Source organism: Ylistrum balloti, unplaced genomic scaffold, assembly GCF_031769215.1.
Source record: "Ylistrum balloti isolate Yb309-2 unplaced genomic scaffold, AGI_CSIRO_Ybal_v1 Utg371148, whole genome shotgun sequence".
Lineage (NCBI taxonomy): Eukaryota > Metazoa > Mollusca > Bivalvia > Pectinida > Pectinidae > Ylistrum > Ylistrum balloti.
Genome location: NW_026782629.1, coordinates 372,373 through 516,551, shown reverse-complemented (window position 1 = coordinate 516,551; position 144,179 = coordinate 372,373). Strand labels below are relative to the sequence as shown.

The window sequence follows — 144,179 nt, the reverse complement described above, 5'->3', positions numbered from 1 at the left end:
CTTATATTGTATATTATACAGAAAATGCGCGTGCTTTTCTCTTTTCTCCAACAATTTGTACCTCACTTTCTTAAATTTAATGAATTAATCTGATTTCTTGGATTTGTGTATATTTTAATCAGATACAGGTCAATTTACAATTCATATCTACACCCGTAAAGACTCATTAACCTATTTACTACTTAAATACGTTTCAGATATAGGACCGATGTTAGTGTTTAATGAAAAAAAACCACATACACACTTTCACATAATGAACTAGCACTTGCTTCACCTGTCCGACTGTTCTGCTCACCTGTAATTAGACCCTAGACTCACCTGTTAATTAGTACAGACAGACATACCTTTGTAGTCAATACAATACGTTAATGATGAAGTGTTGTACCTGGCTGTAATATGTAATATAACGCGATTAATCTCGGGGGGTATTTTGTCACAACGGGATATTAGTTCTGATAAAGGGTCACAGAGTTCTGCTTTTACAAAAAGGTATTGTATACCTCCTGATGATGTTAAAATATATGTTTAATATCTATTATATATCTATATAGTTATCTTACATTGTCCGTCGTCTTTTCAACTGAAACTACCATCAATATCCACAACTACATAATAATTTAATATACATGTATTGAATTGATAATGATGAAACTGAATAACATTACAGAAAATGCTAGACAATTTATAGGATAAAATATAGTTTCATCTCACTGAAATATCACACATGGTAGGATGACGGTTCGGTCAAATAGTATTTCTTCCATGCTGGTTTACGGAGACTCTGTCGTATAGGTTAGAAAAGGAGTATGTGAGATGTAACAGAGAAGTGCAGCGCTGCTGGGTGGATTGAATCGGAAACATAGGGTGAAATAGTTTTGTGGGGAAAAATAATAGAAATTGGCAAATCTCGATTGTTTTAGCATGACTGATGCTGAAGATTAAGTTTATCTAATATCATTTTTTAGAAATGAACCTTACATAAAAAACTTTCTCGGCGGATCTGGTTTAGATTGGTTTTGGTTTAATTTGATACATGTCTATTAACTCGTCATAAGTATCATCATTCCAGCATAACCAATGTATACTTAGTAGGGCTGTGACAAATAAGGGTTCCAGTACATCAGAAATAAATATTATCAAAATAGATTGAAGTCACAAGAACTTGTATTTATTTACAAAAAGTTTGTCGTATCCTAGATGCACCAAGTATCGTCTACTTCTGCAACATTGAATTAGTAAATGGCACACAGTTTTAAAAGCAATTAAAATCAAATTTACTATTTAATAAATCATAATTTAACTTTTATTAAATTAAGGATAAAAACCAAAGCTAAATATTTAATGTATACTTAGGTAAATATATGGTTGTGATAAATAATGAATGCTAACCATACTGTTTAATTTGACGAACGATTTGATTAAGTCCATCCGGATACGTGCCAAACCGATTGTTATAACCACCCTAGGAGGGAGGATGACGAATACACGCCACGTCTGTCCGTACAACGTCGTCCCGACCCCCACAGGGGTATCCCCTCTCCCCGGGAGACATACTGTGTATATCACATTACCCCTTAGTCAGTCGACGACGTTACTGAATTAAATATCATTTTTAAGCGTTGAAAAATCAATACAGTGTTTGATTTTCTATTGCTGTCAAAATTTGCCGGCGAGCAAGTAATATACTGCTTGATTATATATTGACAGGTAAATATATAAAATTATGACACTGCTTTTTGAACCTATTGATGAGTGTGCAAAATATCAATTGACTTCCTCTTTCATGTAGAAATTGATCATCGGAGAGTTTATGATTATGAAATTTAGCTTTCGTTTTGACTTCGTTTTTTTAGACAAATAAAATACAAAAATGAATTAGCAACAAATGGTGTTTTACTTCAACAATGTACAAGATAAAAAAAATACATATTTTTGTAGCATTATTTTACTTTTGCAAAATTACAACCATGATTCCAAACACTTATGCTGTGAAGAATTGCCTGTTTTCTCCAATCTCCACGTTGTTTGTGAATAGCCAACTATTTGAGGTTACAACACGATGAAGAAATGATTTATCCTAAAAAAAATTAAAAATATGTTCCTTGGTCTATCTCGACGGTTAATTCATATGTACATATATGGAAGTGTTGGTAATGAATTTCCTTAACTGGGTTTATTGTACATCGACAACTAAAGAATGCTTAAATACTGAAAAATTCCTTCAGGATGCAACAACATAATTATATTTCAGCACGACTTTTAAGATGTTCTGGAAAAGTTTTCATATCTACCTCGTCTTGTGACTGCGGAGGTTGGTGGAATATGAGAGGAATGAGGAGGAGGATAGGGGATGAACAAGGTGATGGAGGATTAACAGGGTGGTGTTGATGATGAGGATATTGGGGATAAACAGGGGTAATGGATAAGGAGGAGAGTGGAATGAGGAGGGTAACAAGTATGAACAAGGTTATGGAGATGAGAATGCTGGGGAGAGTGATGGGAATGATGAGGGTGACGGTAGATTAGGAGGAGGTTTGGATGAGGAGGATGGGAAAACGAGGAGAGCGTTGAGGGATGAGGAGAGTAATAAGGAAGCTGATGGTAATGAGGAGGTTGCCGAGGATGTCGGACAATTGTTGAGGAGGGTGATGGGCGTTAAGGAGGAGCTTGGGGATGAGCAGGGCGGTAGTGGGTGAGGTGGTGGATGGGATGAGGAGAGTAATGGGTATGACTAGGGTGACAGTAGATGATGATGATGATGATGATGATGATGATTGGAAAAGGAGGAGAGTGTTGATGGATGAGGAGAGTGAAGGATGGGAATGAAAAGGCTGCTGGGGATGTGGGATAGTTGTTGATGAGGAGGGTGGGAGGGTTTTGGGCGTTAAGGAGGATGTTGGGGATGTGGAGGGCGATGGTGAAGAACTAGGATTGGGGGTTAAGGAGGATGTTGGGGGAATGAGGAGAGTGATGGGAATAGGGATGGTGATAGGGATGGGGACGAGGACGGGGATGGTGGATTAGGTGGGTGCTGGAAGGAGAAAGTAGAGTACATATAAAAAAACAGACTTGAAATTTAAATATTTTGAAAATAATATTTTTAAACTAATGTCACACCTTTTTCTATTCTTACTTTTCTTCTAAGCTACTTTTCAATGTTTCTGAAGTCTCAATTCTATAACTTCATTTTAGAGCCAACAAGGACCTACGGGCACATGGAAATCACTGTACGCGTGTCATCCCATGTGTGTATGTACTTTAGAAAACTTAAACCGTAGTCAGAAATTCGAGATAGAATTCTTTGCAGTGGTCAATTTTAACACGTTTATTACATACCACAACAGTGCAATGTTTTATTTGAAATTTCTTATTATTTAATTGCACTAAATAACCAACGTTTAAAAATTCAAATAAAACTTTATTTGAAAGATTCAAGAATAACTGTTCTGTTTATTTCTGTACATTTTACAACTTAAATAAGAAATCATACATTACATAGATGTCAAAACGTCAGTACTTAACGAAAGAACAATACACTCGAATATACCTGCTGTGGGTCTAAAAACACAATAGATTTTAAATTAAATCGTATTGGATTCGTGCCTGACGTTTACCGGTCTAAAAATAGACCACGTGACACCAGAAACTACTCAACTAATATTATGTAATTTCAATTCAATTGTTTTGTGATCGCGTTCCAGATTTTATAATATTTATTCATTGACATGAACATATTCTGAACCCGAAATGATTGACGTGTCATAAAGATTGATTTCAAATGAATAATGATTATGATGATGTATTATTAGCAGTCGTGATTTTGAATGATAAATCGCTTTCTATGTACAGGTTCTTGTCTCTATTTATTATTCTTGTTTGTTGTTCTCTGTAGAGCTTCTTCTATCGTCCTCACGCCTTGAGTCCAATCTGAGTAAAAATTTGTTTGCCCCCCCCCGCAATCTATCCTCACCAAAAAATGACGTAGAGTATGGTTCAATACGTTTCATCAGAACGTGTTTTCAAACTGTAAAGGGATTTCCTATAGTGACATATGTAGCTTGCTCACGTGCATACACCCGGAATGTTCTATAGTTAGTTTGTTCACGTGAATACACCCGGAATGTTCTATAGTTAGTTTGTTCACGTGAATACCCCCCGCAATGTTCTATAGTTATTTTGTTTAAGTGTATACCCCCAAACCCCAGCTTTCAACACGAGTTCTAGTATGATAGGCTTTTTCACATTGAAATTTACTTGTAAAGCACGTGGATCACATGGCACTTTGTTATATTATATATATCAATGAAATATGATATCATATGTATATCATGTTTTTTGTAATCCTAAATACTTAAAATGAATTCACAAATCAGTTTCTTCTGGCGGGTTTTATTACTGTGTTATATATTCCTTTGAATAACTTCTATAAAGTATAATGATAGGGGTATATATTGGAGTGCTGATATTACAACCGAAAGCTAATTTGACCCTCTGAAAAACCTTATAGATATGATCCTTTCTTCACAGACTGAGATAAGTGCTACACGATACCATATATTCTCTGGTCCCTGTGCTACTTCCGTCCTCCCAGACATCGAGAGTTGATTTATATAAATAAATGTACAACCTTGAAACACTATGACACACTGAAGATCTTTTCTTAAAGAAAATTAAATATTTGCTTAATAATCACCATAAAAAGCCATGCCTTATTTATCTCTTAGATTTCTACAGATATAGTCTGGCGATATGAGGGCATTTTTATCCTGACTTGGCCGTCACAATGGATATATATTTTATGAATGGTAAGAATGTGACTGATTGATTTGGTGCACTTTAAATACTACAAATACATATGTGTACTTTAAAGTCTTGAAACTTTACGTTATACAATACATGTGGTTGTAAATCAATGACCTGCGTGTCCGTTATGTATATTTCAATGTCAATCAAGCTCTTAACTGATCAGGTCAAATGTCTTGTACATTCTTTAACTTTTCAACCTCTACCACGGAGAGCTCTTCAGTAAACATAGTCCACTTCATCGGCAGAAATGTTCATAACTTACATTTTTATGGGGCACAAATTTCGTGGTTTTTCAGAAAATGAATTATCAGTATTCAGCATATAACCGTATATATATAAAGAAAATTGTTTTTAAAAAACACAAGAAAAAATTAAGGTAGCATTTTGCAAAACGTTTTCACAGCTTAGCAAAATGCTAAGTTAACTTTTTCTTGTGTGTTTTTTAAACAATTTTCTTTATATTATCACTTGCGTATCGCCATTAACTATATTATATATATATATAAATGTTTGTATATAACAACTGAACTCATTCGTGGACATATAGATTTGTGGATTACGTAAGCACGGTATATGAAAGAAACAAACAAAAACCGCGAAAATAATTTGTTATACCATATAATTCTTTTTTTGAAGCATAATTCTCTGTAAAAGATTATTATTTTGTTTTTGTTTGTTAGACCTATTGTTTTTGTTATGTTTCTTATTCTTATTATTATTATTATTATTATTTTTCTTCCGAACTTTGTGGGTTCGTAATCTTTTAAAAAGACCAAACCTAATATGTATTGACTATGTTATAGGTACATACTGGAAGGTGACGATGCGGATTTTTTAAGTAGGTCAAGAATCCAATATGGCCGCTATGACGTCATAAATTAAAAACTTTAAAACGGCCGTAACTCGAAAACCGTTGAGTGTACAGAGTTTGTCCAATTATGTTATTTGTAGACAATTTCCTTATCAAATTTTTCTCCGTGCCATTATAATACAAAATATGTTTAATAAAAAAGCTCGCTGTGGGGTCAATATTTGAAAATTTGAAAACAAATTTTTTTTTTTTCAATTTTGATTTTTCTTGAAAATTTCTTTAACACATCGATGCAGAATGTCCTTCCGATGAATTTAGTGATTCTAGTTTTTCTGTAACGTTTACCACTTCCGTTGTATGCCATTTTGAAAATTTCCTTTGATCTTTTAAAAATGCCGACAATTTGGAAAAACTCGATCTAGATCTTTACCAACGGGCTTTTTTTGGAATAATTTATATCAGAAAGGTTTCCCCAGATGTCCTCTACCATTTAGTGACATATTCAAATTCATCGGAAAAACAAAATGGCCGCCATGACGTCATATCCGATTTTACCTAAAATGCCGTAACTCAAGATCTGTTTCAGCTAGTGACCTCAGTTTTAATCATATTATGTAAAATAATAAGAAAACATTTTTCACAAGAAAAAAACTGGGATCAAAGGTCAACTTCCGGTCTTCGATAGGGGTCAAAGTTCAAAAGTGTTATTTTAAGTTACAAACTTTGACAAACTTCTTCTCAAGTTCTGCAAAGCCTTGAGTCTTGATATTTCATGTGTAAGATGTCTGATCAATTATCTATCAAGTTTGTTAATATAAATAACCTTGACCCACTTTCAAGGTCACAGAGGTCAATTAATTAAAAATCGTTAAATGACAGTTTCTCACTTTCTAGAAGGCACACAATGATGAAAATTGATTATAAACCTTCTGTAGACACTTCCTATTGATTGTCATAAGAAAAACTTCCTTAAAAGTTCAACTTCCGGTTTTCGGTAGGGCACAAACTTGGAAAGAGCTATTTAGGGTACCAATCTTTGAAAAACTTCTTCTCCAGTTCTGGAAGGCCTAGATGCTTGATATTTGATATACAGGAAGGATATGTAACCGACAACAAAGTTTGATAATATAAATGACCTTGACCCACTTTCAAGGTCACAGATGTCAATTAAATAAAAATCGTTAAATGAAAGTTTCTCAATTTCTAGAAGGCATACAATGATGAAAATTGATTATAAACCTTCTGTGGAGACTTCCTAGTGATTGTCATAAGGAAAACTTCCCTCAAAATGTCAACTTCCGGTTTCTTAAAGGGGTCAAAGTTCAAATATACAAAATAGAGTACCAGTGTTCAACAATCTTCTTGTCAAGTTTCACAAGGTCTAGAGAACTAATATTGTGGATATATTGATCATCAGATGTTACATTATAAGGCTTGCAAATATGAATAACCTTGACCGACATTCAAGGTCACAGGGGTCAAATATGTTTGAACCTTGAAAAAGTGTATTTCTTCGTTATTATGTAGTTATATCTCCTTAACGTTTCAAGATTCAAAGTTCATCTTTGGATATGTTGTAGAGACTAACAAACAAGGAATCTTTCTTATATATCATTATCAGGATAAATGTCAACTTCCAGTCAACTTGTCGCCAAAGAAGTGAAAAGCCCGCCAAATTGTTAACAACAATTTCTAGTTTTAATTACTAATTTGTATATCATACAGAACACGAGTACTCAATGCCTCGGGTTTACATACCTGTACATGTATTTACCTGTGTACTATTATTGTGTAAAAACACCATGTAGATCCACGAAGTCTGACCTTTTTCTTACATTGACAACCTGAAAATTGATATCCACGAAGTGTGATCTTTATGATCTATTGACATCATATATTAACTAAAGATACAGTCTGTGCGCAAAATCAACGCCTGTAACATCAAAAGGTAATTAGTGATTGATTTATAATTATAAATTAATTAACTAAAATTGATGGCATATAGTTTAGATAAGAGATATATGGTAATTGATTCCGCTATATTCTGATAGATTTTATATCTAACATTGTAACTGGACATGTGCCCAACTAGGGTGTCTAATTCTGACCCTAGGGTTTAAAATAGGGGTGTGATTTGTACTTAAATGCCTGGAACATTCATCACCAAACAACTAAACGTTTAATGATGTTGGTGGCATAATCGGACCGTGGAAAGCCAGGTCACCCCAACGTCATCCATTCTGTCAACAAAAAAACCAGTACATATATAGCGGTTTATGATGGTGATGATGATGAAAAGCGACATGAGAATAAATTACTTTCAATTAAATAGTGAAGTTTAAACAAATCAAAATATATGATTCTCTGAGTCATTCACTAAAAGCAGTTTTTTATGGTGACCGCATTAAAACCTCTGACTCTATTACGTCATCATTTTCATTTTTATAATTTACCATCACTGTGCACCTGTTACATCAAAGAAACCGTCCCAACAATAGTTATTGTTTTACCTGACGGATCACTTTGTTTTAAACTGTGACGTCAACATTATGACACATACATTTGCATAATAACATATACACTACTGAACACAAGTCCGTTACTACTCTCTCTGCTCTCTTTTCAACATTAAACCAGTCCGTTTATTATCTAAGTTTAAGTCCATTGGTCGAAATGGGGACAGAAGGTATTATTTATCATTTTTATTTATGAAACAAAAATTTTACGTTCATTTAATTAATTGTTTTGCTTACAAAGTCTTTTTTTTAAAAGAAATATGTGATTTGGCAATGTTTAGTGAAAATGTCTATACAGACATTTATAGATTTGTTTTTGTGAATTTTTAATTCGTTACCTTTGATTTTTAGTCCAATTCTCCCTAAGGTAACAATTAATCAATAAGATAGAATTGTTGTTGTTTTGATGTCAATGGATAAAAAGATGCAGGCAAAAAATAAAACAAAAATCATAGACCCTTTTAATTAATTCCTTAATTGATTGAAATGAAATAGTTTGTCTTCGTTTACGTCTAAATGTAAATATGATCTGCGGTAGGTACCGCAGATGTGTTTCGTTAATTGTTTAAAACGACCGCTATATCCAGGTTTTCACGTGGACGTCGACTTTTTTTTAAAATTCAAACCAATTTCATTGCATAAACATAACACATGTTTTCACAACAGTATACATATTTTATATATTAAAAGAAAAAGAATAGAAACAACAATAAAGAAAAAGATAATAATAAGAGCCAGAAAGCAGAAAGTGCAGGAGACAACAGATATGTTAATGACACACTTTTTAAAGCCCCAATATACGTAAAAATCACTATAAAAAACAAACTTTATCTTATTTTCCCCGTAATATATGTAACAAAACAAATACTTTCCTTTAATTAAAGAAAATAAAACTGACTGTTTTCAATTTAAATAAAAATTGAAAAAATCGGAAAATAAACAATGTGGGACCCACAATAATTCATACATTACCGCTCGTAGCGATGACATTGCGCATGCGCATATTCCACGTGTGTAAACATGGCAACACAGTACAGACGTTCACCAGTCGCTTCCTTTTTTTCCAATCATACATCAGGCCAGTTCTGAATTCTTACGTTATAATTGTGCGTCGTATCGTTTCTAAACTAATTATTCCTTCTAATAATTTCCCAAAAACTGAATGTTTATCACAGAAATACCTCAAGTCTACGACAAGATTTCGCAAACAATGTTTATAAACAAAAACCTACCGTAGACACATCGGCATGTGCTTCCACTACAAGTAGAAACCTCAACTCTCGCGAGATCAGGTCATGAACTTTCCGACGTGGTTCGGCAACAATCGTAATTTCGATGGCGGAGTGTTTAAAATGGAGGTGTGTTTACAAATAGCAAGTTTCAACTGCTCATATATCAACACTTTATGCACAAAGTCATGGTAACTATTGTTTGAATAACTTAATTTTAACTACATCTTAGAGAATATCTCAATAATTATGTGTGATTCTGCACTAAATTTTTGGTGAATGTTACGTATAGTGGGGCTTTAAAACTGTACTGTACTTACACAGATCAGCAAAAAAGGGTTGAGAGTGCTTCCAAATAGCTTCGTGTTATTTTATATCTAACGTAAAATTATCGTACAAAAGGATTTACTATAAACTTATTTTCACAAAGCATCCGATTTAACATCATACACGTGATTGAAATTGGATATGGAAACAAGTTTTACAACTTATGTAAACCTGTCTCCAGTTATAGTAAATGCAATCAATGTTAAGGACGTAAACTACCATAGTATGTGAGAAGTGAAAAAAACCCAGTAATACTTATAATATATTGTCTATAGGAGTAGAAGAGGGAGAAAGTGGGACTAGGTTGCTCAGATATACCATGTAATTATTTTAAAATATATACAAACTGTACAGATATAAGACTCACGGTGAATGGAAGACCTGGACATGCATGTATTGAGAGAAAATAAAGAAAACTCATTCAAATCTTTTCCATCTGAGGATGAAATGTTACGAACATGAAAAAAATAACGTATTTTCATCGTTTGATAACTCATTATCACCAAATAGGAGCAATGACGTAGAGACTGGGCGATTTATTGCCCCAAAGGCACGTGCACCTAGCTGGCGGAAAAGACTACAATGCAACAAATAGTGTTCATTAGTTTCTTTGTTTTCCATACACGAACATAAAGGGCTATTAGGAAGATTTCTACAGCAGAAGTAAAATAAATAGAACCAAATGGTTTCCGTGTTTAAATAAATATACCATGTAAAATTCAAAATATTGAACTCCTTTGAATATAACACATTGGAGAATATGAAATAAATTAACTTGTGCTCTTCATATGAGACCGCGATGGTGATTTCGACAGAGAGCAACTTACGATTACCAACATTTTAACGTAAAAGACACCGTAATTAGTACACCTTTCTCCCTCTGTAATCTTTAAAAGCTTTCATTGTATCATTTGCTTTAATAAAAATATTTTCCAGAGATAAGTTATTTTTGTGAGTTTAATTTGATATTCTACTCTCTTTCTACGATTATGCGCAGACATATCTGACACTTTCAGGCGAAAAGACAGAAGATAGGTTGGTGAATTTTCTAACAGGTATCATTAAAAACACGGAGTTTCCTTTAACTCTTCGTCGTTGTAAGGATTGTCAGTTCCATGCTTTATGTTATATAGATAGATTGTAAAACCAGGGAAACCTTTTATAACTCTAGCGGCTTCAGACTGAATGTTTTCAATAGTTTATGTGTGTTTTTTCTCTACAAGTATCCCAGACTTCATAAGCATAATATGACCTCTTTATTGTGATAAACCATAGACTCACCTGACCAATGCTTGATCACAAAATGATGTTGCTGTTTTTATCTGAATACTTGTCAATGATTTCAATTATTGTTGTGTTAACTTACAAAATACACGTCATGAACGTTTCCAGCTATATTGAAATAACATGTAGTTGTTGTTACGGTTTTCTGAGGTAGGTTGAACGCCACCAGTGTAATGGCGGATATCGACAGGAGTCGAAACCAGTGTTCGATACCCGCTTAAAATATAAAATATCCACAATGTTGTTGTGGTGCCGTTCTGTATAACGGTATTTGATCCTTTTTCACACAAAATTCACATAAGACTAATTTCTAGGCGAATATCACGGTTTCAAATTCAGTTTAAGATTTCGCTCTGTCACGCTATAGCGTCAAACAAATTCAGAGGTCATTTTACAAAGTAAGAATTGAAACATGGCTCGCAAACTATGTTTTGGTTAATTTTCATAATTATACATAGTAATACACGTATGCTTAAATGATAAAGAAACACGACATAGATTAATTCTGCATCGACCGGCTCCAAAATCACGGATCAGCAGTGGTTTTTATAGGGGGATATGCAGACCCATATTTTGGTTTGTACTGTATTTTGTAAAATAAGTTAAATTCGCTTTTAAAGCAATAACTTTATTTTATGTGAAATATTTTATTAGGATTAATTCAGAGGAAGAAAAAATTAATGAAAACCTTTCAGGAACCGACGTTATTTTGACACTTGTCGCGCGCAGAAGGATCGGCTTCGCATTCGAGTTAAAGAACTTTTCATTCTTGAATTATTATGCATTATGAGTAGACAAATCGGTGTTTTTTTTGTAGAATGAGAACCAGAAATACAATAGTGTTCGAGCACTGGTCCCGATCGAGCACTGGTCAGGTTAATCTAATTAACCGTTACCAGCTGTCATCGATCCGTTTTTTGCTCCGCCTGACGTTCCGTACTCCGTGCTGTATTTCATTCTGTGCTCCGTTCCCTTTTCGTGTATTATTTTATGAATGAATCAGTGTTATGTTTATTTCCAGTTGTGGTCGGAAACTACGTAATTACTACAGACGACAAATGTTAACAGATATATTCATTTTCATTTCAATAGACATTTATTATACAATTTTAGAAAACGATAAAAAAGTAATAGATGAGTTGGTCATATATAGGCACGAACAACATCGCTTTGTTTATCCCTATGAATCATCCTTGTCTGGTTCAAAGCATTAAAATAAGCCTTTGTTACCTCAACCATTTGTAAATTGCAACCCAGAGATGCATTTCCTATGAGTTTAGTTCTATATGAATCGTCTCGCCTAAATGTACAGATATTTTTTTAAATTGTTTATGGTCTATGGTTTCGAAATTTCAAAGCATTCACAACTTAACAATATTTTCTTATTTATTTCATTGTATATCGATATCATTGATTACCGATACATTTGTAAATTTGAACGATTATATAGGACACAGATCAATACCGTCGAATTTCTAGAACGTGTAAGCGATTTATAAATTCAGTATTTGTTTTTACGAGTTATGATATATAAAGTAAAGCGTTGTATACTGTACATATATGTGTATAATGTACCTGAACCAAGTGGAAGTTTATCTCAAACATACACCTTTATCTTGTAAAGGTAAAAGGGATATGTCACACAGATTTTTTCCATATTCGTCGTCTCGTTCACGGAATACATAATTTATCTCTCAGCCATAAGTTGGTAAATTGTTTATCGTACATTCACCGAATTTTGAGAACAAGAGTCCCAATGGGCCTGCATCGTCCATCTTGTGTTGAATATTTTTTTTCACTTATAGATCAATATTATATATCAATGCCATAGAAGATCTTTTTCAACTTTATTGAATCAAACTGTGTAAATTATATGCTAATACTGTAATATGAATATTATTTGTCGGCAACTGATATGTCATATTGTAGCATTTGATTTGTTTAATAACATTGAATAGGGGTCAAGGTGTTTACCACTCGGTTAACCAAAATAAGACATTTGTGTGTTCTAACATTTTGAACCATGGAGCTTTACATGTAAATATGGATCAAGGTAATTTCATTCCTTTTTTTAAACTTTACTTGGTTCATAATACGAAACCTAAAAGCCATATACCATGATCCGGGGACTTTAGGCTTAGAGTATGGATCAAATTTATTTCTTTTCGTCTTGCTCCAACACAGGAAGCTACTGGTCAAATATGGTGTGTTTTGACCTCAACGGATTTCGAGAAGAAGTCGTTTGAACGAAAAAAATACAGTTGACACCGGACAGACGACGTTCCAGGGCCTAAGCTGAAATGGACCTTTAGACCATGCAGGTGAGCTAAAAACGCGAAAGACTCGAACCGAGGAACACTTTGATCGATCGCCAGATCGCGTAGCGTTTGTGCCGGTTATGTCAAGACTCTTTTTGGAATGATATGTCGAATTTAACTGGACTTGTATTTTTCATAAGTCATAAAATATAAAAGAAATATCTTGATATATCCTGTTAAGTTTAGTTATGGAATTACGAATAAACCTGTAAAATTATGTCTGCTAAATTCTATAAACATGCTTTATTGTGTTTATCTATAAACGTTTATTTATACTACTATGTAAAAATGTGTTTATCAGATCTATGCTTTCACATGTTTCAGTATTTACAAATGTATTCCCCTCTGTCGTGATGGTTCGTTGTTTATGTGAAGGGAACGCCTTTGTTACCTGTCTGAAATATTAGTTGATACAGCCCTACCTTGAGTGATAGTGTAGAGTAGAACATCATTATACATTGTGTGTATGTTTCTGCCGAATAGAAAATACATCTGCCAATAACTTACGATAATTGTTGTATTATTTGATATCAAATGAATTATATCAATACACATGAATAAAATTTGCTTTATATAAAAAAAAGGAACATATTAAAATTAAATGTATTCATTTAAAAAAAGACGTTGTTTATTTATAGAACGGGACTTACGTCCGCTGTAATGACCTTTTGACTTTTCATCAGACGGAATTGATATAATAAATTCTAGCTTTACGTAACGTGCTACTTTAAAATGCAAGTAACATCAACACACACGTGCATTTATAACTTATATTTCGACATGTATATATACACCAGGTATGGACAGAATATCATATCATGAATAACGTTATGCACATAATAAATTATAGAAAAATGACAATTAAAATATATTTAGATCCTAAATTCTATTTCTGAAACTGAAACACTTCGTATGAATGAAAATGAACTAATTATAATTCACGCGCTCATTTGAAGGTTAAAATTTATAGTGAGCAGACCAACAGGTGAAGATCATGTTTATGACAAGTCGATCTCAGGTAAGACGACTTTGACATAAGTTGAATATACATGAAAAGTAACTGACTTTTGACGGCTTAGTCAACAGGTAACGGATGGGTTCAGGGTTAGTGTCAACAGTGAAAATAATAGGACAAGTTGGACGTAGGATTGGTAATTCCATCTTATTTCATAACTTTTATCATCATTATCAACGTCATCATCATCATCATCATCATCATCATCATCATCATCATCATCATCATTTATTTGTCTACCATTTGGTATGCTAGGCGGTTTTGTTGTTCGTTACCTTATTCTCACTCTGAGAACGCGACATTACTTTTTGGCTTAACCAAGATTTTACAAAATTAGCTAGCTAACAGCTCTTGAACACCTGATCTTAGTCTCCTTGTACTTTTTGAACAATTTCCGAGTAATAAAAAATCATGTTTTTTACTTCCATTTTATCGATTTTAATTGTTTTATTGTTTTTGTTGGAGTACTTTTTCTAGCGATCCGATACACTCCCAAAATCATTTGTTTCTCGGAACCCGATTGATTTATGTCTGTCTGTGTGAATAGTTTTAGTTCACAGAGGTAAGATTCAGAAATATGTATGAGATATGTGTAGTGAGACGGAGGTGCGACTGGTTGGTTTGTTATGATATGGTTTAAATCATATTCCGACATATCAGCACAGATAGGCATCACATACATCTGAATGACATAGACGGAGATCATTACCACATGATTGTCAAATAAACGACACGTGAAACACAATAATTGGACACGTGACACACTGGGTAGTTTGTTGACTAGAGACAGACAGTTGTGTCTGTTAAAAACCGACATGTCAGCCTGTTGCTATTAATATATAACTGACGTATTGTATCTATCTACAGCACCACCCCTCCCCTCCTTTCCCTCTCAATTCCCCCCTCTTCAACAGGGGATCGTAAACCAGAAAAAATACCATTTGTTGATAACAACAGTGACATTTAATTTTGTTCAGCCTCCCTTCGCTATCGGTTTTTCTTGACGTCAGTGATGTGACTTGCTGCTCTACAAAGTAGAAAAAACCTGGAGTACCTATGGTAGTAGAGAAAACACTGTGCACAATCATACCAAAGTGTTCATAGTTCTCGACAACAGGAATACTTCAGGCCTTACCAAGGCCAAATTTTAATACAATACTAGGATTTTAAAAAACGCAAAAGATAAATCTTAAGTAGGCGAATGTGTGAGGATATTTGGTATGGCTGTTCTTTAGTAAGAAATGATAAAGAAATCGTGCCAAAAATGCTAAAATACGGCTGTTTAGTTCGTCAGGTTCTATTTTTCTTAAAGAGGAGTAAATGGCTAACATTCGCCTGTGTTACATCGGTCACCCTGACGCTTGTTATATATAATTGAATCTGGCACATGCGCACATAAAATGGTGATTTGTTTGTCACGAGATGTCAAGATTGCGCTCCGTTTTCCTTACCCTCCTTAATGCACATGTATGTCGCTAATACGGCACGTCCCCTTCCTCTACAATCCCCAGGGTCTCGATGTCAATTTTCCCCGCTAGTGACAGTAAATTCTCCCACAAATTAATGTCAGAAAGATTTTTGGACGCCTAGTATGTTAACTATATATTGTATAACTCAGACTCAGACTTTGCCACTTGCAAGAATATTCAGAGTAATACGCCATATATTTTTTTGTTTTTTGTTTGTTTCAGAAGTTAAAACGAGCGAGGAGGGATGCGAATAATAACTACCCCTTGATCCTTTGGTCAAGTGTGACCTTTGAACTTTGACCAATGACCACCAAAATCTAATAAATGGTAACATTTGATGTGGAAGTAACATGGTATGAAGATGAAGGAAATATGTGAAGGATTCCTGAAATATTTTCTACGCAGATTTTCATTATTTCTAAGAGGTCAAGTGTGAACACTGGATGACATCAGATATCTAACCTGGTGCATCACTTTGTGATGTGATATGGTGGAACACCAAATATCTTGTACGCAAACCCTGTGATACGAAAGCACACGCGAACAGGCTAAACGATTCCGTTATGTAGCCTGTTTTACTGAGAAAATAAGAAATGACAATCCAAAGTGTAGAGTTTACAACAATATGAACAGAACTCGGGATACAATTGTACCAACAAAAAAACATCCTCGATAAATCAGGGACTACGATCAATTTCGCACCCTGCACCCCTGGAACATGTCACGGCAAAATTGAAGGTAAAAGCCTAGTAATTTGATTGGTTCCAGGAGGAAAAAGCCGACCAATCACAGACTTATACGCATTACAAATGCGCGAAACCCAACTTCAAAGCCATGACAATATAACATTATGCGACCATGAGATTCGTTTGATGAACATCAAAAGATCAAACAGCCTTTTCGTCTTGTTTACAAGGTGTCGCACATGGAACTTTCTATTTTGCCATGACCAGAAGTGCAGTAAGCGAAAGTGATCGTAACCCCTGGAGTATCGAGGACGACGGAAAGGGAAGAGAGGAAATAATGCATTTACATGTTTTTTCACAATATGTTTTTTCCAGCCATTGTAGAAATGATCAACTTATGTCACAACAGACCGTATGAGGTTGTACCCGAAAAGGTAGTGTCTACACAGAACGAGCATCATGAGAACCCGTATGTAATCCGGAATTGTTACCACGTTCGATTAGGATTAAATCCTACTCATGGAAAAAATTAGAGGTTGCAACTTTTCAGTGTAAGTCGCAATCTTTTCTGTGTTATTAACATTCTTTTCTGTGTTAGTAACAGTCATTGTTGTGTAAGTAACAGTCTTTCCTGCATTAGTAACATGTTTTCTTGTGTTAGTGGCACGCTTACCTGTATTAGTAACACGCTCACCTGTGTAAGTAACATGTTTTCCTGCGTTAGTGACAGGCCTTTCTGCGTTAGTGACAGGCTTTACTGCGTTAGTAACATGCTTTCCTGTGTTACTGACAGGCTTTCCTGTGTTTGTAACAGGCACCTGTAGATTAAACGTGGTTTATGACATATCTACATTTCATTAAATCTAGTTTCGTTTTTAGCGTAAGTATAACACTTATTGATTGCAATACTTGGTTCTGGATCATAAAACTGGAGTTCAAAAATTCAGTTCAATTGATATCGATTACTTCAAGAATAGGATAAGTTATGAAAAAGACACCGTGCATACCATAAAGAGACATTTCATAATTGTGTGCGAATATTAAGATTCGATCACAGCGTTTCATCGCGCAAGAGAAATCTCCTTTAGTCAACCCTGGATTGGCTTCTTGTTATCATTTTGGATCTAGCGTTCTCACAACAGTTTCGGTTAACTAAATACTATGTTCACAGATGATAGGTTACTCAATGACGTTTTACAGTGCTGTCACAATGAAATTTCATACAAAACGTAACAACGATATGACAGCAAGGCATCCCTATCTGTCTTATTAAACTGATAAAGGATGTTAACAGAATCGTAATTCAAACAAAAAAAATCGATAAAACTAGGTTGAAATATGAACAAAATAAAAGGAAAAATGAACAGACATAGGCCTCTCCTGCTTCATCGACGACACCCGCCATGTCAGTCTAAGTGTCATGAGAACATAGTAATCAACAATGGAACCACTAGCGATACTTACGAGTATCAAACCCGTCAAGCTTCATCGCACAAAGGAATGAAATATTTCTGGATTATATCATTATGGCTATCGTGAAACCTCCCAATGATATGACCTCCATCAACCTGCATCTCTCGAAGCCCCGTGAGACTGTCAGACGTCGACACTGTATGGAAATCGTGATACTGGGGACACTTTGAATTAACAGCGACATGTAAACACCAGGTTAGGAATTCAGCGATGTAACTAAAAAAATTATGAAAAATTCACAATAGGTAAATTCATTTCATTCCGCTTATCTTACTGCTTGATGCGTAGCTGTTCCTGTTGATTTCATTGTAGGAAAAGATCGAGGTAAGTAATATATAATATATAAGATATACACTAACGGAAAAAAGAAACGCAAGTTTTTTTCCGGTGGTAAATATTTCAAATGTTTAATGGATGATCATATCATTGTTAAGATGTTTATATTAATTCCTCATTACTGATTAAAATTTTTATAAGTTCTGTTGTCTTAATACAGACGGCGTTGGCATGGATAGCGTTTAAACGTGGATACCTTACGCCATTTCCTGATCAAAATCAATAGCGGGTGTGCCCACCTCGAGCTGCAGTCGCTGCTTCAACTCTCCTTACCATTGACTCCATCTTTTGTGGGATGTTATTCCACTCCTGAAGAAGGACCTGCGTGAGGTGAGCGACGTTGTTTGGGACGTTGACGCGCTTCCTGAGCCTCTTGTCCAGCTCGTCCCACAAATGTTCGATCGGGGCCAGATCTGGACTGTAGGGTAGCCAGTCAAATACTGAGACATTGTTTTGGTTGAGGAAGTTACGACACACTCTAGCAACGTGCGGCCTCGCATTATCCTGCTACAACGTAAGTTTCGCGCTTGGATTAATGGAAGGACGTGAGGAATGAGGACCTGATCCAGATATCGGACGGCTGTAAGATTGTCTTGGATGAGCACGAGAGGTGTTTTCACGCCATTGAGAAATCCCCGCCCAAACCATAACAGACCCTTCCCCGAATCTGCCGTTTTCTTTAACGCATGCGTCAAAATACATTTTCGTCCATATGACATGTATAAAGTGAACCGAGACGTCCGTGAATAACACACGTCTCCAGCGGGCCAAGCGAAACCGATTTGGTGCATGTGCACGCAGTCATTGCATTCGACGTTGACGTCGCCTGGGTGTAAGTTGCGGACCAACGTAGGGACGTCGTGGCCTTAAATTGAACTCCCGCAACCGATTCCTAACTGTTCTTGGACACACACGGCGACCATGAGTGCCTACAATATGACTTGCCGTCTCTGCCGCTGTCTGAAATCGGTTACGTAGGTGTGAGAGACGTATGCCCTGATCTTGATGTGGCGTCGTAATGCGTGGACGTCCGCTCCTGGGACGGTCAGCTGATCTTCCCTTAGCCCTGAGACCCCCAACTAATCGAGCCATCGTTGACTCATGGACTCCAAATTGCTTGGCGACAAGACGTTGCGATTGGCCCTGTAGAGTTCGGACAATAGCTCTACCCCTATCAACTTCGGACATTCGCGGCATGTTGCTTTTTAATCGCCTTGGAATGAAAGGTTGTGCACTGGATATGTGCTGTTCAAAAACTTGGATTTGGTATGGTTTTCAAGTTGATAGCACGTGGTAGTGCTACGGACGCACGCTTTGTTGGAAAATCTGTTCAAATCGTGCAGCGTCGCCCGTGGTCACGGTTGACCGAATTTAAACCAGCGATTATTTAGACAGTACACTGAGGTATTTATGTGTCACATTTCACAACATTTGGTCTACGGATAAAAAAGTTATATTACCAAAATTGATCATGCGTTTCTTTTTTCCGCTAGTATATCAGAGCCTATTGTGTCCTCGATTTCCAAGCGAAGACCAGAAATGGTATTGGTTTAAGTTTGTTCCAGTTTAGTGTCAACGCCCCATCCTGTCTTCTGTGTTTGATTAATTGCTTTCGGTCAGGAGATAGAGCCCACGTCAGATCTCCATTTTGTTTTTTTATTTGTTCCGGTCTGGGGACAGTGCCCACATCCGTTCTCTCTGTGTTTGTTTGATGTGGTAAACCCATATCAGCTCTCCCTTGTTTTATTGATGTAATTCAGTCTGCGAAGAGTGCCTTACTGCTCTCTGTGTGTGTTGTATTGATGTGTTTCGGTCTGAGAACAGTGTCTTACTGCTCTCTGTGTGTTGTATTGATGTGTTTCAGTCTGCGAAGAGTGCCTTACTGCTCTCTGTGTGTTGTATTGATGTGTTTCAGTCTGCGAAGAGTGCCTTACTGCTCTCTGTGTGTTGTATTGATGTGTTTCAGTCTGCGAAGAGTGCCTTACTGCTCTCTGTGTGTTGTATTGATGTGTTTCAGTCTGAGAACAGTGTCTTACTGCTCTCTCCGTGTGTTGTGTTGATGTGTTTCAGTCGGAGAACAGTGCCTTACTGCTCTCTCTGTGTGTGTTGTATTGATGTGTTTCAGTCTGAGGACAGTGCCCAAATGCTCTCTTCGTGTGTTGTGTTGATGTGTTTCAGTCTGAGACCAGTGCCCAAATGCTCTCTCCATGTGTTGTGTTGATGTGTTTTAGATTGAGAACAGTGCCCAAATGTTCTCTCCATGTGTTGTATTAAAGTGCTTTGGCCTGGGAACAGTGCCCAAATGTTCTCTCCGTGTGTTGTATTAAAGTGCTTTGGCCTGAGAACAGTGCCTTACTGCTCTCTGTGTGTTGTATTGATGTGTTTCAGTCTGAGAACAGCGCCTTACTGCTCTCTCTCCGTGTGTTGTATTGATGTGTTTCAGTCTGAGAACAGTGCCTTACTGTTCTTTGTGTGTTGTATTGATGTGTTTCAGTCTGAGGACAGTACCATACTGCTCTCTCTGTGTGTTGTATTGATGTGTTTCAGTCTGAGAACAGTGCCTTACTGCTCTCTGTGCGTGATATTGATGTGTTTCAGTCTGAGAACAGTGCCTTACTGCTCTCTGTGTGTGTTGTATTGATGTGTTTCAGTCGGAGAACAGTGCCTTACTGCTCTCTGTGTGTGTGTTGTATTGATGTGTTTCAGTCGGAGAACAGTGTCTTACTGCTCTCTCTGTGTGTTGTATTGATGTGTTTCAGTCGGAGAACAGTGCCTTACTGCTCTCTGTGTGTGTTGTATTGATGTGTTTCAGTCGGAGAACAGTGCCTTACTGCTCTCTCTGTGTGTGTTGTATTGGTGTGTTTCAGTCTGAGAACAGTGCCTTAATGCTCTCTCTCTGTGCTTTATTGATATGTTTCAGTTTGAGGACATTGTCCGCAATGAACCGATCATTAATGATTAACGCCTTTCCCAGTTCTGAGATCAAATTTGCAATGTTATATACGATGTACATAGTCTGACGTCTCTTCCTTTCTCTGCATTTACTGCTCTTCCGTAAGCATACATCGCCACGCTGAATTACTTCCAAGATCAGAAATGTTTTATTTATATTAAAAATTACCCCTTTTACCTTAAGTAGTGATAGGAAACAACATTAATTCAAATATAATACAAGATTGACGACAGATTTGTACATTGCAAGTTAAAATTGAAAATGATTATAAAAATGAGGAGATCAAATATTTACAAAAATTGTAGTGGTAGGTTGATATTTACATGTGTGATAATAAAGTTATGGAACGTGTCTTTCTTTGTCCACCTGACTTAAAAAAGAGTGAGAAGACGTGACCTTTCTGTAAAAGTACGAAAATCACAGTAAACGTCATAAAGACGGGAAATATACTATTACTTTGTCAGTTTATAAAGTAAGGTGATTCCGCCGAATTAACGGACTTTTAATTTGAATCCAATATTAACGTAGTGCCAACTTCAAACATTTGCACATGACAAATGACCCTCATCAGGAAATAATTCGTATAAAAAACCCAATATTGACATAGACAAGAAAATCAACAATAAATAGTCCCCGCGGAGGGATGTTACGACACCGTTTAAATTGTTATAAAACGTAGAGTACTCTATACACTGGAGCGCGTGGGTAATTACTGCTGGTTGTGTAACTGGTGAAATCGGATCCAATGATTGACTTCAATTTTGAGGCAACAAAATGGACAATTTATGTAATGTCGCGTGCTGTCAGTTTAAAAGTCCGTTTGACCTATAAAAAATGTACTACTCATAAGTAGGCAATACGTCACAACATCATTATAAAGTCAAATCACGGGACTCGAGTAATACGAAGTAACACGAGAAAACCAACAGGGACTCGAGTAAAACAAAGTAACACGAGAAAATAAACAGGGACTCGAGTAAAACAAAGTAACACGAGAAAACCAACAGGGACTCGAGTAAAACAAAGAAACACGAGAAAATTAACAGGGACTCGAGTAAAACAAAGTAACACGAGAAAATCAACAGGGACTCGAGTAAAACAAAGAAACACGAGAAAATTAACAGGGACTCGAGTAAAACAAAGTAACACGAGAAAACCAACAGGGACTCGAGTAAAACAAAGAAACACGAGAAAACCAACAGGGACTCGAGTAAAACGAAGTAACACGAGAAAATCAACAGGGACTCGAGTAAAACGAAGTAACACGAGAAAACCAACAGGGACTCGAGTAAAACAAAGAAACACGAGAAAATTAACAGGGACTCGAGTAAAACAAAGAAACACGAGAAAATTAACAGGGACTCGAGTAAAACGAAGTAACACGAGAAAACCAACAGGGACTCGAGTAAAACAAAGAAACACGAGAAAATTAACAGGGACTCGAGTAAAACAAAGAAACACGAGAAAATCAACAGGGACTCGAGTAAAACAAAGAAGCACGAGAAAATTAACAGGGACTCGAGTAAAACGAAGAAACACGAGAAAACCAACAGGGACTCAAGTAAAACAAAGAAACACGAGAAAACCAACAGGGACTCAAGTAAAACAAAGAAACACGAGAAAACCAACAGGGACTCGAGTAAAACAAAGTAACACGAAAAAATAAACAGGGACTCGAGTAAAACAAAGAAACACGAGAAAATCAACAAGGACTCGAGTAAAACAAAGAAGCACGAGAAAATCAACAGGGACTCGAGTAAAACGAAGTAACACGAGAAAATCAACAGGGACTCGAGTAAAACAAAGTAACACGAGAAAACCAACAGGGACTCGAGTAAAACAAAGTAACACGAGAAAATAAACAGGGACTCGAGTAAAACAAAGTAAAACGAGAAAACCAACAGGGACTCGAGTAAAACAAAGAAACACGAGAAAACCAACAGGGACTCGAGTAAAACAAAGAAATACGAGAAAACCAACAGGGACTCGAGAAAGTCAACAGGGACTCGAGTAAAACAAAGTAACACGAGAAAACCAACAGGGACTCGAGTAAAACAAAGAAGCACGAGAAAATCAACAGGGACTCGAGTAAAACAAAGAAGCACGAGAAAATCAACAGGGACTCGAGTAAAACGAAGTAACATGAGAAAATCAACAAGGACTTGAGTAAAACGAAGTAACACGAGAAAACCAACAGGGACTCGAGTAAAACAAAGAAACACGAGAAAATTAACAGGGACTCGAGTAAAACAAAGAAACACGAGAAAATCAACAGGGACTCGAGTAAAACAAAGAAGCACGAGAAAATTAACAGGGACTCGAGTAAAACGAAGAAACACGAGAAAACCAACAGGGACTCAAGTAAAACAAAGAAACACGAGAAAACCAACAGGGACTCGAGTAAAACAAAGTAACACGAGAAAATAAACAGGGACTCGAGTAAAACAAAGAAACACGAGAAAATCAACAAGGACTCGAGTAAAACAAAGAAGCACGAGAAAATCAACAGGGACTCGAGTAAAACAAAGTAACACGAGAAAATAAACAGGGACTCGAGTAAAACAAAGTAACACGAGAAAACCAACAGGGACTCGAGTAAAACAAAGAAACACGAGAAAACCAACAGGGACTCGAGTAAAACAAAGAAATACGAGAAAATTAACAGGGACTCGAGTAAAACAAAGAAACACGAGAAAATCAACAAGGACTCGAGTAAAACAAAGAAGCACGAGAAAATTAACAGGGACTCGAGTAAAACAAAGAAACACGAGAAAACCAACAGGGACTCGAGTAAAACAAAGAAATACGAGAAAACCAACAGGGACTCGAGAAAGTCAACAGGGACTCGAGTAAAACAAAGTAACACGAGAAAACCAACAGGGACTCGAGTAAAACAAAGAAGCACGAGAAAATCAACAAGGACTCGAGTAAAACAAAGAAGCACGAGAAAATCAACAGGGACTCGAGTAAAACGAAGTAACATGAGAAAATCAACAAGGACTCGAGTAAAACAAAGTAACATGAGAAAATAAACAGGGACTCGAGTAAAACGAAGTAACACGAGAAAACCAACAGGGACTCGAGTAAAACAAAGTAACATGAGAAAATAAACAGGGACTCGAGTAAAACGAAGTAACACGAGAAAGTCAACAGGGACTCGAGTAACAAACAGGAACATGAGAGAGGGGGTACATATACATTCTTTATTGATATCAATCCCTTTACCAATAAGGTCAATATTATGTATATGTACTGAAGGTGAACACTTTACCCACAACCCTAGATGGTCTAGTTTCTCTAGTTACCCCGCCTTAATTACAACACCGACTATGAAATTTTTCAAACACAAGTTCATACGATATCTATTTTCTGTATAAATTTGTTGTATGTAACAGGCAGGTAACTTAACTCAAGACAAGTCTCGCAATATTTACAAAATCATATAACAATGAGACAGTTCACATCAGACAAATACAGGTTAAATACTGATACACTGTAACAATAATAATAGCTACTGATGTTGTGCATAGACGGTTTGGTATATAACAGATTTGTTAAAAAAAATCAAAATAAAATAAAAACTACAGACTGCATATGTTCGTGTTCGGCTGTTGAAATATATATTCATAAGCGCATCTGACGGAAGCAAAATGAAAGCCATAGATTTATTGATTCTGTGTACAAGAGTATTCAGAAAACACGTTATATCAGTCTCAGCTGTAATACATAATATATCAAAGCTGGGTTCATCTTTTACAGTGCTAACATGCAAAGTATGTTTTTAGTCTGGGCGTTTGTTCTCGATCCTCCAATATGTAAACAAGGCTCGGTGTTGGCCAGACAAGGCCCATTATATCTGTTGTACTGTAATATATGATGCACGTATATACACAATGGATCTGCTCGGCTTCGATAAAATGATATAGGTTGGATGTAGGTTAACTTTCAGTTCCAACAGGTTGATAGAAAGAAACGATTAGTGACCAACATAAATCAGCCTCGGTTTGATAGCTTAAGTACCAGTGCTAGATACTGCCCCAGATGAATTCGATTGATTTGAAAAAAATAAAAGTCGTTTCTGTTGCAAACGGAAAGTCAACACCCCTTCCTCCTAAAAGATCTATCAACATCACCTGATAATAAGACATTTGATTAAAATTTATAGGTTTTACTACAAAAAATCCCTTTTAAGATCGGGACGACTCCTTCGACACAGACCCACTGAACACCTTCTTTAGCTACCTTTCAGATTTAACCTTTGTCGTTCTTTTTATCCATTTCACTCAACTTTCCTGACCCCTGACCATACTAATGGAAGATCTCATCTCTCACGTGCAATTAACCTATTTGACATGTGTCCTATTCAACAGACCGCTGCTCAGTTCCTTAAGCTTATCACGTGACGACTTCATTCTAAAATGAACATCAGGAACTATACCTCAAAATTTACACTTTAATATATATTTTTTGTTTCTTCTTTTTTTTTCTTCTCAAATCCATCTATCCCTCTCTTCTTGTTTTCGCCGTATTTTGATTATCGAATATAATTTCCGTTTTGTGCTGAATGCCTTTCCACCTTTGACCTCTATCTCCCCTCCAACCTCTCGACATTTCCCCCGAATTTTGGCCGTTCACACAATATACACCAATCGCGATCCTTACATATATACAATCCCAAATTGATAAAACCTTCATATTTTCCAGCTTTTTCCTTCTACCAAAAACTAATATTAAACCTTCCTCTTTTCTCTCCATTCTCACCCCCTCCTCAAGCCCCAGTAAACAACACGTCCTTGCGTCTGCAGACAAAGTCATTACCCGATTGATCATTGTACATCAGTACAGGCGTTTGGCATTGGTCAGTGCCGCAGCAATAAATAAATTATGTACATAATCCCACCGGACAGTTATACAGCCGAGTCTTACCTGTATAACTCTCACCTGGGTTGATAGCCACGATTTCGACGATCTCCGTTACAAATAGCAGATACGATCGGCTTTTAGATATTTAATTCATTTTTTCTCCCCGAATTCATGAGCGAAACGCAGGTATTTCTAGATTGGCTTATATTGTTTGACGTCCAATAAAAAAAACAAGGTCATTCAAGGACGGGATCCCGAGGTAAATGCGTGTGTTTTTGGGTTTGGGAGGGTGTAATATGTACGTGTAGTCCCCCTCTCCCCCCTCCCGCCTTCTCCATCCGCCAAACATACGTCGCCATCCCTTTGATAGTAATTTTCTGTTGAGTCTACAGCAACATTAAATTTTTTTTTCAGTAACAGACAGATAGATTTGATTTTCAAAACCTGGGTCCCTCCGGAAGAAGCACGACTGCAGTACTAAAATATTTAAATCCCCCCAAAACATTTCTTTATAGTGCTACCACACTGCAATGTACTACCCCAGGCCCCAGCAGTACACTCCACGCGGTCACATCGTTGTATACTACAACGGACAAACTTACACTACTACAACCCTGTTCGTTAACGCAGGATGGTGTAACTCCTCACAAGGACGAATGCTTAGCTAAAATCCAAAAGTAAAGAAGTGTCGAGGGTGACATAAGGCAGAGGAAACGGTATCAGAAAAGAGAGACAATTTAAAGACCCCCAGTTATGTCCCCTCTTAAGATCATACAATGGATACAGCAGATATTCTTACGTTCTATCTGCAGAACAGTTCAGCATATACATTATGCATAGGGATAATAATTCATATCTATATTAAAACCATACTTTACTAGTTTTAACTTAGTATTTGATTAAATCTATCACGAGTAGGCATCTGCATGAAGTAGTCATGTATAAAGTTAATGATTGAATATTGCACAGTTTTTTAAAAAAAATCTTAGTAAGAGATAAGAAACGAGTAAAGAGAGATTAGATAAAGGGCATCTGCGAAATGAAAAAGTAGAAAAATTAAAACCTTTATATTTGAACGAAACCATCAGAAAACATTGGGATCCTTTCTTGATCACACAAGGGAAAGTATCGGCTCTTCAGGGGGTCCCACATTAGGCGCCTCTTCTATCATGTAGCGGGTAAAAGCAGGTGTGTTCTTTCCTCATCACTGACCTACAAATGCTTATCGGGCGGTTTTGAATTCGCACTGCTTGTTATCGAGGGATCTATATTACGGCTGGCGAGCCGTTAGCCTATTCTGTTTTACCCTTGCGTATCTTACACCAATTTCGCCTGTTTACTCCGATAAGATGTACACACAAACATACAGAGGCTTCCCAGCAGGCAAATACCCCATACACAGGACCAAACTAGCCCTCCCATTAAATATATCATTAAAATCAAGTATTAGTCGGGAGGCCCTGTTATAATGCTTTTAGAGATTGTTTATATCTAGCCTACAAAGACACAACTGAAGTCGGTATAAAATTATTCGATATTCAATACAGTTGTGGTGGTGTCTATTAATTTCAAATAGCTTTCATTGTGGATTCGATACACAGATATTTTTGGCAAGTGATAATGCATTCGACAAAAACCAGGTATTTTATTTTTTGTAGTTTTCTTGAATATATACTTTAAATGAGTCATCACATAATGTTCATTAATTTTCTACTTTTAAACTTTTAGCGGCACAGTACTTCTTTGATCCGATTCGCAATTCTCTGTTTACATAAATATACTTTTACCAGAATGTTACATATAACACGATGTACATATATATTTTATATTTCAGGTTAACATATAGGTCCAACTAATATCATATGAAGATTGAATATTCCTGCTATATGACAAATTTATAGTGCTATCACAGTGAAATAACGCGGACATGCAATGGCAGCGGTATGAAAGCAGTCATTGCCATCTTTCCACCGCGAAGCCTAATTGCTATGAAATATTTGGTTTCAAATTGTTTTACGTCCAATCAATATAAAAATGCCTAAGGTCATTGTAGGACGTATGTATGCGAGTCGAGTGTAGCTTTTTTTTCTTTCTTTTTTATCTTTAAATATTTGTATTTCTTGTGTAACTGTGATTGCGATATGTACGCGTAAGCTACCTTATGATAGTGTTGAAATGAAGCGGACTTTATTGTACTACCAAACTGAAGTAAACTGTCCTGCGAAGTCGTCTTGCAGGGCGACCCACGTACATCGCCAAAGGAGATAATCAGCGGGACGAAATATTTCTGGTCGTAAAACAGTAATTCTGCTGTCGTTACTTCGTTCTGACGTAACGGCGTATTTCAACTATCATGGTGATATTGCAGAATTCACTTAACTCGGTCCTCATGAGAGGTCACTGCAATTGAAATGCATGTTTAGTTGCAGGACTCAAGTTCTCCGAGAAGGCAAGGTCCCCCGAACGATAAATGTCGTAATTATCTATTTGTATAAATACTAAGTAATACTTTTAGGTTGATGATATAACACATGTTTTATATTGCAACTCATTCTGCTAATATTTGTTCAGAATTATAATATGAAAACTGCGATTGTGATGAATTAAAACGGCACCCTTGTCTTGTGCCTTCAAAAGAATTTTTTGCATTATAAATCCGACAATAATCTATTTTACATCAAATGTCTGATGAACACTTATTGTGCCTGATAAGGAGGTCACTCAACACTTTCTTCTTGTAAGATTACTTAAATTTTGATAAATGATAACCCTTCATACATACCGGTGTTGCTAACTTAATTAGTTATTTTTATTATGGCCCTTTAAAAGTTCTGAAAAATATCCACGACACCTTCTAATGCGGAGGGGATACGAGGGATAAAGTCCGGATTACCGGGATTAGCGATATTCTCGTGAGCGTTCACAACACTAACGGCCCTTTCATTTGTTTGTAGATTCTTTGGCTTGTTGATGTAGTGTTTCCGTTGCATTTGTGTCCCTGGTGGATTTATTTTAATGATTAAATAGCTATTTATGCACGAGTGTGCAATATAATGTTTATTTATTTTCATCATATATCTGTTCATTATTTGTACATGTCGATTTGGTATGTATATAATTTGTTCATTTAGCCACTAGTTTATATAGACAGGCCTTACATCAATTGTGTCATGGCGCCACTGAAATTACTTTTCGCTGGGTGACGCGGCGTTGAATACGCATGCGTGCGAGCGGCGGACCACAATTAATTTCTCAATAATTTTCCTTTCATATGAAGGCTATGGATTTTCATTTGAAATACTTTATTGATAAATGTATTCTTGTTGTGTATGAGGAGAACAGAATTTGACCGCTGTATTATCACACATAGATGGACGAATGCGATTCGAACCTCCAACTTCGATAATAAAAATCCGTCATGATCATGAGGTAATATTATGCAGTGGTGAACTGTTTTGAAAATGACTGATTCCCCCTATTCAAACAGCGGTTAAATACACCATATTATGGCTATAATGCATGATATATATTTTCGAGGCTTGGTTACGTCATATGACATTTTTCGTCCACCGGAGTTTCCTGGAAAGTGCTTAAATAGTCACTAGACTTGTTGTAACATACTATAGAAATTGTTTTGTTTACAAAGTAAGATGACTTGAACTAAATTTGTACATTATACTAGCAAACACTAGTTACCATTCTATATAAGGATTTCAACCAAGTTTTAATTATTTCTAACAGACCAATAAACAAAGATCAATATATGCATATCATCATAGTGTCATCTTACACTAAAATCTTCTTACAATGTTATCTCCAATGAAAATAAAACACATCGTGCTGGTTTTTTTTGTTTGTTGGTTCCATTGATGTATACCTTGTTACTATTTGGGAATGTGACATTACCTATTTGGAAAGACCAAGGTCTATAGAACGGGTGTCGTCGATGGAGCAGAATATGTTTACTCTTCTGGAACATTTTGACTTATTTTCCTTTTTCATTTTCACGGGTCTCCGTGTAAAATCTGCCTTTTTGTCATATCTTGCCCTAGTTTTGTTGACTTTGTCCTTGGGTTATTTGCCCTAGATTTTTTACTTTGAGTTTGGATTATGATTATGTTGACAGGCTTCTATTTTCCTGTTTTTTTCTATGTAAACAAAACACAGAAAACAATAACAATGTCTCATATGTCCAGGGTTACATATATAGACAAAGTTCTGAATCAATATATATATACAGAGAATACATGGCCAGTGTCTTGAAATATAAGTTGTGTTTTGGTAATGGTGAAAAAAGACAAAAGTGGCGAGCCTCTTGGCCATTTATTCGACTTATTCTGAAATGTTAATTGAAAATTAGACTATTGAAACAAATATTGTTTTGTTGTTCAATCTGTGTTATACCTGATAATAACGTTACATTGAATTTTGTCTGATAACTGACGTCAAAATAATTGCTCAGCTCGAAAATATAGTTCTTAACTTAATTGCATATAACAGCAATTTTATGAATTTTCATACATCGACTTGTTCTTTAAAACACGTAAAATCGCTTCAACTATTTATATTTCTAAACGTAATATTTAAGTAAACTCAGGGAATAACTCTGTCGAATTACGGCACGTGCTAAAATACAGCTGTTTTCCGTCACTGCCGAATACAGCAAAAATATATATGGCAGGTGTATTCCAACAATGGCGGTGTCAGTTTCAGGATAAATACAGATAACACAGAGGCTTATACGTTAGTAGCGCATGAAAGACATACGAAGAAAGGTTTAACGAGATATGAAATAAACATATATACAATTCATATATCAAAACATAGATGTATTCATTCATAAAAACTAGTGTAAAAAATATCGACATGTTAACGGAATAATATTTTAAACAAATTCGATGGAATTATGAAAAATATGAACAAAGAAATATTACACAGAGCCTCCTAAATAGGACAAGGAGAATAACACCAGATGTTCCGAAAGAGTAGGTATCTTATGCTTCATCAACGGCATTCGCCATGAAAATATTGGTTAATGAAAGAAAATAGCATCACGCTCCAAAATGAGAAGAAGGTATACAAAAACAGAACCAAACTAACGAGCATCAACCACGCAACACGGAAAAAGAACATTTTTCGATGAGATCATTATGACAACCTTGAAACTTCTCCATCAATCTGCATCAAGCCTGAGTTTCGAGTTTGTCAGGAGCCAACACAATGAACGAAAATCGTGATACTTGGAAAAGAATAAAGAATCACCTGCGACATGAAATCACCAAAGGTTGGAGAAATGGAAAAATTCACAACAGGGAATTGAAATCATCACGCTTATCATACAGCTTGAAAAGCGGTCTCTAATGGCTGCGCTGTAGAAAATATGTAGACATTCTTGATTTCCAATTGTGGTGAGTATATACGCTAGATATGGTCAATAAATCTTTTATTGTTTAACGCAATTGTCGCTAGATCTGAAAGTGAAATTAACGACCTGTTTTGATAAGTTCTTCGAGAAAGTATGCTAAAAGCTGTGTTTTCTAATGCTTTACCCCAAGTGACAGCAAAACATCTATAGACTGTTGAGTGGCCTGCGCTAGTGATTCTATTTATTGATTTACCAATTAACAAATATTTCCATATCAATGTGGGAACCCCATGTACATTAACATACAACGTCAAAAAATAATATCGACAGTCCAAGGTCGCTACGTTGCCATGAATTCAATTTCCAGCTCACCAGCCGTACGTTCCTCGCTTGTCAGTACGTACAGGTGTGCAACCTATATGGTGATCGATTTGAGAAAACTAATACACTCTCGTTCCTTGTCGTTTAACGCGCAAAATAACATTTTCCTATACAAACCTTAGAGAGTGAACTGTACCCCTTCACCATGGGGAAATGTGAGACTTTCATGTTAAGAAAGTTACAATATTTCTACAACTCATCAAGACCCTTCCAATTCAATGCTGAGTATTTGATTCTGCCACATCTGGATCTGAGAAGAAGCTTTTGTAATATAGGTCAATTGCATTACTTTTTGTTCCTGGGGAGTGGGGACCATGTATATAACAAGTTCGGTCCACTTACTGCTATTTTGAGAAATTTGATTTTCTAGTACGTAAAGTTCAGTAATTCAGGGTATTTAAGTCGAAAGTAACAATTATTTATTATTGGACAACGTACAAAAACCATTGTTGTAGGTCGCAGTTGAATTTAAAAACCGTGCTGACTCGCAACACGGAAAAGAAAACAGTTAGATTAAATTAACAGTTAAATACGCTGATCGTTTAACAAAGTATACGTCCTTATTAAGAATGCAGCAAATACATAATGCTATGATTAATCATTAGCAATTAAGAGGAGGTGTATTTTCAAGGACAGGGCCTCTAATAAATATTCCAGTGATAAAGAATTTCCTTTAATCGAAATCCAATCTGGAAATCTAGGGTCAGGGACCCAGATTAAATGTCACTGTAAATTCAAAGTTCTCCAGACAGTGTTCCCTTTCATAAAAATAATGCCAGGCAAAATTAGAACATGGTTACGTGGAAACAAATCTTCAAAGACCTGTGTTGTCAAAATGCATGTGATTTGTGTGGTCGTGTGTAACCATGGCGACAAAGGTCATATTCTAATGAAACAGTGAGTTCTACCACCTGGCGACTTGATATAATAAATACTTGCCTATGTCTTTGGGTTGGGGCTGTCTATGGGTAGTAACTGTCAACGGGTAGTTTTCTTGCCAAGAAATTGTGGCTGTTAATTTGAATTTTGATTAACGTTTTACAATAATATTAAAACAGAACATTATTTAGGACTAGAAGCAGAAAGGTGTTATTATTTCCGAGGAATGTCAGTCTTCCGACTGACATCACACTTATTGTACATGTGAAACAGTCTTTCTTTCATCGCAATATTGAATCAAAGCCACAACAAATGGGTTCCAGAATTATGAAGAAACATATCGAACTAAATTTCAGAAAGAAACTTTTAATCTGTATTATATACTGAATGGAATTTGCGTGTAATGCATCCAGTTGTCCGTCAAATATGCATCATCATGGATACAGTAAGTGTAGTTTTATAAAGACTGAGAATGTTCAAGCGGCGCACATTTCTGATGAGAAAGACTTGATGTAAGCTTGTTCTTGCACGAAAGGATTCGTATCACGCGACAGTGAATTATGAAAAATCATTTCCTTCTTAATGACAAGGAACATACATGAATGTGACATTGGTCATGGTGATGATAGTGACAATAATGACAAAAAGAGGATTCTTTTATATCGAAAGAGGATAGTCATGCTGACGCACTATACACTCATTTGCTCGATGTCGAGGACTCTATTTCAATACATTTTAAGATCATAATAATTGATCCATGATTGAAAACAAGTGAATACAACAGAAAAGAAACAAGCAAATATTAAGGCTTATTTTTTCCTGTCATGATATGGTCCGGCTGTAGATTTTTCCCTAACCATTATCCTGAAATAAAAACCGGACGGTTAACTTTAGCTCTATGTTGGTATGTACATGTAGTTGTATAGATAAAATCAAAGTATACATCTGATTTGTTTACGGTCAGCTTATTTCGTCTAGATATCCGATCATGAAACTTGAAAATTTGATTTGTTATTCACCTAAGAATGAACATGATAAATATTTATTCTTTATATTATTCAAGATATTAACCAGATACTGTCGGTATCACTGCAATTTCAGAATTTAATTTTTTCACTCTCTACCATTGACTCTGCTGGCAGATCCCAAAAGTTTTTTTTATTGTTCGCCATATATCCTGCATACTCTCCATACTTATTTGAAATTCGTTGCAATAGATTCCTGACTTTACCATTTACCCATACCATATGCATCTTTCCTTGTCGAGGTTTAGCATGCTTTTGGCTGGGTAGTCATTTTACGACGACCTGATGTTTTTCGTTCTAAACAACTATTTTCTTCACTTGTTACTGCTTTACATTTGGCTGGTGGTCGCTAGTTCGCCTCTGTTATGAAGACTTCGGATTTCGTCCCTTTGCCGAAACGAAAATTGCTAGTTACTCCTCTACTTAGCACTCAGAATTGCGATAGAGTAGCATTTGCTTGGGTAAGGTGTAATGCTTGCTGTATTTGACAGTATACCTCAATGTGGCAGATCTATAAAGTAGGCATCAATTCCATACGATCACATCCAGTCCTACATAAACATATCGCAGCCACCTGAAAACTCGTGAACTTACCACTCATAAATAAACAGAGGCTGTCCTTAAATGATCATATACAAAAGGTGTTAATAGGTCGTTAAGCGGTATATATCAAACCTCTCGTAAAACGTATTGTCATCCTTAGACGTTAATCCTTTGAAGCAATTCTAATATCTGTATTCGATCAACTCTGAATATCTGTCACTAGTAGTCAGCCAGGGGTTTCCCTCTTCAGTTACAAACGCTAAAAAAGCCTGTGACGTTTTATCATTATATATTAGCATTCCTTAAATATTGATATCAAATACATGAATATATACAGGAATAGCAGGCCATTCACGGATAAAAATCAAATTGTTTTAACAAAAGACAAAAGACAAATATAATCACCATGTATTTAAGGAATCATATTATGTTTTGTGTTACGATGTCCTGTTAATCAAAGTTCATAGTATACTTATACATCGCATTGATACTGGCTATTGCAAAATATTCAGCAATGAAAGTTTTTCATGAAGGTCAAAATGTTGCAGACCTCTTACATTAACCGGAATGTGAAATTCAAGATACTTATGTCTTCTGTGGAAAAAGATGTCTATAGAAGCATTTGGTTTCTCCATACCTAATTCCAATTAACTGAACACCTTCATTCGATTGTCATGAGGAGTGACCTACGCTGTGTCAAAAGCAATATGAAAATTACAATAAAAACTACATAGATACATTTTCATTAAGCTGTTTGATAAACGAGTTGAACAGTTTCATTTAATGTTAGTTTGAATTAAGATTATGCTGACATTTCCGTAGTTTTATGGTGGTATTTTATTAACATGTTATTCAGTGAATACAACCATATATTTTACATCCTGTCTCTTTTATATGAGATATTATGACGTCAGGAGAACATAACGAAATGACGTCAAAAACAGATGGTATTATGAAGTAACCATGATGACTAATAGATAAAGACCAAGATAATAATATGGAAAATAACACCACAATATTGACTAAAATAATTCATCATGTGATGAAAGGATCTTCACTTCATTTACATTTAATAAGACTTATGAAACGAATCAAAGATTGTTTGATCTAGGCTAGCCAAAATGAAATATATGACAATTTTATAGAAAATATTTTTTTCTATGAAATAATGAAAGCTCTGGAAAGATTATGTATGCATTGCACATGTTTATGGAGATGAAAGAAGTGTATCACTTCCCCATAAAACCGATAGGGAATCTCTTTTGGGGAACATGTTAGTGGCAATAAACAATACTTTGCAGTCCCAGGTCCTGAAGATCGGTTGTGCATTTGAATTTAATATTTATACTGCAAACGTGCATAAATTTCGCACAATTGATTTTAATTAACGTATTTGTTATTTCATTTCTAACTGTTCTGACTTTATCAATTATTTTACCCACCAATCAAGGACATTTTGCATGTACTTTTAGGAGTGTTTTTCCAGTACAAGGCCCTATATATGAATACTTATTGACAGGTGAAGTCAAGCAGGTGCGACTAGGCCTTGGTTTATTTTGCAGGTGCCAGAATGTTTTAGATTTGATTGTTACTGATAGGATACAAATTTATCGATAGCTAATTGAATGGCGGACAAACACGCAAATATCGTTTTATGATAAAATACAGATCTTCAATATGTTACTTTATAAAATGAACAAATTGTAATGTTCCTTTAAATAACATTTAAATAAATGCAAAAATATTTTATTTTTTTTAAAATGGAAAATTAATTATGAAAACTTATATAACTTATAATTGGCTGGTTATCCATTGCCTGCTCCCGATAACAGGCCTTGGATATCTCTGACAAATCTCCGATCCTTCTTTGGTCTGAAAATTAGCACGGGGTCACTGATCTTCAAAAACAGCCACAGAATGGTGATAAGTTGTTGACATATAGGAACCACTGTTTAACCTGAAGATTAACGACTTTGCTTTGAAATCTTTTTGATCTTTTCAGTTGATTCAGAAACGTTAAATTGTTAACAATGACAATTGGATACACATATCATTTATATTTTACGTATAAGAGTACTTTTTGTCAAAATATGATTTTTTTTTGCTAGAGATGGATACTTTGTCTTTTCCGTTCACCCTTTTTGTAGTACAGTAAGACTAAATTTAGCCGTTCTGCACATTCTGTACCATTACAGATCTGCCTCAGCCTTTATTGCAATATTTAAGATTGGTATATTCCCCCTTTCCACTTTATTGGTCTACCCATGTATGAAACTAATGAGATAAGATGTCATTTCACAAAGACTAAGACGTTCCAGTGTACCAATACTTCTAACCTATCGCCATATGACCTGGTCGGTTGACTAGGTGTCAAACTATAAACAAACAAATGGGTTGATATAGAACTGTTGTATGTAAAATCTAACGGGGCCTTCAGTATTGTAAACAGTACTAAGACTAATGACGTCATCAACCTCTCTTAAGTACTTCTTGTTATCGTCAGTTGTCGAATTACCGTGACCCGTCTGCTTCATCACATTGAAATAACCACGGAGTGCGATGACACCGTTTTATAACCTTAATTTAAGAAGTTTGTCAGCTTATAGTGTCACCACACTGAAAAATATTTTCAATGAAGTCATGAAATAGTCGATATGTTATTCTACTTTTTTACACTATTGAAGTCCTTACTGAAAAAAAGTAGAACATAGAATCTCTTAAAGATAATAAATGTAATCTAGATACAGCAGCGTGACCGTCCACGTGATCACATTAATCTGACGAAGGAGTAACAAGTCCCTCTAAATCCCATGTCACGCTGTGCGACAAGCAGAAACAAGGAGGGTATGAAGTATCATTTGGAAGGCTTTGGTGTGTCATAGATTGGGAACATAACTCAAAGTATCCGCCCTGGCACAAAAGGACAATTGTAGTATCGCTGTCCATCGCGTAAACACTTATCGGTAGTAGCTCCATGGTATTACTGCAGGACCAGTGCATGCGTACTTCTTCAGTAATGTCTGGTAAATAGGCTGGCTGGTTAAACAAATGTACATTTCGTCTTGTTGGAGGAAACTTTGCCATCATACCATCATGATATTTTTCCTCTTCAGTTTTAGGCACTTTGTCACTATTCGCTCAATAGAACTGCTGATTGTCTATGGGCTAAATATACTGACCCACCTGAAAACAGTTCTCAAAGTGACGACAGAGGGGGTGGAAGTGATAACATCTATTGTATTTATGACAGTTCATGTAACAACACATTGAAATTAATCTGTTGTATGTAGTCGTTACATAGGGTGTGTCCCTCCTATGCAAAGCCTATCTTTCTGGTAACCGAGGCACTGTTTTCTCCTCCTTGTCAATCTATCAAAGTCATCGATTTCTCTGTCCACCTACCCATTTGTATCTACACTGTCACTTATGGTAGAGAACAACGAAGTTGATTTACCTATCATGACAGCGAACTTGTCAATTTATCTGCTTGCTCTTCATTCCGATTCCTTTAAAACACCGATTTATACATATTTTGTTTGAGTGTTTTTTACTCGATTGTTAAAATGTCGGCGTCGTTGGCATAACCACAAAGCCAGTATATTTATAGATCTACCTTTTCCTATAAGTCTACCATCCAGAGTTTATCAGACAGTAAAATTCTAAAGTTAAATTTCCATTGGTAAGAAGAAAGTAAACAATTCATTAAACTGATTTGTCTATTGTTTAACGATGCAAAAACGGATATCATACTTGTTAAAAGGTAGGATTCGCGTATCATGGGATGGTTTATGGCAAAAATGAATGACATATCTTTGGCATATTACGCTAACTTTATATACTTTTTCATCTGTCATATATCTACATAATAAAAAGTAATGTTTCAGTTATCTTTATTTTAAACAACTTTGAAAATGATTATTGTTTTATTATCTAAACACTTATATTCTGGTTTAAACAAAAGTATTCAAATACTTCGGACATTGAATAGAAGCGTAAAATTGAAGTTATGAGGAGAGTGGAATGTACAAAAATTTCTTGATAATCTATTCATCATTGTCATCAACATAGCTGGAATGCAAGATGTCTAGATTAAAGCGAAAAGCAAAAAAAGAGAAAAATGATACACGCCATGGAGTGTCTCGTCGACAAGATTTTTAAAGGCCCAAATTGGTAGTGCCTCTGGAACTTCAAAATTTCGGTTTCAGATAAAGACCAGATAAGTGGTTTGTACGTATCTTTATTAGTTGTCATTTTTGTATTTACAGTTTCGGTCTCTAGTAACGGAGCTTCATTTTAACATTTGTTACATATATTTTAAAAAAAACACACTGTCTACCGTATATGTGTAGACCATATCGACATATAAAACCATACGCATTCACCAGTTGGATTTTTCTGTACGTCGGTGATAAGCAGGACATGCAAAATCGGAGTTCTTCGTGTCTTCTAAGAGGATATTAAAGAGACATGCATACATCTGCCACCCGCATAACACCACCGGGATTTTTTCTTAGTTTAAATAGATTTTATTGTCAAAAAAAAAGACAAATGAATTGGGCAATTGGGAATTTTTCTTTCACATCCTACTCTGTCTGTGTTTTATTTGCCACTCTTAGTAACCCGTTCTCGTATGTTTTGGCTGTTGTGAGTAACTTAACCTCGTAGAAACAGATAAATACTATGCATAACCTTAAAGTTTTGCTTCATTGGTCTCAAACTGAAGGAATGAGTAAACGACAGTGTGACTATTCCTAGGGGTTTGCGTTTTCAGTCATGAGAATGGTTGATCTAGTGTCTTTGCACCTCATTATCAAGTTCACTATATTGATGGTCGCTGTAGTCAGTGTTGACCTCTACTCCTTGCTTTCGAATTTACTCCTTTCGTATCCTGAAAATACCGAAATCATATAATGATCCTTTGGTGTTTGTCCCTCCTCTCTCCCGTTTTTATGTCGGACATTCGAGAGAGCGTTGGCTGGAACTTCACTCTAGTCAGACACAAAATGATAAATTTATTTCAAATTATACGAGTTCAAATGCGTAACTGGTATTCTGTTTCAGTCCTTAAATTGGAATTATAAAGTACAACCAGTTGATATAATAACGTGTAATGTGTCTAGATTGTTAAGTGGCTCCATTGTTCATGTCAGTTTTGTAGAAACACTCGCTTTAAAACCAATATTGTCGACCACAAATGGATGTTTGATGGTAATTGATGATGTAAGAACTGGCATTTCATTTCACAGATATTTAACAATATTTTACACGTTTACTTTTATCCCATAATGTACAAGTTTTATATCCATGTGGTAAGTATCAAATCGTTTGTTGTATATTTTATTGAGTTGCAATGTGCGAGTTATATCAATGTTAGAGTGGCACATAATCAGGCAAAGCGGTCTGAAATGTAAATATTGTGATTTTAAGGGATACTTATTATCTTTCAAAATCGTTAAACACAGAATAAAAACTATTTTTCGAAAGATCGATGTATATATAATTGATATTAGCTTATTATGGATTCACACATTGTATAGTATCGTTGATCGTTTGCTAGGTAATATGTGTCTCGTCCTGCATCCGGTCCTAATTTGGGTATAACGCTTCCGTTTCTAGGGCAACTGAGTTGACCTTTTTTCACTTGTTCCTGATATCGCTGTTTCGAATCGACGTGGAGATTGCTATTACTATTACATGTCTGTACTTAGATTTCCTGAATAACCTTTCGAATACGAGTTTTGACAAATCTTCATTATTTCAATGTTGATAAAAGAGAGTGAACGTTGTTGAACTTCGAAGTTCAAACTATCTAAATAATACATTCATGAATCCTAACACTTATAGACGATGAGTTCTTATGCGATTTAAATTGATAGTATCTGTCACACAAAGTTAAGACTATCGAAAGTAATATATCACCTATTTGAAAGGGTGACACGGAAAATGTTTTAGTCTATCACTGTCGACAAATCTAGAAAGTCAATTATGCTTCAGACAGAATTGTATTGAGCTCTTGCGCTTTTACTTCCGATAAAATTTCAAAGACATAAAATCCAGGATACTGTTCTGGATATATTGAGGTTATTAGATGACTAACGTTTAAATGTATTCTCTAACTGCCCTGTTTGTATAACTACCCCTAGCGTCTCACTTAAATTTATAGGTCATCATCTTCGTATATGATCAGAAAAGCTGTGTTGATAATCCGATCATGTTTTCTTACATAGGTCCAAATAGAGCAAACGTGTGATATGAAGCTGGACCTGTCTGATGACAGTTAGTCTGTCAGCTGGTTCTGTTGTGTGGCATGAAGCCGAACCTGCCTGATGACAGTTTGTCTGTCAGCTTGTTCTGTTGTGTGGTATGAAGCCGAACCTGCCTGATGACAGTTTGTCTGTCAGCTGGTTCTGTTGTGTGGTATGAAGCCGGACCTGTCTGATGACAGTTAGTCTGTCAGCTGGTTCTGTTGTGTGGTATGAAGCCGAACCTGTCTGATGACAGTTTGTCTGTCAGCTGGTTCTGTTGTGTGGTATGAAGCCGAACCTGTCTGAGGTCAGTTAGTCTGTCAGCTGGTTCAGTTGTGTGATATGAAGCCAGACGTGTTTGATACAAATTAGTCAGTCAGCTGGTTCTGTTGTGTGACATGTAGCCGGACGTGTTTGATACAAGTTAGTCTGTCAGCTGGTTCTGTTGTGTGATATGAAGCCGGACGTGTTTGATACCAAATAGCCTGTGAGCTGGTTCTGTTGTGTGGTATGAAGCCGGACGAGTTTAATACTAAATAGTCTGTTTGGTGGTTCTGTTGTGTGATATGAAGCCTGACGTGTTTGATACCAAATAGTCTGTCTGGTGGTTCTGTTTTGGTATATGAAGCCGGACGTGTTTGATACCAAATAGTCTGTCTAGTTATCTGAAGTGTGGTAAGAAGCCGGACGTGTTTGATACCGGTTAGTCTGTCCGGATGTCCGATGTGTTATATGAAGCCGGACATTATTTGGTTGCCATGTAACTGTTTCTTTTGTTCAAACTTTGCCCTAGTTTTATTGGATTATGATTCTGTACAACTGTTTTTATTTTCTTGTTTTAGCGTAGTCGTCAAAGAAACTTCACTTGCTGACATGCAGATAGGGCATCAGTATAGTACGCGGTGTCCTTATCACATATTCGTAAACAGCAACTAAACATGGAATCTAAATATTTTCTCTCTTTTCTTAAGATCTTTCTTCTTCCTAATGTAGTCCTTGATACTGTCTCACTTCGCTGAGTGCTCTATCATGGGAGGCTTTCGGTGCTGTCCCCTGATCGAAATATACCAGTCTTTAGAATGGCAGTTACTACTTCCTGATAAACGCTAAGCATTGTAGTAGTGTAGTGACTAGTCCAGTCGTCATTATAATGTGACCATGTGGAATGTCTTGCTGGAGGAGGTCCTCAATAGTGTGTGATAACAGTCATATTTGCACTATCATAAAGAGGACAATCAGCCTCACAAATGCACACATTTATCACATGACTTCACCTCACTTACACCAAAAGGCCGTCCATCAATGACCGTGTACGTGAAGCAATGTAAACCAAACCTAATAACAATATACGTTTGTGCCAGGATCTATCAACGAAGTTTTAATTTAAGGTAATTTATGTAAAATGCAACGAAAAAGTTCTATTCTAGCAACAATGTCTTACACCTAATATTCTACCATATAAATAGGTACCTAAAAATTTGGCTTCAAATTCAGATACAGGTTAAAAAATAATTGAAAAAAGTAAAATTTAATAAATGAACATTTTTTATCACCGGTAGCGCAAGAATAAAGCCAAATTCACAAGACTCGCTCACAAGACTAATTCAATCCATTTACCCATAAAGACGACAAAAGCGTACTACAGTCTTTAAACGAAGATCTGTGTCGTCAGAAAAACAAGAATATTTAAATAGAATTACTCTGTACTGACCAGTGGTGACCATTGTCCACGGGGTATGTTACAGTTGCCATTTAGCAGACACACTCTGTGTACTATAGGATCAATGTAAATGGTAGGAGTGACGAATTAAAGTAAACATCAATTATTCAAATAAACATTTCGATTAGAGTTAATCTAATGTTTAAATATACATATATATGTACAGTGTATCTGTTTGCTAGGGTCGGTAACATTTGACCTTTATCTCGCAATGACACAGTGAACGCTGTCGTTCTTTTGAACTCTATTTCTGAATCACGATTCACCATTACAATGTGTGTCATTTGAGCATAAAGAATGCAGTGCATTCATGAGTTTTGACACCCTTTTTGATGACATTTTATTTCTCTGTGATAAAGGAAACAAAAAATATTCAACAAGGCCTACTTTATTTCCCAAATGATTAAAAAGCTTGGTCAGTTGTTTATATCTGCAAAAAACTTTGATGCGGTTGTACCCTTGTCCAATGTTTTCATGTCCAACCTGTAGCTTAAGAGATTGGAAAATAAAACAACTCTGAAAATACCGGCACATCTTGTACAATGATACAGTAGTTTGGTAGAACATCTTCTGGGTATGCACTTTTCAGTGGAAAAGGAAGTACATCATTTGTGATCCAAGTTCTGTAGTTATAAATCATGTCATTGAAAATTGTCGCTTATTAATGTTATGGTAGTTAGATATAACACATTATTTGACGCTGCTCTTTTTTCTCTAGATGATAGAGACATTCTACAAAAGAGATATTACAACAAACCTTCAAATTCATGCAATATTCACTATTATTACTTACTTAATGTTGTTTTTAGGCATTCTAAAATTACATAATACATAAATTCAAATACCGGTAGACATCGGCATATTATCATTTGTCAAATACATTAATAAGAAGACATGTTATTAGCAATAAGTTATGTATGTACCTTACAAAAGTTATATTTCATATAAATTATTCCATTTTACATTTTGCATGGTGTTTGTCGGAGGAGGACATGAGGTTTTAAAGTGGAAAATACTTTGTGACATCAAACATCTATCTTTGCAACCAATGTCACAAATTCAAGAATTTATATCAAATTAATAAAAAAAAAGCTCAGAATCAATTAGTAAGGGATGTCGTTATTGTGGTCTAGATTTTGCGGAGTAACATTTTAAATTGGAAATCAAAGACGCGATAGATTCTTCTACATCAGCCACTCATCTCGGTCTCTTCCTACAACAAAACCAACATGGACAGCTTTCCACCAAGCTGTGTGATTCAGGTGATGATTCCCTATTGTGAATTTTCCATTTATGGATAGCAACAACGATTTTCGCGCAAGAAGTCGTCAACTGACAAACAAACTCGTGACACAGAGATTAAAAAGATTCAGGTTGATAAAACTTATGGGGAAGTTTTATGGTCGTTTTAGTGATGTTAATGAGAGATACTCTTATTTCTTTGCACGTGTTCGATGCTCCCTAGTTTACCGGTTGGTTCCGTTGTAACATATCTTATTCTCATTTGAGAACGTGGTATTACTTACAATGAACTTGGATTGACAAAAGTTTACATGGCGGTTGTCGTCGATGCAGTAGAAGGCCCTAGTTTTATTTAATTTGAGTGTGGATTCAGGTTATATTGACATGTTGATATTTTTTTTATATCTGCTGTTAACAGCAGATATATAAGCATTGTAATTACTGTTTTAATCTACAAGGAATTGCACAATATTGAAAATTGTATGTATAGAATATATCTTAATGTAAAAATACAGAGTATATTTTCAAACAGGCTATCTGTTAATAGGTAGCTAGATGTAATGTCTTATATTCCCCCTACATAAGATACTCCTTGAGTTAGCTCTTATCTATTTACATGCATTTATTTGTTTCTGATTTAGTTGACGTAAAATCAATGAATCAATGAAAAAAGAAAGTGAAACACTCGAAGAAGCAACCAATCAAAAAAAAAAAAAAAATTAAATAAACAAATGGAAAATGTATAAACACTGCATTTTAACTTTTCTTAAATCAATAATACGTTATTGTATAATTCTCTCTACTGTCCCCATACATGTTTTCGTACTGTATGTGTCTATCACTAGTACATGTAAATACATGTACACGTAAGTATGCAGAGCTATAAAACACTGGCTTTTTAAAATCGTAGTATCTTTATGATTAGTGCTGCGTAAACGACTCTATAATAAATAGGTTATTAAACATATACATGAAACATAAAGTATTCAGTAGATTCCTCTAAAATGCGTTTTTGTTGACAATAAAATTACGAAATACACATAGAATAGCCTGATAGAACCTTTCTTAAACTTGTTTTATTAGATTCAAAATCTTCTAAAGGGAAAAGAAGCAATGTAAGCTGTTTTAGTCATTTCCGGATCTTACCTGTGTATAAACTGTACGGGAACTACATGTAAAAGGCCACCTGTTGTACTGTATATACATACCTTTAACGTGTGCTTGTTCTATTTTCATAGGCAGAGTGGCCCTTTAACAAACACTATAAAAACGAAACGTGATACCTTTGCGTCGTGGAGGTGCCTTATAGCACTGGATGAATCTGATTGGTCGATTAACTGTCATTTAGTTTGAGCGAAAAAAAATAAACACACATATACACATTGCTTTACGCTTGTATCGTGTGTTCAGTATAGCCATGTGCTTTCTGGAGTTTAATACATATCTTTAAGTTTCTATGTCATATATCTTGTGTGTAATATTTTTATCTATGTGACTTTAGGTCCATAAAGTGTCTAGTGCTGGTTATAAACAAACTCAAGTTTACATTCTGCTGCACTGGAGGTAAAATGAGCTTATACAATACCTATTGTCGTTAATCCTTGGACATCGGTCAGATTTGGGCTTGACCATGTATGAACAGGAATGCAAGGATAGCCAAACAGGTGCATTCACCCGACTCGGGTAACGATATCGTAAATATATGGCGTAATTCAATCTTCATAGCGAGATGTGCTCATGAAGGATGGTTTATCGTCGCTTTTAAAATTCAACGGTTTTTTTGACAAATTTCAGTGAAAAAATGTGTGAATTTTAAAAACATGTGAAGTTTTGTAGCGTGTTTTGGATAGTTAAACATTCATCTTCCAACTGTGATATTTAAGAAAAAAAACCCACCATGATCGGATACTTCTTATCCTCCGTGGATTTTACCTCATCGGCGTCTACTCAGGCGGTCATGGTTCGAATCCTCACTATCCTTATGGTAACGTACAGCTTTATTTCATAAATATTACGAATTTGAATTTTGTATCATAAACTACAACAATTAGATTTTTCTTTTTTGTATGTTCTATAATTTGATTGTTTAAGCCAGTATGTGTTGTAAACATACTTCTGCACAATTATTGAAAACACCGTAAAATAAATTATTTCGTCGCCTGGTTACATTAAAAGTTTTAGAAATACATTTTCTTAGTATCAGTCTGTTTATCTAGTGATACTATATCATCCTGTTTTGAGAATTATGCTCTGCATGCGCATACCATTAGATAGACCCGTATATATTAAACAGCCTATAGATTTCATAGATAAATGGAAGTCCTGTTAAAAATTCTTGAATATGTGGCATGTTGGTTAAGATGTGGAGACAAAATTTCCCAGCAGAGGAGTGCCGAGAGGGTCTTCAGTCTTTTACCACATCTGAACCGGGGGTCTATTGACACTCCTTGGCCAACTACAATCTGAACCAGGGGGGTCCCTATCAGTATGCATTTAGCCCAGGGGTCTTTTGGTACTTCATTTGTTTACCATCTGGCACCAAGACATGCTTAATTGCAACAACTGTTACCCTCCATAGGAAGTGAGCTTTGATCCATTTTCCTTCTCAAGTTAGTTTGACCCGAGTTATCCTGCCCTTTTACAATGTTTTCTAATTTACCCTGTTCCTATCTAGCACTCGATACTCGAGTACCGTTTGAACCCGAGACATACTATTTAACTAACGTACTTTCAGCTAGTACTGGCTATTTGTGCATCCTATGCTGGTAATTTACTCGGAAATGGTATACCACTCTAATCTTTTGCCCACTAATCGAGTAGTCTTTGAACCTGTAGTCATACTCTAGCTGTCGCCATTCGAGTAGCTTCTGACATCAAAACGGCATGTTTTACTCAAAACGAGCATAATTCTTCTTCTATCGTCCGCTACTCGAACACCCACTGCCTGAGTACTTTTGACCCTTGTTTAGCTCAGTAAAGACTCTTCTATTATCGTACTCAGTATCCTCGTACGTCGATAAGGAAGAGAACATTAACCTATATGTTCATTGTAGAATTCTGACGGCCATACCTGGTAAACCAGTAGAGGTTGGTACCCGTTATAATGTGCCGTTAAGGTATGAACGCGAGCATATCCCTGTATCTGACCTATATATCACTTCAGTATATAAAAGTATGATAATTATTTAAGATCTTTTCATGTCAATTAACATCATTTCAAATATAACACAGTTTTACTTGCAATTTAATGATACGATACGATAAAGTGAAAGTAGAAAGACAGACCGGGAGAGAGGGAGGTTTAGAAATATTGACAAAAAATACGTTATCGATACTTTGAACGTGAATTGTTTCATCTAAAGTTAATATCATTGTGTGTACTCGTCTGAACAACATGTGACAATTTGTGTTTACCGTCTGTCGTTTTTTTCATATACAAGAATTACGTCATAAATGCATTGATGGATTATACAATATTTTCATGAAATACATCGTATCACTCTAAAGCTTAGGCTGAAATGTATAACAAACAAACATGTCAGAGGTGTTTTAACCCAAGTAGATAAAATCGACCTGGACTGTCCTTAAGATTGGTTCTTCTTCACCTAGTGCGTGTTGTTTAACGAGATCTCAACTTGAAAGGGGGTGAAATACACGGGCGTCTGTCTATAGTGACGGTTTGTCTTAATACAGATGATACCTAATACAATATATGTATGTGTAGTTGTATTTTCCGAACGGCGAGAGTTTCTATATAAACAATGTCATTTCAATGTAGAACTACATTTTTGCAGACTGGACTTTGGTCTTTGGACTTAATGACAATTTGCAGCTATAGAAGGTAACTGTAAGAACAGGTGGTAACTGAAGAATTCTGGTGACGGTAGTTATAGATATAAAGTACTCTTATAAATATGTGATTGGTAGAGACTGACGGGAAATTTAGGCACAATTCTTTAACGATTATCGGTAAATTTCCTAAAGTTTCCTAAAGGGAACTGTTTCTCCTGAGCTGAAGAATATTCCTAAAAGCCTGTAAAAAAACCCAAATGACTCTTAATTTTTCCCTCAAGACGAATATATCAATATTTCGACTGATCAGGCCTAATAAACACGATTTCAACCCGATGTGTGTTGGTGTTATGGAGACATTTTCTCTAACACCCAAACGCTTGTTAGACCATTAAATTATAATTACTGGCAACAGGTAGCACAATGACAGTAATACGTTAAAATCTGAAAAAGAAATGAATTAGAAAACGACATGACCCTAACAATTTGCACTGAAACTTCAATCTCGACCTCTGACAACTTCCAAAACCTTTAAGTCCAAGAGAGTAACTAGGGTATATTTGCCTTGTTTCCGGACAAATTGTAGTTACGGACGTGTGGTGAATGCTGTGTAGTGATACATATAGCAACAGGTTGTGATAGACAGGTAGGAGATAGCTTGGTTTGATTTTATATTGTTTTACGTCTTGAGCTCATTTATTCTCATTTTCGGAAAGTCTTCAGGCTTATATCAAGTGACTTCTAGGATTGGGGAGGCGGCGATATGTTCGTGTAAGAGTCTTTGCGATAATTTGGAACCGATGCTAACTTTATAGTGCAACATACTGAAACATACCATAAGAACGCCCCGTTTAGTCACATTTTACTGGCAAACGTTAAGCACAGAGTAGTTAATACCATTTACAGGTACACGCCTGGTTCAGCTAGGGACAATTCCTTCTATACCAAGTCAATAGTTTAACTAAAGGCCAGGAGTCACACAGGGAAAACGTATGTTACAGAAATTAATTTTCAATTTCGAAATGTTTCGAAGATTTCAAATTTAGCCGCCTCTTACAAACATGCAATAGGACATCTGGTAAAATTCTTGCTCTCTACCCACGGGGATTGACGTTGTAAACGGATTACATTGAAAAACATGTGGTAGGTCAATTATAAGACGGGTGGTATGTGTACACGGGTGGTCGTTATAGACAAGAGTAAGTTATAGATGGTGATAGTTATAGAAGGTGATAGTTATAGACAAATCGTAGTTATAGAGGGTGATAGTTATAGACAAATTGTAGTTATAGTGGGCGATAGTTATAGAGGGTAATAGTTATAGAAGGTGATAGTTATAGACAAGTGGTAGATATAGAGGGTGATAGTTATAGACAAGTGGTAGATATAGAGGGTGATAGTTATAGAAGGTGATAGTTATAGACAAGTGGTAGATATATAGGGTGATATTTATAGACAAGTGGTAGATATAGAGGGTGATAGTTATAGACAAGTGGTAGATATAGAGGGTGATAGTTATAGAGGGTGATAGTTATATAGGGTGATAGTTATAGACAAATGGTAGATATAGAGGGTGACAGTTATAGAAGGTGATAGTTATAGACAAGTTGTAGATATGGAGGGTGATAGTTATAGAGGGTGATAGTTATAGACAAGTGGTAGATATAGAGGGTGGTAGATATAGAAGGTGATAGTTATAAAGGGTGATAGTTATAGACAAGTGGTAGATATAGGGGGTGATAGTTATAGACAGGTGGTAGTTATAGAGGGTGATAGTTATAGAGGGTGATAGTTATAGAAGGTGATAGTTATAGACAAGTGGTAGATATAGAGGGTGATAGTTATAGACAAGTGGTAGTTATAGAGGGTAATAGTTATAGACAGGTGGTAGATATAGAGGGTGATAGTTGTAGAGGGTGGTAGTTATAGACAAGTGGTAGATATAGAGGGTGATAGTTATAAACAAGTGGTAGTTATAGAGGGTGATAGTTATAATCAAGTGGTAGATATAGAGGGTGATAGTTACAGAGGGTGGTAGTTATAGACAAGTGGTAGTTATAGAGGGTGATAGTTATAATCAAGTGGTAGATATAGAGGGTGATAGTTACAGAGGGTGGTAGTTATAGACAAGTGGTAGTTATAGAGGGTGATAGTTATAGACAGGTAGTAGATATAGAGGGTGATAGTTATAGAGGGTGATAGTTATAGACAAGTGATAGTTATAGAGGGTAATAGTTATAGACAGGTGGTAGATATAGAGGGTGATAGTTGTAGAGGGTGATAGTTATAGAGGGTGATAGTTATAGACAGGTGGTAGTTATAGAGGGTAATAGTTATAGACAGGTGGTAGATATAGAGGGTGATAGTTGTAGAGGGTGATAGTTATAGAGGGTGATAGTTATAGACAAGTGGTAGATATAGAGGGTGATAGTTATAGACAAATGGTAGATATAGAGGGTGATAGTTATAGAGGGTGATTATTATAGACAGGTGGTAGATATAGAGGATGATAGTTATAGAGGGTGATAGTTATTGAGGATGATAGTTATAGAGGGTGATAGTTATAGACAAGTGGTAAATATAGAGGGTGATAGTTATAGAGGGTGATAGTTATAGACAAGTGGTAGATATAGAGGGTGATATTTATAGAGGGTGATAGTTATAGACATGTGGTAGATATAGAGGGTGATATTTATAGAGGGTGATAGTTATAGACAAGTGGTAGATATAGAGGGTGATATTTATAGACAAATGGTAGATATAGAGGGTAATAGTTATAGACAGGTGGTAGATATAGAGGGTAATAATTATAGGCAAGTGATCGTCCTTTTCATAAAAAGTTGAGGTTGACACAATGCAGTATCTCCTAGCTTTATTTTCAGTGTTTATGATGCTGTCTTTAGTCTGTACGTAAATCATTTGAAAGATGCATGTGCTATTAATTGCATTTAACTTGCCAGGTGGGTCATATAAAATATATACGGACAATAAATAGGATTACATTGACATGAAACAGATACTGATATCTAGTGCACTCTCAAATCTTTGATATCGCGCGTCACATAGACTATTTAATGATTCTGTTTTTCGTAAATATTGTCGTCTAAGTTTCTTTAGGTCCTGCGGTGTGTTATCACGGCTTCTAGAGGGACATTAACGTTCTATGATGTAAACAAATCCACAACGGATAGCATACAGGGTACTAATGTTACATAAGAGAGCTGCAGTCCGCTAAGGCGCACCTATTGTACCGAGTCTATTGCTAGAGTTAAGATAGCATTTTTTGTATGAAACATTTTGAATTCATTAAATATTTGTTTGTATAGTATATAATGTTTCCCGTTTAAATAAAATTTGAAATTAATTCAAGTAATATTGAATGCATGCAATGCATTATATATTTTTTTAGAAGTGGAAATACATTTTATTTAATGTGTTAAATATTCAAAATAGATATTGTCGTTTTATCTAAAAACTATGCATACACTTTTAACGTCTTGAAATGTAGCTGCTGATATCACGTGTGACGTTTATAGTTCAAAATTAAAGTATTTTCAACGATGAATATAGATACTGAGCCATTTTACTTAAAGAAACCTTAGAAACTTGTAAAGGCCGTTTCAACGAGTATTAAACCATGAGTTGTTTTAATTCAATACTCGCTGTCTACATTACCTATAGCAAATAAATGCTTTTGTCGACTTTTCTTGTCTACTCCCTCGAGCTCTTCCGTCATGGCAAACAAGAACGACACATGTATGTTAATCTCGGCTGTATCACGATTGTTATAAGAAAAAATGTTACATTAAAGATATACATACTAAAACCCAAATATGAATTTAAATATCATTATTTGTATTTGTACCTGGCATCTGTACGGTATATGCTACCGTATAATATATTTCAAAAGTTTTTAATTGTTATTTCCTACACAAAATCGCAAATATACTATATAGAAAACATTTTACTCTGCTGAATATCTCCCGTGTAAATTATTTAGTCCCCCCCCCAAACTTTAGATAAAAAGATATGAACCAACCGGTGGAAATCACACATAAGGGATGTACCTTATACACGTCCTTTGCAATCCCGGGTTTTCTTATGTAGAAATACAAAAATGTTTTCACAATAGAGTCTAGTTAATGATCGTATAAGTGTGTGTTTGTATCAGTTTATTACCACACAGACTTAAAGAATCGTGCATTCTGCAGTCAGTATCTGTGAGGGGAGAATGCCGCTCCGTTTGTCAACATTGCATCTTCGGTTGATGTAAAACTTCACTCACTATGAATTACTCTGTTTTAGTTACACTTATCTAGGTATTTAAAAAGCTACTAAGTAACCTTTTAATGTTATTTTTACCCTCGTGTGATCTAGTTTATCAGCGCCCTGGATTTTGTTAAAGGCTTTATTGGATTTATTTTAAGACAACGTTTCTTTAATACTTGGTGTTGTGTTTAGCTTAGCATGACTTATATCATTAACGATATTTAGTCTAATGACCACTAGTCATTTTCTTTGTCCATGTGCACTTGGATTTGAAGTTTATTAGAAGTCGTTTAACAGCCTAATACCTAATGATCGTAATACTTGATGCCTGTACAGTATTTTCTTAAATCTATCATATTTATTTGTGACGCAGTTCATTTTACTGTGTGTTGCTCTTTACTAATACCACTTGGCAATAACATTCTTAACCTGGTCTGTTAATTTCTTAAGCTTAAGTTCGATTGTAGAATGTTAATTTCCAATCTTATGACGTTCACGTTCAGGCGATATCCAAGTTTTGTTAACACAAGGCAATTTATTTAACATCCGTTGACCTTTTCATTTCTACATTGTAACCTAGATGTATTTGCTGTGTGTGTTTAATCTTCGTTTCCGTGTTGTACAAATTGTTCGAATAACATGCCTCACTGTTTTTACCGTATAACACTAAAAGTCAATATAGAGAATTTATGCTAATTTCAAATGGTTTGCAGCAATTGATTCCAATGATTTCAGTTTTCAAATGTCAATTTTCACATTTGAATCTAACATTTAGAGTCTATTATATTAACAACAAAATACCTTTATTTGGTTGCAAGACATCGTACGATCAAAACGAGAAAGAACTCTGAAATATTTCTTCATCGACAACATTATCCAAATATGTTTTTAACCGCTCCAAATGCAAGCAATTTGCATACTTAAGTTTTCGTTTATTTTTTTATTGATACATGTAATATTTGTTCAGAGATGGAAAGGTTAATTTCAGTGTAAGCTAACTATGTTTAGATCGTTTGGGTATTTTTTTTATTTATAGACGAGGTTACATTGCAGGTTAATGCAATGAGAATTACATTCGTCGCCATTTCTACTACACATGTATATATCTATTACAAACAAGTTTGTTTTTAATCAGATCTAGTTAGTATTTTATTTAATAGTGATGTTCGTAACGATTTAAAAAGGATGGGCGTGCTCTCTTCCTGTGTAATTTCGTGATAATAGGGGAGATCTGTTACTGTCTGTCAATCATGGACGTGACATTTGTCGCGAGAAGATTATATCGTCAATTTATTTGGGAAAGTTTCGACATTTGTGTATACACTAGTTATCCAATTAAATATAACTACATCAGTTTTGTCTACGTCATTGTATGTTAAAACACTGTTTAGCATATTTCTATTTCATATTGGAAAAAATTCTAACAATGAAATTCTGTGAGATATCAAAGAACTAAATATTTCATTTTCTAAACCTATTTCGTCGATATCTCCGCCTCCTTACCAACTCACCCTCATTTGTCTCCTCCAATCTACAAGGTTCGCCAACCCGTCTTCGTACCACCTCTCCTTCCAATCTCAGATTCGCCAACCCATCCTCATACCGCCTCTCCTTCCATACTCAAAGATTCGCCAATCTGATTGCTACCATCGTTCCTTTCAATCTTCAAAGTTTTGTCAATCTGTCTTCCTATTAACTCTTCCTACAATCTCCAGGGTTCGCCATTTTTTTCCCAAACACCTTCCCTTCCGATTTTCAAGGTTTGTCAAGCAGTCTTCCTTCCACCCCTCTCTCCTTTTCTCTTCCTGCAACATCCAAGGTTTGCCTACCTGTGTACCTGTATATTCTCCAGCCTAACCACTAACCAGTGTTCACCTACCTGTACTCCTATCAACTCTCCCATATTTTCTTCCCTTCCAACCTCCTAACCCCTGCCACCAGCTTCATTCTCCGACTCCTCCATTTATTCCTTCTGCACTTTCAATATTTCACCCCGTCTTTCCTCATTTTTCTCTTCATTCCCCCTCCCTCTCAATACTGCTCTTAGTTTACCACACTTTCTTTCCCTTTCTCCCTCTCTCCTTTCCTCCACACATTGGACTGAACCATATATCTTTCTTTTTCCTTTCCTTCCTTTTTGCTTGTCAAACCTTCCCTCAATTTCACGTTGTCTGTACCAGTTTAAATATTAAAGTTATGTACGTCGTAGAATTGTTAATGTTAGACTAGTATTGACCTATTTACTATGTATATCAAGGACTAGGTCCCATTGTTATGACATCAATATCTCGATAGAGATGATTAACATGTTACTTATCTTAAGATGACTAATTTTAATTATTTTGATTTTAAGCGTAATTAATACCCATAAAAGATCTCTGATTAAAAGTTTAATGTGACTATCTTGATGTGGATGGCCCGGTTTATGTATAAATGAAAAGTAAATATAACGAGAACAAAAAATAGCGACCTTGACAATGTATGATTCATATGTCTGGCGAGATGTAATATAGCGATACACAGTGAAAATGTGAGGTAACTTGTGCCCTCGACACCTGTACTGGCAGTGTAATTGGTTTTACGTTTGTACATGTAGATATACTTCATTCAAAAACGCAAGCTATAAATATATAAACGTATATTTATCTGTGTGTACGAGTAAAATTTATCGGAGCGAAATCACCACCCTGTATTACTGATAACATTAGGAGGCCTGCTTTCCATGCATGTGATCCATTTCAAATCACTGCCGTTCAACATCAGGCCTGGTAGTGTAAACCGATGTCTTACATACAGCTTGTGTTGGTGACCTAGCATATGCTGTTGTACTGAAGTTTGTTTTATTTTTTTCATAGGCTAGTGTTATCAAATTAGAAATTATTCATACGCATAATGGAAATTACTGGGAACCTATATTGAAATGAAATAAGAAATGCATCACGTCCTATTGATACTAATGCATGTAGCTATTATTTGACCAAATATGGCGATAAGACTTTTTACAACTTATATGAAAAAACAATTTAATTTATGTCCAATTGGAACTAGAGATATTAATCAATTTTATTGGAAACCAAGTAGTTGTGCACGGATATATAATTACTATTTGATCGCTAATTGTTCTTTCATTCGGAACTAGGTGGTTTCATTTCTGTTTACACTAGAGACCGAAACGGAAATAAACTCTGATTTATGAATAATAGTTACCAAAGGAACAAACAACTGTTTTCCATTAAATGTTACCATCTTAAAATATTGACCACAAATTGTACTTGTATTTCAGTCGGAAAATATGATATACTTAGATTTTGTATCATTTTTATACAAATTATATATTACATATAATATATACTAAACTATTGCTGAAAATGTAATACAGATTAACAATATTACAAGGAGGGGCTCCCGGCGACACTAAGTATCATCTTATCATTGATGGAAAAGACGTGATATTTTGGAAACTCAGGCGGAAGTTGTTCAGCTCTAGTCTATCTGCCAATGGGCTTGTTCAGTTTGAGATGGGTGGTCTATTATCACTGTGGATAAGGTATTGGCTACAGTTAAATTCTCAGTGCAAGTGAACATGGATGTTCCAAGATATTTCTCCCTTAGATCAACGGTTAGGAAAAAATATGTTTCACAATTTTAGTTAAAAGATTAAAGTCTATGTACTGTAGCGTTGAGTGTACGTTACGTAAGCGAATGGCTGAAAGAACAACGTAATATAAAGTAACAACTGTTATTAATTTGAATTATTTCTCTTAAAATTAAGCCTGGTTAGAAAACAATGAATTTAAGGATACATCAGAAATGGCAGTTCATAAGGAAGTGTTTTTGATTAATTTCCCCCAAAATGTACTACACATTTGTTAAGAACGGGCGACCTCTCACAGCTCATGTGACGTAATTGTGTTTCTCTGAAACAGTTGTAGCAAGCTTATCCACATGACGCATAAAATAGCGTTATCATCAGAGATACACTAACTACATTGTGTGGCTGTCCCCGGAGTAAGAGTTCAACACTAGATCCTAATACAGAACTGTTTGTATATCTACAAATTGAAAAATAATTAATTTGAAACGATTTGACAAAATGCATTTCACGCTAACGAGACTTAAAACTTAGTTCCTGGTACCATTGTCCCCGCGATGAGTCATACTTCAACGACCTAAAATCCAGGTACAGTAGACGCTTATCTCCCTTGGTTTTGTTTGCCACCCAGCACGGAAACTATTAAATAAATTCGATCGTAATTAATACATAGTTTATTGACCTGGTATTTTAAATATCATGAATACACATTCAGCAGTTACTCATATTTAATTAACATTCCTTTCCAAATATAACTTTGATAAGTGTAGTTTGAGTCTTGTTATTGAGAGTAAATTCCATTTAAATTATAGTAGTTTAAAATCGACCTCCAGTTCAATTGTCCTGAATATAATTAAAATTTCCGGATCATACACTTTACTGTGGTTCTTTTTTTATCCTGCAACGGATTTACAAGATACTTTTTATTTTAATACACAATAGTTAAATAGAAGGTTAGTAAATGTTTATTTCTGTCAGTAAACATGTCTTTTAAAATACAGTTGAACCTCATTATCTCGAAGTCGACGGGACTGTGGGGTAAACTTCGAGTTATCTGACTATTCGATTTAAATGGGTTCGAATATTATGTGTGATATTTGACCCGGACTGACGGAATACTTCGAAATTAACATGATCTTCGAGTTATATGAGTTCCAGGTAACGAGGTTGGGCTTATTAATTTCTTCACAGTTCCCGTAGTGATTTCATAACTTCAACAGACTCTTGCATGTGTTTCCATTTCATATCAGATTTATGACACTCGTCAAGAATTTAAGCTAACCAGGCCCGAAGGTCCAAGTTAGCTAAGCCGTGGAGAGGCAACTGGCTTCAATTTTCCCGTTTAAACGACTTCTTATCAATAAACAGCAGACCAAATGTCATGGTATTTTGCTGGTGGGTTGCTGGGACAAGACCGACAAAGTTTACGAAGACAAATTACATTGATCGATATTCAAGGTCACAGGGGTAAAATTTGTGAAAAAAACACACCCAAAAAGCAAAATGTTTAAACGACTTCTTTTGACTTACCAAAAGGTGCAAAAGTATAGTATTTAGCTGACAGTTTGCGAAAAGAAATGACCTTGAACCATATTGAAGGTCACATGGATCGAATTTGTGAAATCATGTAGTCTTCTGGTAAACCAAAAGTCTGAGAAGCGGGTGGATTTTGTGGAAAGGTTATTCTAGGTCAAAGTTCAACAAATTTCGAATAAAAAAGAACTAACATTTACGATAAAAAAATGTCGTAACTGTCACTGTTTAAAGCTGAGTAGTATAAGCTGTTTCTTTGTGATATTGACACCGAATCTATTTTTGATAAATATCGAATACCAGGTGAGCGATACAGGTACATCGGGCATCTTGCCTTTATACCTCGCCAACACCTCATTAAAATCAAAAATGTTTGAGCTCGTTTCATCAATCCTGTCAGAGACTTTATGTATTAGACAATATGGCGAAAGGCATAGAACGAATTTATTACAAACTTTTACGTCTTGTGTGATCTTGTTTTCAGTATATTAATTCAAATTCAATAAAATTTATGAAAAATACATAAATGAATATTTTATAAATATCCCACTTGGTTAATAGTATATTGCATGAAAAGTCAAAGTTTTTCCACAATGGAGAGTTTTATTAACTTATGTAGTGTGACGTGTAAGGTAAAAATCCAAAATAGAAAGTTTGACAATTATTGTGCAAGTTGAGATAAAATCTCATTTTATAATCAAATTTAACTGTAAATATTACATCGCAATTTCTGTGCATGTGCTCCAAACAAAAACTCTAGATATTATTTTTTTTTATTCGTGTTATTTTCACAACGTTGTACAGTAAATGCATTGTGTTTTACAAAAGAAGCAATACGACCCACAAACAAGCTGAACAATACGTGACATTCTGATTGTCTGCAGCGTATCATATCCAAGGTTTCACGTATTCTGATTACTCGGTAATATAAATATATAAAAATGTCACCATGATCAAATAAATTTTCTGCAGCACACAGTCTCATTATAACACATTGAGCGTATATCATTTGCTACTTAATGAATGCGCTCTGCATTGGTCATTTATCATGACCAAAAAATATGATTACACTTTAGTGAATAGTCAGTTGGATATTGCAATTGCGACAGGCTCTCAAATTCTCTTGAAGGGGGTTCTTTGAATCCTTTTAACAGCAGTAAAAATATCAAGAAACTTATCATCCGTTATGCTGATAAAATAATGAGTTGGTTCGAAGAAGGCATATTTTTAATAACACTGCAGCACTGCTAGGTTTCCTTTGAAAAAAAGATTTGGTTTCAATTTGTAAACAGAAAATAACTTGTTTCTTGTAATATATCTTTTTTTCTGAAGTACGTAAACAAATATTTAATTTCTAGTGTCAATACTAAATTTAGCACGGGTTTCCTGCTTGAAGGTAATAAACTCGGTCGATACCGATGTAAATAAACAGAAACATGATTTAAAACTAAGGACAATGCTTACTGTATGTTTTGGTTTCCGATATATGATATATATGAAAAAAGCATAGTATAAGTTAACATTGAAGAGTTCATTTTATAACAATTTGGCGAAACCTCATATCCATACAAGTGACAACCTTATTAAATTCTTTAAAGGGGCTTACCATTGGCACCATTATTGCATTATTATTCTCGAAAAATATAGCAAATTGAGTGTGGCCGACATAAATGTACCCCATTCATCTTTTTATTTCAAAATATGTGAAGTGGGGCATTTGAACATTGACTGATAACCACCGGATACATTTGATATATTCCACACTATGGCCACAAGTTACACACAAGCATAAGCGGGAAAGACTATGCCTTTGAAATCTTAATGAATTTAAATGTTGTTAAAAGTGACAACATGCGCTCGTCAGGCGTCATTTTCAGATTGCAGGTGGTTTGTCCGTTGTCTTCTGTCTAGTGGACACCTAGAAGCCTAAGAACAGGACCTGTTGAATTCCACGTCATGACAATATACGGCAACTAAAGTGTACCACCTCAAAGAGACAGAAGAGTCTTCGTTATCTCTGGTCTCATGGCAATTCCTGGGATCTCTTTTTGTGCTTTATATTTTCTAGTTTTATTGTCCCTCCTGACACCCGTGCCCATATGACCCTGGCTGCTGCGAGGCGTTGAATCCCGTAAAGACAAATAAATCTTATACAAAACGTTTTTTTAATGTTGAACCTAACTGGTATGGTCAATGGATGTGTGAAATATTGGTGTGGACATGACCTGAATCTATTGAGGGACTCGTAAGATCATTTGTGCACATGCTAATTTATTAAGGGATAAATTTTGATCTTTAGGACTATTGACCATATAACCTTGACCTATTACCACAAACAAACCTATGATATAAAGCGTGGTAGAGAGTGTCGATAAAAACTGAAGCCTTGACCGATGTCCGAAAAGAATGTAATTAGGTGTAGGTGGCAAATGAATAAAAGAATGTAAAATACAACAATTGACCTTTGCTTAAACATGGTATAATGTCCACTATAATCTAATCAGAGTCGGAATTGTGATACCGTACATCAGTTGTGTTTTGATGTACAAAAGCCTCACAAATGAATAGCACCCTTTGATACAAAAAGTTAGATACAAAAGAACCAAACCTTCTAGGACTCGTCAGTGATGCTAATGACCTAAATTTGGAAACCTAAAGGGCGATTGACAAAAATCCTAAGTTTTCGAAAGTAAAAAATTGGGAGATGCACTAGCTTCATAGTAATTCGTAATTATCATATATCTGATATCTTAGAACAACGCCAAGTGTAATTTTTGAACCGTGCTAATATTCAATATCACATTTGTGACGGACACTTTCACTTTTAGCCTTGACTGATAATCACCAAATTGTTATCCGTTGTAGATCATAGTTTTTTTGACCAAGTTTACCGTAGTTTCAACATCAATGCCTATTCAAGGGCGGTCTCCTTATGTCTTCGAGGTTAGTGCAACGGTCAGGTGGACAGAACTAAAGACCTCACTACATAGCCAAACGGTCAGCCGAGAGTCAAAAGGGAGACAAGATCAGATATCCCAATTTTAGTCACCTTTTACTATCACTCAGTGGGGACAGCCAGTACAACATATGTAGACATACAGTTAATCAGTTAAGGGGTCGGTTATATAAAATATCAGCGCTGTGACGATATTATCTAAACATCGCTTGCTGATATATTCAGTTTATTTAATCCTATCCGGGCTCTGAATTTAAGAAACTTACCTTGGATTCAGAGAGATGAATCTTAAAACTTTTTTACTTCTCATCCCCCCAAGTGGTCAACTCGTTAATGGATCGTGTTGCTTTAAAGGTTTGTAATTGGACCCAAGCTGTAAATTTATTTTCTGCTCAGCACAAGTTTTTTTTTACTTTGTCGTATTTCTTATTCATATACACACATGTAGTGTAATGCTTCAAAGATCAAAACATGAAATTAAAATTCAGGTTGAGTACTACATTGTGCACGATTGATAGGCCTGATAACCGCCGACAGTTCTGACAATCCCTCCGCGGTCTGTCCTCGTGTAGTTAGCCTGTCGCTTTACACCACATTGATAAAGATCACAATGAAATTACTGTGTATTGAAATTGACGCGGACACTATAGAGCAATAGAAACCCTTTACCATCGTAAACAGATTCATTCATAAAAATCTATGTTATCGAGTAGGACATGTTTACAACCAATGAAAAGGCGAGGAGTAACACTGACCTACTTCTTTTGTAGTCATTGTTTACACCTGTTATATATGGACCTGCAGAAAGTGGAGAGATTTAAATTTCATTTTTTAATGTTTTATTCAGTAGAATGAGTCATACGTTAACGCAAGTGCGGTAGACGTCTGTGAAAGGGACAAATTTTGACAAATATGAGGTATCGTTAGACATTTGAAAAGGTGTTGTCCATAGTATATACCTTCATGACTACATTTGATATCTCTTCTTGAAAAAAAAAGCAGAGATCTTGTCTCGCTCCTGTAATATATTGCCGAATGGAACAACTCAGTCTATGTTATAAGGCCAATGTGATGTCATTGTCACCTGCCAAACGGTTAGGTGTAGTCTTTCCCTCCCTATTTCTCGCCCTCTCAGTCGACCTTACCAGTACCGTTCTAGACGACACCAAGTGGGCCTGTACTTTACTGAGAAAAAAAGTCTATCGATAGTAAGGTAACATTCGGATATCCTTGAGTTTCGAGAGATACCATCAGTCTACGCCTGTCTCTACCTGCATCAAATATGATGCAAGGAGCAACGAAAGTCGAATCCTTTTCTCGATATTCCGGCTCTGTTTTGCTATTGCTCATGCGTCAATTTTGTCTCTTTTTCTCCCCCTTCCTAATTTGTCTTGTCCGGATGTAACTCGCGGTTCATTGCACGTGTTCTTTAATGACATGACAACCATCTGATGACGTCAATTTTATTTTGGTCGACGTCATATATGTGTCCGCTGTACTATCGAAAAAGCACATTTTTTCCCGAATAAATTTATAAGAATTGAAATTATGCATAACTCTTTACTTTTAGGATAGCAAAAAAGGTCACACACATCTCCTAGCGATATTGTGACGTTTTTGCTTTCCATAGTAATCTGGAAGTCGTGTTAAAGGATAAATTTATGAATTTGCCACATCTACAGTTGCAGAAGGTATGATTTGTTCATATTGTCTGCAAAATGAAGACATTATTCAATAGTTTCCAACCATATGTAAAATGATACGCGCTTCCGTTTCAATGAATTGTCCCTGGGGATTTGCCCGATGTCGAAACATTTAATCATACTCTTGCATCCTGGTGTGAGATTTCAGCGCTGTCACCAAATCTCATCCGACAATTATACCGCACGTACCTGGGAAACCCTTCTACTGACAGGGACGTTCTATTAAGGGCTGTTAAGTACATGTATGGTTATTATAATAAGCTACCCCGTATCGGGTCATAAAATTCTAGTCGGTTACTTTTAATTGAAAAAAAACTCGCATATAAAGCACTCTGAACGTATGCTGTAAATATTTAAGCCTGCCTTAACTTGTGTATATATGATATACCCATAGGGTATTATACAAATGGATCAAACATTTGTCTGATGTTGTGAATCAGAGTAAATATCGTTAAAAAAAATCATTCCGGAAAGAGTAAAGATACCAGTTTCCACTTGAAAGTCTCCCATTTTAAACTACACACCAATATATGAAGAAGGACCACCTATACAGTTTATTTAATATGAATTTAAGATCTTACAATCTAAATTCTTCAAAATTAATGCTACACCACGTGTATGGTTTTACCTTGGTAAGATAGTGTGTCATGTATCAAAAGTAGGTCACTCTGACCTACAGTTTGACCTACATTAAAGAAAAGGTTTGCCCGGGGTCTATACCCTACATTTCTCGTCGCTGGAACTTTATATTTGGGGTATGTCTTGATAGTATTGTGTGTCATTTACAAGTATGAAAATGGGTCACTTTGATCTACATTTTGATCTTGAACTTATACCAAAGAAAAAGTTTGTCCGAGCTTTACCTCTTAGTCATAGGGACTTTATACCTGGGGGTTTGACGGTGTGTCATGTTTAAACAGAAGAACACTCTGCTCTGTATTTTGACCTTTGATCCACATCCATGAATGTTAACTTGGCACTTGGTGTTTGAGTTCACCTTGGTAAGTTGATAGGTGAGTCCGGGTTGTGTGTGTGGAGGGTAGGGGGTTTGGGGTTGGGGATTGTCATTTACCTCCTTGTTAATTACGAATTTCTTTTTTTTGTGCTCTCGAAAAAAAGTCGCGAAAGTACACGTCGAGTTCCAATATATAGGTCACTATATGTAATTAATACTTCGTTTAATGCTATTATTATTGTATTGAACACTGATTAAGGTGATATTTATGTCAAATTTTAGGTAATTTAATCTGAAAAGCGTAGAAAGGACCACTTTCTGACGCCAACATCAGAAATATAATCACTCAAGGCCAATTTCGGTACGTTTCATCCCAGTGTTTATAGTCATCGTCATTTACGTATTTCGAATCGTAACAAAAACTATATTTTACAAATTAATCGGGCCTTAATTGCCGCGAAAAATAATGACACATATTTGATATGAAATTCTGAATATGATCACTTATTGGACAGAAACACTTGAAATAGAATTATCAACTTCTGTCTGTGTAAACCCAGTAACGATAGGAAAATGTGTATTTGTCCAGTTTCACAAAATGCTTTTAGTCACAACGTTAGGTGCAGCACGCATAAAAAAAAAAAAAACATTTAAAGTTTATAATAAAAACAGGGAAAATGAAAAACATTTCCACTAATATGGATATTTTATGTTCTTCATCGCAGTAAACCAAAAACATCAAGACGATACCAACATGGCAACATCATCATTAGGATCATAGGGCATAAAATCACACTTACTGCGGGCATCAGCCCGTACGGAGGTCGAAATGACAGACGAGTGGTGACTTTGCTGCACTGCGATCAGTCAACGGTGTTAGTCGCTCGCACACACTACAGACTACAGAAACACTAGTAAATTAACGTATAAAAAAAGAGAGAAAAAATGTCTTCTATCATGTAATTTGTCTCTGGCAAACTTATGTAGGAACTTTCTTAAATTAACAAAAATATCACCAGTAACCTTTTTTATCGGATGTTTCAATAAATACTGCGTCCGTCAAAACAATATATTGATATGTTTCAAAGATAGGAAATTTTTGAGGGATAACAGTATACATGTGCACATCTTAATTGTGGTAGTATAAATCATAACAGATATAAAAATAGTCATTTAGATTGAATTCGTAACATTAAACGGCACGTTTTTAATAACTTATCATGTGTTAGTATCGGTAGGTCCGTAACATATGAAATTTTATAGGTCCGTAACATATGAAATTTCGATACAGAACATTGAAACATAATTTCGATTCGTTCATCCACGTGTCTCCGTGTTAGTAGGATGACAGTTATCGCCACTGAGGGGAATGATTTTTTGTTTGTGCTGGTGGTTCTGAACATCTTTTGTCGAGATTTTTTTTCTCCTCGTGGAGTACAAGTCACCTCATGTCTGTAACATTGATCAACGAAAGCGTCAATTGTATAACAATGAACACCTGCTGAGAAAGAGGTATTTGTTTTACCGTTCTGTCAAGCTGTCTTCCTCTGTCCCTATGTATGCGTTATAATTAACATCTGGGTGTAAGCGTTTGTTGTACATTAAGGGGTGAAGAAGCTTCTATATCAATATTTACCTAATATACTTTTTACCTTTAGTTTGTAAATAAATCGATTGTGATATTAAAATGTTATGAAACTGCAAAACCACTTGACCTAGGTTACGTTCTGTTTTTTTGTCTACGTAATATTTGTTTTGGTATAGACTTGAAGTAGAGTCCAGAGAACGGGACTCCGATTGTAGGGATTGGTTGGTTGGTTGAAAGGTTTCCCGTTTCTGTGACTCCTCCGCGTCCAGATATCGTTTCACCGACAAACGTCAGTGCACTGACGACGTCGGGACATCCGTTTAGATTTATCAGGAAAATGACAGGTCTGCAGAAACCCAAGCATCATTTTCTCTTCTTTTCGTGTTTGCTCCATCATTGAAGTATTCGAAGGGTATAATACGTTGATGTGTTCACACATAGAATTGATATTTTCTATAATTCTTGATGTTTCTTTTTAACAATGTCTCGGCCTCTGATATTCTTACATCCCTGGTTGTTCAATGGATTTTTGCCACATAGCACTTGGCACTTTTTCAACTCTGTCAGTAATAAAAAAATACTGATTATTAAATTTTAATAATGATTTAAGTTAAAAATTAAAAGGTTATTTGATGGTAATTTTAACCACTTGCCTTTCTGTTAAGGGAGATAAGTTGGATCAGACGGAACTATTGATTTATACAGCCACGAGGTTAAACAAATAATAGTAATAATCTTCTTACTTACTTAATGTCTGTCTTTAGGTACAAGGCAGGGCGCCGTATTATCTCCTTGGCTGTTGGACACTTTTCTGAATCAATAGCAGTTACAGCTTAAACCCGACAATTTAGGGTGTCTGACACAGCCATGGTCAGACAATTGTACGGTCTAACAACACTCGTATCCGTAGGGGCCGTCGTTGTTAGTAAATGTGTACTGCATACTGTGTGGTTTATTTATCTAGGAAGTTTACACGATTGTTTGAAGAATCATGTATTCCAATCTTATATGTCTACCAGATGCTCAATGAGCATTTTGATCTTTTACTGATCTTGAAGAAAAAAAGTTTTTTGTCCTTCTGCCACTTTCAATTGGAAATATATAGGTTAAGCAAATATCATGTATTGTTCTGCTCGTCCATTCCATCTTTGACAGGAGGGATTCGACAGGGTGTCGTATTTGTTTTCTCGTCGTTTACATTGGTTCAGTGGAGTGAATATTAATTGAAGAAGTCTTTTATTACTTTGACCATTGTCCGTTTTACCTGTTACCAGAATTCAGCTGGGAAAACGGACATGTCGAAATGAAGAGGCCTGAAGTTTGTCCACGTGTGAAGTGGTTTACAGATCATATTCACTGACAAGCTTGTCATCCGTATCTCTTAAAATCTTTCAACAAAAGCACAGCGTCGTACCATTTTGATATACTGTCATTTGACACGAGTTGATTCACAGATGGATAGGCCACCTGTCACTTAACCTCTGTTAAGTCTAACAGGTCGAGTCTGTGCCCTCACCTCAGACAACCAATAATGATAAGGACATCGCCTCGCAACGCTAGGTGATCGTTGACCGTTTTCGCATTTTTCATCTGATCACGTGTTAAAGAATCATATAGATTAATTGTAACAGCAGTAAAGATCGTAGACGGCGTCCATTTTAAAGATAAATGTAACAGGACAATAAAATCCGAACAGTATACAATTCCACAAAATCTTCATCGATATTATGATTGGAATTACTGAACGTTTCTTTTAATGTTACACAAGAGAGAACGTAATATGTGCTGATATCTCATGCAAAACAGGATCAACTCGGAACATAATTGTGCCCCGTGGCAGACTCAGATAGGAGATATAAATTTACAGATCGTAGCAGATTTTTAAAAAGTTATTTCGTTACCTCCGTTAACAGGGTGTGGCTGTTATGGCTGTTTAGTACGTTTATCAGAACAATCAACACGTTCTTATAAGTTAATAAAATCGTCGGGCATACAACAGCGCTGTTTGAAAAATCGCAGTCAACTTCTATCAATAGATAAGGAAGACGCGGTTGAATAGTGTATCGGGATTAATCGACATGTTTACATATCGCAGAAATCTTTTTTATCCTAGTTTATGTCTAACGACTTGAAAGATGAGCAACAGCAGGTTAACACGGTCAATAAATTTCGTAAATTTATCAAAGGTAAAGGAAAAAAAGAAAGAATGTATACAAGGTACCAGTTGTGTCAAGAATGTCAGTTTTTTTAGAAACGAATATTTGAGGTTATGTTTTTGATGACTTTCGTAATAATCTACAGGTAAAGAATAACGAAATTTTTAATGTGATTAGCACCAGATAAAACAAAATGAACTCGATTTTGCGTCGCGGTTTTAACAAACTTAATAGAAAAATTTGCGAAACAATTCTAACCATCTCAACATTCAATAAAAATTTCGTTCAAGATTGTATCAGCACTGCATGATACGGTACGGGCAAAGAGTCACAGAGTATAATGCCCTAAATTTTTAAAGTGTTGCATTTAGTATCATGGAATGAAACTATTTTATGTTATCAAATACTGTTAAATCATATATTTTCGTGGAGATCACATTTCATGGTTTTCAAAAAATAAATAAAGCTTGTTATTTTATCTTCTTATCAATTCGTGGATATCTTAATTGTGGATCATGAAAATAAATCCCCTGCGAAAATTAATGATTTTTTCAGTATCTATATCAGAACTTTTATTCTTTTCTGCGTCATTACTGTTTAAATGGGACAGTGCTCAATGTTTTCTAAAAATGAATCTAAGGTAATATGCCGCCTTATCATATCATTTCTATTAAAGGTTTTGTACACACCAATCATGTCATCTTAAGGACGCTATATGTTACGTTGACCTTACGACAAGAGTTTCAAAGACAAATAGCTTACATCATGATTGGTATCAGAGGAAACACACTCAAGGATACTCACTGATAACTCATGCAAATCTTCGTACTTTTCCGTTTTTTATTTAAAATGTCTGGATTTTCATTCCCAAGACATTGACATTTTGTAATTTTCGCGAAATAACACGACAATGATAGATCTGGAACAGTCTCTCACGACGACAGAAAAGCCCATGGAGTCGTGAAAATATCAACCCCGCAAAAAAACAGTAAATTATAGTAAGATGTGATAGTGTGGTACCTTGATGTGAATTGTAAACATGTTTATATAATTCGCGGGACCCTGGTCTAGTAGATATTATCTAAGGAACGTTTTTAAGGACTCTATACTGAGCTATACACGTCTTAAACAGTGACCCATTGAAAAAAAAGAGATTTATTTCCTTCAGTAGATTTAGGTCAAGTATCGTAAAGGTGATGAGGTAATAAAATCTACCTGGTAAATAAGTCAAGGTGACACCAGTGTCCCCCAGATTACCGTAATTATATGATAAATAACACCAGTATCCGTTATACCAGATCTTGATACTCCAGAAATGAAAAAACAAGTTATAAAAAACCCTTTGATCTCCTGTCAATATTGTAAAATGTGTTAAAAACGGGGTTACAAATACATAAACAGTTATCAAATTACAAAGACGTTATTGCTTAACGTATGTCATATCAGTTCAGGTTTACTCCAAGAGTTTGTAGTTTTTACTGCCAGGCGCATATGGAAGACTGTATTCACGAATAGTGGCACCACTGATGGACACTTTGAAAGTGTCATCACACTGAAATACCATACCGTGGATATCACGCATGAATTTTCCAGGATAATAGATCAACTTGATTGTTTGAAGAAGTTACATTATTTACAATGCATCTACATAATATTAGTACATATACAATAACGTAGTTAGCTGTTCAAGTATCGGAGGGTTAATTGTCTTCATGTTGTGGTTGGTGATGTTCGCAAGTTGTGAAATACTTGTTGTCTTCCTGTTTTTGGAGGAAATACAGTATAAAAGAGGTTAAGTATAAACACGTTTTGTACAATATGTAGTATACTTATATTTTCATTCACAATTCTTGTTTTACCTTGTCTGTCTATTTACTCACCGACAGGAGTAGTAGTGCTTTATCTTCATTGTATTTACACAGAACCTGACAAGGGTTTGTACACAGTTGTCAATCGATAAGGAAAGGACATACACAATATATACCCCCGGTTGTATCACCGGCACAGGTAGGTGTGGGGGACACTACTTTTGACGAGGGGAAAACACGTGATGGGCACCTGACGGCAGCCTTGACGAATGTCACAGGAAGAAAGGTTAATTTTTGGTGCTACATAAAGAAAAGTTCGTTTAGGTGGCACTTAAAATAAATGTTCGCTTTGGGTGTCACAGAAGGAAACGTTCATTTTTGGTGCCAAAGAAAGAAAAGCTCAATTTGGTGGCACAGAAAGAAATTCCCTTTTTTGGTGGCACAGACACAAATGCTCATTTTTGGTGCCAAAGAAAGAAAAGATCATTTTGGTGGCACAGGAAGAAATGTTCACTTTTCGTGCCTCAAAAAGAAATGTTCATTTTGTGGCACTGAACGAAAAGCTCATTTTGATGGCACAGAAAGAAATGTTTATATTTGGTGCCCCAGAAAGAAAAAGTAAACTTTCTTTAGCGAAGAATATTGTTATACATATATAGAAGTTTCACATGAATATATATTAGTGCTGCCGCCTGCAAACATTCCACGATTGACCTGTTTCTGGTTTTGTATGCAGTTCATATCGCAAAACAGGTATGGTTTGAAAACATCCTTGGGAATGCCAAAGAAATGTTTTTATGTTGAATAAATTGTTTTCCTTTTTGCCAAGCTTGCAGGAAGAAAATATTTCAGTTAAATATTTATTGATGTTATAGCTATTTATATATGTTGTTCGTGAATGGAGTTTTGGCGAAAACAACATTTGTTTGATAATTTCATCGAAACTCTTCAGACAGGGAAATACTTACAGATTTTATTATCCATGAAAGTCTTGCTGCATTTCTTTTAATATAAAAAAACGCAATTTATCCCGTTTTTTTTCTGGTAATTAATGTAGTTATATAAATAAAACATACCATATGATTTTCTTTCATCCATCAGCCCATATTCTGCTGTCTAAATTTCACACGTAATATGTACCGAAACTTAACGTACCATGGAGATATCATATATTAATGTCAGATGTCAACAAATATTTATGAGAAAAAAGTGATATTTGATCAATGTAAGCAACTCTAGACGTTTATAATCATACATATTACTATCCTGGTACATATTTCTTGATGTTTCAACAACTTGTTACATATTAGCACAGTTACCTCGAACGCCAATCATTTTTTTAAATATCAAGCTGCAGAAACCCCAAACACATTATACTCCGGTTACGGACACTCACGCTGGCTACAGCAAGGCTATTGGTTTCATGCTTGGTGGTCCAAACACCACAATTTTAAATCTGTGTAAAATCAAAACAATACTACTATGTTCCTAAGCGATGATCAGTTGCCAGTTTTTTTGCCAGCTATTTTTTCCTAGCTAATTAGCCAACTTATTGAATATAAATATATTGAATGACGACGGACGCGATGACTTAGTGAGTGTTGTGATGGGCAACGCATCCTTAGGTGAAGATCAGATGTCTGTGGTTCGACGGTTTGTCCGCCTCTGGTAGCTAAGAAACCGACCAGTCTGTGTTGTAAGGGTTGTTCCAGGAAAAGACTCTTCATTTGCTCTAGATGTCATGCGACGGGTCTACTGTAAGTTGTTCACTGACTCTAACACCAACTTAGCTCCATCAAAATGGATGTTGACAACAAACACAGAAAACAATCATTGAATGATGTTTCTGTAAATAGAACGAACGACTGTGCTCACGAAAATGTAAAGATATTTATTAGTATTTGAGATGATAGAGGCTAATAAAAAAGACACACGGGTGAATAACACCTTTAAATACAAATTTAGATAAAGTAGAGCCAAACAATGAATTAAACTACATCGTACAGCTGTTTCGTTTTTCTAGAATTCGTAAGTAATGCTAAGGACCTAAATTTTAAAACATATGAGGCGACTGAGAAAAATAAAAATCAAAGGTGATCGTATTATCGATCGATATGCGTTATCTATCGTAAGGTATTATATACATTATATATACATTATATATATTGATGGTTCTTAACTTGTTTGAGTCAATTAAGGATGCAATCTATAGATTGAGTAAGAATATCAATTGTCAGGATTGTACTACCTTACTGAATCATTCAACTAATAGGACCAATCTTGTAATGTGAATTAAGATTCAATGAAACCTGCAAATTATAATTAGTGATACATGCGCCATCATTACCTGTCCCATGTGTGAGTCTACATAGGTGTACATATATATGTGACTGTTATCTCAATATTGAAGTAAGGCTGACTTATAAGCCTTCTTTTACAAGTCGTATAAACGGACAGGTGCGTTTTTTTCGAGGCTGTAATATAACGTCTTAAGTATCTGCAGGAACTAGCCGTAATTTCATTTTTTCTATTTTACCTGAAAATTAAACATAATGGCCTGCTTATGTTTAGGTTGAGTAAATTTCTAGGTCAAACGAATGAATCACAAACTTGTTTTTTTCCTATTCAATTTTCTTACCTTTCTACGTGTAATGAAGAAAGTAGATATTTCATTGTAAAGCCGGCGTTTACAGATGTGATTTAGTAAGGTTCAGTAAAGATACCGAACCTGAAACTCGGTCATCTGCATTAAGGGCAAAAGTGTCCGATCCACTCATCCATTACATTGTTGATAATTTCGTTGACGTTTTCGCAGTATTCATTGATCCTAGACAACTTATGTACAGATAGACAACAATTATCTGAAGAAAATATTGAAATACTAGGTCGTTCCTCAACACTATTTGAGGTTACCTATACTCTAAGGTTGGGCCTTTTTGTCCTCTTTTTAATTGCTACTCTTGGTCTACAGTCAGTCTTTGGTTACAGGCTAGTATCGTACCAGTAATTTTTCAGCGTAAACTCCGACTATCGGGTATCTTAAAGGCAGAAATAAAACGAACAGTTTAACGATACTAATTACATATTTTGAGTGACTTGTTTACAATATTGATGATGGGGGATGGTCGACGCTTTCAGCCGTTTCAACATGATAAGTGTTTGTATGACATATTGATGGACGATTGGAGGACGTGCTTGTAGGGGGAAACTATCAAAATCCACCATGCTTGTTTATATTTGACAGGACTGAAATGGGAAGTACATTTTTTATCTAGAATCACAAGCAGGAAACAAATTTCCAATGACCATTACATAGTGTAAATCACGGACAATATGTTAATCTCGCGAGAGGAACATTTTGGCATAAACCGACAAAGCAAAATTTTCATGAATATATATGAGCTGCGAGTAAATGGTCAGTGTCACTTTTGTGTTTATATTTTTCCTTTTTCGACATCAGAGAGAGATATAATACCGGCCCCTTAAACAAAATGCCAGCTTGGAGTATCGGGTCCCACAAAACACCTGTTCTGAAGAAACGTATACCGTGATTCTAAAGACAGTAACACGAAACTCATCGAAATAGTTACTTCATTGAGAATTATCAATATTAGTTCTAAAAGTTTAAAAACCATCTCGTGGGTGTTTGACATATGTGCACATTGAATCACTTATGGAATGAAAAACAAATGTAACGACAATAACAAACTCGTTTTGAGGTACATTAAAAGATTAGCAACATTACTTCCCTGTGATAGATACAACCTTGTTGAAAATGAATTATGTAGGTAATTATTTAATAACAGCTGGTAAAGGACACCAAATGTTGTGTAAAGGCGAATAAACTCGTATATATCACACCATACAAGACATATATTTATGTAAAAATATTCATCACACATAAAACAGCCCAGTGATACAATTTTGCAAAAAGGAAATGACGTCATAAATTAACTTAAATTAGAGAATTCGAAATTTGGTGATAAAATCGCACCTTCTGAGTACATTATTCATGTTTTTGGATACCCATTCATAACACTTCATTCAACTTTTGACCCACGCGTAACCGCAAACTCTTTATAACAGCTGCACCACGGGACACTCCTAGATACAATGTATACACTCTATTTTCTTTTTAATTTGAATAGCAAAAGTTGATATAATTCATCCAGACCCACACCATATTATGTCTATTTTATCGTTTTCCCTTGATTTGTATATGTTAACACAGTTTGGCGGCATCCTACCCATTTAAACTCCGCCAGATTGTTTACCTGCACGTTAGGACCAGTGCAAATTTGATTTGCAATGGGTAGATATGTACATGTTTAAGCATTGTATATATGCGTACACATATTCATTGCATATTAGATTAACGTCCGTGACAGTTTCGTGTCTAATGCTGCGCCCACCCAGGGTAGTTGGCGTTATAGAACCGTTTCTGATCTTGGTTATCTCACTTCGAAATTATTGGCCAGACAATGCAAGTTTCCTAAATTAAACATATTCTTGAAAAAATGTATGTAAGAAGAATATATACAGCTGACCTTTTCTAACTGCGTGTATAATGAATATTTTAATCAGTATTAAAGATAATATAAAATTGATACTTTTTTCAAAAAACATTTCCTATTATATAAAAAAATAGCGCGTGCATTTATAATATCAAAAGCTTGAATTAGCTAATCTCGATTGAATCCTATTTATTTACACTCGATAGATAACCAGCCTTCAGAATACACATGTTTTATTTTTATATACATTTTGTTGCCAATGCATCCTTAAAATTTGACATGTTGTGAAAATTATTCAGTGGTCCAAGCATCTTTAAAATTAAGTACACATGTATGTCAACCTTGGTGCAATTTCATTTCTCTAAGTATGTCAAATGACTAAGTAGGTATGATAAGCTTACTGGTGTCGGTTCCTGTCGCGAGGTTCTCACATTAATGTGTATATGATGTCCATTGCAGCATCTTTTCGTTAAAAACACCTGTACGTCGTTATCACTTGAGATAATCATAATGTTTCACACCTGTTGTCAAAATTCATGATAATTACGTCACCTTGACCAGCGATTAATTAATCAAAACTTTTTTTTATATACAATCCAGGTAAAGTCCAGAAAAAACGTGTTTGAGAAGGTTCAGATAAAATGTTTTTGAACAACAATTCATTTTAGGAGTAGGAAGTCGTTTCTCCGAGAATAAACATCTCTGTATAATTGAATGTGGGTTCGTACATTTTTGTGGTTGTATGTACACAACATAATTTCAACTTTTAGAATAAAAAAAGAGCAATTCATTATTGGAATAACAATAAAATGGACTGGTCACAGTACAATTCTACAGAAGACAATTAACAGATGAAAATATTGATTTGACAAAACGGAAAGGAAAACGGCAGATAACACACGAAGAGGTGAATAAAGGAGTTGGAGAGTGATGTGTGTTCTGGTTGAAATAGTTGTTTCCTAATTAGATTCAATCCTTTAAATTGCTTTTTAAGAATAATTTTTCAGTCTGTATAGTATTGACATTGAGTTCAAACTGAAGTTTCTCATCTCATCATATATGGGTATGAAAATTAAGTAATAAGCAATAGAAGACTGAGGACAGATCCTTGAGGTACACCAATTTATAAATATTTAAAAGAGGAAGTATCATTTCCGTAAACAGCTGGAGGTCTAGGGTATGGTGTTTCCCTCAATGCCATACCGACGAAATTTAAATAACATTTATTTATTCCGTACTTGATCAAATGACTTGTAAAGATCGCAGAAGACAACACGCAATTAATCAAAATGTATATTAATTATTTTCGTTTGCAGGTGTCCATCTTCAGATTGTTAATTATTTGATGCCTTGATTAAGTCCTTCTTAGTCGCATACTCGCGTGGAAATTAGTTATAATTACATTGCAAAAGTTAATTAATTTTTAAACATTTACAGACGCAAATAGCATGAAAATAACTCTCAGAGCAGCTTTTGTCATTATCATTTCCAACACTTAGACGTGTTGTACTTCAAATGCTGCAACAGCCAGGAACAGCGGTATTTCACGTGCATTGACTGTGTAGGATACCTGGTGTTGTTTTCGCGGTCAAAGTATCTTGATATAACAATATGTTCACGGTTATGTCCTTACGCCTGGATTTACGTGTACTTTAAGATAGGTAAATCAACAACAAGAAAAATAAATATTAATTTGAACAAAAAATAACTAAACAAACAAATAGATCAATTGAAAAAAAATGACAAACGTTCATGCATCAGAATATTTTTACATGCAACAACATCTAAGATACAGTGAAAATAGGCCACTGGTGGACGTTTTTAAAGTTTTATCACCATGAAATGTCATAACATTGACACGTTAGCATGACACCCCGACTGGTCTTATGTTACTGACAATAGCTCACAAAGAGATAGCATACGTACTTGGTGAAACACAGAAACCGTCGCACGAACGTTCAGTCGAGCAAGTTTTAATTAAAAGTAGTTCTAGTGTCAACAGATGTTCGTCCCTCTGTCAAAGTTCCTCATCAAATAACAACATATATACACACAACCCTTGTCCAATTGGCAAAACGACTAACAATACAAAATAATGATCTTAAAAATGTACTGAGAACAGGAATATTAATGCGAACTTTCTCAACACATTCAATATTCTATAAAACTGAAGTATTTCAAAAGTGACGGTGAAGCGCCAGGCTGCATGACGTATGTGTCCGAACTGATAACTCTTACGGCGTTCTGACCCTGCTTTTTCAAAACCTGATTATAGATAAACAGTGGTCAGTAAAAAATTTGAAACAATGCTCAAACAAAACTGAGAACATCCTTTATCATTTCGCAGCTCTAGATTGTTGAGAAAAAGACAAGCCCTAATTTTGTATGTGAAATAATTCCGAAATAAGAAACTGTGTTGGAATTATTTCATATACGATATTACGTCTTGTACACACCAGGTGTTATCATATGATGACCACTTTTGTTTAGTTTGTGATTTCCGACCTTACATAAATACGACAGCTAACACGTTGCTGATTTTTCTTATTTCAACGACGTTCAAAATAAATTCTAAAATCCATAGTTTGGTTTCAGAAACGATTCCGTACCTCACGGTGTGTTTTGTTACATTCCCTATCCGAGCTTTACCAGAAAGCCTCTGGGTCCAGACAGCTTATAAGTGGTGTATACTTATGATAATACAGAATATCAACAAGCTGCCAAATAGTTAAACACATACTGTGATAAACTACATTAACTGCTAAGTGCTCCTTTAAAACAATAACAGATTGTCTCCTCTTTGCTTCGGGCGCATTCGGTTAGAGCGTTTAAAGTGGTCATACGAGCAGATATACAACGTTTTAATCTTGAGAATTTAACGATCCTTAAACACGATTTGTTGATTAAATTGCTATATTTTAGAAGTACATTTTCATTGCTTAACTTTTCTGAAAAGCAATACGTGTACATTTTAATGTCAAATTCTCACTTCACGATGCTGCAATGAAAATGAGTTAAGATGGTTATTTCTCGCGTGACAGTGAAAATACATTTGTTATCATCGCTGTAAGTTTTGAATTTATTGTAAGCATCCGAAATAATATATTTTCGTTACAAATTTTTAAAAATCAAGATGGATACGTATGTGAAATCGAATGTCCTGAACTCAGGATCTACGAACAGGTCCTGTCTTTCTCGATTTGAAGAATCGTGTCTTAAAATCGCTAATATGATACGACATTTTCTTGTCTGAAAAGCACTGATAGACAACTGAAGTCGATATGCTGACGAGAGACAAAGTATTCCTTACGATTCCAATAACCGATTATAACATTGGTAATGATACAGTTGTCCATAGTGTCCATATTTAAGCCTTTACGTGAATAACATGGATAATATTCGACGTGTCAAAGTTGTTACTATGCACTAAAACGATGGATTTTATCGTTTTAGTTGCACAGAAAAACACGGAATAAAATAGCAAAACATATTGAATAATCAAATTTCAACAATTCTCAATACTAACATACGTCTGCATAACACCTGATAACTTGGCATCAATTCATTGTGAAACTACATACGTTAGATAAAATTAATTTTCCGAACACCAAATGCAATGTGTCAAAACTTTGTTATTCACGCTTTTCATTTTATTTTATGAAATATCAGATATGATTCCCATTGAGAAAAATGGCAGTTTTCCCACCCGAATAGTGACATCAAAATCCTTATTATCAAATACGTTTCCCCAGGTTGTTGTGAAGCGTGTGTTTGATTAAGATCGCGCACGCGAAAGGGTGTATTTAAATTAGGTTATTGATATGAAGACTTAAGATAAGACATTTTCTTTAATAGTTAACTAAAGATTGATATCTTAGGCTCTGTGGCTTATTTTTAGATTTATAAAAGCTTAAAGTTGTAGAACGGAAATCTATGTAAACTATCATAGTGTAAGACAACTATATTGTGTGTACCAGTCGGTGTACAGCGATCCCCCGTGTCGTGTCCCGCTTTTTGTAACTCGTAAGTCACGTGCCGGTGGATGCATGTACACCACAGATCTGCAATATATGATTTCGCTGATTACGATCGCGATAATATCTAAGAATTATCTCTGCAGTAACGAACCTCTTAGTTCCTAACAACAAGCTTGTTTAAAGCAATACATATATATATCTCAGTGTAGAAACCACCTAAACAGACATTTCTTTAAACTGTCACTGTATGAACGAAAAAAAATGATAAAAATCTGTCGATTACAGGGATTGAAAAGACGTAACAGAAAATGTAAAGAAAATTGTTGAGAAAATAAAAAAAATAACTTTACTGACAGTAACCGATGTATTACTGTCGCTAATGATGTACATGTAACTTAAGGGAACAACATGTGTTATCTAATGTGTGGTCATGGGTTCAAAACCATATGGAAGCTCTTGAGTGAAATATGCGTCATTCCTATTTTGCACATGAACATGTATTAGTTCTTACACAGATCACAAAAAAAGCCCACTTCCAGCGTTGCCGAATCTAGAGTCATGATGTTGGTGAAAGTTCTTTACACGCACTGGGTGTAAATAATATCTCCTTGTACGGACCTGTAGTTGGCGATATACTGGACATGTTGTTTGCGATATAGTGATAATAAGTCCGTTTAGGGAGCAACAATGGGCGTAACACTGCCGTCCCGGGTTCGAGTCTTTATTTGAAGCAGTGAAAATGGTATTGCTCTTTCATTGGTTGTAATATCAAAATGATCTTAATTGATTGAATCGCAAGAAATTTCCAACCAGTCTTGCTTTGAGATTAAGTAGACACGCTTCGTGGATGTAATGCAGCTTTCGTTTTCTGTAATATTTCCGTATTCAATACTGCTGTAAACCATGACATATCGCCACCCATAACAATAAGGAGCTGAACATTCTATATCACGTTCATTTTTCATTTTTTTTATCGTTAATTATAGAACACCACACCGTATACTAAATTTTAAGTTTTTTTTCTAAATCCGTAGACATGTAGTTCGGTTTTCATTGTGGCCATTCCTAACCAATATGTAAAACTGCATTGCTCACGTGTGCATCTTCTCACGTTCATTGTGACACAGACGCCGTCTGAGTAATTTTGACAGAGTATCGCTTTCTTTTCGAGATGTTTTTCGGTCTTTTTTTATTCTGGATCTTGAGTCGAATACACCGTTAAAAGTGCTACGTCCCTCTGTTAAGTAATTCAGTGTGTCAGTTTGCTTGTCAGACAGACGTTGTACACGATGAATTGATATTTTGATATCGATGGTAGTAAGATGTATTGTCGGCGCTGTTTTAGGAACTTTCCTACAGGCCACGGGAAATTAAAGCTTTGTTATTCGAAATGAATAGTTCATAAAATATCAAACAAATTTGTATTTGTGAAATGTATTTTGATCAACATTGACTATTACAACTCTTATCAATTGTAACTAACATTCAAGTATTCATTCTAGATTTTAAAAGCAAATACAGTGATTTTGAATATTAAATGAAAGGATCTCAGAATGAATGTTTATGTTAATATGTAATAAGAAAACCATATTTATAAGTATAGAGAATTATATCCAAAATTCAATTCGACATTCTATTAATTTCCTTCCATTTGTCTTATATCGACACTAGACTGATATAAGAAAATCGAAAAACATCAGAATAATTCGGATCAATGGAGTTCGAACTGCTTCTGTCCTTCATTTGACCAGGACCATGTCTCGGTTACTGGATTCTCGAGGCTGTACAATCCAAATAGTCCTAACAAAAGACCATCTATTGTCGAAAGACAAACTTGATTTACATTATCACGGATAACAACATTTGTCAGCACACAAAAAGAACTGCGACTGCCATGTTGTAATTACAATTAATGTTTCGTACTTACAAGTTATCACCAGTGAAGTTTGTCCACCTGTTCCACTAGCATGTACTTACCATTTACTGTTCTACTAACATTTAATTACCAGTAGATGTGGTCCACTGTTGTAATTACCATTTTGATATATCCCATTGAAATGTAATTACCAGTTGATATATTCCGTTGAAATGTAATTACCAGTTGATATATTCCGCTGAAATGTAATTACCAGTTGATATATTCCGCTGAAATGTAATTACCAGTTGACATATTCCGCTGAAATTTAATTCCAGTTGATGTATTCCGCTGAAATGTAATTACCAGTTGATGTATTCCGCTGAAATGTAATTACCAGTTGATGTATTCCGCTGAAATGTAATTACCAGTTGATGTATTCCGCTGAAATGTAATTACCAGTTGATATATTCCGCTGAAATGTAATTACCAGTTGATGTATTCCGCTGAAATGTAATTACCAGTTGACGTGGTCCACTGCTGTAATTACCATTTTGACGTATTGCACTGAAATGTAATTGTCATTTGATGTATCGAACTTACCAATAAATACAGAGTTACACGTAATTACTGCAGCGCTATGGTTATCTAGGTTAGGGAAGTTAATCTTCAGCCGAAACCCTATAAATATCATAATGTTTTGACTTGGCCTAAATGGATACGTTTCCTACCGATGCATATAGAATGCAACATTTTGACATGAAGCGAAATTCTTTTGGAATCTTATGTTACAATGTCTGAGAGACTCTTCTATGTTACATGTTCGTGTATCGGAATGGGTGGGTCTCTACACTTATCAGTAGGCGCCATGTACACTGATGTGACAAATTTACGATGCGGAAAAAAAATTCCATTTTCAAGAGATATTGCTCTGTGTACTGATGATGATTCCATAGATAATATAAAAAAATTTACGAGGCGATGAAGAATAGATTATATTCTATGGCGAAATTGGTCGACCATCCTTGAATCAAAATTCGTTAATCCGGAAACGGATCATTTTGAACGCAACATCAAGAAAACAAGGTTTTCTCTGACCCCCTAAAATTTCATGTTGACTCCTTAAATTGATCAAAAATTAATAAAGTTTTTACTCTATTAACTTATGAGTTCTCTCACAGGACTGTTACGAAATCTAAGGATTCCATGGAAAACCCTGAGAAAAAATAATGTACAATCAACTTGTAATAAAGTTTTTTTCTGAATTTTTTTATTGCTGGCCTAAATTATATGCTTTGTTATAATTTTCATGAAAAAAAAAAAAGAAAAAAATAACGATATAGCTTGATTAACCTACTTGTAGACTGTCCGCCCAAACAGTTTTTATATTTTGCAATAAATATGTGATTTTCTTTAATTGTTTGAATGTTCGTTACAACCGGCACTACGTCGGGATTACTTTTCCGCCATACTACGCCTTACGAGATCAAAGAGCTCACCTCTGGAAATTGTTTAAATTACTGTACAAACAAAACCCCTGTCGATAGTAGTACCGCATACTGATGACTGGTGTCGATTCTAACGTCAGTTAAGTGCGGACGTACTAAGAGTTGGCGACAATGCGTCTGTTTTTTTAGAAAAGAAAGTTCCAAAGTATCCCCAGATTATTCAACTGTTTCAGATTTATTTGATACGTAAACAAACAAACTTAGAAAGTTTTAAAGAAAAAAAATTAGGATCAAATCAGGGACGTAGAACAGAGATTACAAGTGCCCGATCAAATATCAGTTTGATTTGCCCAATTGATATTTAAAAGAGACCTTTACAGCAGTAAAATGTTTTCTGAGTTAAGAAGTATTAATTACATTTTAATTTTATTTATTATCTTTGTGTATTCGTTGGCTGTTGAGTATATATATTACCCGTGGATATCATCCGTTTTAATCAGTCTGTTCCCGCTCGTCTACACCTAATACTAATAAAACTGCAGGTAGAGCAAATCTCCCTTACTGAGATATAACTGTCAGTATTGAATTTTCATAATTACAGTAAGAAAATGTATTTCTAACTTAAGCCTTCAAATGTCGAGGTGATATCTTGAATCATCTTATTGTTATTTTCATTTTTTAAAAATTTCTTCTGACCTGATGATCTACTTTAAATGCACATTATATAAGTGTATGTTATGTCAATTTTTATAATTTGCTATATTAGCATATATATATTCATCACACTTTGATAATGTTGTAACTTTTTGAGACATTTGTGTGATATACTAGTGCCCATTATTATTCATGTAAATCCTAGATAACTCTATACGTCTGTGATACTTCTTCCTTACATAAGAAATGAACATTATTTTTATGTATATAATACAATATTTTATACTTATGTTTGGCGTACTTTACAGTGCTAATGTTTTATTGTTACCATATCCGACTTTAAAGAAAGCTTTTTGACTCTTGATTTAAGGATTCATAAACTAATTACATAAGGGATGTAGACGGTATCTTAAAAATGTTTCAAAAAATTAAATAACGTTCGTAGCAGTTTTGTTTTATGCTAGATTCAATGTTAAAATTCGCATTTTATTTTCATTATGAATATCTTAAACTTGTAAAAGGTAGGGATCTTTTCGAAATTATTTGTTACTTAATGGTTTGTTTTGAACGAATGGTTTCATAATAGATGTTTTGTGTTATAATCCATTCCGTCGGATACCATTCGGCAATTTCCGTCACAGAGTGAATTAAATGTCACGGACGTCGGTTCAATATTCTTCTTACGATGTGACAGAGGAGTCCGAACATTTTTCGATTCAAATGCATTATGGAGATTGTTATAGTTGTGAAAACGAAGGTGTACAGAATTTGTTTCGTGAAAAAGCTTTGCGTTTTAAGCTTTGAGAGCATCAAAACTAGGCTGCAACGTGTTTACAAGATAAGTTTTTGAAATTATCAAGACATTTCGTTTCAATGCTACCGTGTCATTATATGTAATATGCTTTAAATGTCTAAGAATTTTGATTTCACTTTTACAAATCTTTTCTGGATTGTTTCTTTGTACTGATTATCAGCTTATAGCTAAAATATTGTAATTTCAGGTTCTGAGACCTACATGGTCCGAACTGTCTGGTGATGAAATATACATAGACACTCCCAATCAACATTCCATAACAGAAGGTAAGACTTTTTACTTATTTTTAAAATGAAACTTTCAGGGTTTGATTATGGATATTCGCATTTAATATCTATTTGAACAACAGAAGCCATACACTATATGAACGACACCTTGTGTCGTTTACGTGTGGTCCAGACAAACAAGTATCCATAGATATATCAGTCAGCGTGCATTTAACCGCCAAAATCAATCAATCAGCTACTATCTTTGGCATCATCACTCGACCAATCAGTAAATGTGTTATTCACATTGTAAAATCAGTCAGTCAGAATGATTCGCTTTTCTTAATCAACCAATCACGACATATTTCAGTATTGTAATCTGCCTTTCAGAATGAGTCACTATATTAATCAACCAATCGGCTTATGTTGCATTATAATTACTCCAAAAGTCATGTCGAAGTTCGTGAAATTGCTATTTTCATTGTTCATGTATTCATGTGAGGGTTGTAAGGAAGTGCATACCGCACTGCCATCTATAGTGAACGTTTTCGAATAAATAAGAACAAATAAATTGATAGAAAAAATGAAAGATTGATGTGTTTGATACTTTTAGAATGCATAGTGGTTTCCCTTTAAAACACATTTCTAAAGTATTCAGAAATCATTTTTCTAAAATCTTCTGACATTAATGGTAGATATTTTTTTTACTATAAATTCCTTCCAGTTCACTAGAATATCCGTTATATAGATGTTAGTGAGAGACGATATGGGCTTTCTGGTACACGTGTACATAAGCATTGAAATACAACCCAATGTGGCACATTTCACGTCTACTCGTCATTAGTCTGTCGTTTATTGGATTATAAAAACACTTTTATTGTTTCTATATACATTTGTAACATTTTTCTACATTGTGAATTGAAAGATCTTATAAAAATATCCCAAGGGAAAAAACAGAGGAATGTCTTAAACTGATTTGGCAGTTATATATATAGAAAATGACGTCAAGCTACTTTTCAGAAGTTTTCGTAGATAGAAATATCATAGCTTGGTTTAACATAACATGTATTAACAAACAATAGCGAAACACAACAAAAAGGCCCAGACTCGTTTTTAACATCGTTAATCGGTAATGCATTGATATAAAAATACTCCTGTAGTATAGGTTTGTGGTCAGGATATTTTTCTTTCTTTTTTTTGTTTGCTTTTAAGATTTCAAATCTAAAACGTAAATTAAATCCAGCAAATGTCTATTATGATATAAATTTTATCGTGAATATTTGTGTATCACATCTTGACATAGAAACATTCCGATAATTGAGTTTTAACGTGTTATCAACATCACAGTTAATATGTACTGGAATAAATTTCCCCTTTTTGAAATTTGTTTGTCGGATTTTGGGATGTACAATTTAAAATCACAATTCAGCTCGATTACGTGTACAGTTTTACAAAACACATCAGAATTATTATCGTCGTCATGTTGGCCGCGCGCAAACACGTGCTATACAATGCAACTCTAATGTGACTTGATTTTGGTTTTTAATAATATACTTTTATGAGATAACATATACATATGTGTATAAATTTTTGTGTGGATTTAAAACATGTAATATCACTACTTACTATTGGGCTTAACGCTTCACGAATTCAATTATGAGTGTGTTAAAAATCCAATAAACACAAAACGTGTCAAATCGCGCATCCTTGTCTATCACCATAGTTACACTGTAGCTGTACACACACTATGTAACTAATCAAAGTTGTACGCCATCGTTTCGAGATTAAACGAGATAAAGAGACTAAATGGTTTGATTTTTTATTTTTCACACGTGCAAGCATTGTAATACTTAAATTAGACTGTTCACAAAGTTATAATACTCTCTGAGAGAAATTGATAAGATTATCAGCTGCAAACTAACACTAGTCGACACTCGCTGTTGTGTCATCACGTGACCTTTCGGGGCCTCCTTACTTGGTATAATTATGTAATTAGTCAAATTTAAATTTACCAGCCATGTCTAATTTCTTTCTTTGTAAAATGACCTCTTGTTTCTCGCTATACGCGTGAAAGAGCGAAATAAATTAATTTGAATTAATCTGAATCTAAAATTGCATGCGCAAAGACATTGTTTACACTCTCCGCGCGATAATGATATGAATTAGTGTTGGGCCGCTCCTGTTTTATTTCAATTTTTTGACGTTGTTGATAAAACGGTTATGCAAACTTCAAAATATCATGATTAACAGAAAGCACACAATTTCAACATATATTTAAATGATATAATGTTTTTTATCAGTTTTGAAATGAAGATCTAACCATTTAATCCCTTCAAGGTTACACACTCTCTCGAGGAAATCATGTGGAATGTGTTACAGATACGGTTTTATGCTAGATGATGCTATTATCGCCCCTGTCCCCTCTCCGCTGTAAAGCTTGTTACGTCATCATTGAGTGAAATGAACGGCAATAACTTTGACTAGAAGGTCGAAATTCAAGGTACCTGTCCATGGTTTTAGGGTTAAGGATGTATGCTACGTTATTTTTGATACTTAAATCGATATGACAGCAATATTCTACTGTAAGTTATTGAAGAAGTTAATAAATTCGGGCAAATATAAAATGTATGTATACATCGTATTGCGATTTCAGTTGAGCTTTGGGTTATATTTGTGTTTGTTTTAATCCTCCTATATCGAAGATAAGGGGGCATATGGTCTTTAGTCTTTCTTTCTGTGGTCTGTTTGTGATTTCCCGTCGAACAAGATGTGTTTTTTTCATGAGATGTGCACTAAATTCGGTTTATAGCATTGGATGTTGGTTCCGTTGTTTCGTACCTTGTTCTCATTTGAGAACGTGACAATCAGAACCTACTTGGACTGACCAAGGTTTACATGGCGGATATCATGAAGCAGAAGGCGCTTACTCTTCCGGAACACATGGCCTTGCTTTCCTTGTACTTTTTTCTGGAGACTTCATGTAAATATTCCCTTTGTTCATATTTTGACTTTGAGTTTGGATTATGATTATGTTGACATGTTGGTATTTTCTTGCTGTAATTGGTATCTGCAGGAGTTAGTGGCTTTAAAATATTTCAGCTAGATTTTGTCTTGATTTTCCGTCCGTATTTCGTATTTAAAAATTGAAAAACGAAAATGACCTTAAACTAGGTTGGTTGAGGACGTTTTACTTCTTAATTACTAGGATACAACATGACGTCCATGAATTAATCCCTCGACATCCATAGTCCTCTTCTCTGAATCATCCATGCCATGAGTCACCAGTCGTTTATTCTGCCGTTTTTAACGTCTCTCATAATTCATTTGATCTGAACTTGATAGGTATCCTAATTCCAATATTATCGTCGTTAGCCCGGATAGAAAATCTATTTTACATAGTAAAGGTAATTCCACGTAACAGTATCAATTATGTACATTTGAATTAAGATTCTAACCTTTAACGTGTTCCGCTTCGCTTTCGCGTAATTTAATTCATTGGAATCTTACGTAGATTGACCTACTGAATTTTCATGTCTGCTCCTACATATACATACATTTCTTAAAAACTGTATGTTATTCAGGCCATTTATATCGGATCCTACATGTTATCATTTCATACGTGATTTATGAAATGGCTATAAGAACTTTTCTTGGTAGCAAGCCTTTGGCGAAACATAGATATCACAATCCCAAAGGGAAAACAATATTTATCATTTTCGGGGTAAATATTACATAATTCAAAATTAAGAAGAGCTACCACGATAGCACGTTTAGTAAAATATCGGAATAACGCAGCGCCAGGTGAAAATCCCTCGTGCTTGATTCGATCCATACCCTGGCCGACTTATGTTTATCGGGAAGCTGACTTCCCCTACTGATCTGTGCTTTCGCCTCTAATACTCTGAATAGTATTGACGGGTCTCCCTTATGACTTTCATTAGTGTAGCCACCTTATACTACAATGATGGCTCGCCTCAAAATATAAGATACAATTGTAACAGTTATGGACATATGTTGAGATGATGACAAGGTTATTAATACGTGATAGAAAAACCAAACGATTGGAAATTTCTTTAACATTAAATGTTTATGCGTAATCAGCCTCATATTCTACTAGATATGATAGGAAACTGATTTGATGATTGAAATACAAAGAAAGGATTTGCATATGACGTTTTGTAAAGTCAAAATGATGTAATAAAAACTACTGAGCACGTTGTTTCGAGTGAGAATTAGAATTAGAATACTTAACGATTTACATAGGACAATAATTTGCCTATAAATGTTTAGAAAATGCAATCTCTCATCAAATGTATGCCATTGATGTAAGTTGACCAACTTTAAGCTGTATTTTTATTATGTAAAAGTTGAGTACCACAGTGTGGTATTTTAACTGTGCTCAATAATACGCATAGGTGCCGATACTCATTAGGTGCAAATATAATCCGGCTTCTGAATGTATTCCATATAACCAGACCATGCATGTCCAACCTGTTCTATGGCTGAATATATTTTCTACACTCCGGATCGTGCAGTGTTTGTTTGCTTTGTTAATGATAATGAATACAATCTTTTCCAAGAGTCTCCGGACCTAATTTTATATGCAGACTTTATAACGTTTATTTTAATAAATTCCGGATCTTTTTATTTGTCGTCTGGGTAATTATGTATCTTCTTTGTACTATATATTATACTATATATTTCCGGATCTTTCAGACCTGTTCTGTTTCGTTTTCGTTCAGCCTGACAGGCGAATATTCACTAGGAAGCTGTTTACCGTGTCATATAGATAGATACTAAAAAATGTCTCTTTTTAATTCAAATTTATGAATGTGTCTGGTACATGCATTTGGATCTTACTCAATACATAAATGCGACTTGACAAAATGATAACTAGCCTATTCTTTAGTGATATATGGTTTTAAGATTTGACCGATAAACTGAGAACCTGACAATATGAGTACACTATAACTACTAAAGTACACGTACTTGTAGTGTTAATTACCGTGATGTCCTCGCTCCATCACCGTGTACCTGTAATGTTAATTACCGTGATGTCCTCGCTCCATCACCGTGTACATGTAATGTTAATTACCGTGATGTCCTCGCTCCATCACCGTGTACATGTAATGTTAATTACCGTGGTGTGACCGCTCCATCACCATGTACCTGTAATGTTAATTACCGTGATGTCCTCGCTCCATCACCGTGTACCTGTAATGTTAATTACCGTGGTGTACCCGCTCCATCACCGTGTACATGTAATGTTAATTACCGTGGTGTGACCGCTCCATCACCGTGTACATGTAATGTTAATTACCGTGATGTCCTCGCTCCATCACCATGTACTTGTAGTGTTAATAACCGTGGTGTGACCGCTCCATCACCATGTACCTGTAATGTTAATTACCGTGATGTGCCCGCCCCATCACCATGTACCTGTAATGTTAATTACCGTGATGTCCTCGCTCCATCACCGTGTACTTGTAGTGTTAATTACCGTGATGTCCTCGCTCCATCACCGTGTACTTGTAGTGTTAATAACCGTGGTGTGACCGCTCCATCACCATGTACCTGTAATGTTAATTACCGTGATGTCCTCGCTCCATCACCATGTACTTGTAGTGTTAATAACCGTGATGTCCTCGCTCCATCACCATGTACCTGTAATGTTAATTACCGTGGTGTGACCGCTCCATCACCGTGTACTTGTCCTCGCTCCATCACCATGTACCTGTAATGTTAATTACCGTGATGTCCTCGCTCCATCACCATGTACCTGTAATGTTAATTACCGTGATGTCCTCGCTCCATCACCATGTACCTGTAATGTTAATTACCGTGATGTCCTCGCTCCATCACCATGTACCTGTAATGTTAATTACCGTGATGTCCTCGCTCCATCACCATGTACCTGTAATGTTAATTATCGTGATGTCCTCGCTCCATCACCGTGTACATGTAATGTTAATTACCGTGGTGTGACCGCTCCATCACCATGTACCTGTAATGTTAATTACCGTGATGTGCCCGCTCCATCACCATGTACCTGTAATGTTAATTACCGTGATGTCCTCGCTCCATCACCATGTACCTGTAATGTTAATTACCGTGATGTCCTCGCTCCATCACCATGTACCTGTAATGTTAATTACCGTGATGTCCTCGCTCCATCACCGTGTACATGTAATGTTAATTACCGTGATGTCCTCGCTCCATCACCGTGTACATGTAATGTTAATTACCGTGATGTCCTCGCTCCATCACCATGTACCTGTAATGTTAATTACCGTGATGTGCCCGCTCCATCACCATGTACCTGTAATGTTAATTACGGTGATGTGACCGCTCCATCACCGTGTACATGTAATGTTAATTACCTGTAATGTTAATTACCGTGATGTGCCCGCTCCATCACCATGTACCTGTAATGTTAATTACCGTGATGTCCCCGCTCCATCACCATGTACCTGTAATGTTAATTACCGTGATGTGCCCGCTCCATCACCATGTACCTGTAATGTTAATTACCGTGATGTGCCCGCTCCATCACCATGTACCTGTAATGTTAATTACCGTGATGTGCCCGCTCCATCACCATGTACCTGTAATGTTAATTACCGTGATGTGCCCGCTCCATCACCATGTACCTGTAATGTTAATTACCGTGATGTGCCCATCACCATGCTAATCACCACGTACCTGTAATGTTAATTACCGTGATGTGCCCGCTCCATCACCATGTACCTGTAATGTTAATTACCGTGATGTGCCCGCTCCATCACCACGTACCTGTAATGTTAATTACCGTGATGTGCCCGCTCCATCACCATGTACCTGTAATGTTAATTACCGTGATGTGCCCGCTCCATCACCATGTACCTGTAATGTTAATTACCGTGATGTTCCCGCTCCATCACCATGTACCTGTAATGTTAATTATGGTGATGTGCCCGCCCCATCACCATGTACCTGTAATGTTAATTACCGTGACCTGTAATGTTAATTACCCCGCTCCATCACCATGTACCTGTAATGTTAATTACCTTGATGTGCCCGCTCCATCACCACGTACCTGTAATGTTAATTACCGTGATGTGCCCGCTCCATCACCACGTACCTGTAATGTTAATTACCGTGATGTGCCCGCTCCATCACCATGTACCTGTAATGTTAATTACCGTGATGTGCCCGCTCCATCACCATGTACCTGTAATGTTAATTACCGTGATGTGCCCGCTCCATCACCATGTACCTGTAATGTTAATTACCGTGATGTGCCCGCTCCATCACCATGTACCTGTAATGTTAATTACCGTGATGTGCCCGCTCCATCACCATGTACCTGTAATGTTAATTACCGTGATGTGCCCGCTCCATCACCATGTACCTGTAATGTTAATTACCGTGATGTGCCCGCTCCATCACCACCTGTAATGTTAATTACCTGTGTGCCCGCTCCATCACCATGTACCTGTAATGTTAATTACCGTGATGTGCCCGCTCCATCACCATGTACCTGTAATGTTAATTACCGTGATGTGCCCGCTCCATCACCATGTACCTGTAATGTTAATTACCGTGATGTGCCCGCTCCATCACCATGTACCTGTAACTAAAGTGAATTACCGGGATGTGACCGCTCCATCACCATGTACCTGTAATGTTAATTACCGTGATGTGCCCGCTCCATCACCATGTACCTGTAATGTTAATTACCGTGATGTGCCCGCTCCATCACCATGTACCTGTAATGTTAATTACCGTGATGTCCTCGCTCCATCACCGTGTACATGTAATGTTAATTACCGTGGTGTGACCGCTCCATCACCATGTACCTGTAATGTTAATTACCGTGATGTGCCCGCTCCATCACCATGTACCTGTAATGTTAATTACCGTGATGTGCCGCTCCATCACATCACCATGTACATAATGTTAATTCGTAATTACACCATTGTACTAATGTTAATTACCGTGATGTGACCGCTCCATCACCGTGTACATGTAATGTTAATTACCGTGGTGTGACCGCTCCATCACCATGTACCTGTAATGTTAATTACCGTGTTGTGCCCGCTCCATCACCATGTACCTGTAATGTTAATTACCGTGATGTGCCCGCTCCATCACCATGTACCTGTAGTGTTAATTACCGTGTTGTGACCGCTCCATCACCATGTACCTGTAATGTTAATTACACCATACCTGTAATGTTAATTACCTGATGTCCCGCTCCATCACCATGTACTTGTAGTGTTAATTACCGTGATGTCCTGTAATGTTAATTACCGTGATGTGTTCACCATGTACCTGTAATGTTAATTACCGTGATGTCCCCGCTCCATCATGTAATGTTAATTACCGTGATGTGCCCGCTCCATCACCATGTACCTGTAATGTTAATTACCGTGATGTGCCCGCTCCATCACCATGTACCTGTAATGTTAATTACCGTGATGTCCCCGCTCCATCACCATGTACCTGTAATGTTAATTACCGTGATGTGCCCGCTCCATCACCATGTACCTGTAATGTTAATTACCGTGATGTGCCCGCTCCATCACCACGTACCTGTAATGTTAATTACCGTGATGTGCCCGCTCCATCACCATGTACCTGTAATGTTAATTACCGTGATGTCCCCGCTCCATCACCATGTACCTGTAATGTTAATTACGGTGATGTGACCGCTCCATCACCGTGTACATGTAATGTTAATTACCGTGGTGTGACCGCTCCATCACCGTGTACATGTAATGTTAATTACCGTGGTGTGACCGCTCCATCACCATGTACCTGTAATGTTAATTACCGTGATGTGCCCGCTCCATCACCATGTACCTGTAATGTTAATAACCGTGGTGTCCCCGCTCCATCACCATGTACCTGTAATGTTAATTACCGTGATGTGCCCGCTCCATCACCACGTACCTGTAATGTTAATTACCGTGATGTGCCCGCTCCATCACCATGTACCTGTAATGTTAATTACCGTGATGTGCCCGCTCCATCACCATGTACCTGTAATGTTAATTACCGTGATGTGCCCGCTCCATCACCATGTACCTGTAATGTTAATTACCGTGATGTCCCCGCTCCATCACCATGTACCTGTAATGTTAATTACCGTGATGTGCCCGCTCCATCACCGTTGTTCACCTTCAGCACGAGCAATACTTTTCTGCTTAAACTGTTCAATTGTGAAAACTCTGAAGACCACTGGTCAGTGTCCTCTAGCTATGTCTTGATATGTACCTACAGGTGGTCAGTGTTTGTTTAGCCGTGGTGACCACAGGAATATAACAAAAACTGACAATATATAGAACATGGTTTACACTAGTATCGAAAATTCTGCTATGATTTTTTTTTCAAAATTCATTGCACTATACGTATTCCACATAAAAAAACCCAAAATTACCTAACCATTGAAACAATAACAGAATTCTCATGAACAAGCTTCAAATTTGTTTCTTTCATTTAAAAATGACTGACCAATGTTATATCTATTTCATGAAATCAAGTAAAATATCTCATTTGAGATATGTAATATTTGAGATGTTTTATACAGTACATGTATATGGTATATTACAATATATGAGATATCTTGTGTGACTCAATAGTGATATTTTTTATAAGAAATAAAAATATCTGATATTCTCTATATTTTATATGATTGGAATAAATTACGACCGAATTCCTCATTGAATAAATAAGTTAGCGTGAAATATGTATTGATAACATTGATACAAAGTTGCTGCACTATGTATGATAAAAAAAACAAAGGGAAAAAAAAAACCAACAACAACATTGCCGATGTGTTCACCTTTCAAGTCCCATTTGATATCGTTCACTTTAGCTGATCTGCAAGAACAAATAAGATTTCAAAAGAGTGTAAAATAAACACAAGTTAACACAAGGTTACGACTAAAGGTAGGTGTCGCTATAACATTTCTGTATCGTAAGTCTTAGTTATATATTTATGGTAAAGTCAAACAGCTCATTGAAATGAAAAAAATAGTATATGTATGTTTTTTTTCTGTAAGTATACACTTAACTGGTTGAACATAAGGCTTACGGTGACCCATTTAATTTTTTACGTTCCTAATTAAAATGCGTGATCATGAAGTAGCTTGTATCTAAAACGGCAGTGAGTCATTCATGTTCCTGCTGTTGATGGCCTGTCTATGTGGCTTCCGAATAAATTTGTATTGTAACAGTTTTATTTGAAAGTCAATGTTTAAGATAAATGTACGACTTTTTCTCCTTCTATACAAGTATCAGGTTCTAGGCATCATTACAGATGCAATGAAATTGTATTTTTCCCGATATAATCTATAGGTTCGCTTTGAAATTCTGAATATTCGACCAATAATAGTTCGATCGTGAAAAGTCGACTATAAACAAGGCAAAAGTCGTAGATATCTGGTTCCTTGTGTACACTGTGGCCATGTGTGACGTAGATAATGCTATTACGTACACAAGTTATAAAATTTTACAAAAAAAAAAAAAAAAAAATTCAAATTAAAATATTATTAATTTCACAACAATTGCGAAACGATTTGATGACCCGTCTGGAAGTGCGCGAGGGGTCTTTTCTGTACTTGCCATGTTGAATTCATGCATGCAAAATGGCGCATGCGTTAATGCAGACTGTTAATATTCATCTATACATGATCGTTGACTTTGTAAGAATATCATTGCAATTTAAAATATATGTAAGAGCCACTGCTGTTTATTTCTAGTTATTTTGTTCTTGGTTTTTAAAACAAAGTTCATGAGATATATATTTATTTGTGTTTATAAACAATTGTTTTACAAATATTCTATGGAAGATTCCATCACTGTTGATATTGCAACATGCATCCTTTTGATGGCTTAACACATTCAAACCATATTCACTTATACTGATTACACAAATAAATCATGACGTCATGCCTTTATTACATCACAAAATCCAAATTGCAGAATTATGTGATGAATGTAATACATCTCCATGTGAAATTAGTTTTAAATTGTGTTCATCGGAATTGTGAAAAAAACTTGATTTTGGAGAAAATAAATCTTACTTTCACTTTCATTTCAAGCGAAATTGATAGATCTCTCGATTTTCTTCGCTAGAGTTTGCCAGAAGCTCGCTAAAATGAACAATCATTAGATTGCTGTGAAATAGATAGCTATGGTTTATGTAGTCGAAGGTCTGTAGTAAGAAGACGTACATTGCACCAGGCCACTCCAAAGGTAACAGGTACGTGTACACGAAAAACTCTTAAACTGCCTATTTGTGAATGAATCAAATATATGAATGGCTGTTATTTAGTAGTTTACATAACTTTACAAATGTATCCTCTCAATGAATGTCTAAAGGAGCAGCGCATCCATTTACAATAGTAACAGTCATATATATGTTAAACAGGCTAGCACAAGAACTGTCTTTGATCATTCCCGAATTCAAAATACAATTTATTTTATTCATTACAAAGATTAGAGTATATTGAATAGACTTACAGTGTAATGCACTTAGCATCTTGTGTGGTTTTAAAACCAGGTCACTCCGTTGATTTGCATTAAGTCGTACCGAGCTAACAAGAGATCAAACAGATTTTACCTGTGTGAAAATTACCTGTTCGGATATCACACAATACGTCAGATGGAGCTCTGTTTGATATACAAAGTAAAACCTAAATCAGCCGAGTGTACTTCTGTTTGTTAAGTCTATATGTGTTGGCCATTTATTTTTTTTACCTCTTTTAAGGAAAATAAATATTTAATTTCGTGGGTAGTAACAAATTATTTGCGGCGAAGGAGTTTAGTAAGTTCACCTGATGTGACTAATCGTCTAAAACTGACCAAATAGAGTTAGTGTTAGACCGAGCTTCATAAGGCTTGCTACACTGACTCTAGAGACAAGACAAATCCTCAAATGGATAAGAAGCTTGCTCACAGCTGGCAGCATACTTGTTCCATACGTTTTCTATCTGTTCATAGTGATTGCTGAACATGTTACTTGTTCACTTTTATAGACATATTGATAACTTGTTCACAAATATTGTTACACTTGATACTTTTTCACGCATTTATGGCTACACACTGAACTTGTTCAGCAATATCGCTTCATTTAATACTTTTTGAAAACTATCGCCACACTTGATATTTATTCACATTTTTCGTTACACTTCATACTTGTTCAAAGTTATCGCTACTTGTAACTTGTTCAGTAATTCCTTCACTTCATACTTGTTGATAGTTATCGCTACTTGTAACTTGGTCAGTTACCCCTTCACTTCATACTTGTTCATAGTTATCGCTACTTGTAACTTGTTCAGTAATTCCTTCACTTCATACTTGTTCATAGTTATCGCTACTTGTAACTTGTTCAGTAATTCCTTCACTTCATACTTGTTCATAGTTATCGCAACATTGTGATATTGTGATTATCCTGGTGTATCTGAAGGGCACGTCTTGGGAAGTCTTTCCACATCTGGTAAATTTGGTTAGCTGTAGCTGTCGTTATTGTCCAAGATTTAAAGATACCGCCCGAACATACAGTAAATGCACAATTTAGTGATACGTGAATTATAACAGGTATTCGCCGTCCCGCTTCTTCCGTGTCGATGAATCCAGTCACTGACTCCAAACTTAGTCCGCGGTTCATTGTCCTATGTAAGGATATATTTTTCTTTCGGTTGATCATAATGAAACATTTGTTATTATAATTCTGAATGGTAGTTTCACAATCCATTAGGAAACAGGTGTTCTGTACTGAAGGACGGCCATATTTTAAACTGACACAGAAATTTGCAGTCCAGTTTACAGTAAGCAAGTGTGCACGATTCACCAGGATGCTTTTGACAGAGTTTGATATTTGAATGGGGTTGGGATTCGGGTACTTTGATCTACCATTGGTTCCCCACAATACTCACACATGTGGATGTATGTGCATGACTGTCGCCGCTGAAAAACGCCTCTGATGTTGTTGACTGTATGGCAATACACGTTTCTTGTTCTGAAGCAGTAGTTTCTAGCTCGAGTCGGAGCGAAAGGACTGACAGTGTTTTCCACGAGACTTTGAACGTAAAATAGCTGCCAATGCCTCATGGTATAGGACCACATTTAAGTGTCCCTAAGGGCAGTCTTCAGGCTCCTGCTCGTGTCACAGACGAAAGAATTTATCGTAAGAGATTGCCGCGGCATCGCCATATTCCTAGGCTAGATTTTGAACCATCCGGGCATACCGTATCAATGCATGCTCTAGATTTGGATGGCGTTTCGAACATTATGACCCAAACATAATGGTCTTTGATTAAAGAATTTTAACCACCGACAAGGAACCGTCCTTAAATCCAGAAGTAAATTTCTCCTTTACCATCATCTTCCCGGAATTCAGGATTAGTCCATTGTCAGTAAACTTGTTCCTACAATTTTGGACTTGACTGAGGAACCCGATATCAGGACATTTACATGCAGTGTTGGTGATTTCTGGTATTGCTGTTGATATACAAGGCTGAATAATTGGTACCTTGGCATCTAACGGGGTCTTGGAATTTTGTAGCTCAGTGTTTTGTCCCGGTGATCGTAAGACTGGAGTCTGCATGCCTTCTGCAGTTGATTTTCTCGCCTGTTCATGTTTCACGTAGGATCACTTGGCGATACATACCGCCCTGTGTCAAAGCAAACCAAATGTACAGTGAATTATGACAGCTAGTTTATTGCACACAGCATCTTTAATCAAAAGATAAGTCTCACGGGCTAACAAACATCATGATATTGAAAAGGTCGTTTTGATAATTCAGCTCAGACCACGAGTAGCTAATAATGGCGACCAATGGGGGTTGAGGTGGGGCATTGTTGCACTAGCGATTGCGTAATGCTCAGTTACGAACGATAACCCTGCAAAGATTCTCAGCATTCGGCTTGATCTAGCCAAGTAGCCTCACTTGCTGTTGATGTAAACTTTATTTATTTTACAACAATTGCGAAACAAGTAATAGCAACTTATACTAATCACTCTTGTTGGCCCGGATGCAAGAGCGCGAGAGGTCTTATTGTGGGAGGAAACCGGAGTACCCGGGGAAAACTCATGTGGTCGGGCAGGTGACCACCTACCTATTCACGTCTGTTCCAGGAATCAGATTAGTTGAAATTCCAGCAAGTCACAGAACCGCAAGGTTTTCCATAAACGTCACTGATTTCGCTTTAGCCCACAATCGATATCCTGGACTTGGTGTTACCTTACGTAGCCTATCAAAAGAGCGCTCATCTTTGTGACGTCACTTTGAACAGTTCTCGTATAACAGAAATATCAGTCGAACATGTATTCGTTAGTCATATCCTGACTTTCGTTCAGTTTTCTAATAATCTTTATATCAGTGTTGAAACACTATGAGGTTGATAAGAGCGGGAGTGCCTTTGCTGAAGACATTCACACTGAGAACCGCAATAGTTAACATACAATTTTGCACGCAGTTGTATCAAACTTCCGAAAAGACATCTGAAAGTACACTGCCCTAGTCCAACGTCATCACACTGTATCAAACAACTAAGCCACATAATAATACACACATACATAGTTCAGAATATTTAACTTTAAACGACGAAAATGCAATGTAAATTCTTGTATTGGATAAAAAAAATACAATTATTGCGAGACACAGCTTAAATTAATCAGTACTCAGTTGGAGGTACTCAAAAATACCCATTGGGAAAACCACGTGATCGGGCAGATATGGACCTTTTCACATCCGATTTGGGAATCGAACCCCGGTTGCTAATCTTAAAGGCCAGTACGATAGTTTCACATACCACTGCACCAACCGACCACCCTAATAAATGTACATCTGTTCAGAGTTCTATGTTTTTTATATAAAAAGTGTGGGTTGTCAAAATGACTTTTCATGTGTTTACTGTAGACACTGCAAGATAAGGGACCGGAAAGTGACCGCGTCTTCAAAAGACACTCTTCACAATCACAATAGCATCTGTCGCGAAGAAGTGGGGAAACAAGTACAGATATATGCCAAATTTACAACACGCAACACAATACTGAAGTAAAAAAATTCTAGTTTCACGACTAGTAATATATTTCACTGGCTACGCCTGTCATTTTCTGATTAAACATACATTTATTATTGTCTCCGTGGTGTTGGAGTCCAGTTTCTGTAACAATTAAGGACCAGTATTTGACATTTCACATTATCTTATCTTGCTCTGACTACGTCTGAACTTCTAACAAGGACGGTTGGAACGCCTCCTGTTTTTTTTAACTCTCCCCTGTACAGTATAACTATAGCTGAGTTTCGATATACCACACATGTAGAGTCGGGTAATTAAAAAACCATAAATAATGACTCTGTCAACATAAGATATCTTATATTGCTGAATATGTCTGTTAAAGGGACGAATCTACCATTGTATCATTGTAAGGTATGGTTAATTTAGAACTTCCTCGTAAACGAAGATAGAAATTAATTTTGAAAATGTTTTCTTACTAATATCACATTTATTTAAGCACACTTTGAAAGTCATGTGCTTTCTTCATGAATCAGAATCACTTGAAACATAATCTAGAATTATTTGTTAAAATTGTTTTTATTGTCTGTACGTTGTCTCATTTGTGTGTCGTTACTGCATACAAAGATATTTGCAGTTCCAAAATTATAATATTATATTAGCCTAACCAGATTTATCTGACAAAGATTGACCCGAGAAGTAAGTTTTCGTCTCTTTATTTAAATTTTTGTAGCATTTCATACATTAATATAATTTCTTTTTCAGAATTTGATATAACCATTCCAAAATTTTACGACCTAGAAGGACAACATGTCTCCCATGATCAGTTAAATCATCATTTCCATCAACAACAATTCCATTACCATAGCAACAGAGAAAGACGGGATACCTCATATCAAAAACATAACGTGAGTGTGTTACAAGCGGAAGTGGAAGGCTTCGGACATAAGTTTCAAGTAAAGTTATGGCAGAATCAGCATTTGTTAGCACCAGGCTTCAAAGTGTATAGGCGTCGTAGCCAAAGACATGAAGACATGCAAGAAGATCAAGCGGAGACAACTCGTGCCTGGTCACAATCGCAGTGCCAATATACCGGAAGTGTAACTTCACACAGTGATGCACCAGCCTCGATTTCATTATGTGATGGCGTTGTGAGTATTTCCTTATTCATTTTGTAAAGCTGTAAGCACTGTGAATACACATTCTCTTTTTCAGGAATTATTATATATACAATAGCCAGACAAATGTAAATACACGTATATTGCAGTTTGATTTCTGATTAATTCCAGCATGAAAAAAAAACAGAAAGGTTTAAACTGTTGGGTACTTTTAAACCTGCATTTAAGATCCTTATATATCATATATATAGCTGTACGTTTCATAAGTTAGTTTCGTGGTAAAACCTCCCAACAGACATATTAGAACCAATTGTGCCCCTATGTTGGCTGGCCTGTTTTGGTTTTCATACGAAGGTATATTTGTCGAAGAGTTTATCAAAACAGGTCACACAGACCTTGCCAAGTCGTTTGATTTCACTTGCAGATATATTGATGACGTTTTGTCTTTAAATAACAAGAAATTTATTGACTACGTCCATCGTATATCCCCAACAGAATTCGAAATAAAAAAGACAAGACAGGCCCTTTTACATCCGCCGTTTATCTCGATCTTTTCCTATAGCGAAACCAGCATGTTTGATAAACGTGATGATATCAATTTTCCTATTATGAACTTTCCATTTCTGAATAGCAATATCACAGCATCCCCAGCTTGTTTACATGTTGCAGTTGATTCGATATTCAACGGCCTGTTTCCATTATTACGATTTTCGTGCAATAAATCCACAATTGACGAACAAACACGTTTAAAAATTATATCGGTTGACAAAAATTATGGGGAAGATTTACGGTCATAGTGATCTCATTGTAAAATATTCTATTTCTTTGTGTTATATGCAGGTTAGTTTGCTTGTATGTTTCTTCCGTTGTTGCATGCATTGTTTTTATTTGAGAACGTGACATTACTTCTTTGAACTGACCAAGGTTTACATGACGTAGGTCGTCGATGAAGCAGAAGACGCTTACTCTTCCGGAACACATGGTCTTATTCTTGTAGTTTTTCAGTAGTCTCTCTGTAATTCTTCGTTTGTTTTCCATATTTTTATCAAATGCTGTATAGCACATCTTTGAAACATAACTGTTAACTTTCAATGCCCACCACTTGCCATTTGAAAGAATCCTTCTATTTTTTAGTAATCGTTTTTCTGATGCCAGAATTTAACGGGGAAAAAGTTTCAAATATAAAGAGGTTTTATAACTCTTGATGAATATATTATCTTTACAAAATTGATTATATTAATGAAATATTGAGATATATTTGTTGTAACTATATATGTAATAAGTGTAATTTATTCTGAAATATGGAAGAATTTCACTCCCTACCTTAATATTTACTTTTACTTATTTAAAAATTATTTCTCAATCTAGCTTCTCCATCTGAAAAGACTTTTTCGTGTGTTACTCCAAATACAAATATTTCCTTTTTAATGTATTATCTTTGTAAAAACGTTTTATTACTCAATATGTCCTTTCAACGTTATCGGTATATTTCTAGTCAGTTACAATATATTTGTAGCTAAGCACAACATTATTGACAAGCCTCATCTGTCACTAGACGTAGTTATACTCAAAATATTCTGATAGATTTGTTTTAATTTCATATCAAATATTTTCGCTGACTCCTCCGCAGTAATTCATCAAAACATTACAAAAGTCAATTTGAATGATTAAAAGATTCATAATAAGATATAAAGTTTATTTGCCGTACCTTGTGACCTGTTTGTATACAGATGATGGGTTTAATGTTACTTTATGCGAATATGACCATTGTCGGGATGATTGATCACAGCGCTTGTCAAATTTGTCACATATTTGATGTGAACATTACGGTCGTAACACCTGTCTAACTTACAATTCAGGTAAGAAAAAATATACCAATCACCACTGAAATTGATGGATATATTTAGGAGTTTATTATGATGAATATCATCATTGTTTTAATCATGCAGAAAATGCTATTAAGAGCTTTATCATAAACCATTTGGTTTTTTTTAAATACGCCATCCATATTTATAATTATCAAACGTCTGATCTCGTATGACACCTCCGGGGAGAGTAGAAAGCATTCTGTTCATCTATTGGGAAGCGGACGATTATTATTTGTGATAAAGCAAAACTCTGTCCGACGTCCGACGTATGATTATCAATATATATTTTTCTGTAGGATTTAAAGAGACTGAAGAATACTTTGACACGACCATAAGTTTGGAGTCATTTGTATCAAAATGACCCACAAATACGGCTCATGTTCATATTCACATTCTCAATATGACAAACATGAGCGGTTGTTGTTCAAAATGTACGACTTCTGGTCAACACCAGATTTAGCAGTAAAACAATTTTCAGACATAAATCTTCGGAGGAGCACAAAGGGTCAGCCATATGCAAAATCATAGTAAAAACAACATCAGTATCTCCAATATAGTTTGAATGAAGACTGGCCCAACAAACGATCAAACTTCCGGCACAATGAATGATTATAGGATCAACCAATACGCTCCAATGTTACATCAGCCAATCCCACTTCCAGAGTTCTGCTATAAACATTTCCTGTATAAAGGGAGACAACCGCCACTTAATAACTTTCACTATATTTCCGCCAACTGACTCGAAGGGAATGATGAAAACTAAATCAGATCATCTCATAGTTACTGCTGACATATTAACACCATGCCCAGAAATTGTGGGAGCTGTACCTATATATGTTGCAGAACTAATTCTTTTCGTTTTTTTTTTGCTACATCTAAACAAGTTGACTGTAAAGATATCACTATTTCTTCAAATACAAACACAAGAGGTCAAAGTTCAGTAAGCTACAGACACGTTACTAGAGAAATTTGTCTAGAGCTGGAAGAAGATTTAATCAGCCTAAACTAACTAACGAGAGTCTTGGTACCTTTCTTAACGAGGAACTAAGAACCAGCAAATGATCTGACGCTGGACTACCTAACGAGGGACGGGGTACCAGTATTTAATCTGACGCTGTAATGCCTACCTAACGAGGGACGGGGTACCAGTATTTAATCTGACGCTGTAATGCCTACCTAACGAGGGACGGGGTACCAATAGTTAATCTGACGCTGTAATGCCTACCTAACGAGGGACGGGGTACCAGTATTTAATCTGACGCTGTAATGCCTACCTAACGAGGGACGGGGTACCAGTAGTTAATCTGACGCTGTAATGCCTTCCTAACGAGGGACGGGGTACCAGTATTTAATCTGACGCTGTAATACCTACCTAACGAGGGACGGGTACCAGTATTTAATCTGACGCTGGACTACCTACCGAACGAGGGACGGGTACCAGTATTTAATCTGACGCTGGACTACCTACCGAACGAGGGACGGGTACCAGTATTTAATCTGACGCTGTAATGCCTACCGAACGAGGGACGGGTACCAGTAGTTAATCTGACGCTGGACTACCTACCGAACGAGGGACGGGTACCAGTATTTAATCTGACGCTGGACTACCTACCGAACGAGGGACGGGTACCAGTATTTAATCTGACGCTGTAATGCCTACCGAACGAGGGACGGGTACCAGTAGTTAATCTGACGCTGGACTACCTACCGAACGAGGGACGGGTACCAGTATTTAATCTGACGCTGTAATACCTACCGAACGAGGGAAGGGGTACCAGTAGTTAATCTGACGCTGGACAACCTACCGAACGAGGGACGGGTACCAGTATTTAATCTGACGCTGTAATACCTACCTAACGAGGGACGGGGTACCAGTATTTAATCTGACGCTGGACTACCTACCGAACGAGGGACGGGTACCAGTAGTTAATCTGACGCTGTAATACCTACCTAACGAAGGACGGGGTACTAGTATTTAATCTGACGCTGTAATACCTACCGAACGAGGGACGGGGTACCAGTATTTAATCTGACGCTGTAATACCTACCGAACGAGGGACGGGGTACCAGTATTTAATCTGACGCTGTAATACCTACCGAACGATGGACGGGGTACCAGTATTTAATCTGACGCTGTAATACCTACCGAACGAGGGACGGGGTACCAGTAGTTAATCTGACGCTGTAATGCCTACCTAACGAGGGACGGGTACCAGTATTTAATCTGACGCTGTAATGCCTACCTAACGAAGGACGGGGTACCAGTAGTTAATCTGACGCTGTAATGCCTACCTAACGAGGGACGGGGTACCAGTAGTTAATCTGACGCTGTAATGCCTACCTAACGAGGGACGGGGTACCAGTAGTTAATCTGACGCTGTAATACCTACCTAACGAGGGACGGGGTACCAGTAGTTAATCTGACGCTGTAATACCTACCGAACGAGGGACGGGTACCAGTAGTTAATCTGACGCTGTAATGCCTACCTAACGAGGGACGGGGTACCACTAGTTAATCTGACGCTGTAATACCTACCTAACGAGGGACGAGGTACTAGTAGTTAATCTGACGCTGGACTACCTACCGAACGAGGGACGGGGTACCAGTAGTTAATCTGACGCTGTAATGCCTACCTAACGAGGGACGGGGTACCAGTAGTTAATCTGACGCTGTAATGCCTACCTAACGAGGGACAGGGTACCAGTAGCTAATCTGACGCTGTAATGCCTACCTAACGAGGGACGGGGTACCAGTAGTTAATCTGACGCTGTAATGCCTACCTAACGAGGGACGGGGTACCAGTAGTTAATCTGACGCTGTAATGCCTGTCTAACGAGAGATGGAATAACAGTAGTTGATCTGACGCTACCTAACGAGGGACGGGGTACCAGTAGTTAATCTGACGCTGTAATGCCTACCTAACGAGGGACGAGGTACCAGTAGTTAATCTGACGCTGTAATGCCTACCTAACGAGGGACGGGGTACCAGTATTTAATCTGACGCTGTAATGCCTACCTAACGAGGGACGGGGTACCAGTAGTTAATCTGACGCTGTAATGCCTATCTAACGAGGGACGGGGTACCAGTAGTTAATCTGACGCTGTAATGCCTGTCTAACGAGGGATGGAATAACAGTAGTTGATCTGACGCTACCTAACGAGGGACGGGGTACCAGTAGTTAATCTGACGCTGTAATGCCTACCTAACGAAGGACGGGGTACCAGTAGTTAATCTGACGCTGTAATGCCTACCTAACGAAGGACGGGGTACAAGTAGTTAATCTGACGCTGTAATGCCTACCTAACGAGGGACGGGGTACCAGTAGTTAATCTGACGCTGTAATGCCTACCTAACGAAGGACGGGGTACCAGTAGTTAATCTGACGCTGTAATGCCTGTCTAACGAGGGATGGAATAACAGTAGTTGATCTGACGCTACCTAACGAGGGACGGGGTACCAGTAGTTAATCTGACGCTGTAATGCCTACCTAACGAGGGACGGGGTACCAGTACTTAATCTGACGCTGTAATGCCTACCTAACGAGGGACGAGGTACCAGTAGTTAATCTGACGCTGTAATGCCTACCTAACGAAGGACGGGTACCAGTAGTTAATCTGACGCTGTAATGCCTACCTAACGAAGGACGGGGTACCAGTAATTAATCTGACGCTGTAATGCCTACCTAACGAGGGACGGGGTACCAGTAGTTAATCTGACGCTGTAATGCCTACCTAACGAGGGACGAGGTACCAGTAGTTAATCTGACGCTGTAATGCCTACCTAACGAGGGACGGGGTACCAGATGTTGAAGTAATGAATTTCTACAGGAAGTTTTTTCTGTAAGGAATAATTTAGTCTTGATGGTAATTCTGAAGGCTTTCGATTTAAGAATTCCAAGTCCGTCCCCATTTGGTTAAATGTGCAATTCTCTTGTCGCTGTCATGATGAGGAAATGAGTTGAATTGTCAATCAAACAAGCCTTTTTTAAGTGAACTTGTCATTGATGTGATAGATAAAGAATTTTAATCTATGGGAGAGCCATATAGCACTCCGGGGTCGATAATTAAGGTCAACGAAATTTTTCAACGGGTACATTTAGCAGAACTACAATTAAAAGGCTGAAGTTTGTTTAGGAGTCTTGTGTTAGGAAGTTTTGCCAAAATATGTTTTAAAGTGAAGTTTGGTATTATTTGTGTTCAAGTATGAACTCATTTTTTTATTCTGTGGGATTTGTTATTTAAATGGCCAATTATGCACTTCAGCTAAAATGTTACAATGCCCGATGTAAAGGCTGTAGTGGTTCCAAACATCGTGAATCGGAACGAAAAAAATTGTCCTCGTTTATTACAATTCAAAAAAACTTTTGATCACCAAAATACAGGAAAGGTCCATATATCGGACACTGCTCACGGTAAACAGCGTTCTACTTAACATACTGGTGTGTTTAAAATTGACAATATAGTGAAGAAAGCGGGACCATGTTTGTGATTGACTTCCCAAGGTCAAGGTTTTTTTGTTCCCGATATGTCACGTGATTAATACATGACAGCCGCTGAGAATAAGGTCGTGACATTGTTTTGTGTTCTTCTGTGTAATCGTATCAAGATATCTGAAAAGAGTGTTGGAAATGGGCGTCTAATTTATCATTTTATCATTGTCGAAAACTGTCACGTGACCATCATTAGGCTGTATATTGTTAACTAAAGCCTTACGGTGACACAACAGAAAGTTTTACAAAATGTGTTTTTTGTGTTTCTGAAACTCGGTTATGTTGATAATTGAACTCCATTGTCAATATTTGAGGTAGACTAGAATGAATTAATGTTACCGTCTTCTATCAAATGAAGGTGACTATGGCAATCTTTTTTCATTGTAGCATACGTACAAAAGTCAATGTTATATGTTACATCTTAACTGTTTTGATCCTTTTCCGAATTGTTCAGCCCAAAGGATATAAAAAATATGTTGAATTCGAATTAATGTACGTAAGGTTCCATCTTCCATGGGTATGGAAAGGTTTATCTTGTCAGGTAGGATTACTAAGGATATCTTTGTTTATAGTAAAGAACATGTTAGGCTAATGTCAGTAACTGTCTATAAGTTCTTACTTAAGGAATATGAACTTGGATCCTGTGTTAAAACATAACTTTACACGATCCAGAGTTTGTGTTAATTATCTGGGGATCATTAAATTTGTCACACACAGTTTATCAACCTATATAATCGACTAAATCAAGATTCAGTGCTTTAATAGAAAACTATGGACGTGTTCTGAGTATATACATGTACATTACTAAATAGAAGATTACAAGTATTATGTCACAAAAAGTGATTTCGTTTTTTATCTATTTCTGCAATGTACACTCGAACAGGCATGGGTTTGTCGCAAAATAATTTCTGAAATACGATTCAAAATTATATGTTCCTTGTCTTAAATGCCTCGTTGCCAGAAGAGTCTGAAATCGGACGACAAACAAAAGGTCATGTGACTCTGTGGTCCGTTACCAGAACAGTCCTTAAAATAGGACACTATATCAAAGGTCATGTGACTCTGTGGTTCGTTACCAGAACAGTCCTTAAAACAGGACACTATACCAAAGGTCATGTGATTCTATGACACACTACCAGAACAGTCCTTAAAATAGGACACTATATCAAAGGTCATGTGACTCTGTGGTCCGTTACCAGACCAGTCCTTAAATAGGACACTATACCAAAGGTCATGTGACGCTGTGATTCGTTCCCAGAACTGTCTTTAAAATAGGACACTATACCAAACGCCATGTGACTCTGTGACCCATTACCAGAACAGTCCTTAAAATAGGACACTATACCAAAGGTCATGTGACTCTGTGGTCCGTTACCAGAAAAGTCCATAAAATAGGACTCCAAAAGGCCATGTATCCCTGTGACTCGTTACCCCGAGAGAGCAGTCTACAGTTTTGGTCCCACGTGTATTTTGTCCTCCTGATTGGAACCAGTTCTACATGTCACGTGGCCAAATGACTCATTACCGTTGTAGTCCTTCGAAATGACGCTGGTGCCCCTGTCTGAAAAAGATGTGATGTTGAACAAATTGTCCGTGTAGCTATACATGTATTTATAGTTACTAAATGCATGCACACACATATATATACTATGTGTCTTATCTTTTTGTCGTGTTCAACTTTGTATTTATTAGTTAAACGACAACTTTTTTAAACGTTTAAGTAAACTGGAGTATTTCAAAACCCACGTGTAGAGATAAATTATACTGATACTTGTATACCTGAGCCAGGTGACATCAAAGGCGCCGACCGATTACAGGTAGAGACATTTTTCAAGTGCATGGCGACCTAAAATACATACACCTGAAGGGTTTTGGTGGCCAGTCTTACAAAGTATGTTTACATATATTCACTTTATCGGAATTTTAGACAGAAGAAATCCGTCTTTTGTGTGATATGGCTTTATTTAAAAAGCCATTTCATTTTTTAATGTTTGGGTACCGAAGCACATGGGTCATAGATACATTTTACCTGTCAATCAATATTTAGGTCTATCGCTAATCGTAAGTGGATCTCGACTCAGAAAATGACTCCATATACTGGAAATTTGGTATTATTATTAAATACATAAACAGCATCATTACCTCTGAGAAAAATAATCATAACATATCAAAAAGTAAGATAGCGAGCAAATATTCGTCAAGATATTATTTTCAAATAAATAGAAATTCTGCCAATTTTATTATCTGTACGAGAAACTCATTCAAACTAAACATTTGGCAACAACTTTTAAGGATCCCACTTCGCTTAACAAATACTTAATGTTAATAAAACATAGAATTAGTGCGAAGGACGGATTTCTTTGCCTGAGAGAGTCACGGGCATCACAATCGGACAATAACTTAAAACAAAATGTTTGATAAAGATCCTTACTGGTGTAGGACTTTTTAGACTGTTTTTAATTCTTTATTTTCCATGACATCATCATTTAGTCACATTCATCTTGATTTTTTCGATGTAGAATACATTTCGAGACATACACGAATAAAGAATCCAGCTGTTGAGATACCTATAGGCTACACCAGTTATATGGTATACAAATAAAATATTTCAATATGTCGAAAACACACTTACAGACAGATCGACAAGTTTTAAGACAAGCTCGATAACATTCCTGTCCGATTGTTTGAAAGAAACAACTTTCTAGGATATCGCATGATGATGTGTAATTACGTTTGTAAATAAAGAACAGTGAACTTACATACATATAAACGTAATTCAAACTCGAATGTTATAGGCAAGGAGAAAATGACAAAACATATTCAAAATCCGTGAAACAGTCAACGGAAGTAAAATCCCTTTTCTGTCAAGTATGAACTTAACTACGCCATTGGCGACAACTACAAAACCTCGTTCACATCCAAGAATATCGCACCCTCAAAGTGATTACCGGGATTGCACCGACGACACAATTCGGCAAAAACTAAATATTACAATTGGGGATCTGAGATGATAATCATCATCAGCCTACGTTCTTCTTATTTCTGTATTAGAAGTTTTAGAGTTCGGCATCCATCTTGAAACACCGACCGGAAGTGTGACCATCATCAACGATGGTTGCTTAATTTCAGAGCACCGGCGTTAATACTTTCATATTAAGAATTTTGTTTTACTTTTATTTGTTTCATTTAATAATTTTTTGATTTGATACTTTTAAAAATTTCTTTTCAACATAACTTTCGTGACATAATCGCTTTAAAACTTCTCTATCACCAAAACTGCAGTAGTCTTAATATGGATATAAATACTAAATATTTCTCATGTCATGTGACAGGCGTGGATGTACTAACGACATGTCAAAGGTTACATACACTGTATATGTGCCCAAATTCGAGGTCAAGGGTCAAACCTCGAAGCAGTGCACACCTGCGATGTGACATTGACTGTACATTACTAATTAGGTTACGGCTGTGTCATCAAGTACATGTACATAGCCCGCTAATATCAGATAGTTAATTATCAAACGTATATATAACCTGAACCATTTTAAGTATAAACAGATATTTGCCCGATATTTTACATGTCAAATTATTTAAATATACGTTTTGATATATGTGTCTGATTCAAACTTTCCCAGTACCTACTTAATGTGTATTTCATTTATTTTCAAGACTTGAAAATATCCACCGAATATTCCATATAAAGTGTCTTTTGAATATCGATGCCTTCACATGATCTAATGCGTATCTCCATCTTATCTCTCGGTGAACTAAGTTGAAATCTGCCTTTGACCTGTTGGAGAGACCTGATTTGTGACATCCAAAATTAATTCATCGGTATCATGACACACTGTTTCTGTTATCTGTTGTTCAAGGAATACGCTATCGCATGGTTTGGAATACATTTTCAGAAATGTGGAACCAAACAAATTAATAATACTGAGTTCACTAAATGTAGCACTGCATAAAACGATACCAGCTCAAATTCAAACCCATGTTTCTCATTCCCGCTCTATTTATTTCCAGAGCGGAGTGATAAGAACAGCAGAAGAGGATTTCATATTGGAACCAATCAAGCGGCACAGAGTACGCGGGAAACAAGGTCAAGGTCGTCCACATAAAATCACACGACGTTCATCGAGACAAGACAAAAATCAGTACTGCGGTAAACAGACGCGAGGTTCGTAAACAATACATATGATGTCATAAACTGTGACGTGTTAAGAAGAGCAAATAGACGAAAATTCACAATCAATTATTCATCATCAATGTATATGATTAATGTTTGATGCCAAAACGTCTTTTTTCCTGAATCACATTGCAATCTTTTTGCGTCAAAGTATTGAAAATTGGCACTTAACATTTTTTCTTTGTGATGTTGGTGAACTATTCTCTTAAATGTTTTTTCTATTCAGAAAGAAAGGCTACTTTTGACATGCGGACAGGCGTTGTTAAAGAGATTCAGCAACATGATATTAGAAAGAGATCATCACCTTTCAATTTCCGCTTCCGGTCACCGCATCTGGTACCGGAAGAAAGGACGGTGGAGACTTTGGTCGTGGTTGATAAAACCATGTATTATAAGCATGGGGATGAAAACATTACAACATACACTCTCACACTGTTTAATATGGTAGGTGACCCTGTTTAAACGTACTTTTCTTTTCACATTTATTCAAATATTAAAGACAAAGCTAGTTAAGGGTTTTTCGTCTTAAAATGTTATAACTTCCCATAATTATTTTATTAACAGGCTACAGCTATTGCACAGACGTATATATATCAGCAAAGTTAAAATACACTTCTTACATAATAGATAGTCTTACTCTTTTTGCACTCATTTGTTACCCAACATACACAGACTTTTACTAACATCGGTCTCAAAATAGTTTCCTATTATTATAACTGTTTTGGCTTTGGTGGAATATTAACCTCGATCCGATATACTTTCAATGTAGGTAGCTGATTTGTATAAAGATTCAAGTCTGGGAAACAAACTGGATATTGTTTTGGTCGGTCTCATTCTGCTGGAGGGAGATGAGGTTTGTATACAGACATATATAGAGGAAGTTGGGTTGAATTTATTTTCCGTTTTTTTTATTTCTTGATCTTTATCTTATAAGTATACATAATTATTTGTAATGGTACTTTATTAGGAAATGCACAAACACAATGATAAATATAAAATATAGATAATAACATATGAAGAATAAATAACCTTAAAAGAATCGTTCATCATGAAAATGGTTTCCAACCTCAGAAATTTCCTTTCGAACTTCACAGAAAGGTCTTGAGATTGGTTACCATGCCGACAAGACGCTGAACAGCTTCTGCTCCTGGCAGTCAGTGTTGGTGGGACCAAAGGGGAGACAACACGATCACGCTATTCTTCTCACGGGCATGGATCTGTGCTCCTACAAAAACGCTCCGTGTGATACTCTTGGTAACTAATTAACGCACTGTAAACTGATCCTCAGATTATATGCATAATATGTTTTTTATTTTGTGAATATCGTAAATGTAATCCATCGCTTTTAACACAAATTTTTCTCCGATAACAAAATATAACAATTATCCTACATTGTATATGTAATCGTTATATTGATTGTAATGTCATGCATCTATAATAAACAAACAAACAAACAAACAAACAAACAAACAAACAAACAAACAAGCAAGCAAACAAACAAACAAACAAACAAACAAACAAACAAACAAACAAACAAAAGCACTGTATTTCGCACAAAAACAAAACTAGAAAAAATAGCATGTATATATATCTGAACATGGTACATCCGTATGTGTGTGAATTTCAGGCTTTTTAGCTTTATCCAACAAAATACTTCCCACTTGTGTCTTCGGTATTTATTGGAAAGGAGTCCTTGTTTATATATATTGCAGTTGGAATATCAATAATTGCTGGGTTTGATTCTAAGATTTGATAAGGAATTTGATATATACGAGATCGTTATGTTCTGTTTTGACAAGACTGCCAGATCAAACTGTAGGAAAAATAAGAGATTTTCCTTGAAACATTTGGATATTTTCTGGATAAAAAAAATACGGTAAAAAGAAAACAACGTTTTTCTCTTATGCAGGTTTTGCCCCTATAGAAGGTATGTGTAATCGGATAAGGAGCTGCACCATTAATGAAGACACCGGACTCTCCACCGCTTTTACAATCGCCCACGAAATGGGACACAAGTAAGTCTCTAATGTTGTCATCCTCAGAACTCCATGGAAAGCAATCACTTTCGTTCTCTGTAGAGAGCGAAAGAGACATTAACCTCTGGAGTATCGAGAATGATCCAAGTCAGGGTAGGGATGGGGTGGGGCTATTGTAAAATACCAGTTAGTTACAGACTTATAAAGAGTTAATTTCTGCTAAGTGACATCACTAATGCATGTTGCTTCATTTGCAGTTTTGGAATGTTTCACGACGGCGAAGGTAATTACTGTACCCAATCTGCCGGAACTATCATGTCACCGACCCTGATGGGCAAGGATGGTCTGTTCCACTGGTCAATCTGTAGTAAAGCCTACTTAATGCGTTTTCTCAAGTGAGTAGTCATTTCAGAATCCCTGCATTCAGTCTTATATTTTCGACATTTTATATCTTTCTTATCTCATTTAGCAAAAAATCCTAAACGAAAAGATGTATTTTCTTTATATTCTTCTCTGAAAACTCTTCTTCGTATTGTTTTTATCTGCGGTCTACTTCCATTCGAGTGTCCCATTGGCTATAAATAAGTTGTGCGTGATTGGCTGACGGAAAGAGAGTGCTTTTACATTTAAAGTAGACTTTATAATTGGTACTGATATGTATTTATGGATATATCTTTTAAACATAACCTATATTTTATTTTGAAGTCAAAACAACATCCGTTATGATATAATTAATCATGATAAAAGATGTATACCGCAATGTCAAATTATACTTGACACTTTTGAGATCCTTTGATGAGAAACTGGAAAATAAATCGCTCGCGGAAGGTAAGCGATTTGCAGTAAATAGTGTGTCACTTATTTGATTCTATCCTTCAGTACTCCACAGGCAAAATGTCTCTCTAACAAACCAAAACATGTAGCCGAACTGACCTTTCCGGACAAACTGCCAGGAGAACTCTACAATGCTGATGTCCAGTGTAAGTGGCAGTTCGGACATCGCGCCAAACTCTGTACCTATGACTTCGGAAAGGTAAGTAGTTTTGACTGATAGTAAATTATGTATGGTTTAAACTAGAAATTCTATTTAAAATCTTGATACATTGAAATATAGGTATACTTTTTATTGTACAAGAAAAATTGAGTGATTGAGTTATAAAAATGTTTGAAAACAATTTTTGATTTATTTCGGACGTTGGAAAGGTCATCAGATGCATGAGAAATAAAAACATCAGCTGCTCAACACAGCTCAGTATAAGATATGATATTAACAAAGGCATGATATAATTTTTTTTGTTTTGATATTTCAATCAATAACGAAAACATTCAACGTTAACAGTTAATATCAGACTAAGTTATATAACTGTGAGATACAACATGTTCCTAATCACCAAAAAATTTACATTAACTTATAAAAAAAACATTTTGATGACTCGCAATGTTGCCTTCCATTTATCATAAAAATACTGGTTAAATTAGCCATGAGAATGAAACTACGTGAAGTTAATACTTTGAGAGGTCCGATACTATTTTACGTGTGTTTTGTGGATCAGGAGTCTTCTGTACGTCCACAGGACATCTGTAAATCCCTGTGGTGTTACCGTGGAAAGAAACGATGTGAAACCAAGTTCCTCCCGGCAGCTGAAGGCACCTCATGTGGTTCTGGTATGGTAGGTAGGCATAAACATATCTATCATAACTACTGTAGTCATCTTCATCTTTTTTCGAACAGAAATTGTCTTCATATCAGATTTCAAGTTTGTCTTTTTGTTTGTACGAAAAACTGTATGAGGATATTCACAATAAAGTGATAAATATTTTCTTCTGTACATAATACTCAATTGCGTACAAGATGTAAGTCGTTTGGGAGGCATTCTCTTCTCCACAGCTATTTGAATCTTAAACATTTGGCCCCTTTGACATGAAGAATCTTTCAAAATGTGATATATGAAAAAGGAATCAGTTAAAAAAAATCAGAATAAAGCTGCTTTTTAACAATATACTTATGTATAACATGCTATCCCGCATGTTAAGGTTATCGAAACCATTACAGTAGAAAACGTTTTGATAGCCTTACTTTCTCATCAACGCACAGATCTACGTGTAGCAAGTTTATTGGCGTTTTGGTTTGTTTGGCCAAGAAGATATTTTTCTGGAACCTTAGATTTACAGATAAATGGATAATTAATCTTTCCCTTGACCATCTTTATCAGGAAATAAGGCATCTTGTTAGTTTTATTATTAACGCATAACTTTTATTATTACCACATCAGTGGTGTCGACAGGGTGAGTGCGTCAAGTTTGGTCAGGATGGTCCGGAGCCTATTGACGGCCAGTGGTCAGCTTGGGCGGAGTGGTCAGATTGTTCCCGATCTTGTGGAGGCGGAGTGACTGTAAGAGAAAGGGAATGTAACCGACCACTGTAAGTTTATCCTCCGATCTCGAAGTCTCACGTGATCTCGTCTACTGCAGTAAGATTAGTAGTATATAAAACGTTTACATCCAAGACAGGCAGAGATGTTTCTCAAAGTACTCCTGTTATCATGTACACTACTGCAATTGACGAATCAAGAACCAGTAAACAAAACATCCGATATAGCATAGACAAAGACATCTTCTTTCTAAACTTCAATTTACAACATAATTTTGTATTTTGATTTTAGTCCACAATACGGTGGTCGGCCATGCCCAGGACAAGACCAAGTGTTCAAGATGTGTCGGATGGAAGTAAGTGACTGTCATACTGCCGACTATCTGTAGACGTCTCTTTATGAGCTGTCAGATATCATTAATATATTGAATTTGTTGAAATCGGACAATTTACATTAAAAATATCTTTGGCTGACTAATTGATTATTTAATGTAACAAATAACGCTTTATCACATGTAGGTCATGCAAGTCTGAAAAACAATGACATAATAATAATAATAATAAAAAAAAACGAAAATTATAAACAAAAAAATCTAAAAAGAGGAGCAATGACAAAACTATAGAAAATTACAACCACTGTCGCCGAAAAGACACGACGGGTTTTGTCGCTAATTATACAAATTACTATAGTAGTACTTTACAATGAATAGGATTTTTATTCGCAGTCATTTAGCTGTTGGATACTTTCGTAATGTGACGGAATTATAGGGATGTAAATATGTATACTTTCAAAACGATATCTACCATGTTGCAAACAGATTGTATACCCTTACCGGGTACCTTAGTAATTTGACAAAATCTCTCATCTATCACTGGCCCCTTCGACTCGATAAGCGCTAAAGGGACGTAACCAAGGTATCCCGTAGATATAATAGCTGCATATGGTTAGCTTAATAATGAGGTAGGACCAGGTGTTCAGGAGGGTAAGCGTCTTATGCGTTATTGACAACACCTCGATTTTAGATTATTGTAAAGTAATGAAATAAGATGGAAGTGAGAAAATCCAAATTATTGAAACGATGTTTCAGGAATGCCCGGATGGTGATGATGACTTCTATGCGGTTCAGTGTACCTCTTACGACAAAAAGCCTTTCAGAGGATGGTACCTAAAATGGAAGCCCCATAAGAAACTTCAAAACGGTAAGAACAAACATATTTTGTGTATGTCAGATAATTGTTTCCTAATTGTTCCTTGTCAAATCACAGTTTACACCCACAATTTATACATCCAATGGTAAATAGTGAAACAATTTAAAATATTCATTTCCATAAATGTACGCAAACATAAGCAAGCATTTTTTGCAACAAATCCTGTAAAGTTTTGAAACCGTTTTAGCATTTTAGATTGATAGCCTAATACAAATCATTTTTCGTTATTAAGTAAATAAGTAAAAGAATAACCTACATCATATTAGTGCATGTGTTAGAGAATGCATGGTTGTTGAATGCCATGCATTCTATAGTGGCGAAATTATGGTTGCTGAATGCCATGCATTCTATAGTGGCGAAATTATGAGAATAAGTTTTTAACAACTGTTGCCATGTTGAAAGGTTTATCACGATTTCGAAATAATATTTACACTACAATTTTCGCATGAATAGTTACCCTAATACATCTTTAGAAATTAAACACAATATACTTGATCGAAATTATCAATTCTTTCATTACAATTTATAGTTCGATAGAGTTATCTCTCGTCGTATTGAAGTAGACTTTATTCTTACTTTGTGTCATAAATGGAATACAATTTTATACTCGAATCTTGTGTAAAATTGGGCTGCTTTTGATTCAGCTCTTTTGAAAAGCACATTCAAATTAGATATGGAAATATTGCTTTCAAATAAAAAACACCCATTCTTAATTACCATAAAATTTTGTGATGTCTACATCTTATTCTTAATATACATATTGATCTATATTCAATTTACGCATATATTTAAGCATCTTCGAAGTGTCAACGCCTAACTATCTGTATCTCGGTTAAATCATGATTCCAAACTAACTTCTGTAAGTCACGTAGATTTTGCAAATATTTTAATTCGCGAACTAACCTTTTCTGACATAATCGCGAACGGTGGTTTCGAAATGACCTTAAATTAGCGAATGATGGTCTATTAGATATATGGACTTCGAACCGAACTTGTTTACCGAATCAGTATGTATGTCATCAAGAATTGTTTCATTACAAATAATCGCGTAGGATTTGAATTCGCGATTGACTCTCCTGAACGCGAAAATGAATCCAACGCGAAAAATTAGTGGTTCATAGTAATGAGTTCTGTGTATTTTCCAGTTCGTGAGCCTTGTAAGCTGCACTGCATTGCTGAAACATTCAACTATGTTTTTACCATCACACATACTGCGGTCAACGGAATGCGATGTCAGGGTGATAACAATATCTGTGTGGAGGGCACCTGTAAGGTAACAACAATTACATATACAAAATGGCAGTACAAAGAAAAAGTAGAAATAATCACTCAAAAAGCAAATTACTACCAGTATATGTATTTCAACGCCGTCCTTGCTGGTCGCTCAGCACTGAAGGGAAATCAGTATTATGTGACCCGATGTGTTGTAACACTTCAGTAGGTTTTCATGTCTGTGTTTTGATACTTTCCAGGTAATGACATCTCAGTGGGTTGTCATGTCCAGGTTATGACGCTGCGGTGGGTTGTCATGTCCAGGTTATGACGTTTCGGTGGGTTGTCATGTCCAGGTTATGACGCTTCGGTGGGTTGTCATGTCCAGGTTATGACGCTTCGGTGGGTTGTCATGTCCAGGTTATGACGCTTCGGTGGGTTGTCATGTCCAGGTTATGACGCTTCGATGGGTTGTCATGTCCAGGTTATGACGCTTCGGTAGGTTGTCATGTCCAGGTTATGACGCTTCGGTGGGTTGTCATGTCCAGGTTATGTTGCGTTACAGGGAAATAAAACCACAAACATAAAAAAATTAATGTTATTCAATAATAATCATACTTCGGTGACGTTTTCCTTGACAATGATAGTTGTCCTGTAATATATAGATATATTCAGACTGGTGTATGTATACGGAACACACTACATGATCAGATTTTTCCAGTCATGCTGAAGAGTGAATACTGCAGCGTGCTATAGGTCCAAACAAAAGTCACTACTACGGGCAATGTTTAATAATAAAAAATACCAGTAAATGGTCTTCTTTATCTACTCACTTAAACAAATTATTGTAATGAACAAGGATATTTACTTCTACATGTAAAAGGGAAAACTCCACTTTACATGCAAGGGTTAACACGTTGGCAGATACCACAACACCGGTTCTTAGCAATCAGGAATACCTAGTCACGAGTGGATCACGAGCTCATAACGCAACCTATATTACGGCAGCTTTTCTGACAGTCAGCAATATTCACAACTACTAGCATCCCGTTCCGGGTGGGAGCCATAGGGCGTGAAACACGCACAGAAGCTAGCAATTGTTATGCACCGCTGTTCGCAACACATATATATTTGATATCCAGCAAACCATACACTATATAGCATTTCATTTTAGGAATTACCAACACAGCTAACAAGAGAGCATAGCAGGTACATAAAACTCATGACTTAATTCAAAGAGAGCAACATTCCCACCGCTCCCCTCCTAGCTGCCAAGCTTATTGCTATACCAACTAGAGTGAAACGAATGGAAGTACACTGTAGTTGATAGATCCGATTGGGAACACAACTTTCTTGTTCGATTAGAAAACAGTTGTTTTTGTTGTATGTTTACACCGAATATGAGGAGTCTTTTATAGAAAAAATCTCACCAAAGCAATACAATAAATATCAAATAATAAAACTTCATAGCGGACAAACAGAAGAAAAACATACCATATCAAAGGTGTGTAAGTCACCATATCTAAGGTGTGTAAGTCACCATATCTAAGGTGTGTAAGTCACCATATCTAAGGTGTGAAAGTCACAATAATTTTGTAATCGGGGTTCAAAAAATAAATCTCAATGTACATGTGCATTATAAAAACAAAATTATTAGCATTGTAAATGACTACTCACAAGGACATATCAACGTTTTCAGCCAATCGGATGTGATTTAATATTGGGATCCAATTCGTCTAATGATGCATGTGGCGTCTGCAAGGGAGATAACTCTACCTGCAGAAGAATGACCGGAGAATATTTGGAGCAGCCCAAAATGAACAGTATGTTGATCGATATATCGAACCTATCAATTCATCCAAAGTTAAACTGTTTGTTCGACTCTTTGGAACAAAATCTAACTGATACTTAAAAACATCCGCGGCGATGCTTGGATAAGTTAGTATCGACATTTCCCGACAAAAACACGTTTTACTTCAAAGCTTTGAAACATGTATTTGGCAAAACAGATGTTCTAGCCTAAAAGTCAGTGCATACATCGTAAGGACAGGGCCGATCTTTACTTATAATCAATGCTTTTTTATTTTGTAGCGTACTTTCCGGTCGCCATTCTTCCAATGAATTCTCGATCAATACGCATCTTTGAAAAATCCTTAACTTCCAATTACATAGCGATACGCGATATATTTGGGAAGTATTACCTAAATGGACAGCGTCGGGTAGCATGGCCAGGAGAATATACATTCGGAGGAGCTAGGTTTTATTATCGGCGTGCGTACGACGAGCCTGAAATTCTCGAGAGCGCTGGACCGCTGACCGAGGATCTTGTGATAGAGGTCAGTGAAAGCTTACTCTCGCTTTGTTTGTTGCTAAACATTCATGTACGAATAGCAACATTCTACGTAATATTTTGTTTATTTTGAAATCTATGCTTGTTTCATATTAGATCGTATATATGTCTAAAATTGTTTCTGATCTGTATGTTCATGAAAATTCACGTTGTGAGTTAAAAATGTAGCACTCATACAAGAATTAGCAAAAGCCAAACCTTTGGTTTTTTTATTTATTGAAAAAGGAAACAAATCGAGTTAAACATTCATCTGAGTTTCAATCAATTAGTAGAATAGAATACCAATTTCATGTAATAAAACATTTGCTTGAAATTGAAGATGAATATAAATGAATAATTGAGACACGACATAACTATTTTATTCATTAAATAGACAAGAATTGATTAGCATATATTCAGTATGATTATCGAATGCAAAACGGGCGACATTTGGTTTAAAAATTAATTCAATGTTACATTCAAGAACTAAGAACAGATCTATTGAAGTTTACATCCACTGCTAAACATTAGTAGCCAAGCAACGTGAAAATAATTAATTTGAAAAAGGTAACGCGATAAACATTGAGTTTGTTATAACATTACAGATTCTTGTCCAAGACCAAAACGCAGGGATTGTGTACGAGTATTATATGCCTCGTCCCCCTAACGACACGAGGGTCGTGACGAAAACGCCAAAGGTCTTTACTTGGAGTATATCGGTATCCTCATGTAGCGAGCCATGCGCAGGGGGTAAGTACCGAAAGGAATTTCTGAGAAATAGAAGTAAACTAACTAAGATGAGGTAATAACATTTATTACATACACTTTAACCTAGGGTGAAGCATGTTTCTAGGAAAAAGTAGTACTTGTTTGTATATATATATATATATATATATACAATGCTGAGATAGGTTTTTGTTCTAAAATAATGTTGGAGTAAAGCATTGGTTAAAAAAGCTGCTCTGTGAAAGTAAACTTTTCAAATATTGTTCACCAAACTTAAATAAGATAACTAACGACAATTAAAAAAGTTGTCATTTTTAAAATTGTATATTTATATTAAGTGCAAAGTATGCTTTACTGTTGAAAGTAAGGGGTAAGAATCCTTAAAGTTCTTAATTGAGCGGGTTGTATAATTGTTAACCAATTCTTCACATTTAGGGACGAAGACTGTCACTGCTCTTTGTCATAGAAACTTGTATCAAGAAGTGAACTCGACCGAATGCGACCAGAGTGAGAAACCAGAAACTGGCGTGTTTCCCTGTAACGAGGTGGCTTGTCCCCCGAGGTAGGTTCTTCATTGTACATGAGATGAGACGTGACATGCATGCACGTTTCACATACTGTCAAAATTATTGTCTGCTTTAGCGTATATGGGAAAAAAAGACAAACATCAGTTGAAGAAATGTGATGAACAGAACTGGCTCTGGCCTCGAAATGACGTCAACCTAAACAGCTCCGGTAAACAAAAATGTAAAAGGTAATTCAGCGAGGTCCTGAGGTCCATAATTCAAATGGCGGGTTTTTAGACGCCTCCTTATACCACAGTGCGATAAAATGCCACATTATTGACAATTTGTAGCTATATTTTGGCCTTCATATTGAACAGTGAGTACTCATGCCTGGCCCGTGCATTCTGTGGCAGCCATTGTATATGTATCCCGATGATAACATGTAGGTGTCCATATTTACCTACAGTTATCTACGCTGAACTGTTTTAGTAATATTGAAACTGCCAATTCATATGTACTTTTAGCACACATGTCTGTATCGTCTTTTCAAGGAGAAAAACGTAATCGAGTTAGTTCATCCTCCTCCTCCTCGACCGGCTCACTCACCCCCCGGGATCCTAAGAGACACAAACTAACTGAACTTTCTGAGGTGTTCACTCTACGAGATACAATGAGTCTTACTCCTGGCCAACCTGGGTTTCAGCCCCAGCCTCAGTATACCACTCCACCTAGTCATCCCTACCCCCCGGGCTACATCCCACCCAGTTCATTTCCTGGGTCGTATCCAATGGGCAGTGCTAGTCCATCGTCGCTGTCGGATAATGATATTGACAGGATTGTAGTGGCTCTAAAGTCTTCTCTTAAGGCGGACATAGCTAACTTAGTTACACAGGAGGTCAACGCCCGTGTATCCCCCCTCATCCAACGTATTGATATGCTCGAACAGGAGAACCGTGATTTACGTCTTCATATAGACGACGTCGAGCAATATGGACGTCGAGCCCTGGTTCGATTCTCTGGATTCAAGGAATCACCCGAAGAGGATACTACAGCCGTTGTCTTGAATGCTGCTACTGCTGCAGGTATTGACTTACAACCCACCGATGTTGAGAGATCTCATCGTGTGGGTAAACCTCGTCAGCAGCATAGTGCTAGTGTACGATCCCCTCCTAAACCTCGGCAAATAATCGTCCGTCTGAAGTCAGTCGATACGAAGTTCAAGCTTCTGAAGGCAAGGAAAGCATTCCGCGATAATGATTCCTTTTCGCACATCTCAGTGAATGAAGATCTCACCAAGATGCGGAGTGAACTCGCTTATCATTCGCGCCAACTTGTAAAATCTAAAGCTATCCTTCAAACGTGGACGACGAATGGCAAGGTGATGGTTAAAGATCTAAATGCCAAGGTCTTCGGCATTAGATCGGTAGACGATCTGGTTCAGTTTGGACACGTGATCCAGTAACCAAACATACAATAAAGTTCACTATAGATGACCTTAATTCTAGCTTACTACTTTTGACTTTGATAACCTGTCATTTGATAAATCCAAGCACATTTCATTATCAATGAATTAGTTTGTCATTCCGTGTCATTGTATTTCAAAAATATTGATCGATTATGCATGAATTATCGTAATCATGTATTAATTGTCTGTGTACTAGATATCTTGTCAGCTTAATCTAATTTCGAAATCAAATAAGATCGGTTTGTAATACACGGTTATATAACTTACATGACCTGTACATACCTGTACTTTTTCCCATCTCATGTGTCAGTATTATTTTTGTCCCGGTCAGCATTGTGTCCACACCGTCACAGTTTAACTGCTATGGACAATTACAATGTATTGAAAAGTCTGCCCTCTTTTTCTTTATCTATGACCCATAGTATCAGATTTCTCTGTTTACAAACATATGTATGTGCACTTCACTGAGTGTGTGTGTGCAGTCACGTGGTCAAGTGCATGCTACCGTGAAGCAGACATATTGGGTTATCCCATATGTAGGTTTACCAGTTACCTGTATCATGTGAGCTGGATCTTATTTACATGTTATAATTCCACTGTTTTCATCAATATAATTCTCCTAATGCCGCATAAATAATAAGTTATTACCTTCATTCAATTACTATATAACCACGCGTTGTGTTTGCACATGTAAATATGTAATTATAAAATCAAAGGCTTTCTCCCCTGTTGCCGCATAGACAATTCTTCGTATTAACCCGGCCCGTGCGCCAATGTTAGAACCTCAACTTTGACCTCATTGTGTACCTTGCTGTTATCCAAATGCACACGACGTTTATATTTCTCTCTCTACTTCTTCTGTTCCTTCATTATCCTATCCCCCGACCCGTCCCCCACCTTACTATTTATATGATACTGTCGTTGTTCAAACTATATCTGTTGTATTCTGTCCGAGCACACCATTGTTTCATGCTTTTGTACACCAGTACTGATGTGACATAATGCTGATCTCGTTACAATTACACCGTGCTCGGATAGGACTATTTAATAGAAAAGTTTTTTCAGATTTCTACGAAATTAGTTAAGGTTATAATTAATGCTAAATCTCAAGACTCTCTGGGATTTTGTGAAGTAGCTCATTGTCTTTTGCATTTTTTTCTCCTGTGTGTAATTCAGTTGTTACTTATTATATCAGGCAATATTGAGATAAATCCAGGTCCTTCGGACAACTCCGACTCTGCCTCTGAAATCTCCTCCGAATCTTCCTACCTCTCTAGTAATGCAAGCGACTATTACGACAGTACTAAGTATTCTTTTGTTCACTTGAACGTCCAAAGTCTCCGGAATAAGATGGATGTATTATTTACCGAACTGCACAACGTCTGCGTACTTTCATTTACTGAAACTTGGCTCTCCACTAATGATAACTTAACAGATTTTACTTTTCCTGGTTATTGTGAACCGTTTTGTTATATTAGATCTGATCGTGTAGGAGGGGGAGTGTCTGTGTACGTAAAAAATGACATACCTGCTAAGCGTCGCCCCGACTTAGAGCTTCCTACTGTTAAATGTGTTTGGGTAGAATTGAGTTTAGCAGGTACTACTGTACTTTATGGCACTTTCTACAGACCACCTAATTCTCCAGTCTCTACATGGGATCATATTTCACAATCGTTAGAACTTGCTTTTAATACTGGGTGTGATAATATTGTTTTAACCAGTGACTTGAATGCTGATTATTTAACTAATAACCAATCCGTTCCATATTTACACGAATTATTACACACTTTCAATTTAACCCAAATGATATCGTCTCCTACCTTTTATACTGAAAATTCTTCATCATTGCTTGATGTTATTTGTGTGAGTAATCCATATTTGATTGAGAAATGTTCTGTTGGGGAAAGTTTTCTAGACCAGCCCCTGAGGTATCACTGTCCTATTTTCTGTAGCCTAAATATAACTGTACCTAAGAAGTCGTCAATGAAACGTAATATTTGGTTATATGACCAAGGCAATTATGACATTTTTAGAGAGAAACTTTCTATTGTTGATTGGGATACTGTTTTAACATATGATGATTTAGATGCCTCTGTCGATGGCTTTGCTGATATACTCATTAACACCGCTAAGGAATGTGTTCCAAACAAAGTAGTTACTATACGTAGCAGAGAACCTCCGTGGATGACCAGTGAAATTCGTAAGTTAGCTCGGAAACGTAAAAGATTATTTAGATTAGCTAAGAGATCAGGAACCATAGAGGATTGGTGTAAGTATAAAAAAATTAGGAACAAATGTGTAAATACAATACGTAATGCAAAAACTAAATATGTCCGTAAACTATGTGGAATGCTGGGTAACAATACACGTGGGAAGTCTTGGTGGAAAACGGTAGGTAAACTTATGCTTAACACCAACAAAACCTGTAATATACCACCCATTCATACACAAACTTCTATTTTTTCTGATGACATTGATAAAGCAAATGCATTTAATGAATTCTTCTGTCTCAACTCTACCGTCGATGATACTAATGCTGAACTTCCACCTACTACTAACAACGAACCTCTTCTTAGTCATATATATATAGATAGGAATGACATTATTTCTGTTCTATTAAATCTAGATTGCTCTAAGGCAGTCGGACCTGACCAAATTAATCCTAGACTCCTTAAGGAGGCAGCAATAATCTTGAGTTACCCCCTCCAAGTAATCTTCAATAACTCTTTAACTACTTCATCTTTTCCTAATAATTGGAAATTAGCTAATGTTACGCCAGTGTTTAAAAAAGATAACCCTTCTCTTCTCAACAATTATCGTCCTATATCATTAATATCTATTGTCGGAAAGGTAATGGAAAGATGTGTATATAAATATCTGTATAAGTTTATTATTGAGAACTCTCTATTATCATCTTCCCAATCCGGATTCAGGGCTGGTGACTCTACAATTAATCAATTACTCGCCATTACTAATGATATATATTCGGCTTTAGATAAAGGTAAAGAAATTAGAATGGTCTTTTGTGATATCAGCAAAGCCTTCGACAGAGTATGGCATGCAGGGCTACTTTTTAAATTACATAAAATAGGCATTGGGGGGAGTTTGCATTTGTGGTTTAGAAGTTATTTAGATAACAGAAAGCAAAGAGTAGTTATAAATTGTAAAACCTCTGAGTGGAAAGTAATAAGGGCTGGTGTTCCCCAGGGGTCAATACTAGGCCCTCTACTGTTTCTAATTTTTATAAATGACATAGTTGACGACATTAACGCAATAATAAAACTATTTGCCGACGACACTTCACTTTATGCTATAGTAGATACTCCGCTTCAATGTGCAGACTTACTGAATGACAGTTTAAGGAAAATATATGCCTGGTCTGAAAAATGGTTGGTTACTTTTAACCCTGATAAAACTGAATCTCTTCTGATTAGTAGAAAACTCAATAAGCCCCATCACCCACCTTTACTTATGAATGACGTTCCTGTTAATGAGGTCAAACATCACAAACATATAGGACTCTTCTTCTCTCATGATGGTACTTGGTCTGAACATATTAACTTAATGATAAAGAAAGCCTCTAATAAACTCGCTGTTTTACGGAAATTTAAGTTCAAAATAGACAGAAACTCTCTACAAACTTTGTATTTTTCATTTATCAGACCTATTCTAGAATATGGCGATATGGTCTGGGATAACTTAACTATTCAACAATGTCAGTCTTTGGAGAATATTCAGCTTGAAGCTGCTAGAATTATGACGGGTGGGACTAAACTAACTAGTCATGCTAAGCTTTATGAGGAAACTGGGTGGGATAGTCTACAATATAGACGCAATGTTAAGAAAACAGTTCAAATACACAAAATGATTTTTGGTCTCTCTCCCCCATATCTCTCACAACTACTTCCTCAGCGCAGAACCGACGCTCATCAATATAATACACGTGATGCTGATAATCTGAGTAATGTATTTTGTAAAACTAATTTATTTAAGAAATCTTTTCTTCCTTCTTCTATCGACCTTTGGAACTCGCTACCACCACTAGTAAAAAATAACCCCTCTATAAGTAATCTGAAAAACTACCTACACAGACACTCCCGTACTGTCCCTCCTTATTATAATTTTGGGAATCGTCTTGACCAGGTTCATCACGCTAGGATAAGGATGTCCTGCAGTTCTTTAAATGCCCACCTGTTTAGTCGTAATCTTGTCGATAGTCCTTATTGCTCCTGTAGACAGTCACACGAAACTACTGAACATTTTCTTCTATTTTGTTCTAATTATACAGACATAAGAAATGGATGTTTTTTAAATTTGCCCGAAAATTACACACTCGACATGCTTTTGTACGGAGATCCAAATCTAACTATCAATGAAAATGAAAACGTTTTCCGTTGTATACAATATTTTATTTCTAAAACCAAACGTTTCGCAAATTAATAGTGCTACCTCATTGATCCCAGAGAGTTGTGTGAACTAACACATTTGCGTATGTTTAATTGATGTACAATATGTAATTATGTACAATAACAACTACAGTTTAGTATCATAATGGTATTAAAACACTTCATTATCCCCCTTTCTCCCCTGCCCCCTCCTCTCTCTCTTTCTTTCACTCTCCGTCTTTCTTTCCTTCATATATTTACAAAGTTTATCACTTGTCTATTTCAAACATATTTCTTACTAAGTATGTTGTAAAGTTTTTAGTGTTGTCACCTGCTTGTCATTATTTAAGGAGACAGATTCATATAAGTATGTAATACTTTTTTCTGAATCCTTATATTAATTATGCATATTATGTATACATAAAAATGAATGAAATAAAATATGGTTTAAACTAAATGTGATCTAGAGTGACTGAGCACATCTGGCTCTCTCAGCAGCAAATGGGACAATTCCATGGTCTATCATCCATAATTTATTTTGTTTTCATATGTTTAATTAAAGATATAAATATCGCAAATATAATATATTTTGAACAACATATGAGTGGTATTATTACAATCAGAAGAGTAGTCACAATATGTACATTATTTATTCTCATTACACCACACAACAATCGCAATTAAGTATTTAAGTAAGTAAATTAAGTAAGACTTGCATATCAATTGTGGACTTAGGATTGGAATACACTTTGGACGATATTTTTTAAGGAGAGGTTATTTCGTGGAATCAATCTTGAAGCACATGCATGTTAACATCTGAGGTCCAATGTTGTATACAGTACATTTCCTCCAAGCCGAGAATCGAGCATAATTTAAACATAAAATATACATATGTTGCCTTTTGTACAGTTCTAGTATTGAATGGAGAAAATTTATGTGGATGGTTCTTGTTTTTCTTCCTTGTTCGCCTTTAAAGTTTACCTCTCACTCGGTAAAGCAGTATATTGTAATCACTATGTGCGCCCATAGCACAAAGCATATGAATAAAATAATGTTTGGAATCCTTCTACATCTTTAGTTCATATTCACACAATAGATCATGTTGTAACATCGCCCAGGTTTGGTGGTTAAAGAGCAAATGGTTGTATATGACTATTGTTTATAAAGCTCGGGACAAACGCTTTCTGAATACTTTAGCAGCGTTATTGCAAGAAACATGTGGCGTTGTATCCATTTGATTCTATTAGACTCAAGGCACAATTTTGTTTCATTACAACAAATTTTGCTGACCGGAATAATAATAATAAAAATCAACCCATTCGTGTGTTGTTCCGATACCATGTGACAGTTAACTGAGTTTTATTTATTCGTAGAACATTTATTGTTATTTCGAAATCCTTTGGGATATCTGAACATCGACCTTATAATTTCTCTATATTTCAGATGTTTGTTAAAACAATCCAAGTATCAAATGTATTTTCCTCTCGATTTGCAATAAGGCAAAAAAGACGATGTAAATTTCTAGAAAACCGAATAACATGATGCTACTTTTGAATTTACGAATATTAGTAAATATTTTGCAAATAATAATGTACGTGCGGGTTTATATTATTTTATTCCACTGTGTAATATTCAATCATTGGTGTCTCCGTTAACATACTAGATGGATACCCGAAGAATGGCAGACCTGTACTAGAACTTGTGGGGGAGGTCATCAGAAGCGGAAGATCTACTGTCGACAGAGGATTTCTTCAACCAAGAACAAAAAGTTACGGCGGGCGTCCTGTTCTCACCTGCCACGCCCTCTCCGGTCACGGCGATGTAACGAACAAGAATGCCATCCAGACTGGCACGCTGGTAAATGGTCAAAGGTATATGTCCGTCCATAATTATTTTAATTATTTCTCTACGAAAAATATTCCACTCTACTTTCATAAAAAAACTCAAAATGTTGGGACATTTAGTTTTCGTCTCAGAACTTAAAGAAGTGCAAAACGTTTTTCTAAAGTCAAATAATACTTAAAAGTAATTGAATTTCGAATATTAATAACATAAAAAAGTCGAAAGTGATCATTTGTATAACACGTTGTTGATTGAATATGTGTTCGTAAAGAGTAGCGAAAAAAATGTCAATTCAGCATTCTGTTCTCTCTCAGTGTTCAGTCAGCTGTGGTATAGGTGAACGAACACGCAAGGTCACGTGTCGGCAGCGCCTGCGGAAGGGTTATAAACTTCTACAGGAAACCAATTGCCAGGCATCCAAACCGGATATCATCAAAACGTGTCGGAAAAGGGCGTGTCCTAATAGAGATAATAATGACTGGCACCTGTCACCATGGGGACCGGTAAGTGACGTTTTGTTTGTGGTGGTATCAGATTGAAGTGTGCTGCTTTTCTGCTAACGTTATCGCAGAATTTCTGTAAATATTAAGATCGACACTATAAAATGATGAAAAAAAACGAAATTAAAGTATTTTAACAGGTTTCAATGTTAAATCGAATTCCTTAAATTTATGATGTTTTAACAATCTTCTTCAGTAATATTGTATATTCATGTACATATATCATATTTGTAATGTGATATATTTGAAATATTATTTCAATTTAATAAAAAAAATGTCCAAGTGTTAATCATATGTTCCGTTAAATTATTGACTGGTTCTAAAACATATGTTTGTCTTTCTTTTTGAATCTATGACATGTGTGTTTGCCTTGTGCGATATGATGCTTACTAGTAAGCTAATCGCTTACTCATCTACCTCTGGTATCTGAGGCCTCTTTAATGCTTTTCTGCAGTGTTCTAAAACTTGTGGGAGAGGGGTTCGATCGCGTTACCTAAGATGTCGACAAAAAAACTTAACGGGTGCACGTAAATATGTACCTGTCAACAATAGTCTTTGCGAGACGGTTCCCAAACCAAGCGTCGCCATGACGGAACCCTGTCAACTGATGGTTTGTCCAATGTCGCTGGTCTGGTCCCTGCGATGGACGGTGTCAGCATGGTCCCAGGTGGGGCTGTTTCTAATTTACATTTTAGTAGACTTCGATCGCGATGATCAGGTTCTTTTAGTCTCTTGATACGAATATATATATCGATGACATTATAAGTATTTGATTTGATGTGTGTTTTCCGAGATGGGTCCTGAATATTTTCATAAGTCACTTTACCACAGTTTCACTTTATTTTATAATTCAATCACATATCTGCGTATAGAGAGTTACTGAAGGCGGGTAGGCAGATGTGTTTAAGACTCTTCTATTGAGTGTGTCTGGTCTTGCTTATGCGGCGTTCCTCTTTCCGCAAAAAAAATCTGCCTTTAAAAATATTCATCTCCAGCGTCAAACAAAGAGCTTTAAATATATCAATGACAAAATATTTCTAGAAAGTTTCTATCATCAATAACAGTGATAATCAATGTAATCATATTTCATCAAGATTTTGAGAAACACAATTAATTGTATACTAGGAGTACTGTACACTTACATTTTTAAGTCTTGACTTATCGACCTCTTAACATCAGCTTATTGTATAAATCGTCATTAAGATGAAATATACAAAAAAACATATCTGATTAAATATATAAATCTATTTTTGAAATCTATGCTATGTACAATGCATCTAGAAAATAAAATGTATCGTGTTGTTAAACATACTGTTTTAATAAAAAGCGATATTTCCTTGTATTCGTCCAGTGTTCGGTGACCTGTGGTGACGGAGAACAAAGAAGACAGGTAAAGTGTGTCAGTTACAGGGGTGAAAGAGTCAGCGGATGTGACTCGGAAACAAGGCCAGTGGCGTCAAGGAACTGTCGAAGTGCTAGCTGTGTTCAGACTGGTAGGTATAGTCTCCCTGCTAATCTTAATAACAATGTTTTGACTCATTCAGTAAACACAAAATATCGACGTTCAGTTCCTTTCTGTTATCTAGTTCACGAGTGAAAATAAGTTATGGAGTGTAATGATTGTACAGGTAAAATGTTTATTAAACCTAAATTACTATGCCAAAGGTATGATGATAAGTCATCTTTTCACTATTTGATACCAGAATCGACTTCCTTTCAAACCACAAACCTGATTCCGTACATATTCTTAAGCATTAAGGGGGTAAATAATGAGTAGTATGTTTTCATTACAGTTGAATCTATTTTCCATTTCAGGATCAGGATGTAATGATAAATATTCTTGGTGTCATCTTGTCCCTGAACATAACGTCTGTGATCATGACTTCTACGGACTTAACTGCTGCGCCACCTGTAAAAGTCGTAGATAGTAAAATGTGGCCTTATTGTTTCCTCAATTTTGCATACGTTTTTGAAGGACTTGCATTAGTCTCATTGACGAAACAACCAACAAGGATCTTCTGCTACAATTGACCTTAACATGGACGGCGATTATCTTACCCCAGACAAGTTTATCTACGCTTTTTACCGGTTCGAGATTTCTTTGTCTCACCCAAGGGTTGATATGACGTCACAGTAACAATTAAATCACGTCAACGATGCGAAGCATTGGACAACAAAAACACAAACGAGTACCTAATAAAGCCACCAGGGTAAAATGAATGAAATATTCATTCACCCCTTGATAGGGCGACTTTAACCCTCATGAAATAAACTTTAAGTTGCAAAACACTTAGCAAGCCTTGTTTTTGCTAACTTTTTCATCGTTCACCTCGGGTTAAGATCCACCTACTGCACTTCCAACGGGGTGAAATTTTTATCAATCTCTATCTGAAGAGATAGTGGTGATGACGTTAAGTCATGATAGACCAAGACTTATGAGGCTCTCGGTATTTGACTAGAATGATCTCTTAACACATATTCATCTAATACGTTGATGTTAGCATTATATGTTTTTATATAAGTATGAATGCAAGGGTGTGAATGAAAATGATAAATGTGAAATGGGGTTATTTCTCAATGTATAAATGCGGCCCTTCTTTACTCTTCAACCTCAACAGATTTGTAATTCAAGTCTTTAACTTTTTTGTTTCCCTCTATAAGTACATCTTTTGGTATTTTTTTGCTTAGCGTCAAATGGTAAAGTATTTCGGGTGTAAAATAGAAATAATATCTAATGCAGATATATGATAATCTGGTAATCATTACATCATATAACAGCTTACATTTCTTTAGTCCACAGACATGTATAGGATATGATTAGTTAAACGTATTTAGCAGAGTTTCAAATGAATGGATGACATGAAATTGCACCATTTATTTTGGTGCATGCGCTACATGTTAAGCTACTGGGAAGTTTATGCAATAAAAACTATGCAATATTATTGTGCAACGTTTCGCTGATGATATGGTGTCAATAATGCGACTGTGATGTAAAACGATTTTGTGTACAAAATCATGAAACGTTAAATATAGGTTCCAATGTTTATGTATCTGATGTCTAAATAATTGTACATATTGTAATTATACGGTAATTGTACATAGCTTTGGGCTCGAGACAGTTTTTTGTTACCTAAATGAATGTTTGTAATTTTAAATGTCAGAAACATACCTTTGAATTCTTGATTCTATTCTAAAGTATTGCATGAAGTCCATGTAAACAATATCTAAATGATACATTTTTAATCATAATAGGCTGTGACATATCGCTTTGTGTTTCATCTTTTTTTTTTAGTGCAGTTTGATACTTTTCGTTAAATTGATCGGAAGAATTCTAATAGCGTGGCTGGTTTAACTCTACCTTAAAAGCCTTGTCGACAGTCTCATATTTAATAGTTCCAATATGACAATGGATCTAAATTAGGTAAATACGACATGTTATTAAAGTCTTCTTTTACGGAAACAACGTTTTGTATAAGTTTTATTAAAATTTCAGTTTCTATATTAGGCACTTTTTATGAGTCTACTTAGATAATTAATCGCAAATGTTTATTCGAAAGCGAAGTGGATCTTCAAGTTATTTAACTATCGTAGTAATTTTGATTGGTCAAAACATTAGGCGAATAGAAGTAAGCCTTGTAAGTATTCAATCTGGTATATTGCCTAACGTCCAATCAACAGCTAGAAATTTGAGGCACTGATAATCTTCATTTTCTTGTAACCTAAACAATGATGTATTATCTAAACAAAAATGTCAATGTTTATACACAAGATACAGCAGGAATATTTTTATTAAACCATCAGACTCATTTATCAATATGAAGATTGCCTGAAGTGTGTGATTTTCGTATATTGCCTAAAAGTAAAACTCGATATACAAAATATGTATTAATAATCAGCAAATACTTTGGTTGTTGAATCTTTCCCCCGCAACAATTGATTGACGAGATAAAGAGGACAGTATGTAGTAAGTTGATCATACATTATGTATTCTGCGGATTCTGTCTCAGGTCTAGGTATTGTAAATGATGTTTTAAGAGATTTCTCAATTTTATAAAGAGTAACAATATTTATGATTTGTCATAGACAAGAGCTCTGGTTATCTCTCTCATTTTTAGAGTGAATTACTCTGTCAGTTTGTGTTTCCTTTTTACATAGTAGGAAAATGTTACGGAGAGTAATAATTAAGATTTCCATGATAACATCTTTCAGGTTTTCAGACACTTTTCAGTTCATTGCTTTGGGAGTACAATTTATTTACCTTATTCTTTAACTATTGTGCTTCTACTTACACCTATGATGTATATAAGTATATTTCACATAACATTATTCCAATGCTAAAATTTTTTTATGCGTCCGTCAGTGTGTTCATTGTTGTATTAATGATTGAGAAACATTCGAATCCACGATCATCTTTTTCATACTTTAACGCTTAAATGTAATAAAAGAAATGTGTGTTTTTATTGTTATCGAATGAAAATGTGTTTATCACTAATTATTTGAGCTATGTATATATATCAAGCTTTAAAGTAAAAAGAACATGAGTAAACGTCTTATAATGCTTTCAGTTTGCAGCTTGGTCGCTTTTGTTCCTCCAAACGTTTAAATAGTATTTGAAATCCGACAAGTTATTGTTGCTTATTTACGTAGGCCCAAAGCCATCAAAGGTGCAAACGTCGTCAGTTCATCTATAACACAGAGTTTCGTTCTTGCTTATAATTATTAAAATTATGGAATAAGTGTCTGATTTTTAAAAAAAATTTTAATTTACTCGAGTTATTTCATTTCTATTTCAAAAAGATAATATAAAAGCCCAGAATGAAAAAAATAAGATTTAATTAACGAGAGTCGAATAAATATAGTAAACACGTATTTTCTAGAGGACTTATTTACACTGTAAACTATTTTAAAGTTTTTTTCCTAGGTTTTGTCTAGATTTGAAAACAGTTTTCGACATACCATTCTTGCCTCATGTAATTTCTCTTATCAAATGTCATCGCTAGCACGTGTTTTGTAAGGACTGGTCAATTCAATTCGCATTCGTTATCAGGCTTTTGGAAATATTGGTATACCCTATCGGCGACATGTTAGCGGAAAACCAATCTATAACTAGTTACTGCATCACTGCACAAAAAATGTAAGATTTTTTTTACACGTTATTATTATTATTATAAAATTGCCACAACCAATTTTGTTAGTCATTTGCAAATATTATACAGAATTTATTACAATTGTACATTTGACATATATATTCACATTGCACCGCACTATTTCGCTTAATGTGACATTTTAAACATGGAATAAGGCTGTGTTATGGGACCGTTGATCACATGAATAGTCCCTTAAATTACATCATATGGTTGTAAATATTAAGTGTTTTCTCAAGACCTCGTCATAGAATCAAAATCTATAAAAGTTGATATTTTGATGTCTTTTTTTTGTGCCAGTGTACTTTTTATTTTGAGAATTTTTTTTTTATAAATAACTCGGTCACTTACAACATGTCTGTTATTTTTGTGTGAAGATATTTATTATTCCAGAATTGATTTTTCTTTTTATGATGTTTCTATACATGTCACGCTTTTTAATACTTGTGTATAAGATGCTGTAGTGAAAACATGTACAGATTACTTTTGAAACAAACATGCCACAATTTTACATGTATATATTATATCCAAATAAAGAGAAAATTTCTGTATGTGTGTTACATACATCCATCAATCAAGATAAAGAATCTGAAGAAACGCAGCATTTCAGTGTACTTGAGACAATGTTATTTGCATCTCTGTTACATGTTTATCTGGTTTCATGAAATCAGTATATTTAGTCAATATTTCATTTTTCATAACTTTATTATTATTATTACATTCTTTACGGCCGTCAACATTTAAAAGGTCATTAGGGCCATCAACCAGTAAAACACACAATAACTGTGGAAGAAACATGTTTATGGTTGTATTTAATAATCGGCCTATCATGTACCTACTTTGCATTTGAATATACTATCAGTTTATTGTTGATGAAATTGAAGGTAGGTATAGTTACTCATTATTAACTTAATAATACTTTTAATTGGTTGAACATTTCAGATCTATGGATGTAGGAGGATATTTTGAATAGTTCGCCTTTTTTTTTATTTAGGTTTGTTTCATGTTCATTGTGTCCATATTTCAATTCGATGTTTGAAAATTTTCATCATTGTGATGAAAAATATTTTTGTCTCAATAAATTGCATGTTGGTACTTAATCTCGATAATTATCAGTGTGTGTTGCACTTATGCTCGACGATTCTGATTTAAATTTTCACTGAAAAAGAGCGCTGATTTTTGTAAATAAACTTTTTTTTAAAAAAGGAAAAGAAGAGGAGAAAAAAGAACTCGCTGACAAGACAGCTTATTGCGAATTCCATTCATTTGTAGCTCAAGAAGGTACAAATTGTTCCATAAACTGAGAACTTGGAACGAAACTAATTGGTTATTTTATCCGAAAATCATCAAAGTATAAATCAGTATATGTATACCGTTTTTGGTTGAAGACATTATGTGTAAATGCGTTATAGAAATACGATATTGATAATAATATAGATGTCTATGCTATTCCGTCAGATGTTCGTGAAAACAGAGTCAAATAAAATGATATATCAGATCTTAGATTATTATACTGTTTTGTCTATGTATATGGTACTAGAAGCTGCTATGCTGCAGTTGTGTATAGGTATGTATTTCTAATTGTAAAAATGGTTGTGAGATCTCGTGTGATTTTACTCTACATTTGTATTTCATTTTGTACAAAACGTTTGTTTTATGTAAATAAAGTCACAGATATAGATGCCTAGTCTATCTGTTTTAGTTATATATCAATAAATATACAATAGATGTAGAAGCATTTTATTGATAAAATGATCAATATGAAAACAACAAGAAAAACTAACATGTCATCATATTCATAATCCAATCTTAAATTCAATGAAACAAAATATGAACAAAAGAAAGATTTACATGGATATTTCTGAAAAGGAACAATATGAAATCTACGTAGTTTCAAAATTAAGATTGAGACATAGAGGCGTTGTCTTCAGATGCCGGAAAGAGCAGACATCCTGACCAAAAAAATAAATGTCACAAAAATCCGGATTGGAATCACTTACTCCTGATCGTAAACATGAAATTGTTCTCCTCACCAAATGATCACGTTTAAACCTTTTTCTTCCATTAGTGGTAATGGACTAACTAATATCTGAATTTTAAATATCCTTGTTTCCACGTTGATACCAAATACCTGAGAGACCAAGGAAGACGATTCTAGGGGTTCTTTACTGGTGTTATTAAATAATAATAAAAAAAATACATACGAACTTATCCGATTTCCAAAGCACACAGGAATCATATGCAACATGACGTAAATCATGAGAAGAACATCTCACATAAGCCAGGGTTGTTTTTATTGTATTTTACTGGGTGAAAACATGTTATAATGTTGTTATTTATGTTTATATGAAACCACGTCATAATTGTATTGAGAAGAAAGGCTTGGCAAACAAACCATCATAAGCGAAAACCGAAATCCAAATCAATGATCGTGGCCATTATCGATTAAAAACTGGAAACAGGTCGCAATATTTGATGTGCGATCCAAAACAGAATATTCGAAAACACTACCCTGCATATCCATCCAAATCTATGCAAAGTTTGCGGTGGCGGAAGAATAAAACTGATAATAATCATATCAGTATTTATATAATTATCGGATAGAACCGGACTATTTATAGACTGGTTGCTAAACTATTGTGGAGCAAACAGTTGAAACTTTTATGATGTCCCAGACATATAGGTTTAAACAAGGTCTCTAAAAACCTTCAAAACACCTGAAACTGATCAACCGCTTTTTTATAAGTCAAATGTAGTAGGTTCTTTTGTTATTATATGCTAAGTGCTAAAATCAGAGGTAGAGATAGTTTTCGATCTTGTCAACCATGTAATGTAACTGATGGTTTGATGAAAGATATATAATCTAAAACCAAACATTATCACTGCAATAATGAAATGCAATAAATTTCATCGGAATATAAATCAAAATTCAATTCAGCGGAGCTTGTGTTTAGCATTATGTACATCAACGATCTTGTATCTGTATCCTAATGTTGCTTAGATGAATCCTGTTGGCGGTTTTTATTCAATTCAAGCATAATACATCAATATTAACAAAATACCAATAGCAAGTTTGTATTTAATGTTGATAAAAATAAAAGAAAACTTCGTTTGGGGACTTAATGAAAAAAGGACAGTTGCAATGCTTTTCTTTACCAAATATATCATTTAATGTAGAACATTAACTGTTTTACGTGAATACTACAAGACTATGGTATAATGGCGAATGTTTGACATCATTCATACAGCAAGAAAACTGTTTTCCCAAATTGGATTTTTTCCCCAATTTACTTATGAGTACGACCGTCCGGTAGTCCGTTGCTGCTCGGAACGTAACTTTTCCTACAGTTAAAACACTGTGTTTTGTCATAATAATGTAACGGGAGTGTTTCCTCATCAAATAAAAGATGACACTCGTGAGTTCTTTCCCACATTTATCACGTACAACCAAGAAAATTAAACCCCTACATATCATGCAGGGGTTTGACCGGGATCCTGACCAGCTTACTGGCAGTTCACACCTTGCACCGACATTTCTCTGACACCTCGTGCTAGGACTGACAAAGTTTGCAGCATGTACAAATCTCACCTGGCTAAATGGAAACCATCTGATTGGCCAAAACGGTTGTTATGCCCAATCAGAGACTGTCCAGTAACTATAATGTCTAGACCAGTGAAAGTCAATCATGTGACAGTCCTAGCTAATCAGAGGGTAAGGTTGTGAGGTTAAAATGTCACAGTGCAGGCATGTCAAAGTTTCTGTCTTAAATACCTGACCCTACAGCATTATTTTCTGATAATAGTATTTATACATACATTTGATATAATGAAATACTATTGACAATATGTAATTTTTTCAAAACCCATATAACATATATATAATCCACACTAATGATGTTTAATTTTTAAGACACTTATACCATATTACATAGATAATCAATACTAATGAACACACATATGTATAGTGCAGTTAATATAAAAATCACATTGCTACAATAAGACAATGTGTAAGGATCCAAAGTCATAAACCACTATCTATAAGTAACAGAGTAATTGCCCTTTGTTAGAATTAAGTATCCTGTACACAAAGCTTTAAATTGCTTGCATTGAAAATATGACAATTAAACTTATTGTATATATTGGTCATACTAAGACGATAAAAAGTGTACCGATGACATACCCAAAACACCTGAATTACAGAGTTATTGACCGTCGATAAAAATTCTTTTCTGAAGCATAACTTTCATTGAAACTATGACAATGACAAAATTGAATACATTGGTCACACTGAGACAGTGTAAAAAAATCCAGGGCCAGCAACCCCTTCGTTTCAGACTCATTGCCTTTAGTGAAAACTTTTGTATCCAGAGCACAAATTCCTCTGAGCTAGGATAAAGACACATGATATATAAATTTGTCATACTAAGATGACGTGCAGTGTTCCAAAGTCAGGGTCTGCAACCTATTAGTTATCGACTTTTCAAAATCGTGTCCGGAGCATAAAATAGCTTTCATTTAAACCAGAAACATGAAACTTGTTGTATGCATTAACTAATCCACAAGGATGAAATTCAGAGCCCCAAACTTTATTATACATCCACTACCAGTTGACTGCTGAGTAAAGTTATCCCAAAATGATCACCGTTGATATGGAAATAAAATAAGTCTCATTATTTATACAAGGGGAGCTAAAGATATTTAGTGTAAAAAAGTGAATTGCAGGCCTTGTGGACCTTTTCTATTTCACAAATGGAAAAGGAATGCCATATTCAGGTGCTTTAGTACAATTATCTTTTTCCTTTTTGTGGAACCCCACATTTCATAGGTAGATTATCATTCTCCATAATTGGGCTCTATTGATTTTGGAATGGTCTCTCGGCGACGGAGGGAAAAAAAAGAAAGAAAGGAAAAGAATGGGAAAAAGTCCAATTTTAATAAGTAATAAAGATTAATCAATGGTGTGCAACAAGATCCATTGGGAGTTTTTTGTTTGTAAAGCAGATTTTCGTTTTTAAACAGCTCTTACCAAGGTCGATTTATACCTACCAAATGCATTATTCAAACGCAACTGTTTAGTATTTTATGGCCCATTGAGTTGATAATGTGTTTCCAATTAAAAATTGATGTTTCCAAGAGATACAGGTAACATCAACATAATTTCCTTAAATATTGTATATAAATGGTGTGCAAACAATATAAATAATCAGAATGTTACCGCTAATATTTTGTACAACTGAAATTATTAGTATTATCATTATTATTACAGTCTTAATGGCCCGTCTACATATAAAAGGCTATTAGGGCCATCAACCAGTGAAACACACAGCGACCCAAAGAGTGAAAAAAACATCGACCAAGTAAAAGGTAAAAGACAAATGCTAAAAATCTTAAATGGTTATTTTATCACAAAAGATTAAAACGGTAAGTTATAGTATATAATTTAGACCAACATCTTTCAGATAATCTAGAATTTTACAAATCTCATCAGTTTCAAAAAGGGTCTTAAGACTTGTAACGTTACGATAAAAAATTCTCGAGTAGACATAAAGTCAATGCAGTCCGATAAAAATGTTTAACGGCGATTATCCTATGCACCGATAATTATCTTCGCTTTACAACAGATATGAATTCGTAAGGTATGCATGACCCATCCAAAGACGGGTAAGGACAACTTCGTCTCGGTGGTTGTCTCAGTCGCATGGTAACCATTCACAGATGATAGGTTTTACGGAACGCAATTTATTACTGGTATATTTATTCTATTACTACTGAAATATTCAATTATCTGTAGGAACTCATCAGATAACTTCCTTATCAATATTTAACAGGGGACATCTAGACGGTATGATAATTGCGACAATAGGTATACATGTACTTTAACGTGACGTATCAAAGACGTGTCCTTACAGGAAACTGAGAAGGTCATTTCATAATGTCATTCATCCGCAGGCATATTTATACACTCCCGAATGTTTCCTTCACCATCCCATTTTACTGGGTCACCAAAGTATCTGTTTTCCAATAAAATCCATACAAGGGGCTGCAACTTTTCAAAATTACATTCGTCTAGGACAACACGAGTTCATGGTGAAAACTGGGAGATTTCTTAACAAATAAAAATTGATTACGAAAGAATCATAACATAATTAGTCCGGTAAATAATAGTCCTAGTTGTACAATAAAAACAAGAAAATATATCACTCCTGATCTTATTTCGATATGCCTGATGATATATTCACTTACACGCACCATTTATACATTTTGATACATTGTATACCCTGGTTATTTATGTATTGGTTGTTCTTGTTGTTTATCGCTGAACGTTCCATAAGAGCTAAAGTCATTTAATGAAGGAATTCTGGTTACGCGAAGTGAGAGCAAGTGTTGAATGAGCGTTTATCGGAGGCTACGACACCCGGTTTTTTCCTGATGTCTCTCTTAACTCTGCCCTACGTTTGGTCTTTAGTCGAGAGGTCGCTTCTGAGAGAAACGCTTTCGGAACGTGACCCCTTGTTATAACATATCAGTGTCTTTGAACATGAGTGAGCCGCTGAAAGCAAAATCGGATCTAATACGTCCTGAGAGTGTGTCATATCGACCCATCGTATTGTGGTAATTATTTTTTTATTATGATGGTTTGGAGGAATTTCGCTGATGTTTTCTTAAACAAAGCAATCACATTAAAATATTTATAACCTGTCAATTTGTTTTATTGATACGCTTGTGTTATCGTTTGTAGTAATTGCTACTTTTATATGGAATATAGTATCATGAATTTCCGTTAGAACAACTCTTGCAAATACACATTTATTATTCAAATGTTTACATTATGTCTAGAGTGGTACTCTGGATCAGATGATGTGACTATTGGATAACTAAACATTGACAAAATCATATTAAAATGAAAAAAAAACCATGTTATCAAGGGACAGTTCAATTTACAATTTTGTATCTTTAGGGAAACATCAATGATGTTCGTTATCAATATTTAATTCAACAGGAGATATAGAATTCAACAGGAGATATTATGATGCTCAGATGAGTTCGGCGATCCTTGTATATCTACATACATTTGACATGTCTAAGACGTTTCTTTATGGAAAGGTAACGAGCCTTAGGGTAATTTATTATGTCGTTGAACTTCTAGATAAATGTCCAAGGCTGTTTGATAAACTGGCATCAGAATCTTTTCTTCTCTTTTCCATTCACGCTTTGATTGGTTACAAAAGCATATGTTTTCAAATAAAGTCTGTACCCAGTGCAGACATTTTTGTTGGATTTTATAAGAAAATAGTACGTTCTACACTAATGTCCTCCTTATTATACAAATGAAAGCAGTAACTAGTTCCAGTGCCCACTACTGTTTAATAGAGTGAAATTTCTCACTTGTATAAATTGTTCTAGAAACATGTCCTAAAAGGAATGGATATTTAGCAAATCTTAAACATAAACGAGTAAATTCAGTTATAGATTTTCGTTGCAGGAATAACTTTGAATCGATGGTCACTAAAGAAACCTGAAACCTTAAAAAGATTAAAAAATAGATGCTTTCAAAAAATGATTCCTTATCTATCTAAAAATATATTGTGCCGCGGGACGGAACAATATATGTCAACTAAATGCCAAAGAAATGTCAACTAAAAAGAGTTTTCTTAAATACTTCACATGGTGATGCGGTGGCTGCTACATATGGGATTTCTCACACGGGTTTTGGGAAAGTCAGCCTGTACGCGCAAAGACGCTACTCACGATATGGTAACGGCGTCATTTTATGTAGTGTAGCCATGCTTCAAGTTGATAACGTCATCAAATTCGATGCATCATTCAATGGACATTAATGACGGTAAAGTTTTAGAACAAAGTACAATTTCTTACTGTTTTATATATATCATCAAACAGGAATATGTTCCGTGCGCAGGAACAGAGTGCCGACCAGCCAAATTCGTACACTCGGGTTAATATATTCCTGGTCATCGAAGAGATCAATGTAAGTGTAGTTAATTAGAAATGTTTTTGCATAGCATAAAATTAAGATGTAAGTGACGGGGATTTGGGAGTGTACTTTCTTGACATTAGCAAGTCCAAAAACGACTTTTATCGATTTCAGAACTATCATGCAATATCAAATAATATCAATGCATGTTTACGTCTGATGAAAATGATAAATTATGGTAAGTGTAAGGGGATGAGATAGCATCTAATTACGCTATCAAAATATCACAATACACAATAATGATACACTACCACATGAGAAACTACTGACCATTACACACCATCAATGACTACTAATTACTACCTTTTTTTCCTGCAGAACATAATTTGCAAAATACATTCCGTAATTAGGTTCATCTTGACAAATATACGGCATTTGTGATTTCTTCCAAAAAGATACACCTACAATTTCATTCGAGTGATTCCGCCATTTTTTCATTTCCCTTAACGCATCATTAATTCACTTTATGCTGAATTTCAGTGAAGTTCTGACTGATCTATGTATGGCTATATGTCTTAGCACAGCTGTGACAGTGACAGTTAGTCACTAGTTATAGCCCACATATTTCGCATATTCAGACCAACTTTTCCTAGCGTGGCAGCTGCATAATATTTGTGAACCACATCACTACGCGACAAAATATAGTTCGTAATGAAAGAAGTGTTGTTAATAGTTTTTCTAATCTATACTGAAATTATGTGATTCTAAAACTGTGTTTGTGATTTATTATTGTACTTTTATCATGAGTTCATTTTTTCAACGAAACATTTGATAAGCTAGCATTTGAAATAGAATATTGTTTGTAATCCAAATCTGAACAGCTAATATAAAGAATTGTCCGTAAAATCAAAAAAAAAGAAAGAAAGAAAAAAAAAAAAACTAATCACATTAATGTGATAATCTATGTCACAGATTAACGGAAATCCTTGTCTGGCTCACCATTTCTATTGCATGGTTCAACTGGACAGTATTCGTACCCAGTGTCAGTATAACACCAAGGTCGCGGGCTATCGTCGGTCATTTGACACCAATTGGCTAGGTCACTGCGTCCTGGGAAGGGATTAGTTTCGTGTACATGAGGGCTGTCCCATCGCATGCATGGAGACCCCGTCTCTGTACAAGATACCCGGCCGTCATATGACTTACTGATGATACTGTAGCAATCTTTCACTGAAGAACAACAGACAATTTGATATCCAAGTAGAATCATACATGGATACAATTATTTCTTGTCAAACAAACTTTTGACTTTTTGTTCGATACAATAGGTCAAAAATAAAACCAAATTACCACACTAAGGTTTTTTAAGGTTATATTGTTTATATCTAATTAGTACATACACTTATGTAATTTAATTGTAATTGTTAAATGTATGATATACCTACAAAAATTGAACAACTGTATGTTAATGAGTGTAACACATAGCGAACTGGTCATACACAATTCTTAATTATGAAAATTAATGGAAAACCAGGATTTTTCGAACTAAAGAAGACAAAATCAGCTACTTAAATAATGAGAAGATAAATCTAGCCTATTGATATAAAAAACTAATAATGAAAGTTATATGAAATGTATTATGTATGGTAAATGACAGTAATATGCTCAAATAACATATGGCATCTAGGTCCAATAAACTGAAGTGGAAAACAAATACCCAAAAATGAATCAGCAAACAGATAGAATTATTATTTAGCATTAGGCATGATTTATGCAATTACTAATTTTCGTGGAAATTTGTTTTTATTGAAGTTGTGAATACCTGATATTATACAGAGAAAATTCCACAGAATTGTTGATTGATATGAAATATTTTAATGTTACAAATCTGAGAATTACCTGAGCATGAAACGATAGCTTTTGACCACGTTAGGTTACTGTAGCAGTAAGTCACAGGACAACTTGTTACGGGGTCGTCTGGTGTAAAGGATGCACATCGGTACAAGCCCAGGGAGGTTGAGGATAGGTGTGGCCATATGAGTTTGGTCTTAACTTGTGTTGCTGAGGACACACTCTTCAGGTTTGACGGGACACCACAATCTATTTCTTCCACTGGACAGAAATCCCATCTCTCTGCTGGATCAGTAGTATAACACCAGGGGCGGGTCCCGGTATATAGTTGACACCAGTTCTCAAGGTCACTCCGTCCAACAAATATCTTGGTTTCATGGGGATAGGAGCTGTCCCATCTTTGACACAATACACCCTTTACGGTACATGTTACTCTCCCATGATATTCGGGGATGTTCCTATCAAACACATCTTTCACTGCAACGTTAATGGTAATTATGTACAATGTAAACATGCTATTTAGTTGCTTGCAGCTTGTGAAATGGAGACAATACTGGATAGTTTATTCGTGTAAAACCCTACGATGCTCTCCCGTTTAAACAACTATGAAGATTGTTTATGAAATGCTATGAATAAAGAAGAGCAAAAGTTTCAATGCAACACGTGCGTGAGCCAATTGGTCCAATTCACAGAGAAATTTGATTTTAAACAAGCACAAAATGTACAATGCCTATAACTAAAAGAAAGGGTTGGTATTGGTGCGTTATCTGGTCCATATCATTGAGTAGAACAATTGTTGTTATTAAGCTTTAACACAGTTTCCTTCTCAAAAATGGCGAAAATGTGAAAATGCTCGCCCCTCTAACGATCTATTTTTTCCGTTATGCAGTAATGTAGATAGTTTGTTAAAGCATAATGATAAATTTTATTGTGTGTATATAATCAAAATTATAATATCAATTGTGAAATTGTATTTCGGTATATGTGATTTTTTCAGGTGTTATATTGCTATGGAGACCTCCCTGAAAATAGAGCGAGTTTCGCCGCATGCTATTTAAATCAGGATGGGTTAAGATTTCAGTTTGTAAACCTCCCCTTGTAAGTATTAAACCACTCATCACGGTTCCGATGGTCGCCTGTTAGCCCTAGTAACAAAATACCACTAGAGTTCATTTGGTTTCATATTGCTTTAACGTCTTATCAACATTCATGGCCCTGATAAGTACCAAAGGTAATATACCTATAAACCCATCCAAATTTTTATAAATAAATCGCGATAACAAACAAAACATTTTTTCTTATAAAACTCACAATGGACTAGAAAGCAATAGAGACGGAAGAAAGCCTGCAAATAAATGATGTCTAGTTCAACTAATAGTCCTCAAGAAATAATAGTAGAGATCTGGATATGTGCAAAGCCAAGAATGTCTCTCAAACATCCAATTCTTCTGATTAGTTTCCTTAATGATCGTTTACCATCAGGGATTAAGTTAAACACACATATTGATTTAAAGAGCGTTAATGAATTTTATCGTCCAAAGGTCGGTATATGCGGTAAGACCACTGACACTCGACATTTTCTCTCCCAAATGATTTTTAAAGACAATGTTTTGTATTACCTGAACAAGAAGTAGGCGCGGCTGAGGGGACGTTTTCAGCGTTGCACGTTACCACCGGACAATGGTTGACTGGTGATTGATCAGTCATACTAACACATCTGTACCTAGCCAAAGCTGTAATCACGGAGTACGGATATTCTAGGGTGTATCCCGCAGGAACCCGCACCTTGCACTCTGTAAAATGACATATTATCAGATGATTTCAAACACATATAATTTGATATTCTTTGTAAAACCTATGAAATGATCACTACACAGTATTAGCATTTTGCAAGTCAGTCTGAATACCAACGATAGACGCCATGACCGCCATTATGTAGATGTCATTCGACTGTTAACAACTAAAATGGTAACGGAAAGAGTCATATTACAACTAGAAATCGTCAATAAGCGCAACAAAAGTTTTACAATAATGAAAAGATACAGCATATGCAAATTATATATGTGTAATTTGAACTAAGAGAAACCTTAAAATTAAAGTTCTGTACATTAATGAGAGCAATGTGTTACATCAAATATCTGTTCATATTTATAGAGTTATGTAACATTGCAGTGTCTGGCAAGTGCAATGGAATATATATAACATAAAATGCATACCGATTGGTCATTTGAATGATGTGTTTTGTTATTTTTCTTTTAGCATACATATGAAAACGACAACTCATTTCCGGTAGAAATATATGAAAATGTATACAATGTGTCAGTTCTCTTAATACGATATTATGTACAATTGCAGATATGATAATTTCAATGGCAGTATCAACTAGTCTAAATACCCGTTTTTATCTTGTAATTGTAGACTTGATTCATCCTAATAAATAATAAATATTCATAAGAATTAACTTAAGAGTCCTTGCCTTGACTACAACAGCTTACATTCCAAACTTTACCCGTCTTTAGGGGAAATGCGAGCTTATGACCGGGTGTTTCGCACTTTCAACAGGCAAGGTCATACGAAGGGTGTGTTCCCATTTCGCCTTAGTTACATATTTTCGTATAAAACAGGTGGCAATGTGCTAAGGCAAAATGGGAATGGGGCTAAGGCAAAGTGGGAATTAAAGAAAAGTGTGGAAAGATAAACAAACCAATTACCTGCAGCGGTTGTTGTTTTTACAATAACTCATTCTACAATT

The 144,179-nt window shown here is 35.8% G+C and overlaps 1 protein-coding gene across 1 annotated transcript; it reads left to right on the top strand.

The window, feature by feature from the left end:
- Positions 1-45,383: 45,383 nt before the first annotated feature.
- On the top strand, positions 45,384-128,479 carry LOC132561127 (A disintegrin and metalloproteinase with thrombospondin motifs 18-like). Its single transcript, XM_060225857.1, has 24 exons — positions 45,384-45,470; positions 81,288-81,366; positions 97,081-97,466; positions 107,816-107,969; positions 108,205-108,422; positions 108,748-108,831; positions 109,073-109,232; positions 109,888-109,993; positions 110,212-110,349; positions 110,834-110,987; positions 111,508-111,624; positions 112,228-112,376; positions 112,618-112,681; positions 113,414-113,525; positions 114,680-114,807; positions 116,446-116,569; positions 116,838-117,082; positions 117,681-117,825; positions 118,237-118,363; positions 125,821-126,028; positions 126,314-126,502; positions 126,954-127,166; positions 127,851-127,992; positions 128,315-128,479. Exons 1-24 carry the CDS (start codon positions 45,384-45,386, stop codon positions 128,425-128,427), a joined length of 3,642 nt encoding a protein of 1,213 aa, XP_060081840.1. The 3' UTR covers positions 128,428-128,479.
- The last annotated feature ends 15,700 nt before the right edge of the window (positions 128,480-144,179 follow it).

Coding starts and splice junctions, on each gene's coding strand:
- LOC132561127 (XM_060225857.1), top strand. CDS start 45,384: ATGATCGGATACTTCTTATCCTCCGTGGATTTTACCTCATCGGCGTCT. Junction 97,467..107,815: donor TTTCATTATGTGATGGCGTT/GTGAGTATTTCC, acceptor ATTTATTTCCAG/AGCGGAGTGATAAGAACAGC. Junction 113,526..114,679: donor CCATAAGAAACTTCAAAACG/GTAAGAACAAAC, acceptor TGTATTTTCCAG/TTCGTGAGCCTTGTAAGCTG.